Source organism: Mustelus asterias, chromosome 20, assembly GCF_964213995.1.
Source record: "Mustelus asterias chromosome 20, sMusAst1.hap1.1, whole genome shotgun sequence".
Lineage (NCBI taxonomy): Eukaryota > Metazoa > Chordata > Chondrichthyes > Carcharhiniformes > Triakidae > Mustelus > Mustelus asterias.
Genome location: NC_135820.1, coordinates 57,202,399 through 57,346,577, shown reverse-complemented (window position 1 = coordinate 57,346,577; position 144,179 = coordinate 57,202,399). Strand labels below are relative to the sequence as shown.

At 42.1% G+C, this 144,179-nt stretch overlaps 1 protein-coding gene and 1 pseudogene across 4 annotated transcripts; one reads left to right on the top strand and one right to left on the bottom strand.

Annotated features, from left to right (window-relative positions):
* Positions 1 to 35,564: 35,564 nt before the first annotated feature.
* Positions 35,565 to 35,767, bottom strand: LOC144508834 (U2 spliceosomal RNA; annotated as a pseudogene).
* Positions 35,768 to 84,357: 48,590 nt separating this feature from the next.
* Positions 84,358 to 143,461, top strand: LOC144508557 (transcription elongation factor A protein 1-like). Of its 4 annotated transcripts, none has more exons than XM_078236617.1 (10): positions 84,358 to 84,628; positions 85,941 to 86,003; positions 88,431 to 88,536; positions 102,864 to 102,951; positions 104,226 to 104,356; positions 117,668 to 117,724; positions 119,484 to 119,638; positions 128,364 to 128,510; positions 131,047 to 131,118; positions 140,643 to 143,461. In XM_078236617.1, exons 1-10 carry the CDS (start codon positions 84,560 to 84,562, stop codon positions 140,649 to 140,651), a joined length of 897 nt encoding a protein of 298 aa, XP_078092743.1. In that variant the 5' UTR covers positions 84,358 to 84,559; the 3' UTR covers positions 140,652 to 143,461. The 4 variants fall into 4 exon arrangements, with proteins under 4 accessions (XP_078092743.1, XP_078092746.1, XP_078092744.1 ...); XM_078236620.1 differs by having other exon boundaries at positions 84,525 to 84,628; positions 104,105 to 104,356; positions 140,643 to 141,189; XM_078236618.1 differs by lacking the exons at positions 84,358 to 84,628; positions 85,941 to 86,003 and adding an exon at positions 94,583 to 94,893 and having other exon boundaries at positions 88,443 to 88,536; positions 140,643 to 141,189.
* Positions 143,462 to 144,179: the final 718 nt, after the last annotated feature.

Here is a 144,179-nt window from a genome sequence, read left to right as displayed (position 1 = left end):
ATCTTAATGAGTAGTGGTGACATGCAAAGCCATTGAAATTACCTTCCTGCCATGTGGCATCTGCATTCCCATCTGCGATTGGGATAATTTGGCTCCTTAATCCCGGTGTCGGAGAACTGACATGGTGCCTCCTGCAATATTCAACATTCCTCCCCCCTGCCACTCCTTCCTTGCTCCTTCAGACAGCATTAATTTCTGACTCATATGTGGTGAGTTCATCCTATGTATAACTAAGAAACTGCCTAGATTATGATTTTATATCATAGAATCCCGACAGCGCCAGGAGGAGGCCATTCAGCTCATCGAGCTTGCACCGCCAACAATTCTACTCAGGTCCTATCCCCGTAACCTAAAGTATTTTACCCACTAATCCCCCTGACACGAAGGGGCAATTTAGCATGGCCAATCAACCTAACTGGCACATCTTTGGAATGTGGGAGGACACCGGAGCACCCGGGGGAAACCCACGCAGATACGGGGAGACGTGCAAACTCGTTAATGGTTGCCTGGGAGACACTGACCCAAACTGGGAATTGAACCCAGATCCCTAGCGCTGTAAGGCAGCAGTGCTAACCACTGTGTCACCGTGCTGCCCCTGAGAGTTTCAGTTAAAAAAAACTTTTGCACCCTCGCATTCTTCTGTCGTTTTCTCCCCTCACGTTAAACTGTAAATATGAAAAGGTACATCAATATAAAACATCAAACTCATAGAAGGGAAGGACGTGGAATTGTCAGCCTGCTCAACCTGCAACTTCTGGCACAGCTGGATTTAAGCAAATACTCCTTTCCAGTTTCTCCCTATTACATTTACTTCATCCTTTAAAACAGAGCAGAAGGGCGGCACAGTGGTTAGCACTGCTGCCTCACAGCGCCAGGGTTCAATTCCAGGCTTGGGTCACTGTGTGTGGAGTTTGCACATTCTCCCTGTGTCTGCGTGGGTTGCCTCTGGGTGCTCCGGTTTCGTCCCACATTCTGAAAGACATGCTGGTTAGGTGCATTGACCCGAACAGACAGGCGCCGGAGTGTGGTGACTAGGTGAATTTCACAGTAATTTCATTGCAGTGTTGATGTAAGCCTTATTTGTGACTAATAAATAAACTTTTTTAAAAAATAGCCTAAATCTGTTGTGAAATAAATGTGGTTGCATTGAGTATCAGGGACTGATTTTATTATCATGGGGAGATTTTACTTTTCTGATCTGAGATCTCCAGATAACAGGCATGAAAATCTGCTTTCTCAGGTCACTATTTTGTAAACAGCGATGCACGTGATCATTTTCTGAAAACAGTTTCAAGTAGCTTGGAACAATAAGAATATGCTCTGTTTATATAAATCCTACTGGGAACTTCCTTTTTTTTGATAGATCTGCAAGCTATTTGTTGACTTTGCAAACCATGATAATCCAGCATTTCTACAAATTTTGTGGGTATTAAATTATCTCACAACGCCAGATGTGAATTTATTTTGCGCAAATGATAGCATTGGAATGCAATAACAACTAAGCGTATACTTTTGAAATAAACAGTGTCATAGAAACATAGAAATCCTACAGTGCAGAAGGAGGCCATTTGGCCCTTCGAGTCTGCACCAATAACAATCACACCTAGGCCCTATCCCTGTAATCCCACCTATTTACCCCACTAATACCTCTAACCTTCGCATCCCGGGACACTAAAGGGCAATTTAGCATAGCCAATGCACCTAACCTGCACATCTTTGGAGTGTGGGATGAAATGGAGCACCCGGAGGAAACCCACGTAGACACGGGGAGATCATGCAAACTCCACACAGACAGTGACCCAAGCTGGGAATCAAACTGGGGTCCCTGGCGCTGTGAGGCAGCAGTGCTAACCACTGTGCCACCATGCCGCTCATAAAGGCGGTATGTAAAGTAGGTTTGCACCTTACTCCCATTCAATGCAAATCTGGATTAATGTTTCCACTGTAACACTGCCACGTCACAGTTATGTGGAATGCAGGTGACTCTGGATAAGTTCCTGAGATAAAATGAATAAATGTATACATTCACCCGCGGGAGAACCTATGGTGAACCGCAATCACTTCCATGGTGGAGGTTCAATTGAATTGAGAGCCACTTAACTGGTTGGCACCGTTCCTTCTGGACATTTTTAAAATTCATTTTTGCAGGATGTGGGTGTTGCTGGCTGGGCCAACATTTATTGCGCATCCCAGAGCATTAACCTGGGTCTCTGGATTGCTAGTCCAGTGATAATTCCACTGTCCCACTACCTCCCCCAAGACTTAAGACACTGTGGGCAGAAATTGTGCCCAGTCTGTCTGAGGCTGGCAGCTCCTCATTGCCAGCAGGAGCAGCATCAGCTGCCAGAAATGCACCCACTAGAGGCCCAGGATCAATAAGGGGCCCTAGGCTAAAAGTGAATGAAGGCAGGATGGGGATCGCAGGAGAGGGGTGAAGATGGTAGAATAGTTGGAGGCAAGGGCAGGGGCATTGGTTTTCAGTGCCGCCTCCTCAACCCTCCCAATGCCAAGTGTCTCAATCAGGCGCTGAATGCCTGACAACAAGGGACCCGCCCAAGGAGGACAGCCTTTAGGAGGTGTGGGATAGCTGTAGTGGCTCCCATTTAATCCCTAAGCCACCACTGAATTGTAAAGTTGCTACTTGTAACAAAATTCCACTTGAGGCCTGTTTTACAACATATATTTTTTTAAAAAGCTACTTCACTGAAAAATCCTACTTTTCAAATAATTTCTCACAGTTAGAAATAAAAGAAATATCTAAGCTTAAACAAGAGTGGACAAGAGAAAGGACAAGGTTCATAATTTCCATTCTACTGTCCACGTGCAAGTTGACCGAATGTTGTCAAAATATGCCCTAATCAAATCCCCCCTATTCAACACATATTTCCGGATTCAGGTCATGAGCATTCACTGGACAGACACAACCCCAGATATTGAGTATATACCCAATAGGAATAGATTTTTTAATGTGCGCAAGACTAGCACTATAACTGTCGGACTGCATTATAGGAAAGATATCTCCCTGATTTTAGGCTTAGGGGATACCTCATATTTCGTCAAGGATGGCCGCAGAGTCAGTAAGACGAAGGTGGAGGGGAGTGGTTTGGGGGGGGGTTGGGGTGGGGTGCGTGGTGGTGGGAGAGGATGGCAGGATGAGGGTAACTACAGCTATGTTAGTAGCACTGTGCAAACGATGGAACTGTAGTGGCACAAGAACACCAATGACGTCACCATGAGAGGCAAGGTAAGAGGCAAGAAACGTAATTATTGGATATTGGACAATTCATTGCTGTCATAGGAACAGAGAAAATAGGAGCAACAGTAAGCCATTTGACTTTTCGAGCCTGTGCTTATTGTGTTATTTTCAAATGGTGATTTTGAACGTAATGCTTCATAAATTTTTCAACCCAACACATCTTCATCTGTACCTCATGGGGGTAGAATAGAATATTCATTGGTGCAAACCACATTGAATGCATGCTGTAGCTCTGATTGCTTATACTCTTGAATATAGATGGCAAATATTTTTGTGAATTATTACTTCTGTGATCAATAATTCTCATTAAAATGTTTATTTCTTATTAAATTAATACAATAATTGACTACAGGAATGTGTTCTGGCTTCATGTTTTCATCGGGCTGAATTTACTAAAGCTTCCTGATGTTGGGAAAACTAAATTAGGGGCAGGAAGGTCCCAACGTGGGAATTCTGCTCACATGTGGCAGGAAGACCACGTAAAGCTCATTATCCCTGAGCCCATTGGAATTTAGTGAGGGCTCAGGAATTCTGAGTGCACACGGCTTTCCCATGTCTCCCTGGGCCTTGTCAGTGGCCTTGACTGTCATTAACAGGCAATTTATGCCTGACCGAGGGGCCCAGCTGCAGGGGGGGTGCTGAATGCCATCCCCTGTCCTTCCCTCCAATTCCCTTCCCCGTAACCCCATCTCACCCTCACTCACTTGTGTCCTGAGTTCCAGCATGGCTATTGAGGCTGGGCCTCACTCCCACTCCCAGTGGAGCTGCCGGCATTGGAGAGCTACCAGCCTCTGATTGGGTGGCAGCTCTCGGGACAGGATTTCTACCTTCTACAGGTGTTAATCATGTGGGAGGTTTGATGCTATCCACTTGGGGCAGCACGGTGGCACAGTGGTTAGCACTGCTGCCTCACAGCGCCAGGGACCGGGTTCGATTCCCGGCTTGGGGCACTGTCTGTGCGGAGTCTGCACGTTCTCCCCGTGTCTACATGGGTTTTCTCCGGGTGTTCCGGTTTCCTCCCACAGTCCAAAAGATGCGCTGGTTAGGCGCATTGGCCAAGCTAAATTCTCCCTCAGTATACCCGAACAGGCGCTGGAGTGTGGTGACTTGGGGATTTTCACAGTAACTTCATCGCAGTGTTAATGTAAGCCTACTTGTGACAATAATATATAAACTTTAAGTATGCCAGGCCTCCTCCTCAGAAGCAAAGAAGCTGGTTTGCCAACTGATAGAGAGAACATGTATCACTGAAACAAAATCCAGCCCGTTATGTATTTGTAATTAGTTCACTCGAAGTGTGCTATGAACATACTGAATTCCTTCTTAGTCTTATCTTCTTTTCTGGATCCAAATCTCATCGGCAGAGAAGGAAAAGAGAACTGGCATTTTTATAGTGCATTATCAAAAGCTTAGTATCTCCCAATGCATTTTCCAGCTAATAATAGAATGACACATAATATTAATCACTGAGCACCTACTCAGGGTTCTTTCGGAGTCATAAATATGAATAATTGCTCATATCAAAAAGGAACAGAGATGAAAAAGAGTTCCAGAATATTAAGTCAAGTAACAGTGTTTTAATGTTAAGGAAAACAGGAAATAACTTTAGGTTAAAATTATTGCATTATTTTCTTCATCTTAAACCATGGACCACTATGATCTAAGCACCAGATTTATGCAACTGCTATACTGTAAACAAGTATCGGTCATCCATTCCATAGGCCTCTGTTTCTCAAGCAAGGGCCTATGGCCTCTTAGGAGTCCACAAGTTGGCTTCACAGGGTTCATTTAAAAATAACCAATAATTTTCATTTCATCTGCCATCTTAATCTGCCACCCTCCTGTCCAATGCCTAACTTGTATTGCTGGGTTAGATACAGTTGACCTGACAGTTCAGTTTATTTGATGCTTTGGATGAGCGATGCAAAGACAATCAACGCTGCTTATGGGATTGGGTGGAGTGATATAATTGTGCTTCACGTATGATTGAGTGGTGTGATCCAGTGCAGAGTGAGGTACATCAGGATTGAGCCAGCAGTAAGTACATTGAGGTTATCACCAGCAAGGTCAAAAAGATAATGGATTTTTAAAAATTTGTTGATAGAATGAAGACATCACAGGCAAGACCAACATTTATTGCCCATCCCTAATTTCTCACAAAGAGGGTCATGAACCACCTTGAACTGCTTCCTCTTCACACTCACTCATGTCCGTAGGTCTCAGCAATGCTGGGGTTTAGGACCTGTTCCATATCATACCTGGTGTAAGCTTGTCTTTGATTTGATGGTAATGGAAAAAATAAAATAGTCATCGATTAAAGGAGCAGGATTTGACACATGATTGGATTTTAAATAATCAGTGTCTGCGAGGGAAGGACCTCTGTAGTCCTTATCCAGTCTGGCCTACATGTGATTCCAGAGCCACAGCAATGTGCTTAACTCTCAACTGCCCTCTGAAATGGCCTAGCAAGCCAATCAGTTCAAGGGCGACTAGGGATGGGCAATAAATGCTGGCCAGCCAGCGACTCCCATGTCCCATGAATGAATAAAAAATATTTAGAACTTAACAACTATGTAAATATTGGACATAGCTTTACTTATTCAAAAGTATAACTTGAAGTAGCACTGTGGGATTCTTTCATATTCCTGAAAGAATTTGTTAAATGTCCGAACTCTGAATCATTATTTTACGACTATTTCCTGAATTGTCTGCTTTCATATGTTAACCCAGGCTCTGAACAGCAGATCACTAACTACATCAAACTGAGTATCTGGAAAGCGGAGCATCTCTTAATTCTAAAACACCAGACTGTCCAATAATACATAATTTTAAGGCTTCATTTCCCTCATTGGCAAGATACAAAAACTTGTCTTCTAAGTTTTCAGCTTCTCCCAGTAAGGCACTCACTCAATACTGCACTGGAAATTATGCAATCAATCTTCTAGTTACATTAAATGAATAAAACAAAAATAGCAATAAATGTATATGTTTAACATATAGGGCCCGATTTTATCATTTTGATTCTAAGTGCTGGGTGGACCTGAAACTGGGAGTGTTTCAGATCCGACTTTTACACCCGTTCTCAGACGCCCTCATACGCACTCCGCCTGCAAAAATATCAGCGAATCTGAATTGCCCTGCACAAACCTGTGGGCGGGGCTTAACGTACCCGAAACCCTGTAGCTCTGGATCGGCACCTCCAACTGCGCATGTGCAAAAAAAAAGATTGAATGCTGCTCCCCTACCACATCCCTCCCGGGCTGGATAATGCTTCCCTATGGCCCCCACAGACATTGCCCCACGCCCACATTACTGACCCCCTTATCCTCCCCCCCCCCCCACGCCCCGCCATCCAGATTGATCGCAGGCCTCTCCCTCCCTTTCCCCCATCGATCTCAGGCAGAGTGATCCACCCTCCCCCTCCCCCTCACTGATCTCAGGCAGAGTGGCAGCGGACCCCCTTTCACCACCACTGAGCTCAGACAGAATGGCAGTGGACCCCCTTTCACCCCCACTGATCTCAGATCTCAAGCAGAGTGGCAGTGGACTGTCCTTCCCCCCATTGATCTCAGGCAGAGTGGCGCAGTGGATCCCCCCCTCACCCGCTCCCCCCCCCCCCCCCCCCCCCCGCCCCCACCGATCTCAAGCAGAGAGCCGTCGGACGCTCGGCACTTACCTCCTCACTAACTGGAGCGCCCGAATCGGACTTACATGGAGCATGTCTGTTTCGTGTCAATTCTGGATGGGTGAACGCAGGGGTAAAGGGGGAAGTGCCAGTAAAGTTGGGCCCGCAGTCCATTAAGTCAATTTAAATGCAAGCAAATGCATTTAAATGGCCATCGCGCCAGTTTTGGGCGCGATCCCGAGTGCGGCCATTTTCGGGCTTTGGTAAAGGGGGAACCGGCGCTAAGGCGTGCGCAGATCGCACTACTCGCCTCACGCCCGACTTTACAAAGTTTTCGTGCCTGAACACAAGTGCAATGGAATGGTAAAATCGGGCCCATAATGCTTGGTACAGAGAATATACTTGTGTCCCAGGGGTGCATGGAATTTTTATAACATGGAACAGGGCTCAGGGAAAAATAGTTGAGAATCCTTGCCTTAAATTAATTAATAACCTGCTATTTAACAGTCGCTTGCTGAATCCAGATATGAGTAATAATTAATTACATTTATTGAATTATGGTACTTGAAAGACAGAGATGATCAAACTAGGGAATGGTGGCATCAGTATTTGTTACCTAGCCTGGTGATCTAATTAAAGTAATTATAAATGTAAAGAGCAAAATACTGCAGATGCTGGAATCTGAAACAAAACCAGAAAATGCTGGAAAATCTCAGCAGGTCTGACAGCATCTGTGGGAGAGAGAATAGAGCCAATGTTTCGAGTCTGGATGATTCTTCATCAGAACTGAGAGCAAAGGGAATCAGCGGAGATTTATACTCTGAGGGTGGGGGGTGGGGGGGGGGGGGTGGTGGTGGAATGGGACAGAAGGAATGTAAATGAGAATATAGAAGGCTGAGAAGGTGCTAAAAAGTGTCCATTAAGTGATCAGAATGCGTGAATGGCAGAACAGAGGTGCAGATTGTTAAAGGGCTGCCTGGGGAATGTGGCAGTTGGCCTGAAAAAGTGAGGGGGGTGGGGGGGAGGGGGGGGCAGGGGGGAGGGGTGGAGGCAAAAAGGAGAGCTGGAATGGAAAGTGGAAAAATGAAGGTGAGAAAGAAGGATGAAAAAAATGGATGAATAGGATGAAACAAAATGAAATAAAATAAATGGAAATGGGGTGAAGGTGGAAGAGAGAGTGCGTGCTCTGAATTTGTTGAACTCAATATTCAGTCCAGAAGGCTGTAAAATGCCCATTCAGAAGATGAGGTGCTGTTCCTCCAGTTTGCATTGGGGTTAACTCGAACACATTCTCCCCGTGTCTGTGTGGGTTTCCTCCAGGTGCTCCGGTTTCCTCACACAGATCAAAAGACGTGCTGGTTAGGTGCAGTGACAATGCTAAATTCTCCCTCAGTGTACTTGAACAGGCGGCGGCGTGTAGCGACTAGGGGATTTTCACAGTAACTTCATTGCAGTGTTAATGTCAGCCTACCTGTGACACTAATAAGTAAACTTTAAACATTGCAAAATGTCAAGGATGGACATATGACAGGAGAGCAGGGTAGTGTGTTGAAACGGCGAGCGATAGGAAGGTCAGGGTCCTGTTTGCTATAAATTTGATTTTGATTTGATTTATTATTGTCACATGTATTAGTATACAGTGAAAGTATTGTTTCTTGCGAGCTATACAGACAAAGCATACCATTCATAGAGAAGGAAATCAGAGAGTGCAGAATGTAGTGTTACAGTCAGAGCTAGGGTGTAGATAAAGATCAACTTAATGTAAGATAGGTCCATTCAAAAGTCTGACGGCAGCAGGGAAGAAGCTGTACTTGAGTCGGTTGATACGTGACCTCAGACTTTTGTATCTTTTTCCCGAAGGAAGAAGGTGGAAGAGAGAATGTCTGGGGTGCGTGGGGCCCTTAATTATGCTGGCTGCTTTGCCGAGGCAGCGGGAAGTGTAGACAGAGTCAGTGGATGGGAGGCTGGTTTGCGTGATGGATTGGGATACATTCACGACCTTTTGTAGTTCCTTGTGGTCTTGGGCAGAGCAAGAGCCATACCAAGCTGTGACACAACCAGAAAGAATGCTTTCTATGGTGCATCTATAAATGTTGGTGAGAGCCGTAGCTGACATGCCAAATTTTCTTAGTCTTCTGAGAAAGTAGAGGCGTTGGTGGGCTTTCTTAACTATAGTGTCGGCATGGGGGGACCAGGACAGGTTGTTGGTGGTCCGGACACCTAAAAACTTGAAGTTCTCGACCCTTTCTACTTCGTCCCCATTGATGTAGACAGGGGCATGTTCTCCTTTATGCTTCCTGAAGTCGATGACAATCTCCTTCGTTTGTTGACATTGAGGGAGAGATTATTGTTGCCGCACCAGTTCACCAAATTCTCTATCTCATTCCTGTACTCTGTCTCAACATTGTTTGAGATCCGACCCACTATGGTGGTGTTGTCAACAAACTTGAAAATCGAATTGGAGAGGAATTTGGCCGCACAGTCATAGGTGTATAAGGGGTAGAGTAGGGGGCTGAGAATACCCCCTTGTGGGGCACCGATGTTGAGGATGATAGTGAAGGAGGTGTTGTTGCCTAGCCTTACTGATTGTGGTCTGTGAGTTAGGAAGTTCAGGATCCAGTCACAGAGGTAGGTGCCGAGGCCCAGGCCATGGAATTTGGAGATGAGTTTCTTGGGAATAATAGTGTTGAAGGCTGAGCTGTAGTCAATAAATAGGAATTTGACATAGGTGTCTTTGTTATCTAGGTGTTCCAGGGTTGAGTGCAAGGCCAGGGAAATGGCGTCTGCTGTGGACCTGTTGCGGCGGTAGGCAAACTGTAGTGGATCCAGGTAGTCCGGGAGGCTGGAATTGATTCGTGCCATGACTAACCTTTCGAAGCATTTCATAATGATGGATGTCAGAGCCACCGGCTGATAGTCATTAAGGCACGCTGCTTGGTTTTCCTTAGGTACCGGGATGATGGTCATCTTCTTGAAGCAGATAGGGACCTCAGATTGTTGTAGAGCGAGGTTGAAGATGTCTGTGAATACCTCCACCAGCTGATCCGTGCAGGATCTGAGTGCACGTCCAGGCCAGTTGCTTTCCGTGGGTTGACCTTCAAGAAAGCTGCTCTGACATCTGCAATGGTGACCCCAGATACAGGTTCATCCAGGGCTTCCAGGGTGGAGGGCATGCTCTCACTGACCTCTTGTTCAAAACGGGCGTAGAATGCATTGAGCTCATCAGGGAGGTGTGCGTTGGAGCCGGCGATTTTACATGCCTTCATCTTGTAGCCTGTTATGTCTTGCAGACCTTGCCATAGTTGGTGGGGCTAGCCTGGGACTCTAGCTTGGTCCGGTATTGTCTTTGATGGCTCTCCTTAGATCGTATCTGGCTTTCTTGTATAGGTCAGTGTCGCCTGACTTGAACGCCTCAGACCTGGACTTCAGCAAACAGTGGATATCCCTGTTCATCCATGGTTTCCGGTTGTAATAAATGTATTAGGTCAGCCAAGAACTGAACCAAAACTCCATTTATGGCTTGAAAAGATCCATTTTGTTCTTTGAGACAAGAAAACAAAGCAATCTCAATACTATTTGGGATTTAAGTTTTCAGCACAGAGTTTGATAGATATCCTTTAAGTTTAAGGACTCAATTTAAATAAAAATCTTTATAAAATGGCAGTGGAGAAGTGATAATTTTAGAGTTGAGTTCCTTATTAACTGAGCTAAGCAGTCTTCCTTGTCATTAACTCATAATATTTATTTCAGCTAGATGAAATGCAGAGAACTCCACCTTTAGCTTAAAGAACTGATAAGGAAACCAAGAATAGTTTTTTGAGCTTGCATTTGTATTTTGCTAATTGAGTTTTTTACAATATAATCGCACTAAAGAATTGTGTACTGTAACTATTTTGATTATAATGAATTATTTTTGTAGTGTTTACTTTATACTGATGGAAGAACAAAGATTTCTTCTTAATCCTTTGCCAATTTTTATCAAAGGAGGTCGCATGGGAGCTTATCAGATTACTCTGACAAGCCTAGCAAAGACGGACGCTATCGGTACTGACCAGATTGAAATCTGGCAGTCACTGTAGGATAAAAATAAACAAACATAAAGTCTTTGTAAGGTGATCAGGATTTATGGGTGCAGAACTCTGTGCCTCACATAAGCAAATATATCTGGGGAGGGGGGCGGGGGGGGGGGTGTTGTCATGACACTCCCATGTTTCCAATAAAACAAAGCTGCAGACGCCTTGAAGGAGGTGAGAATTTTGTTTTAATTTACCTTTTTGCCATCAGTTTCCTGTTGAAAGGCTTGACTTGGCATTGAAAGCAGACTGACTATCTTGGTATTTCTGTGTCGATAAGACCTGCTGTAGGAAGTTGTGAGGAGGCAGGAAGGAAGTGCAATCGGTCTTTGATTGGAGGTTGGAACAGTTCATGTCTGTGAGAGTCAAGACTGAAAGTCTGCTATAAAAATGTAGGCACTGACTAATAGATTTGCCATGTTTTAATTTTTTTGACCATTTTTGCATAGAAAGGGGGGGGGGGGGAGCATTACATTGAAGGGCTACATTTTATGACAAAATGTATCCAGACAAGCTTTTAAAAAAATGACGCCGAGATTAAAGATGATTCAAATGCCAATGTGTGGGGCTGTAAGGCTGCTTCCCAAACACTGTAAATAGAAATCAATTTGTGAACCTATCCTATTAATTGCTAAACACCTCACACTCAATGTGTGTGAGGCCTCTGGCCCTGGTAGAGATTGCTGTGGCTCTCTTTTCATAGAACAGAGGCCGTTTGGCCCATCAAGCCTGCACCAACAACAATCCCACCCAGGCTCTTTTCCCATAACCCCACTGATTTATTGATCTCCCTTATATCAAGTTTGTTCATTTTTAAGACTCTGTTAAAGTTATGACATGGAACAAGCTGGCAGGTAGCTTGATGAGGGCTGATAAAAGCAATGAACAATTATAGCTGACTGAAATTAGCGAAGCTTTAAATGAATGAAATAGTCTAATGTCCCAGATTAATTTAATGGTTCATTACCCCTTAACAAGTATTGTCAATGAATTTAATTGAACATTTCCATTAGTAAATAGAGCTATAATTGAAAATCCTAAATATTTCTCTGACTATATATATGTAGTATTCGTTCCTATTAATTAATTCTCATCACATAAGGAGATATTAGGACAGGTGGTGAAGAGATTGTGAAAGATGTGCCTTAAAGGAGGAGCAGGATACGGAGACGAGTAGAGAGGGAATTCCAGAGCTTAGAACTGAGGGCATGGACACCAATGGCAGAGCAATTCAAATCGAAGGGGTGCATGTGAGCAGAATTGGACGAGTATGGAGATCTACATTCACTCTCTACATTGTAAATGAGTGGAGACTACTTTTATTAACCCCCAGAAATGGTCGAATTGAGGCTGGATCAGAGGTTTGGAACCTGACCAAAACCTGCCTCCAAATCTTGAATTCTGAGTTCAACAGAAGTGAGGGGTGGGGGTGGGGGGGCAGGTGCAGGCAGCCTGTTTTTTCTACAGTGCCAATTTGAATATTTGCATGAGGCTAACAGCCTCTGATTTAAGCTTCTTTGTAGGTTTTACAATGGACAATCAGAGTTTCCCAAGCCTTGGCAAACCCGATAGATGAAGGGCGGATAGGTTCAGGGTGCAGGCAAATACCTTTACTGGAACCAAAAGAGAAAATGCTGGAAAAATCTCAGCAGGTCTGTCAGCATCTGTAAGGAGAGAAAAGAGCTGATGTTTCGAGTCCAGATGACCCTTTGTCAAAGACCTTCACTGGAACACCAGGAGAAATGTTTCCCCATCACATCCTCCCCCAACACAAAGAAGTTTAAAGTAAAAGTTTATTTATTAGTCACAAGTAGGCTTACATTAACACTGCAATGAAGTTACTGTGAAAATCTACTAGTCGCCACACTCCAACACCTGTTCGGGTACACTGAGGGAGAATTTAGCACAGCCAATTCACCTAACCAGCATGTCTTTCAGATTGTGGAAGGAAACTGGAGCACCCAGAGGAAACCCACGCAGACACAGGGAGAATGTGCAAACTCCACACAGACAGTGACCCAAGCCGGGAATCGAACCCAGGTCCCTGACGCTGTGAGGCAGCAATGCTAATCACTGTGCCACCCTCTGAAATTAATTCTGGCAGTGGTGGGATGCAGAACTCTCCAATCCCACCTGCAGTGGGTTTGGTGGCGGGCGTCAACAGAGAATCTAACAGGAGCCAAAATGTGGAAATCCACCAATGTAAGAAGACGTTGAAGTTTTTCCAGTGGCAGATTAATGAGGGGTCAGTCTTCCCACTGGTTGGTGGCGTGAATTCCATTCACATTTCATGAATGCTCATTAAAACAGCTGCCTGCCAGCATCCAGTCAGGCTTTCCAATTTTGCATCATGCCAGCTTGAAATTACATTGTTGCCAAACCCAATTACTAAAGAGTGGTGTTCGGAAGGAGGTCCTCAGTTCGCAAGAGACTTTTAGGTGAGTGGAACATACAAAGCGCTGCACTGCTCCTGATGGATTGTATGCCACTCTGCCGGGACAGACTGGCTCCTGCCTACCATCTCCATGCTGAGCTGGTCTTCACGGAGAGTTGGACCCCATAGACCCTCTTGTGTCAATGACTCGGATCAATACTACACCTGGGACTGGGGAGTCCAGGGATCTCTGTCCACCTGGTGTCACACACCAGCGTCTATCTGGGCAGCAGCATTGTTCTGCGGGACTCATGCAGCCACCACAACAAAGATCCAAAGGAAGTGGGTAAGGAAGTGGATGGAGAAGATGAATAGTGGAAGGCAGAGGGAAGACAGTGCTGGAGGGAAGCTGGACCACTGACAAGGCTGCATGGAACGCAGTCAAACAAGGGGGTCGAAATGATAGCACATGTTTATTGTAAGGAGATGCATGCAGACTGCAGATTACGGGGTCGGTGCCTATTAGTGTGGCACATTAGGGATGATTTGCACAAATACTTACCAGGTCAGGGCTACAGCGGTTTGCAAATGTTACTGTTGCCCATAGCCCTCTTTAGAAACGGGAATTATGTCAAGGCTCCTGCTTAAGTTCAGAGGCTGGCAGACAGGAGTCAGAGAGTGCAGACATTACTGGAAAGGAATCATAGATGATAGGCAGTTGAAATCAGAGATAGGAGACAGTGCAGAAATGCAGTAGGCATGCAGCAGGAGCAATCATTAGGAGCTTGGTGTACCCCAGCTGCAGGAAAGGGCAAGGGCTGTGTGCTCCACAGGGAAAATGCACAGCTTGGTGTGCAGGGCTAAGTGTGAGAGCCCTCACACTAAGCTGGGCTCTGGGGCTCCTTCTTGGGACACACACTCACTTGTTGGAGCTGTTACAGGGGACTGGGCTTAGGTCATTTGCACAGGACAGAGACCCCATTGCCCAGGAAGCAACAGCAAGCCAGAATTCTAATTTTGTGCTCTTAAAGAGATCGACACAACTCAATAGTCCCATGTCAAAGTTTGAAAAGCTACATTGTGGGAGGCAGGAATGCAACCTCAGAGAGTGAATCCAATTATGAAGGGGCCACAGCTGCTTCAACTCTGCTATTCAATCAGTGAAGGGGAGTCACCCGATAACAACTAATATCATTCATCAGCGGCCAAATGGATTTCATTTATTCAGCACGAGGCACCAAAAGCTCATGGTTATGCCAATCAAATTGTGGAGTTCAGAGCCACATTGGTTCAGTGATGTAAATCACAAGTCCCCTGCACCCCCCCCCCACAGGGCTCAAGACATCATGGCTGGAACTCTACAACCTCGCCCGCCATGGAATCAGAGCGGGCGAGGGTCCGACAATGGAAATCTCTGTTGACCTCAGGCGGGAATTTCCAGTCTCACCCGAGTGAGGCCGTAGAATCCCACCCCACATCTCTGGAACAGAATGCTGCTTATCTATGTGTGAGTCTCAGGGAGGAACAATGAATAATGAACAATGCAATCTAGGCTGCTAAAGCTGAGCTGCCCCACTTCTCCTATCGGTCCCTTGTTCACACCTTCCTTCTCTGCACCCTTTGACCATTGTGGTCTTCAACATATCTTTTCAGAGGAGGCAAAAGTGAGAATGGATCTCGTGGTTCAGGCTGCTTTTCTCAGAATCCTCATTTGATGCAGGAAAAGGAGGGAAAGGTGTCGGCATGCGTCGCTCCTGCAGGAGGCACTGCCGGGGGGGGCATATGGCCAGGGTGAGCATGAGCATCAACAGGAGGTTGAGGAGCAGAGACCCAGACAGTGGAGATGATTTGCCACACCGAGGGTCTACTGTTGGTGAGTCTCCTACCTACACAAAGTTTAAAGTTTATTGATTAGTGTCACAAGTCGGCTTACATTAACACTGCAAAGACAGCGAGTGTACAAAGATCTCAGCCGCCACATATGCCACATGATCTGAGAAGACTTGACGCCATGTGGGTTAGGAGGCTTCCCCCTGCCACTGGTTCTGAAGGTGACGGCAGCACTCAATTTCTTTGTCTTTGGGTCTTTTCAGGGATCAAATGAGGACCTGTGTGACATTTCTCAGTCGGCAACACATTGGTGCATGAAGGTGGTGACTGATGCTTTTTACAGGAAGATCCATCATTATGTCAATTTTGCTTTCGATGAGGAAAGCCAGGGAAGGGAGCCTGTACAACGACATGGGTGCAGTCTATTGTACCATGCACTCTTGGGAAGCCTGAGATAGCTGTGAGAAGCCCATGTGTATCTCCCAGTTTCTTTAGATACTGGTCATTGATATTCAGAGAATAACATTTGTATTTCAAAACTAGTCTGATTCATGTTAGGAATACGGGAATAGTTCTTGTGAACTAAATCGAAATACAGTCGGAGTATTTTTATGCCAAAACACGATAGCAGCTAAGCAAATTCAGGAAATGCAATAAAGGAAAGATATGCTTGCTACAGATTTCTTTAAAACTTTCCTTCAAAGTAGACACTTGGAAAGCTGCAAAGTTTTGGCCAAATTGAGCAGCTTCAATACAGCCTCTTTTGATTTGCGCCCCATTCTTCTGCTAGTTCAACTCAGCATTTGCCCTTTTCACTATAGCTAAGCACAGTTTCATAAATAAATCCATAACAGCTCTTTTTCTCTTTACCGAGCAGCAAGCAGGCTCACTGTTTCATCCAACACATTCCCTCTTTTGGTTCTTTGCGCTTATTCTAATTATTTTATATTTCGCCACATTAAACTATATCTGTTACCAATGGGTCCAGGTGCCTAAAAATCTCAATCTTTAATTATGCATTCCCCTTTTATTAATTTTCTATTGCCTGATTTGATATCTCTGTGACATAGTGGTTAGCATTGCTGCCCTCTCAGTGCCAAGGACCTGGGTTCGATTCCCGGCTTGGGTCACTGTCTGTGCGGAGTCTGCATGTTCTCCCCATGTCTTTGTGGGTTTCCTCCCACAGTCCGAAAGACATGCTGGTTAGGCCATGCTAAATTCTCCATCAGTGTACCTAAACAAGTGCTGGAGTGTGGCGACTAGGGGATTTTCACAGTAACTTCATTGCAGTGTTAATGTAAGCCTACTTGTGACTAATAAATAAACTTTAAATTTTGGCACCCTTCTCCAAATCAATAATGCTTTAAAAATAGGAATGATCTCCAAATGATCCTTCGTTCATGACCTCAGAATACGTTAACATATTTTCTCGCCACCATTTGTTGCCAAGAGAATTGCCTATTCAGTACCACACTTTACTGCGTATTGCATTACTTACCCATCGGTTGCTAATGTATGACGTCATTAAAGGCAGTCGCAAAGTCCAAATGTATAACGGGATTTGTATTTCCCCTGTTCCACTAAATGAGTAATAACTTTAGGAAATTGAGCAAGTTTAACATTTCCAAATCCCACAATGGTTTTCCTTAAACAGAACTTTTTCATTGGAAGGTAAAAGCGTAGGTTCTCTGTCACAGTGCCTGATAAATCGACATTTTCTAAATACGGCGAAAGGAAAAAGAAGTTGGAGAACTATTATGGCCCTTCACGGTATCAAGTTAGATAACTACTTTTTTAAAGTTTATTTATTAGTGTCACAAGTGGGCTTACATTAACACTGCAATGAAGTTACTGTGAAAATCCCCTAATATCTCTTTTTGATAATCTCTTCCAATACAACCTGACTGCCACAAAGCCTCCAGGTTGTTGCTTTCCAGCTGCAACTGGAAGGCAACAGTAGTAGTGGCCAGGAGCACAGTTGCAAATCTCTCATTCCTGCAGGTATTTCTTCATTTGGCCAATGCTCAGGCCCATCCTGGGATAAGCTTGAGCTTCCATTGCACTTGGGATGTGAAAAAACATTGCACCTGCGGTTAGTGGTTCCAATAGAGGATAATGGTACAAAACTTGACAGCTTGATTGTGAGTGCTATGTTTAAGTTTTTTTTTATTAGTGTCAAAAGTAGGCTTACATTAACACGGGAATGAAGTTACTGTGAAAATCCCCTAGTTGCCACAGTCCTGCACCTGTTCAGGTGCATTGAGGGAGAATTTAACATGGCCAATGCACCTGACTTTCGGACTGTGGAAGGAAACCGGAGCACTCAGAGAAAATCCACGCAGACACACGGGGAGAAGGAGCAGACTGCACAGACAGTAACCTAAGCTGGGAATTGAACCCGGGTCCCTGGTGCTGTGAGGCAGCAGTGCTAACCACTGTGCCACCGTGCTGCCATTTCTAGAATAGTATGAACATTTTCATCTCTTCAAACAAAGGAACAAGACATTGCCATTCAAGATTTTTCAAAGATCACATGTCTTAAGCTAAAGTACATTCTCCCTTTATCCTCCTCGCCTCTTGGTATCAGATGCTCAAGAAGAATTGGTCTGGTACTGCTTGGAGCTGCACCTTTAAGTAACTTGGAGCAAATATCTTTACATCCCAACGAACAGCATGTCAGTTGTTAGTGTCTATTCTGAAATCTTACGATTTTCGTAGCAATTTAGTTAAAGGCTAGTGTACCTTTGGAATGAGGGTAAATTTCATCTTAAATGATTATAGCCTAAATGTTATTGATCTTCATTTTCCTATATTTTTTATATAATTTGAGACACCCACTGCTAAAAAAAATGTAATTTGAACAAGAATTGCAATTCAAGTCAATATAGTTGAACATCATGAAAGAGACATCACCATCAGTTTAAATAGATGCTCTATTCGAAGGGAAATTGATCAATGTTTAAAGGGAGTATAGGATGCTTCTGCAGTATTACAATGAGAAAATTGATAAGGAAGTGGTACCAATTGCCTCTCGCAATATCTATCAGCAAAAAGAACATTCTATTATTCTCGTACCTGAATAGAGATCTTCTGCTCGCCGTTTATTTTACATTTCTCTTGTATTCACTCCATTTTGGAGAAGAATGTCTGCAGTTATCCGCACTGCAAAAACTGGGAATACACTCATGGACAGGAAGTTGTTATTTCAATAGAATTTAACAGATTCCAAAATAAATGAGCACATTTCATAATTAACAACTTCATCAGTGGATAGAGCTGTGAAGAAGGCCTATAGTGTGTTAGCTTTTATTAACAGGGAGTTGGAGTTTAAGAGCCGTGGGGTTATGCTGCAACTGTACAGGACCTTGGTGAGACCACATTTGGAATATTGTGTGCAGTTCTGGTCACCTCACTATAAGAAGGATGTGGAAGCGCTGGAAAGAGTGCAAAGGAGATTTACCAGGATGCTGCCTGGTTTGGAGGGTAGGTCTTATGAGGAAAGGTTGCGGGAGCTAGGGCTATTCTCTCTGGAGCGGAGGAGGCTGAGGGGAGACTTAATAGAGGTTTATAAAATGATGAAGGGGATAGATAGAGTGAACGTTCAAAGACTATTACCTCGGGTGGATGGAGCTATTACAAGGGGGCATAACTATAGGGTTCGTGGTGGGAGATATAGGAAGGATATCAGAGGTAGGTTCTTTACGCAGAGAGTGGTTGGGGTGTGGAATGGACTGCCTGCAGTGATAGTGGAGTCAGACACTTTAGGAACATTTAAGCGGTTATTGGATAGGCATATGGAGCACACCAGGATGATAGGGAGTGGGATAGCTTGATCTTGGTTTCAGATAAAGCTCGGCACAACATCGTGGGCCGAAGGGCCTGTTCTGTGCTGTACTGTTCTATGTTCTATTTTACTTTGAATTAACGGGTATATTTTGTAAGTTTTGTTTTGTGGTGCATTGACGGTGTCACTTCAAAACCGACGCCATTTTGCATTCACCCTACAGTTGGAGTATAAATTGGCTGTGAATGTCATGCTGCCCCTAAAACAAAATGGACAGAGACTACCTCCTCCAGGAATTTTCATTACCATTTGTTTCTGTGCTACACAAGACAGCACACTCGATTTCATTCGATTCACAGTGTAGATTTACACCAAAAGTGTTGATGCAGAGGAAAACCACTTTAGATCTAAGCTACAGTTGCAGTGTAAATGTATCCATCCTTAGATACCAGGTAATAGAACATAGAAGAACATAGAAAAACTACAGCACAAACAGGCCCTTCGGCCCACAAGTTGTGCCGAACACATCCCTAACTTCTGGACTTACCTATAACCCTCCATCCTATTAAGCTTGAACTCATCCAGGAGTCTCTTAAAATACCCTATTGAGTTCGCCTCCACCACCACTGACGGCAGCCGATTCCACTCGCCCACCACCCTCTGTGTGAAAAACTTACCCCTAACATCTCCCCTGTACCTACCCCCCAGCACCTTAAACCTGTGTTCTCTCGTAGCAGAGATTTCCACCCTGGGAAAAAGCCTTCGAGAGTCCACCCGATCTATGCCTCTCAACATCTTATACACCTCTATTAGGTCTCCACTCATCCTTCGTCTCTCCAAGGAGAAAAGACCAAGCTCCCTCAGCCTATCCTCATAAGGCATGCCACTCAATCCAGGCAACATCCTTGTAAATCTCCTCTGCACCCTTTCAATCTTTTCCACATCCTTCCTATAGTGAGGCGACCAGAACTGAGCACAGTACTCCAAGTGGGGTCTGACGAGAGTCTTATATAGCTGCATCATTATCCTCGGACTCCTAAACTCAATCCCTCGATTGATAAAGGCCAGCACACCATACGCCTTCTTAACCACCTCCTCCACCTGCAGGGCCGATTTTAGAGTCCTATGGACCCGGACCCCAAGGTCCTTCTGATCCTCTACAGTTCTAAGAGTCTTTCCCTTTATATTGTACTCCTTCATCCCATTTGACCTACCAAAATGGACCACGACGCATTTATCTGGGTTGAAGTCCATCTGCCACTTGTCCGCCCAGTCTTGCACCCTATCTATGTCCCTCTGTAGCTTCTGACATCCCTCCAGACTATCCACAACCCCACCAACCTTCGTGTCATCGGCAAACCTGCCAACCCATCCCTCCACTTCCTCATCCAGGTCATTTATGAAAATGACAAACAGCAAGGGTCCCAGAACAGATCCCTGGGGCACACCACTGGTGACTGACCTCCATTTAGAAAAAGACCCATCTGTACCCACTCTCTGCCTCCTTTGGGCAAGCCAGTTCTGGATCCACCGGGCAGCAGCCCCTTGGATCCCATGCCCTCTCACTTTTTCTAGAAGCCTTGCATGGGGACCTTATCGAACGCCTTGCTAAAATCCATATAAACCACATCTACCGCCTTCCCTTCGTCAATGTGTTTCGTCACATTTTCGAAGGTAATACAGCAATAAACATGTGAATTTAAGCAATAATTTTAACACGTTTTACATTTTATTGAATAAAAATCCATCTTTAGATATGTCTGTTTGACTGAGAAGACTGGTATAGGTAATAGGTTTTTAAAAATGATGTAGAAAATCTACACATCTGACTGATGTAATTGGTGGATCTTTCAGCTTTGACAATATTTGATTGGCTACCCATTATACAGTCTGCAATCATAGAATTATATAGCAAGAAGGTCATTCGCCCATTGAATCTGCATGACCTCTTCCAAGTGTAAACCAGCCAATCCCACTCCTCTCGTCTTTTCACATATCCCTGTATCTTTGCTCCTTCAAGTATTGATCCCTTTTGAAGGCTACTATTGCAACTGTAGCCATCACCAAATAGGTGGATTCCCAATTCTAACTACTTGTTTCATTAACAGGTTTTCCTTTGGGTCACCTCCATTGGTTCTGTTGTAAATCGCCTTATATTTGAGTCCTCTTGTCTATTGAGCCTTCAATCATTGGAAACAATTTTTCTTTATTTACTCTAACTTAACCCTTCATGATTTTAGACACCTCTATCAAATATACTCTTACTCTGCTCTAAGGAAAAACAACCCCATCTTCTCCCATTTATCTACCTATCCTAAGCCTTCCTAAAGTTGTAGTTCCCAGAATTGGACACAGTATTCAAGATGGTGCTAAACTAGTGTGTTTCAGAGGGTTTGCATAACTTTCTGGCTTTTGGACTCTATTCCTCTACAGAGAATCCTCACCTAAAGTGGTAGTTGTGTTTCTAAAAATCCCAGGGACCCATATACCTTATTAATTACTTTATTAACCTGTCCTGCCACCTCCCAAGATTTGAGCACATGCACCCTCAGCTCTTTCTCTTCTTGCACCTGATTTAAAATTGTACCACTTAGCATGTCTTGTTTGTCCTCATTATTCCTATTGAAATGCATCACAACACACTTTTTTGAATTGATTTTTTTTTTTGCCATGTGTCGTCCCATTCCACCAGCCTGTTTATTACTTCCTCGCTGTTTCGTATGCTTCCAAGTTTTGAGACATCTGTAAATTTCAAAATTGTGCCCTGTACCTCCAAATTCACAGCATTAATTTACATCAAAAGCAGTAGTAATCCTAGTATTGAACCCACAAATACCAATATGTACCTTCTTCCAGTCAGAAAAACAAGCATTCACTACACCCCTCTGTTCTCTATCCCGACGGAGAGCTGCCAGCCTTGGATTACAGTAAGAAGTTTAACAACACCAGGTTAAAGTCCAACAGGTTTATTTGGTAGCAAAAGCCACACAAGCGTTCGGAGCTCCAAGCCCCTTCTACAGGTGAGTGGGAATTCTGTTCACAAACAGGGCATATAAAGACACAGACTCAATTTACATGAATAATGGTTGGAATGCGAATACTTACAGCTAATCAAGTCTTTAAGATACAAACAATGTGAGTGGAGAGAGCATCAAGACAGGCTAAAAAGATGTGTATTGTCCCCAGACAAGACAGCCAGTGAAACTCTGCTAGCCTTGGATTAGCCAGCAGCTTTCACGAATTTGGGATTTCCTACCCTCGGGATCAAGAATCCCAGGGAAGACCTGCTGCTGACCACTTAAAAGATCTGACTGGCACAATTTTGGTGGGCTTTTCTCTCAGAGATGGTAGCATAGGGCTCTCACAGACTTTCCAGCCAGTAGGCAAGACTCCTATCTCCTGGATTAAATTCCACCCCTTGTTCTGTTTCTTTTAATATTGTAAATTTGGAGCCCAAATGTAGCGTTTCTAATGGGCTGCCAATTGATATCATCCATATTGCAACCTAATCAAAGTTGAAAGGTCGGTTATCGATTATATTCCTGGATTCTGATACTTTTTAAAAAAATGACATGATAGTCCTATTTCACTTCAATTCCTGACATGACTGTGTCAGTAGGATGGATGTGCTTGGCCCGTGAAGACAGGATTGAGGGAAGGAAAATGAGGGTAGCCATGTCAAGTCAGCTCCCTACACATTCCTGCCTTTTGAGAGTTTTCCTAAGAACAGACTGAGAACCAGGATGGCTGCCTGATCCATGGAGAGGAGCAGCCAATTAGTCAAGTTAAGGGTCCACCAAAGGGCCATTTTGCAGCAGCATTTTACCAATGTTGGAGCAACACCCCTCCTGACTACAAGGCAGGTGGCCAAGATACCCTCACATTCGCCCGTCTAATTTGCAGCATTAGATGCTCACCCAACATCCTTAATAAGACGGCAGCCAATATAAGAGACCACCTTCCACAATGCTATGCTAACAGGAATGCTAACAGCATGGGCAGGCTTGAGAGGCTATATGGACCTGATGTCGGAGTCCTGCAGGAAAATTCAGCCCAATGTTTCCAGGATTCAGAAAGTCAGAAAAATTGAAAATCAACTGCTCTCATCTTTCTTTTTCTGAGCAGAGTGTAACCTCTTCCAAACAGCTTTAACTTTACATGGAGAAAGCTTCAGCAATTCCTAGCAATATTGGCTAGTAAAAGGTTAAATGAAACCCATTGTACACCCATTTCTATGAAATTTTCTTCCCTTTCCTGACCTACCACATACATCAGGATTGCACTGTGCACGTTGACTGTATATGTAATCCCCAGTTTATCAGCTTCCTACTCAACTATCTTAAGTTTGTTTTCACATTTCTACGTGGAATCACATTTTAAAGAACTACGCTCGTACAAGTGTGGCTTCAAGAAACAACCATTAAATCATTTAGAGTACGATAAAGGTGAAAGAGATTGGCAGCAACTATTATTCTGGGAGCAGACATGTAGGCTGGCATTTTAGTCCTTGGGGAGGTTTCAGTGAAAAGCTGTGAATTTCTGGTAATTGTGTTTTTAGGAGAGGGCTTTATTGTTCAGCTGCAAGTACAGTTTGCTGATGAGATCAGAGCTATTACTGTTAGCCATGAGATGGCCTGCCGAGTGGGCTTCTGCATCAGAAATAAGAAATTTAACACATTCACAGCACAATCGATAGCCTCTGAATTCATATCTACGGATGTATAAATGAGAGAATTCTATATCCTCATACAATAGAAACTTTGTCTGAACATTTATCCTATCTGAGAAAGAATTACTGTAGCTGCTAGGTCGTCGGAATCTGAGGATTTGCAACTCTTGGATGGGACCAGATTCTTTCAGCAACATTTGGCAATTCCTATGGTAAACAAAATGCGTATTTGTAAACCTTTTTGCCATTTTTATCCATTACATCAGCACAACTGAAGGGTGACAGCGAAGAGGTCAATCCATTTTGTGCCTGGAGGTATAAATAGAACCTCTGAGCTTCCTGCACCAAATAAGCACTCAATCTAATTTGCTGGGTTGAATATGGTGGAGTAACGAGTGGCTTGAATAAGACCTAGGGGCTGGGGTGAGTATGGTGGGAGATTGGCGAGTGCTCAAATTATTTTTCTAGAGGTAGGCAAACACTGTTGTCTTGACAACATAGCGACCATAGTGGCAGTAAGACTGGGGACAGGAGGTGGCACTGTTAGTTTAGATATTTGCCAGACTGAAGAGATTCAAAAGGGATAGTGTTTATAGATCAGGATAATCTGACATGCACAGATCTCCATAATCATCTTTAGATGTCTCCCAGACAAACTACAAATAAACCTGTATCTACAGGTAGCATTTCTGTTTGCTCAATACAGATTGAGCATTCTCTTCTCATGGAGCCACATCCTACTTAAGGACATAAGATATCACAGGGGTAGGCTATTCAGCCCCTCAATCCTGCTCCACAATTCAATATGATCATGGCTGATCTAATCGTTGCTTCACCTTGACTTTCCTGCCTGTCCCCCATTGCCTCCCTTGTCAATCAAAAATCTGAACAACTCAGCTAGTTGTCATGGGGGACTTTAACTTTCCAAATATTGATTGGAACCTTTGTAGGTCAAATAGTTCGGATGGGGCAGTTTTTGTGCAGTGTGTGCAGGAGGGTTTCCTGACACAATATGTGGATAGGCCGACAAGAGGTGAGGCCACAATGGATTTGGTACTGGGAAATGAACCGGGCCAAGTGTTAGATTTGGTTGTGGGAGAGCACTTTGGAGATAGTGACCACAATTCGGTGTCTTTTGTTATTGCAATGGAGAGGGATAGGGCCGTACGGCAGGGCAAGGTTTACAATTGGGGGAGAGGTAATTATGATGCGATTAGGCAAGAATTAGGGGGCATAAGTTGGGAACAGAAACTGTCAGAGAAAGGAACTAATAAAAAGTGGAACTTTTTCAAGGAACAAATACTGGATGTCCTTGATAGGTATGTCCCTGTCAGGCAGGGAGGAAATGGCCGAGTGAGGGAACCATGGTTCACGAAAGAGGTGGAATGTCTTGTGAAAAGGAAGAGGGAAGCTTATGTAGGGATGAGGAAACAAGGTTCAGATGGCTCGATTGAGGGTTACAAGTCAGCAAGGAATGAGCTGAAAAAGGGGCTTAGGAGAGCTAGGAGGGGACACGAGAAGTCCTTGGCGGGTCGGATCAAGGAAAACCCCAAGGCTTTTTACTCTTATGTGAGGAATAAAAGAATGACCAGGGTGAGGTTAGGGCCGGTCAAGGACAGTAGTGGGAACTTGTGTATGGAGTCAGTAAAGATAGGCGAGGTGATGAATGAATACTTTTCTTCAGTGTTCACCAAGGAGAGGGGCCATGTTTTTGAGGAAGAGAAGGTGTTACAGGCTAATAGGCTGGAGGAAATAGATGTTTGGAGGGAGGATGTCCTGGCAGTTTTGAATAAACTGAAGGTCGATAAGTCCCCTGGGCCTGATGAAATGTATCCTAGGATTCTTTGGGAGGCAAGGGATGAGATAGCACAGCCTTTGGCTTTGATCTTTGGGTCCTCGCTGTCCATGGGGATGGTGCCAGAGGACTGGAGAATGGCGAATGTTGTTCCTCTGTTTAAGAAAGGGAATAGAAATGACCCTGGTAATTATAGACCGGTTAGTCTTACTTCGGTGGTTGGTAAATTGATGGAAAAGGTCCTTAGAGATGGGATTTACGACCATTTAGAAAGATGCAGATTAATCCGGGATAGTCAGCACGGATTCGTGAAGGGCAAGTCGTGCCTCACAAATTTGATTGAATTTTTTGAGGAGGTAACTAAGTGTGTTGATGAAGGTAGGGCAGTTGATGTCATATACATGGATTTTAGTAAGGCTAGATGGCCTACTCCTGCTCCTATTTCTTATGTTCTTATGTTCTTATGTTTGATAAGGTCCCCCATGGTCGGCTTATGATGAAAGTGAGGAGGTGTGGGATAGAGGGAAAGTTGGCCGATTGGATAGGTAACTGGCTGTCTGATCGAAGACAGAGGGTGGTGGTGGATGGAAAATTTTCGGATTGGAGGCAGGTTGCTAGCGGAGTGCCGCAGGGATCAGTGCTTGGTCCTCTGCTCTTTGTGATTTTTATTAATGACTTAGAGGAGGGGGCTGAAGGGTGGATCAGTAAATTTGCTGATGACACCAAGATTGGTGGAGTAGTGGATGAGGTGGAGGGTTGTTGTAGGCTGCAAAGAGACAAAGATAGGATGCAAAGCTGGGCTGAAAAATGGCAAATGGAGTTTAACCCTGATAAATGTGAGGTGATTCATTTTGGTAGGACTAATTTAAATGTGGATTACAGGGTCAAAGGTAGGGTTCTGAAGACTGTGGAGGAACAGAGAGATCTTGGGGTCCATATCCACAGATCTCTAAAGGTTGCCACTCAAGTGGATAGAGCTGTGAAGAAGGCCTATAGTGTGTTAGCTTTTATTAACAGGGGGTTGGAGTTTAAGAGCCGTGGGGTTATGCTGCAACTGTACAGGACCTTGGTGAGACCACATTGGGAATATTGTGTGCAGTTCTGGTCACCTCACTATAAGAAGGATGTGGAAGCGCTGGAAAGAGTGCAGAGGAGATTTACCAGGATGCTGCCTGGTTTGGAGGGTAGGTCTTATGAGGAAAGGTTGAGGGAGCTAGGGCTGTTCTCTCTGGAGCGGAGGAGGCTGAGGGGAGACTTAATAGAGGTTTATAAAATGATGAAGGGGATAGATAGAGTGAAAGTTCAAAGACTATTTCCTCGGGTGGATGGAGCTATTACAAGGGGGCATAACTATAGGGTTCGTGGTGGGAGATATAGGAAGGATATCAGAGGTAGGTTCTTTACGCAGAGAGTGGTTGGGGTGTGGAATGGACTGCCTGCAGTGATAGTGGAGTCAGACACTTTAGGAACATTTAAGCGGTTATTGGATAGGCACATGGAGCACACCAGGATGATAGGGAGTGGGATAGCTTGATCTTGGTTTCAGATAAAGCTCGGCACAACATCGTGGGCCGAAGGGCCTGTTCTGTGCTGTACTGTTCTATGTTCAGCCTTGAATATATTCAATGACCCAGCCGCCACTGTTCCCTGGGGTAGAGAGTTCCAAAGATTAACAGCCCTCTCAGAAAAGAAATTCTTCCTTCATGCCATTTTAATTGGAAGACCCCTTATTCTGAAACTCTGACCCCCTAGTTCTAGATTCCCTCACAAGGTGAAAAGTCCTCCCTTTCAAGCCCCCTCAGAATGTTTTATGTTCCAATATGATCACCTCTCATTATTCTAAACTCAAATGAGTATAGGCGCAACCTCTTCAACCTTTCCTGTGAGACAACTTCTTCATTAAAGGAATCACATTTTCCCACATTATACTCCATCTGCCAAATTACTGCCCACTCACATAAACTATATCCCTTGTCAGACAAAATTCATAAAACGTTGGCAAAGATTGGCAGAGCAATGCCTCAGGAAACTGAATCAGGGACTTGAATTATATGAAGGGTTCTGTTGGAGCATAATTAACTTAATCTATAGATTTTACTGGAGTCACTCCCTATGCTTGGCCAAATAGGATGGCCCTGGGGGCAAGATGTGGCATCAGCTTGCAGATTATCTGGATCTATGTAAGAAGAGTTCCAGATCCCCATAACAGGTTTACCACTCCAAGTCAGCCAATGAGTCAGGTTAATTGGTCAATGATTGATATCCTAGATTACTGCTTCAAATATCAGAATAGTAACCTTGTTGCAAGTGTGGTAAAGAGGGTTAGCTCAGAGTTGCTATCACCAGCCATGTCAAGTTTGCCTTGGCTCAACCCAAGGAAGATATTTGCCATCAGATAACTGACAAACGTGGGTTTGAACACATGCTAGGCAGCAGATACTTGGCACTTCTTGTGAGTAGCATGGTGAGCAGCATAACTCAGCATCAGATATGTGCCCATTTTCAAAATCCTTCTAATTATACACTGGGTCCCGTTGAACTGTTTCCCCCTCTCCGATCCAATTATCAGAGATCCTTGTTTATATGAATGTGCATTCTTACAGAGTTGAAAACAATCAATTAGAATCCTGTTACTTGTATCCGCTCACACAGTGCTCAGAATGTTTGATGCGCAGCATTAGATGCTGCATGTCAATGCACAGTGTGTGGAAAGTTGCCGCAAAGCCTTTATACGGTGCTATTCAGCCATTTAAACATATTGATGAATGCACCCTGGAGGACAAGCCCTATTCCCAATGCTGTGGCTGCTGACACATTGCTATGTGAGATACAATGTACCAAAACAACATTTCAATCAAACAGTGACCAGGAAAGTGATGGAGAGGACCATTGGGATTGTGAAAGGCCCCTTCAGATTCAAATTAAATACTACCCTAACTGATTACCAGATAAATTGGCACTGCTAGCAGTTCCACTTACACTTTATTCAATACCTTGTTTATCACATTCAATATCATAACCACCACTCCAAAACACCTTTGGATGAAAATAAGGTATCTATTGATTAACATGCTTCTTCCCAAATGACCTCTCTTGTCTGCTGCTACAAATGCTTGCTGGGTATGAGCAGACTGCTTTCTATTCAGCACAAGATACAGCAAAATGATTTCAGACATTGCAATGATGATCTATTGTATGAAGAGAGCAATGCTCCCTTTAAAGAATGACATTTTGAGCAGCTGGAATTCTGCTATCAAATCGAACCTGTAGTTTTCAAAACAGCATGATGTAGGCAAATGATTGTAGTAATGGTAACAGTTAAAATAGACCAACTTATTTAATACTCTGTACTTTCTCCAGCAGTTAGTCCAAACCAGTTGAATTTCAAACATTTTTAAAAAGCTTTTTGTTAAGTTTATTTATTAGTGTCACAAGTAGGCTTAAATTAACACTGCAATGAAGTTACTGTGAAAATCCCCTCGTCGCCACTCTCCGGCACCTGTTCAGGTACACTGAGGGAGAATTTAGCATGGCCAATGTACCTAACCAGCATGTCTTTCGGACTGTGGGAGGAAACCCATAAAGACATGGGGAGAACGTGCAGACTCCACACAGACAGCAACCCAAGCTGGGAATTGAACCTGAGTCCCTAGCGCTGTGAGGCAGCAGCGCTAACCACTGTGTCACTGTGCCGCCCCATTCCACTGCCAATCATAAATGCAGTTTAGCAGAACTAAAGTTTAATTTGGCCTTCATAAATTAACATTCAAAAAATGTCATTACATATAGTGTTTAATAAAGTAAACTTGTGAAGATAATCTTACTTACAATGGTACAGACAAACTGAGGTGCATTATAAAGTGTTAAGTTTGAAATGACTCATCCATCTTGTTTGGCATGTTTTTGCATCATGAGTGCAGTAAGCTATATGTCCTCACCCTTCTTGATTTGTCTGTAGCCGTTAAGATGGTTGATCACAGTATCCTCCTCCAAGGTCACTTCACTGGGTGAGGCTGCCCTTTTCCCGTTCCATTCCTAGCTACCCAGTTGCAGCCCAGAGAACTACCTGTAATGGCTTCTCTTGTGCTCCCACACTTTACCTCTGGAGTCCTCCAGAGATCCATCCTCGACCCTCTCCTCTACTTGCTGACTCTCAGTGACTTTGCTGGGACCAATTGGCATTAACTCAACCTGGAACCTCATATAGAAGGCTGTGCACATTGGCTTACATCCATCGTGGCTGCATTCTTACGCCCACCAAGAAAAAAGTTGCATTTTAAAAGTACCCAGACAGGGACTTCTAAAATGCTACACGGAATGTTAATGTTATAAGAAAACAGAGGCTCTTTCCTGTCCTTTCCTAAAACTAAAGGAACTGAGCTACCAGGAAACATAACATTGTGTATGCTTTTAAGCATTGTTGCAGAGTTCTTTTGTGTTGGTCTTTACTGCAATCTTACCAATTCTGCTTATACATCACCACCAACAGTGTGAAACTGGTAGCTGCACTATTATCGCACCTTCAAAGCTTTTGTGCATTAGCAAACAGATCAGTACACCATTATTTTGAATTTTTGAAGCACAATCTGCATTTTCTCAGGTGTAACAATAACATCAGGAAAGCTGACTACATTTAGTGACATGTGTTTATCCCCAAACAACATATGTTCATTATGATATATTGGCCTAATTCCATGCTCAGGAACCTCAAAAGGAAGCAACAGTGGTCCTTCTGGTACCGTTAATAGCATGCATCCCCACTGGACAATACCTACACAGATCTATCTGGTTACAGTCCAATAGGAAATTTCTAATGGGAAGGAGTGTGAGAGTTCAGAGGCATGCACCTTCCCACAGCAGGCTTTATCAGGTCACAGTTTCAAGGGGAAATGTAATAATACCAGAATTCTGGAGGTCAAGGATACATCGGGTTCTCCGAGGTTGGAGCCCTCATTCAGTAATTACAAATGAATTTTGTTTCCTATGCTAATTCACTGTCAAATACTGCCCCATCTGAAGGCATTGTCTAATTTCTATTCAGACTATGATATTATACATGCAGAGTTAAGATGAGTTTATCTATTTTTTTCTCTTTTTTCCAATTTCAAATCAAGTGCTTTGTTGCTAATATCCAAAACTTAAACCACCATTTGTTACTTTGATGTGGTAAGTTATATTGAGTTTATTATGAATATAAGCTGAGAATCACTAATTAAGCTAATATGAATTTATAAACAAATGTATTTTTTTCCCTCTCTACATTTAGATTCTTTACATCTTGATATAATTCATTAATTTTACTTATAATGTCAGGGTCCTGGACCAGAGGTTCAAGGTATATTATGAAACTAGACCCCAACAATTTTTCTATTTTGGCATTAATGTGAGGAAAGGATACTTCCTTTCAAGAATGATTCCATTCACAAAGTAGGGATTTTAAAAAAATAATGAAACAACTTTATTTAATAACTCGGTTTAAATATAACTCTAACAAATGAAGCAGCTTAACCATTAATAGTTGAATAATATTTAAAAATGAATGGAAGCAACTTTACTTTCTAACTTATGACTGTTACAGTTCCAAATAAGCCCCATTCATGCATAAATCAAATCCATTTTTAAATAAATACAGTTAGTAAACTCACTTTAACATTTATTAACATTCTTGGAGTTTTCAGAGAAAGATAGATTTCTAGAAGCCTGCAAAATCCTTCTTGTTCCAGCCAGGCTTCAGCTACAAACTAACTGCTTTCTGCAAAAGCTGTTTTTCTCTGCTACAGACCCAGGACTGCACATAAACCGTATTATCACATATCCCTGTCAATCACTCTGATCAGAAATCCCAGGGGAACTTAAGTAAACAAAAGTCCATTAACTCTACTTAACATAACGACTTGCAAAGTTAAAATGAGTAATTATCCTGCTGTCCCAGCAGCTGAGTTGCATTCCCTCCAAACATACTGACTACCTGTAGCATAAAGCTGAATTTTCAAACATTCTCCAAAAAATATTTTATATTTTTATATGAATATATTTATCTCAATTGCACTACTATCATCACAAGAACTTGTAACTGATCATTTTGAAATCAAAATTATCTTACAAAAATGCAAGACTTGCTGAATGATGACAGGGGATTTCCTCTGAGGTCAGGGTAGAGGTATATTTGTCATCAGTAAGACATTTAAGTACTCATGAGGAAGCAGATCCTGGAAATTCTTGATGCTGATATTAGCTGCGAAAGTGTGGAACATGTTGGTTTGGATTTAATGCAGCCAAATCATGATGAGTGAGGCTGCCTATCAGTCTCCTCTCTTTTATTTGCTTACATTAACACTGCAATGTAGTTACTGTGAAACTCCCCTAGTCGTCACACTCTGGCACTTGTTTGGATACACTGAGGGAGAATTTAGCATGGCCAACGCACCTAACCAGCACGTCTTTCAGACTGTGGGAGGAAACTGGAGCACCCAGAGAAAATTCACGCAGACATGGGGGAACATGCAAACTCCGCACAGGCAGTGACCCAAGCCGGGAATCGAACCCAGGTCCCTGGCACTGTGAGGCAGCAGTGCTAACCACTGTGCTGTCCACCCTGTCAGTCTCCTAGCAGCAGCAAAACTTCCCCCAATTAAGTCAGAAGGTAAAGGACCCACTGTGAGACTCCTGGCCACGGGAATGTCAATTAGGCTCATTGACAAGCCAATCAACACCCACTATCTCTGAACCCAATGTGATGGAACTTGATGTTTCTTTTAAATCCTTACAGAGGTTAAGGACTGTTAACATTCACAAAAAAATAGCTTCAGATTGTTGGCCAAAATAAGACTACATTGCAGAGTTTGTATGTTCCTGTCAGGATTAAAGGCAAAGTAAATAGGAATAAGGAACCTTGGTTCTCGAGGGAGATTGTAACACTGATTAAGAGGAAGAGAGAGTTGTATGAAATGTACAGGCAGCAAGGAACAGATCAGATGCTCGAGGAGTATAAAAAGTGCAAGAAGTTACTTAAGAGGGAAATCAGGAGGGCTAAAAGAAGACATGAGGTTGCTTTGGCAGACAGAGTGAAGGAAAATCCAAAGAGCTTCTATAGGTATGTTAGGAGCAAAAGGATAGTGAGGGATAAAATTGGTCCTCTTGAAGACCAGAGTGGTAGACTGTGTATGGAACCAAAAGAGATGGGGGAGATACTAAATGGTTTTTTTGCATCCGTATTTACTGAGGAAACGGACATGGAGTCTACGGAAATAGGGCAAACAGGTAGGGAGGTCATGGAACCTTTACAGATTAAAGGGGAGGAGGTGCTCGCTGTCTTGAGGCAAATCAGAGTGGATAAATCCCCAGGACCGGACAGGGTATTCCCACGGACCTTGAGGGAAGCTAGTGTTGAACTTGCAGGGCCCTGGCAGACATATTTAAAATGTCAGTATTCACGGGGGAGGTGCCGGATGATTGGAGGGTGGCTCATGTTGTTCCGTTGTTTAAAAAAGGTTCCAAAAGAAATCCGGGAAATTATAGGCCAGTAAGTTTGACGTCGGTGGTGGGCAAGTTATTGGAAGGTGTGATAAGGGATAGGATCTACAAATATTTGGATAGACAGGGACTTATTAGGGAGGGTCAACATGGCTTTGTGCGTGGTAGGTCATGTTTGACCAATCTATTAGAGTTTTTCGAGGAGGTTACCAGGAAAGTGGATGAAGGGAAGGCGGTGGATGCTGTCTACCTGGATTTCAGCAAGGCCTTTGACAAGGTCCCTCATGGGAGGTTAGTTAGGAAGGTTCAGTTGCTAGGTATACATGGGGAGGTAGTAAATTGGATTAGACACTGGCTCAATGGAAGAAGCCAGAGAGTGGTTGTGGAGGATTGCTTCTCTGGGTGGAGGCCTGTGACTAGTGGTGTGCCGCAGGGATCGGTGTTGGGTCCATTGTTGTTTGTCATCTATATCAATGATCTGGATGATAATGTGGTAAATTGGATCAGCAAGTTTGCTGATGATACAAAGATTGGAGGTGTAGTGGACAGTGAGGAAGGTTTTCAAAGCTTGCAGAGGGATTTGGACCAACTAGAAAAATGGGCTGAAAAATGGCAAATGGAATTTAACGCAGACAAGTGTGAGATATTGCACTTTGGAAGGACAAACCAAAGTAGAACGTACAGGGTAAATGGTAGGACTCTGAAGAGTGCAGTTGAACAGAGGGATCTGGGAATACAGGTACAGAATTCCCTAAAAGTGACGTCACAGGTGGATAGGGTCGTAAAGAGTGCCTTTGGTACATTGGCCTTTATAAATCGGAGTATCGAGTATAAAAGTTGGAGTGTTATGGTAAGGTTATATAAGGCATTGGTGAGGCCAAATTTGGAGTATTGTGTACAGTTTTGGTCACCTAGTTACAGGAAGGATGTAAATAAGGTTGAAAGAGTGCAGAGAAGGTTCACAAGGATGTTGCCGGGACTTGAGAAGCTGAGTTACAGAGAGAGATTGAATAGGTTGGGACTTTATTCCCTGGAGCGTAGAAGATTGAGGGGAGATTTGATAGAGGTGTATAAGATTTTGATGGGTATAGATAGAGTGAATGCAAGCAGGCTTTTTCCGCTGAGGCTGGGGGAAAAAAAGACCAGAGGGCATGGGTTAAGGGTGAAAGGAGAAAAGTTTAAAGGGAATATTAGGGGGGGGGCTTTTTCATGCAGAGAGTGGTGGGAGTGTGGAATGAGCTGCCGGATAAAGTGGTAAATGCGGGGTCACTTTTAACATTTAAGAAAAACTTGGACGGGTTCATGGATGAGAGGGGTGTGGAGGGATATGGTCCAAGTGCAGGTCAGTGGGACTAGGCAAAAAATGGTTCGGCACAGACAAGAAGGGCCAAAAGGCCTGTTTCTGAGCTGTAATTTTCTATGGTTCTATGGTTCTATTGTAGTGACTCACTGTACTGAAGCAATACAGTGCCTCAGGGATTAGATAAGGACTGCATGGCTTTCTCACCTCTCCTGAAGGCCACCCAGCAAACCCTGGGAGGTGCTATCAATCAAGCAATGGCATAGTGGGGGGGTGGGGGCGGTCGTTTCATATTTCTAAATCAGTTTGGGCCTCAATGAAAGTGGCAACATGACCGAGGATTTCCGGCCCACATCCCCCCCTGTGGCAGGTTATCTTGTGGCTGATATGACTAGCCATTGGCCATTGGTGGGATCATCTGGTCTCACCAAAGTCTTAAGGGCTTTTGCATGGCACACCCGCCCTACTGCTGGGGAACCCACTGCGGGGGATTGACTTTGGCGGGATTGGAAGAGCCCTCTGGTGGATGGGCTAGAAAATCTTGCCTTGTGCTTCTCTTTGATTTGATAGGAAGTAGAGGCTGTTTGGTTTTGGAAGTGCAATGCTGTACTAACTGGCTTGCCATTGCCATGTGACTTTGCCATGAGGAGTCTGCCTCTTGAGGCAGACATCTTGAGATCAGTTTAATAAAAACCTCTCATAGAGACACAATGTAGATGTACAGCTCTGCTATACTTGCAACAGAGGCAGAGTCATCCTCCTCCTTTAGGAAGCTATTAACTTCAATTATGTAGTCTTGTTTTGGCCAATAAATGATGCAAATCCATTTGTTAAACAGAACCAACAGTCATTGACACCTGTAAGGATTTAAAAGATAGATTAAGTTCTACTATGAACACATGGTTTTTTTAAAAATACTTTTCCAATTCAATCAAATCAAATCCAATTCAGAGTCTCAACAAGTTGAGACATTTCAGATCCAGGCTGACAAGAAAGGGCCAGCGACCAAACCACCCTGTCCTGGGCCTGATCTACATGAGCCAAGCTGATTGGAGAAGGGGGAGGTTCCTCCTCCAAGACTTGAGCTCATTTGCATCTTAGCCAAAAGGCCGAGATGCTGCTTTAAAAAATTGCTTCATATGAAGCTTCAGTGTAACCTAATGACCTCAACCAAGTGTGGCCGACCATGGGCTGCCGACCATACTACACTTGATCTTAGCCAAAAGGCCGACTATGAACACATGGTTGTTTTTATTTTATTTTATACTTTTCCAATTCAATCAAATCAAATCCAATTCAAAGTCTCAACAAGTTGAGACATTTCCAATCCAGGCTGACAAGACAGGGCGAGCGACCAAATCACCCTGTCCTGGGCCTGATCTACATGAGCCAAGTTGATTGGAGGAGCAAAGCAACACCTCCTCCAAGACTTGAGCTCATTTGCATCTTAGCCAAAAGGCCGAGATGCAGCTTTTAAAAATTGCTTCATATGAAACATATGAAGCTTCAATGTAACCCAATGACCTCAACCAAGTGCAGCATCCAATCCATACTACACTTGATCTTAGCCAAAAGGCCGAGAGGTTGTTTTTTTTATTACTTTTCTAATTCAATCAAATCAAATCCAATTCAGAGTCTCAACAAGTTGAGACATTTCAGATCCAGGCTGACAAGACAGGGCGAGCGACCAAACCACCCTGTCCTGGGCCTGATCTACATGAGCCAAGCTGATTGGAGAAGGGGGAGGTTCCTCCTCCAAGACTTGAGCTCATTTGCATCTTAGCCAAAAGGCCGAGATGCCGAGATGCCAAGGCCGAGAGGTTGTTACTTATGTGAAACAACAACTCATGTTTATATATTGTAGGTCGCTTTAGATAACAATGCAGGACTCCACCAGTTACAATATCTTTTAGTTGAGTATGGCAGATGTAAACCAGATTATGGTGCCAACTAGATATTTGACTCCATGAAGTAAAAAAATCTAACTTGTGACATTCTGGCTTTTCGAAGGTTTTAGGAATTATTTATTTCCACAAAATAAATTCATTTTCCAAAGTGTGTATGAATAACAGTGACCAGGGGTATAACATAACAGACCCCTGCATGCAAATTTTTTTTGGGGAGGCTCATTAAATTCCGAGTAGCCTTCTCGACTTGTGTGCAATTTTACAGGAGGTGGACAAAGCTAGCAGGAGGAGTTCAGGGGCAGGGTGGGAACCTGGCAGGTTACCCTGTTCAGGCCATGGCCAGGAGGTGGGAAGGGGGTTGTGACACCTTCATGGGCTTCTTTTCCATATTGGGTACATTCCCCTTCTCTCATGCCAGCACCCCCATGGGGGTCTCTCTTTCCCCTTGATCTCTCTATTAAGAACCTCCACTCTCTTGCCCTGTTTGTGACAGCATGCACTTACCTCCATTATGGTTCCATGGTTTAGATTCTGGGGACCACTTGTAATCCCAACATAGCACTGCTGGAACTACACAGTGACCGGCCAATCAGATAGTCTGGCATCCCTGTGAGGTGGGAATGAGGGGCAGGAGTCTCATCTCTAGCTCCTAACTAATGCTCCTCCCAGCCACCCATGAAATTCTGCCCATGAAACTGGTTCACTAACATCCTTCAGGGAAGGATCCCTACTGCCCTTACCCGGTCGGGTTAACAAGTGACTCTGGTCCCACAATAACATGGCTGATTCCTAACTGTCACGGCCACTGAATAGACAATTCCCGGTGGCTTTGTCAGAAATGCCCACATCTTGAACAGTAATTTTAAAAGTAAAAGGGTTTGTCCGCAATGAATACAGAGGTCATTTGTGAAAGATCAACACCTCGGTGTTTGAAAATGTTGCAGGATCCTGTGGACACACACCAATTCTGTTTCAATCATATCGAGACAGATACTACTTGTATTGTCTGAAACATTGGATGATTACACCGCTGCTTTGCCCACTGGGAAAATGAACTGCAATGAGGCATGTTGTGCTGTTACAAATAGAACACATGTTGGGCAATTTCAGGCACAATTCTACTGTGTTGGATTAATCTCTAAATCAGTAACAAAACACTATTCAAAAGCTATAGTTTCTTTGTGCATTGTAGCCTGATTGTATCGAATTTGTTGTGATCCTCTTTTGAAAAATTAGATTTGTAATTTCATACAATAGGAATAAAATATCTTACTATGTGAAACTGAGAGTTGAAAGCATCAAGGCCTGCCAAATTGCGCACATTTTTTTCAAAACTGTAGAAGTTTCCATCTGTACTGATAACCTATTTGGAAATTTTACTTGGATCGATAATGCTTATTTGACCTGCTGGAGATTTTTTTGTTTAAAGTAAAAAGTAAAGTTTATTTATTAGTCACAAGTAAGGCTTACATTAACACTGCAATGAAATTACTGTGAAATTCCCCTGGTTGCCACAGTCCAGTGCCTGTTTGAGTCAATGCACCTAACCAGCACGTCTTTCAGACTTTCAGTGGACTGAAACTGGAGTACACGGAGGAAACCCACATAGACACGGGGATAATGTGCAAACACCACAGAGACAGTGACCCAAGCCGGGAATCAAACACTGGTCCCTGGTGCTTTGAGGCAGCAGTGATAACCACTGTGCCACCGTGCCGCCCTATTTAAATTTCTAAATAGAGATATAGGGGCCAGTATTAGGGGGAGGCATTGGCCTAGTGGAATTATCACTAAACTCTAAATCCTGAAGCTCAGCTAATGTTCTGGGGACCTGGGTTCGAATCCCGCCATGGCAGATGGTGGAATTTGAATTCAATTTAAAAAAAATCTGAAATTAAGAATCTACTGATGACCACAAAACCATTGTCGATTGTCAGAAAAACCCAACTGGTTCACTAATGTCCTTTAGGGAAGGAAATCTGCCATCCTTACCTGGTCTGGCCTATGTGTGACTCCAGAGCCACAGCAATGTGTTGACTCTCAATTGCCCTCCAAGGGCAATTAAGGATGGGCAATAAATGCTGGCCAGCCAGCGATACCCATGTCCACAAATGAATAAAACATATAGTTCATTATTCTGTTCTTTGGTTTTAAATATGATTAGTTTTAACAGTAATTAAACCTTGGCATTCCTTGTACACCTTAATAACCTCTGGGCACCATGCACAAATCACCTCATGTGCATTCTAGTTACACTCAGGTTCTTATGCAGTAGTTATGCAGTCATGGAATTTGGGTAAATTCCATAATAAATATAGGGCGATAAAAACTTCACCTTCTCTCTCAGAGATAGCAATAAAAAGTGCTAAAGGTTTTCTTTTGTACATAAATAAGCCAACTTTTTTCCAACTCGCTACTGCATGATTGTGTATACCATCTTCAGGAAAGACATCTGCTGATCTAGATGAATAGCAATTAAAGCTAGACTCCTATTAATTCAATGCATTAGAGACAAGCCTTTTGTTCCTTGAAATGTGACCTTGGCATATGTTTTCAGAAACTTTTGAACAAAGCGTGTTGATAGGCTAAAGTTATTTGGACAGTGAAGTTGTTTTGATATCTCACAGTATATGTAGCAACTGGACGATATAAAATTAGGATCCATTGATTCCTGTTGCCTAACTTAAAAAAGACGAGATGAAAATCCGTAAAAGTATGAGCAATACACCATTAACTTTCTATGCTATATGACTGATAACATCGTGAGTATAGTTACTATTTAATAATTGTTCATGCAACTTTCATTGTAAATAAACTAACATTCATAAAATTCTAAATTGTAATGGATGATTGCATTGAAGTGTTTCGTGAACCACACAGTAAGGATACTTTGTGGGTTGTGTAGAGTTCAGCTAAAATTAAAATATTAATGCAGCCAAAAAGAAACACCCAAGTCAGGAACAGATCAGGCAATGTACTGTTTAGATAACTCTCAACAGAATCCAAAACCCTTTAATGACAGAAATATGTTGGCACTGTTAAAACAATCAGATTAAAAATGCTAGGAATCCCTCACATTAAACTTGCTTAAGTTTGACATTTTGCCAGATTTTTATTTGGAAGTAAGAATACTGAGAAAAATTAATTTTCCATGGGAAGTGTGCATTTTTTTTCTTTTTGTTTTGATTGTGCAACAGGATTGTATAAAAATCATCATCAAGTCTTTGAATTGATATATAAATGTTACAACAATATTCAGATTCTGGGTTCTAAATGTGCACAATGAAACTTACATAACATTTTGAGTTGGGCCTGTCAAAAAGGCAAAGGCTCCTTCGCACTAAAACCTTGATTGGTTTCTGGGAGGTTTGAATCAGTCAAATACCATTTACTTCACTGTCTTATAAATCGGCATGTCTATTTCTTGACTCTGCTACCAACAGGAACACCTATTTTTCACCTATCCTATCTCCAGACCCTTTATGATTTTGAAACCCTCCACCAAATTTCCTCTCAACCTTCTCTTCGAGAAAGAAAATAGCCCTGGCTTCACCTGGCTATCTATGTAACCGAAGTCTCTCAACTTTGAAACCATTCTTGTGAATCTTTCCTGCACCCTTCCTCATGCCTTCACATTCTCCCTAAAATGCAGTGTCCAGAATTGGACACAATATTCCAGTTGAGGACAAATCAATGTCTTATAAAAGTTCAATCGAATTTCCTTGCTTTTGTACTTTATGCTTCTATGTACAAAACCCATGACCCCTATATGCCCCTTAAACCATTTTCTCAACCTGCCATGACACCTTCAACAATTGGTGCATATATACCCCCAGATCCCTGTTTCTATATTGACTTTAGAGGTGTACCCTTTATTTTATGTTGCTTTTCCTTGTTCTTCCTATAAATGTGTACCATTTCACATTTTTCTGCATTAAATTTCATCTGCTTGTGTGTCTGCCTATGTTCTCTTGAAGTTTGTTTATGATGGCACTGAGATCTACAAACTTGAGGTTGTAGTTCTTCATGATCAGCTTGGTGAGGCGAATAAGTAGATAAATAAATAAATTTTAAAAAAGAGATAGCTTTGTGGAGGCATTGGTGGTGATCTCTCAGGAATCACTGGAGGCAGGGAGGGTCCAGAGGACTGGAACGTAGCTAATGTAACACCACTGTTTAAGAAGGGAGGGAAGCAGCAGATGGGAAATTATAGACCGGTTAGCCTGACTTTGGCAAGATTTTAGAGTCCATTATGAAAGATGAGATCGCCAAGTACTTGGAAGTGCGTGATAAAATAGGACTGAGTCAGCACGGCTTCGTCAAGGGGAGGTCATGTCTGACAAATCTGTTAGAGCTCTTTGAGGAGGTAACAAGGAAGTTAGATAAAGGAGAACCTGTGGATGTGATTTATTTAGATTTCCACAAGGCCTTTGACATGGTGCCGCATAGGAGATTGTTAAATAAGTTAAGAGCCCATGGTATTAAGGGTAAGATCCTGGCATGGATAGAGGATTGGCAGATTGGCAGAAGGCAGAGAGTGGGGATAACGGGGTATTTTTCAGGATGGCAGACGGTGACGAGTGGTGTGCCTCAGGGGTCAGTGCAGGGGCCACAACTTTTCACAATATAAATTAACGATTTGGAAGAAGGAACTGAAGGCACTGTTGCTAAGTTTGCAGATGATACAAGGATATGTAGAGGGACAGGTAGTATTGAGGAAGCAGGGGAGCTGCAGAAAGACTTGGGCAGGTTAGAGGAGTGGGCAAAGAAGTGGCAGATGGAATACAATGTGGATAAGTGTGAGGTTATGCACTTTGGAAGAAGGAATGGAGGCATAGACTATTTTCTAAATGGGGAAATGCTTAGGAAATCAGAAACACAGAAGGACTTGGGAGTCCTTGTTCAAGATTCTCTTAAGGTTAATGTGCAGGTTCAGTCGGCAGTTAAGAAGGCAAATGCAATGTTAGCATTCATGTCGAGAGGGCTAGAATCCAAGACAGGATGTACTTCTCAGGTTGTAAAAGGCTCTGGTCAGACCCCATTTGGAGTATTGTGACCAGTTTTGGGCCCTGTATCTAAGGAAGGATGTGCTGACCTTGGAAATGGTCCACAGGACATTCACAAGAATGATCCCTGGAATGAAGAGCACGTCGTATGAGTAACGGTTGAGACTCTGGGTCTGTACTCGTTGGGAGTTTAGAAGGATGAGGGGGGATCTTATTGAAATTGCAGGATACTGCGAGGCCTGGATAGAGTGGATGTGGAGAGGATGCTTCCACTAGTAGGAAAAACTAGAATCAGAGAGCACAACCTCAGGCTAAAGGGATGATCCTTTAGAACAGAGATGAGGAGGAATTTCTTCAGCCAGAGAGTAGTGAATCTGTGGAACTCTTTGCCGCAGAAGGCAGTGGAGGCCAGGTCATTGAGTGTGTTTAAGACAGAGATAGCTAGGCTGTTGATAAATAAGGGGATCAGGGGTTATGGAGAAAAGCAGAATGGGTATGAGAAAAATATCAGCCATGATTGAATGGTGGAGCAGACTCGATGGGCCGAGTGGCCAAATTCTGCTCCTATGTCTTATGGTCCAAACGGTATAATGTTGGTCTTGATAGAGATGATGTAAGCTTGTGGTCAGGATCTGCTCATTTGATGAGAATTCAATCTCTAACTTCAACTTTTCTCCTTGCGCCTGTTTGCTTATCAAAGCATGTCCTTGATTTACCTTATTGCTTTGCAATTTCTTCTGCTTTCACTCTGCTGTTCTTATTGGATAGTGGTGACATCGTAAGAATGGTCAGCGGCATGCAAAAGTTATGGCCTGTCATATGTTCAGCCAGTTGTTTTCTGGTCAGAGAGCGGGGGTGGACTGATATGTGTGTGAAGTAGAATATAAATGTATTGTTCAAATACTTTCCCATCAGACATGGTAGGCCCGATTTTACCATTGCGTTGCACTCATTTTCGGGCTCGAAAACATGGTAAAGTCGGACATGAGGTGAGTAGCGCGATCCGTGCCCGCCTCTGTGCCGATTCCCCCTTTACCAAGGCCCAAAAATGGCCGCGATCGAGTCCGTACCTGTAACTGGAGCGACGGCCATTTAAATGCATTTGTATGCATTTAAATTGACTTAATGGGCTGCACACCCAACTTTACCGGCACTTCCCCTTTTACCACCGCGTTTGCCCATCCAGAATCGGCGCAAAACAGATATGCGCTACAAAAGTCCGATTAGGGCGCTCTAGTTAGTGAGGAGGTAAGTGCCTAGTGTCCGATTGCTCTCTGCCTGAGATCAGAGGCGGGGGGGAAGGTGTGTCTGCTGCCACTCTGTTTGAGATCGGGAGGGGGGAGAAGGGGGGATCCGCTGCTGAGACCGGTGAGGGGGGAAGGGGAGACTGCTGCCACCCTGCCTGAGATCAGTGGAGGGGAAGGGGGGTCCACTGCTACACTGCCTGAGATCAGTGAGCGGGGAAGGGGGGGGGGGGTTCGCTGCCACTCTACCTGAGATCAGTGGAGGGGAAGGGGGTCCGCTGCTACTCTGCCTGAGATTGGTGGGGGGGAAGGGGGGAGGGGCCCGCAATCGGTCTGGGTGGTGGAGGGGGTGGGGGATAAAGGGGTCACTAATGTTATGGGGGTGGGGCAATGTCTGTGGGGGCCCATGGGGAGGCATTATCCATCCTGGGAGCGATGTGGCAGGGGAGCCGCATTCTATCATTTTTTCTTCTGCGCATGCGCAGTTGGAGCTGCCGACTGGAGCTGCAGGATTTTGGGCGCGTTAAGCCCCGCCCACAGGCTTGTGCAGCGCGATTCGGATTGCTGATATTTTTGTAGGCAGAGTGTGTATGGGGGCACCTGAGAACAGGTCTCAATGTTGGATCGGAAACACATCCAGTTTCAAGTCCGCCCAACACTTAGAATCAAAATGGTAAAATAGCACCCGCTGTGTGTGTTTTTACCGGCCTGCTGCGCTGCTCGAGTAGTGCAGCGGGCCAGGAAATGTCAGCTGGAGGGAAAAAGCGGGATTGGCTGGTCGCGATTTTCGCGGTCCATATGTTTGGATGTAATCAACCTCGCGCCAGGGAACAGCACGAAGCTGATTACAATATGCAGAAGCTGCTCTGCATCTATTTAGCGAGCCTGGGACTCAATCGTCTCAGGCTCACTAAAGTTTCTGCCCCCGCTGGTGAAGGTCCACACCACCGGGGGATCATGTGCGGTCCTCATCAACGGAGACTGATTGGAGGAGTAGCTGACTGCAAGGCGACTAGTGGCAGTGGCAATTTGCTGTGGCTTGGACCTGCAACATTTGGCAAAGTGGAAGTGATGACAAAGGACTAACAGCTTAAACGGGTTTACTCAGATTGTTTCAGCAGCTCTTACATGATGAATGTGTAACCATGTTGGGGAGGACTGCCATGCTACTGACATGTCATTTCCTGTGTACAGCTCATCACAGTATACTCCAACTGCCTCATTCTGTACCTGAGAAAGTCAATCTCAGATGCCGCAAAAGTCCTTCATGACTTTCAAAAATGAGGGGTAGTTCAAGTTGAGTGAGCTCCATTGATAAAGGCTGATCATGTTCAGCTTTGTCCTTTCCACAAACATGGTCAATTAGTTTGAGCAGCCCCTCAAAGTCTAAAGACTGAAGAAACAACCTTCTGGAATGTACTCGGTCCCGAACTTAGTCCTTAGGGGATTCTGTGGTGCTGAGACATACCTGCAGGACTAACAAAAGTTGTACGATGTTGGCTTTGCTTCACTAGTCATATCTGAAGGTAGCTCCATCACATGTCAAGCTTCATGAAGAATGTGCAGTCAAGAAATGATGCCAATAGTCCTTGGGCAAAAGTTTAAGGCCCTACCGCTGGTGGAATTTTCTGATCCCATTGAAGTCAATGGACCTTTGAATGGCTCACCTAATTTTCTGACCCCAGCTCCACTGCAACAGGGCCATAAAATTCCACCCCTTGGATTGTAGGAAGTGGATACTTTTCTGGAATGATTTGCTTTATTGACCGTCTAAAGGTTCAATGAAGAATGTAGGAGGGTATGCCAGGAGCAGCACCAGGCATACTTAAAAATGAGGCATCAACCTGGGATGTGTGTGCTAAACAGCAGAAGCAGCATGTGATAGCATTAAGTGATTCCAAAAGCAGCAGATCAGATCTAAACTCTACACTTCTGCCACCTTCAGTCATGAATGGTGGTGAGAAATTAAACAATGAACAGGAGGAGAACACTCCATGCATATCCCCATCCTCAAAGATGGGAGAGTGCAGCACATCAAATCTGAATCATTTACAACCATTTTCAGCCAGAAGTGCTAAGTGGCTGATCCATCTCGGCCTCTTCCTGAAGTCCCGAGCATCACATATGCCTGTTTTCAGCCAATTCAATTCACTCCACATTTCAGGAACTGGCTGAAGGCACTGGATACTGCAAAAGCTATGAGGCCTGACAACATTCCAGCAAAAGTACTCATGACTTGTAATGCAGAACTAAACTACCCCTCGCCAAGTTATTCCAATACAACATTGACATCTATCCAGCAATGTGGAAATTGCACAAGTGTGTCCTCCACACAAAAAGCAAGACACATGCAACCCAGCCCATGACTGTCCCATCATTCTACTCTTGGTCATTAGCAATGTGGTGGAAGGCGTCATCGACAGTGCAAACAAGCGACACTTACTCAGCAATAATCTGATTACTGACTCTCAGTTTGGGTTCTGCCAGGGCCACTCAGCTCCTGACTGCATTATAGCCTTGGTCCAAACATGGATAAATAAGCTGAACTCAAGATATGAGGTGAGATTGTTTACCCTTGACATGAAGGCAGCATTTGACTAGGTTTGGAACCAAGGTGTCCTAGCAAAACTGGGAAGTAGGGGAAAAATTCTCCACTGGTTGGAGTTATATCTAGCACAAAGGAAGATGGTTGTGATTGTTGGAGGTCAATCATCTCAAGCCCAGGACATTGTTGCAGGAGACCTCAATTCTCAATTCTCTACCATTGACTATTGGTGGTTATCATTGATGAGAAATTGATCTGGACCAGCCAAATACTTTCTGTAGTTATAAGAGCAGATGGGAGGCTGCAAATTCTGTGGCGGGTAATTCGCTTCCTAATTCCCAGAATCTTGTCCACCATTTGTAAGGAACCAGTCCGCAGTAAGATGGAATACTCTCCACTTGCCTGGGTGAATGCAGTTCCAGCAACATTCAAAAAGTTAGACACCATAAAGGACAAAGCAGTCTGCTTGATTAGCATCCCTATCCAGCACCTCAAACATTCACTCCATTCCACAGTGGCAACAGTGTGTAACATCTACACTTAGGATGCACTGCAGAAACTTGCCAAGGCTACTTCAACAGTACCTAATAAACCTGTGATCTTTATCACCTTGAAAGACAAGGGCAGCAGATGCATGAGAGCACAACCATCAGTTCTCATCCAACACCGACTTGGAATCATTTCACTGTTCCTTCACCGTAATTGGGTCAAAATCCTGGAACTCCCTTCCTAACAGCACAGTACCTACTCCACATGGACTTCAATGGTTCAATGACATCTTGTGAATGAATAAAAAAGGTTAAAAGCAAATTACTGCGGATGCTGGAATCTGAAACCAAAAGAGAAAATGCTGGAAAATCTCAGCAGGTCTGGCAGCATCTGTAAGCAGAGAAAAGAGCTGACGTTTCGAGTCCAGATGACTCTTTGTCAAAGCTAAGCTAAGACCCGCTGAGATTTTCCAGCATTTTCTCTTTTGGAATAAAAAAAGTTGACGCAGAGCTTAAATTTGCCATTTTTGCGTCACACAATGATTAAGTTTGAAATCCACTGCAATGACTCAACTTGCTCAATGATTGCAACTGCTTCAATTAATTTCAACTTCTGTGATGCTTGGGTGTGGATTACAAATGGCAACTGTCTCAAATTTTGTGAAACCGGCAAATTTGGCACAAAAACACGAGGAGCCTGACAGTACCCCTTCATCTTCTCAAATCCAGTAAATAAGGAAGGATATAATTATGTATAATGTGTCATTGATCACATTAATGTAGGCTTTGGTGGGGTCTTTAAATTCAAAGCCGAGCTTATCCAACATTTTTATACCTGTAAGATTCTTTGCCCATGTAGAACATAAACCTGTCTACCTTTTAATAGTGCACTGGAGCTGTGATTGTTCCAAAATTGAACAGAGCCGTTATAAGCTTGAACAGTGTCTGTCACAGGACAAAGCGAGAAACTTACGAAAAACAACAATGGTAGAATTTGTTGCTCAATATAGATACTTTTGTACCAACATCAATGAGAAGTGACACTGAAATGTCCCCACTCTCAACTGAGCATTCCTTGACATGATTTGGTGCTTTAAGTCCATGATAGCATACACATGCCAGACCTCACACCTGATTCAACTTTGAGCACTAGATACATTTCCCCCTTAAACTCGACACAGAGTTATGTATCAATGAGTATCTCCACAATCTAAGCATATTTTTTGTGGGTATCTGACAGTGATGGACTCTTTGGCATCTCTGGTGGAACATAGAATCCTACAGTGCAGAAGGAGGCTATTCGGCCCATCAAGTCTACACCGACCACAATCCCACTCGGGCCCTATCCCCATAACCCCATGCATTCACCCTAGCTAGTCCCCCTGACACTAAGTGGCAATTTAGCATGGCCAATCAACCTAACCTGCACATCTTTGGACAGTGGGAGGAAACCGGAGCACCCGGAGGAAACCCATGCATACACTGGGAGAATGTGTAAACTCCACACACACAGTGACCCAAGCCGGGAATTGAACCCGGGTCCCTGGCGCTGTGAGGCTGCAGTGCTAACCACTGTGCCACCGTGCTGCCCCATATAATGTTTGATAACCATACTTTTCTTTAGTCCAAAATATTCTTTGTGAGCACTTACCAATGTATCAAACATAGGCACATCTTCTGTGCGCTGTTTGATTTTTTGCTAGCTTTCAGCTCCAAGACAATGTATAAGTATCACCTTCTTGCAAGTTGCTGCCAAATCTGTAGTGTCCTTTCCTGTAGTGAACAAATAGGTCTTGAACCTCAAATCCCATAGATCCCTCAACATGGGTAGATCTCCCAATTAAATTAAAAAAGATGCTGGAACTGATTAATTTAAACTATTCTCCATCTCATATCCAATTATTGTGTTTAGTACTTCAGAGATATGCAGAGATGACACTAATTTCTATGTCTGAACTGGAGTTTATTTACAATGCTTGCAGTCACAAGCTACCAGCTTACTCCTGGCTTCTGTTCCTTAGAAATCACACCCAGGTTGACTGACAGCACACAGAAAACATTTAACAAATATACATAATAAAACACCAAACAATTAAATAATTCAATATTGCACAGTCTTCTGGCATTACCCCTTTATCTTTGGATGATTGGAAGATTATGGCCCGTATCTCTGTAATTTCCATCCTTAATTCCCTCAGTACACTTGGATGCATCATAAACAAACTACTGACTTATCTATTTTACGTACGGCCAGCCTTTCTAATACGTCCTCTTTATGAATTTTTAGCCCAACCAATTCTCAACTACCTCATGATTTACAATGACTTCGGCAGCACCTTGTTAAATTTAGCAACTTGGTAATAAAATATCATTGTGTTTGCACCAGATTAACACATTTGAAATATCCCAGAATCAAATGTGTTTCAAAATATCACAAATAAAACTCCTTTCATTCCAACAGCTCTGATACTTTTTGCTAGTATATGGCTCATTTACACCCACAACATATAATGGTTGGTATATTTTCTTCCAGAATGCAAAGCACTGCTGCATCCCCACAGGCAATTCCAAGCAATGGATTTCACAAGTGTTTCTGTAGGTGCAGTTGTGTTCTTTAGTTTAAGGAAAATGGAGAACTTGTGTATGTACTATTGGCATAATTCAGCCAGATGAGGTAACAGTGACATATCTCACCCAAAATTAACAGGCAAAATAAAGCAATGGCTTAATGCTCCAACATTATCTATTAACTTTATTATAATCGGTCCAAAGGTGAGGTTTCCCAAATTTGCAAACCTGGATGAGACCCCTCAGTTTGTTACACTCTGTCCCCTTGGTGGAAATTTTCTTGGCACCAGCCCATGATAAAATGCCAGGCAAGCGCTCCAATTTGTTAATGCCAGGCTTGGATGTATTGGATGTAACACAAATTGTTATGCCCTGGGTGAGGAGGAATGAACTGGCTTCCTTTCTTTCTTCATGCTTTCTGTTTATTGCAACAAGATTAATCTAAAAAGGATACCTTCCTTTGCAGATGCTATTCCCACTCCCAATATTTATGTTTTAAAAAGAGTCAATTTAACCAGGCATTCTTGAATTAAGAATAGAGTGAGTTTATTAACTGCTCAAGGAAAGAAGATAAAACACATGCATATACAATCATACAGGTTAGATATGGGAATTGAGTCCAAAATAAGTAAGTAGAAAAAGTATAGAAAATAGTCCTTGACTCGTGAGGATAATTGAGCGTTGGGGCTGTTGCGATTCGTGATTCCAATAGCATTGACTTCAGTAGGTGAATAGTCGATTTTGAGATTCCAGTGATCTGCTGCTTGGCTGAGAAGCTTCCCCGTTTCTGTTTCAGCTGTGGTCTTTGCTAGCTTGGCTTACTTCAGCAATCAGAGAGATACCTGCAAATAAACTTTTGCAGTTCTGCTGCAGGCTGGCTTTTCTGTTCGGTATCACACACTTTCTGATATCCCAGCACTGTTACATGTACACACACGTGTGATATATACATGTATATATAATATACACACACATGCACACATACAGCTTTTCAACTGGTTTATATCCCAGTCTTTGTATATTTCTGGTAGGCAAAATCCACAAATATGTAGTCAAGTAAGACACTCAAGAAATGGGTGCTTCATGGATGTTGCATTACAGGTACCTGCTGAGTTCTTAATGAAGACAAGGTTAAGAACAAGTTTGAGTTTAATTCTATCAAACTTGAACTCCAAAGTTAAAAGCAAACAATTAAGTCAGAAATGTTAATATAACACAAACCAAAGAGAAGGTAGTCTAGGAAAAATTAACATGTTTGTGTTCTCTGAACCCAACTATCAAGTCACATAAGTGAGATGCGGGAAATATCGTGGAAGTTTGTGGTTGATTCTCGGTTGAAATTGGTGGAAATGTGAGAAGTGCTCACTTAAATCACATTATCCAAGTGAGGGAATATCAAAAACACGAGCATGATCTATTTGATAGCAAGTTTATGCCAATGTAAACACGTTCAGGCTTCAGTGTCTGAAATACCAGTATCTGAAAATGATTCTGTAAATCCTGAACTGAAACTGGACAGTCCAAAACCTGACTCACAGAGTCATAGAAGTTTACAGCTTGGAAACAGGTCCTTCGACCCAACTTGTCCATGCCGCCCTTTTTTGTAAACCCCTAAGCTAATCCCAATTGCTCGCATTTGGCCCATATCCCTCTATACCCATCTTATCATGTAACTATCTAAATGCTTTTTAAAAGACAAAATTGTAGCCGCCTCTACTACTATCTCTGGCAAGCTTGTTCCAGACACTCATCACCCTCTGTGTGAAAACATTGCCCCTCTGGACCCTTTTGTATCTCTCCCCTCTCACCTTAAACCTATGCCCTCTAGTTTTAGACTCCCCTACCTTTGGGAAAAGATATTGACTATCTACCTTATCTATGCGCCTCATTATTTTATAGACTTCGATAAGGTCACCCCTCAGCCTCCTACGCTCCAGAGAAAAACATCCCAGTCTATCCAGCCTCTCCTTATAACTCAATCCATCAAGTCCCGGTAGCATCCTAGTAAATCTTTTCTGCACTCTTTCTAGTTTAATAATATCCTTTCGATAATAGGGTGACCAGAACTGCACACAGTATTCCAAGTGTGGCCTTACCAATGTCTTGTACAACTTCAACAAGACGTCCCAACTCCTATATTCAATGTTCTGGCTGATGAAACCAAGCATGCCGAATGCCTTCTTCACCACTCTGTCCACCTGTGACTCCACTTTCAAGGAGCTATGAACATGTACCCCTAGATCTCTTTGTTCTGTAACTTCCCCCAACGCCCTACCATTAACTGAGTAAGTCCTGCCCTGGTTCAATCTACCAAAATGCATCACCTCGCATTTGTCTAAATTAAACTCCACCTGCCCACTGGCTGCTTCGTCAGCCCACTGGCCCAACTGATCAAGATCCCGTTGCAATCGGAGATAACTTTCTTCACTGTCACTATACCACCAATCTTGGTGTCATCTGAAAACTTACTAACCAGGCCTCCTATTCTCATCCAAATCATTAATATAAATGACAAAAAACAGTGGACCCAGCACTGATCCCTGAGGCACACCGCTGGTCACAGGCCTCCAGTTTGAAAAACAACCCTCTATGATCACCCTCTGGCTTCTGTCAAGAAGCCAATTTTGTATCCATTTAGATACCTCACCCTGGATCCCGTGAGACTTAACCATATGCAACAACCTACCATGTGGCCTTGCTAAATCCATGTAGACAACATCAACTGCACTGCCCTCATCTACCTTCTTGGTTACCCCTTCAAAGAACTCAATCAAATTTGTGAAACATGATTTTCCACTCACAAAGCCATGCTGACTGTCCCTAATCAGTCCTTGCATCTCTAAATGCCTGTAGATCCTGTCTCTCAAAATACCTTCCAACAACTTACCCACCACCGATGTGAAGTTCACTGGCCTGTAGTTCCCAGGCTTTTCCCTGCAGCCCTTTTTAAACAAAGGCACAACATTTGCCACTCTCCAATCTTCATGACTATCGATGATTCAAATATCTCGGCTAGGGGACCCGCAATTTCCTCCCTAGCCTCCCACAATGTCCTGGGATACACTTCAGGTCCCGGGGATTTATCTACCTTGATGCCCTTTAAGACTTCCAGCACCTCCTTCTCTGTAATATGTACACCCCTCAAGACATCACTATTTATTTCTCCAAGTTCCCTAACATCCATGCTTTTCTCAATAGTAAATACTGATGAGAAATATTCATTTAGGATCTCACCCATCTCTTGTGGATCCACACAGAGATGACCTTGTTGATCCTTAAGAGGCCCTACTCTCTCCCTTGTTACTCTTTTGCCCTTTATGTATTTGTAGCTCTTTGGATTCTCCTTTGTCTTATCTGCTAAAACAATCTCGTGTCCCCTTTTTGCCCTCCTGATTTCTCTCTTAACTCTACTCCTACACCCCCTATACTCTTCAAGGTATTCACTTGATCCCAGCTGCCTATGCATGTCATGTGCCTCTTTCTTCTTCTTGACCAGGGCCTCAATATCCCGCCTCATCCAGGGTTCCCTACTTCTGCCAACCTTGCCCTTCACTCTAAGAGGAATGTGTTTACCCTGAACCCTGGTTAACACACTTTTGAAAGCCTGCCACTTACCAGACGTCCCTTTGCCTTCCCACAGACTCCCCCAATTAACTTTTGAAAGTTCTTGCCTGATACCATCAAAATTGGCCTTGCCCCAATTTAGAATTTTAACTTTTGGGCCAAACATATCATTCTCCATAGTTATTGTGAAACTAATAGAATTATGGTCACTGGTCCCAAAGTGATCCCTCACTAACACTTCTGTCACCTGCCCTTCCTTATTTCCCCAAAAGGAGGTCAAGTTTTGCCCCCTCTCTAGTCGGGCCATCCACATACTGAATGAGAAATTCCTCCTGAATACACTCAACAAATTTCTCTCCATCCAACCCTCTAATACTATGGCTGTTCCAGTCAATGTTGGGAAAGTTAAAATCTCCGACTATTACCACCCTATTTTTCTTGGAGCTATCTGTAATCTCCTTCCATATTTGCTCCTCAATTTCCCGCTGACTATTTGGGGGCCTATAGTACAACCCTATCAAAGTGATTTCCCCCTTCTTATTTCTCAGTTCTACCCATATAGACACAGTGGCCGAACCCTCGAATATATCCCCTCTCAGTACGGCCGTGATGTTTTCCCTAATCAAAAGTGCAACTCCCCCTCCGCTCTACCTCCTGTTCTATCTTTCCTATAGCATCTGTACCCTGGAACATTGAGCTGCCAGTCCTGTCCCCCCCATTGCCATGCTTCAGTAATTGCTATAATATCCCAGTCCCGCGTACCCATCCATGCCCTGAGTTCATCTGCCTTGCCCGTCAGGCCTCTTGCATTGAAATAAATGCAGTTTAATCTGGACTTCCCTTGCTCTCTGTCTTGCTTTTGCCTGATCTGTCTGGTACTATGATTACTGACACTGCCTTACCACTTAATGTGCCCTCTTTAACTTCTGTGCTGTCCTCAAACTTCTCTTCTGTCTCCCTACTGCTTTGGATTCCACCCCCCCCCCCTGCCAAACTAGTTTAAACCCTCCCGAATGGCTCTAGCAAATCTCCCCGCTAGGATGTTAGTTCCCCTCCAGTTCAGGTGTAACCCATCCCTCTTGAACAGGTCAGCCCTTCCCCAGAAAAGATCCCAATGATCCAAAAATACACTAAGACTTGGTAAACCACTTGTTAGATTAGTTTAAAGAAAGAAAAGAAAAGTCCAAGGTATTCCTGCCAAGTGTGCATATTCACAAAGATTTGCTTTTGAAGTTGTTATAGTTAGTGTACTTCTGAAGAGTTCACATTCACAGAATTTTTGCAGCGCAGAAGGCGGCCATTTGGTGCATCATGTCTGTAATGACTCTCCGAAAGATCAATTTCTTTAGTGCCATTCTTCTGCCTCACCCTGTAATCCTGCACATTCTTCCATTTCAGAAAACAATCTAATTTCATTTTTAGTTTTGACCAAACCTGCTTCCATCACTAGATCAAAGGCAGTGCATTCTGGACCTTAAGCATTTGCTGCATGAAAAAGTATTTTCCCAAACCACTTTTGCTTCCTTTGCCAATTATTTTAATCCGTGCCATCTTGTTCTCAATCCTTTCACAAATGGGAACAGTTTCTATCTAATCAGACCAGTCCCCTCTTCTTTACTCCAAGGAAAATATTCCTAACTATTCCAATCTATCTTTGTAAGTGAAGTTCCTCATCCCTGGAACTATATTTGTGAAATATTTTGTTTCTGTATTCTCTCCAATGTCTCAAATCTTTCCTAAAGTGTGGAGCCCAGATATGGATGTTATACTTCAGTGAGGCTTATAGAAGTTCAAAATAACCTCCTTGCTCTTGTACTCTGCCAAAATTAATAAAACATAAGATACTGTATGCTTTATTAAGCACTCTCTCAATCTGTCCTGCTACTTTTAATGCATTATGCACATATACACCTTGGACCCTTTGCTCCTGTACCCACTTTAGAATCGTACTTTTATTTTACATTGTCTATGCTCTTCCTACCAAAATGAATCACTTACATTTTTCCACATCGAACGTCATCTACTAGCTGTTTGCCCATTCCACCAACTTGTCTACATCCTTTTGATGTTCTACTGTATCTTCCTCATAATTCATAATGCTTCCAAGTTTCACATCATCTGCCAATTTTGAAATTGTGTCCTGTACACCAAGGCCTCGATCATTAATATGTATCAGGATACGCAAGAGTCCTTGCACTGATCCCTGGGGAACTCCACTACAAACCTTCTTCCAGACTGAAAAACATCCATTAACCAATCATCTCTGTTTCCCATCACTCAGCCAATTGCATATCCATGTTGCAGCTGTTCCTTTTGTTCCACGAGCTATTTGCCCACAATTCTGTTGTGTGGCACTGTATCAAGTGCCTTTTGGAAGTCCACGCACACCACATCAATAGCACTGCCCTCATCAACCTTCTCTGTTAACTCTTCAAATAACTCCAGCAAATAAAATAAACATGATTTTCCCTTACAATAACCATGTTGGTTTTCCTTAATTAACTCACATTTGTCCATGTGACTATTAGTTTTATCCTGGATTATTGTTTCTAGATGTTGCCTCACCAACAAAATTAAACCAACAGGCCTGAAGGTGCTAGGTTTATCTTTACACGCTTTTCTGAACAATGCTGTGACTTTTGTAATTCTCTGGTCCTCTAGAAATACCCCAAAGTCTAAGGAAGACTGAAAAATTATGGCCAGTGCCGCCACAATTTTCACTGTCAGTTCCCTTGGTATTCTTTGACGCATCTCATCTGGCCCTGGCCAACTTGAAGTACAGACAGCCCATCAATACCTCCTCTTTATCAATTTTAAACCTGTCTAATTACAGTACCTTCTCTTTCACCATGGGCTGTGTAGCACCTTCTTCCTTGGTAAAGACAGATGCATAGTATTCATTTAATACCTCAGCTATACCCTCTGGCTCCATTCATAAAGCCCCTTTTTTGGCCCCGAATTGGCCCTACTTCTCTTACGTGTGAACGTATAAATTAGCAACAGGCCTAAGCCACTCGGCATGCTCTGGCATTCAATAAGATCATGGCTGATCTGATTGTAACCTCAACTCCACATTCCCACCTACCCCAATAGCCTTTCACTCCTTGTTTATTGTGAATCTACCTACCTCTGCCTTAAAAATATTCAATGATTCTGATAGAGGAAAAGAGTTCCAAAGATTCACAACAGTCAGAGAAAGAATTTCTCCTTACCTGTCTGAAATGGCCTTGTGTGACTGAAGCATTACCTCCCTACTTTTGTATAAAATACCCTCACAATAAACGATAACATTTCCGAATTACTTGCTCCACCCGCACACAGGCCTTTTGCAATTCATGCTCCAGGATACCTCTGAAATCTCTTACCATTTAGATAATATGCTTCTTTTTAAAAAACAAAATCCTGCCAAATTGGGCAATTTCACACACTCCCACATTATGCTCCGTTTGTCAGGTTTTTGCTCATTTACTTAACCTATTTACATGCCTTTGTAGCCTCCATGTGTCCTCTCCACATCTTATTGTCCTGCCTATCTTTGTGTTATCAGCATATTTAGCATCATCCTATCCATCCAAGCCATTTATATAAATTGTAAACAGTTGAGGTCTGAGCACTAATCCCTGTGGCACACCACTCGTTACATCTTGCCAACCAGAAAAAGACTTACTTATGTCTACCCTTTATTTCCAGTCTTTATCCATTCCAATATATTACCCCTACATCATTTACTTTTATTTTTAACACGGCATATGTGTTTTTCTTCAAAGAATGCCAGAAAATTGATTAAACATGGGGGGGGGTTTCTTCCTCTCCACAACATGTTTCACGACAGCAGGAGGCAGCACACTGCTCATTGGCGGCAGGATCTTATGGTCCCATCGTTGTCAATGAGGTTTCCCATTGAATGAACCTCTCACCACCTGAAAACACACGTGGGGGTACGCCATCGGTGGGACCATAAGATCCCACCAGCATAAATGGCAGCAAGATTTTGGCAATGATTTCCCTTTAACAAAGCCATGATGACTCTGCCTGATCACCCTAATTTGTTTCCAAGCACCCTGTTGTAACATTTTTAATAATAGCTTCTAACATTTTTCCTATGACTGATGTTATGTTAACTGGTCTGCAGTTGCCCGCTTTCTGCCTTTATCCCTTTTTGAATAACGGGGTTACATTCACCCTCCTACTATTTTTATGCCTATAGAAGATTTTGAGAGACTCTCTTTTATGTTGGATGTCTGTCTCTTTTCATACTTCCTCTTTGGTTCTTTTAGTTGATTTTTCACCTCCCCTCTGAACATTCTATTTTCAGCCTTGTTCTCAACTGTACTTGCTACCTGACATCTGTCATAAGAACACTTTTTCTTCATTGCTATCTCTTTTGTCACAGTAAGAAGTCTCACAACACCAGGTTAAAGTCAAACAGGTTTATTTGGTAGCAAAAGCCACTAGCTTTCGGAGCACTGCTCCTTTGTCAGGTAAGTTCGTCACTTACCTGACGAAGGAGCAGTGCTCCGAAAGCTAGTGGCTTTTGCTACCAAATAAACCTGTTGGACTTTAACCTGGTGTTGTGAGACTTCTTACTGCGTTTACCCCAGTCCAACGCCGGCACCTCCACATCATCTCTTTTGTCACCCAGGGAACTCTGGCTTTACTTGCCTTGCCTTTGCTTTTTGAGGTAGTGTACATTGACTGCGCCCTGAACAATCTCTTCATTGAAGGTAACACATTATTTAGCTATTGCTTCTCCTGTCAAACTTTTGACTCCAATTTATTTAGCCCAGATCCATTTTTACCCCATTGAAGTTGTATTTCCCCCAATTAATTATTCTTACTCTAAATTATCCAATGCCATAACCAGGCTAACCTTATGATACAATGATCACTGTCCCCAAATGTCCTTCTACAGACATTTGATCTACTTGGCCGACTTCATTCCCAGGAACCAGGTCTAGTAATGCCTCATTTCTCATTGCACCTTTTACAAAAGGGGAAGCAGTGTGATGGATTCAAATGTTACGTGTATGCCAGTGTGAGATTGCACCATAAATCATGTGATCAGGCCATCTTGGTGTCTGTCTCTTTTTACAAGTTCCTCCCAATATTTGACAAAGTTATTAAAGGATTAAGTTATGAAGGTACAATGTAAATTCAGATTATATTTCTTGTGATGAGCAGGCTAATATATTAAATATATATGTATTTAAAAATGTGTAAAATAGAAATAACTTGTTACATGTTGGTGTGGGTGAGGAACTGCCAGAATAGTGGTTATATCCAAGATTTTCTTTCTCTAATGTGATGGGGAAAAATGAAATTGGGTAAAATGGTTTTGCAGTATATGAACAATTGAGATTAGAAAGTAACCATTTTGATGAAACACAAATGGGCAAGATGACAAACAATGAAAACAAATAAAACTGTTGGGCAAAAAGCAGATGAAATGTCATTAAAAACATGATTATCATGACTATCAAGTATACTGAAAGAGGAAGTTAATACCAAGAGAAAGATACTAATACAAAAGCGTAAACTTTTGCATTACAAAGTGATATTTTTGTCATTGAATTCAGGACATTTGATAGTTTTCACTATAGAACATAGAAACGTAGAAAAACTACAGCACAAAACAGGCCCTTCGGCCCCATAAGTTGTGCCGAACATATCCCTACCTTCTAGGCCTACCTATAACCCTCCATCCTATTAAGTCCCATGTACTCATCCAGGAGTCTCTTAAAAGACCTGATTGAGTTTGCCTCCACCACCACTGACGGCAGCCGATTCCACTCGCCCACCACCCTCTGTGTGAAAAGTTTCCCCCTAACATTTCCCCTGTACCTACCCCCCAGCACCTTAAACCTGTGTCCTCTCGTAGCAGCCATTTCCACCCTGGGAAAAAGCCTCTGAGAGTCCACCCGATCTATGCCTCTCAACATCTTATATACCTCTATTAGGTCTCCTCTCATCCTACGTCTCTCCAAGTAGAAAAGACCGAGCTCCCTCAGCCTATCCTCAGAAGGCATGCCACTCAATCCAGGCAACATCCTTGTAAATCTCCTCTGCACCCTTTCAATCTTTTCCACATCCTTCCTGTAATGAGGCAACCAGAACTGAGCACAGTACTCCAAGTGGGGTCTGACGCGGGTCTTATATAGCTGCATCATTATCCCCGGACTCCTAAACTCAATCCCTCGATTGATAAAGGCCAGCACACCATACACCTTTTTAACCACCTCCTCCACCTGCAGGGCTGATTTTAGAGTCCTGTGGACCCGGACCCCAAGGTCCTTCTGATCCTATATAGTACTAAGAGTCTTTCCCTTTATATTGTAGACCTGCCAAAATGGACCACTACGCATTTATCTGGATTGAAGTCCATCTGCCACTTGTCCGCCCAGTCTTGCATCCTATCTATGTCCCTCTGTAACTTCTGACATCCCTCCAGACTATCCACAACCCCACCAACCTTCGTGTCGTCGGCAAACTTACCAACCCATCCCTCCACTTCCTCATCCAGCTCATTTATGAAAATGACAAACAGCAAGGGTCCCAGAACAGATCCCTGGGGCACACCACTGGTGACCGATGTCCATTTAGAAAAAGACCCATCTATACCAGAAAAAAACCCATCTATACCCACTCTCTGCCTCCTTTGGGCAAGCCAGTTCTGGATCCACAGGGCAGCAGCCCCTTGGATTCCATACCCTCTCACTTTTTCTAGAAGCCTTGCATGGGGGACCTTATCGAACGCCTTGCTAAAATCCATATAAACCACATCTACTGCTTTCCCTTCATCAATGTGTTTAGTCACATTTTCAAAGAACTCCACCAGGCTCGTAAGGCACGATCTGCCTTTGACAAAGCCATGCTGAGTATTCTTGAGCATACTAAACCTCTCTAAATGCTCATAAATCTTGTCCCTCAGGATCTTCTCCATCAGCTTTCCAACCACTGAGGTTAGACTCACCGGTCGGTAATTCCCCTTCTTGAAAATAGGAACCACATCCACAATCCTCCGGCACCTCTCCCATCTCCATCGACGACGCAAAGATCATCGCCAGAGGCTCTGCAATCTCTTCCCTCGCCTCCCACAGTAACCTGGGGTACATCCCATCCAGACCCGGCAACTTATCTATCTTGATGCCATTCAAAGATTCCAGCCCAACCTCTTTGTTAAAGTCCACATACTCAATCTTTTCAGTCCACCGCAAGCCCGCAGTACATCCACCCAGGTCCTTCTCCTCTGGTGAAAACCAAGGCAAAATACTCATTAAGCATCCCTGCCATTTCTACTGGTTCCGTACAGACTTTCCCGCCTTCACCTTTTATAGGCCCTATTCCTTCACGTCTCATCCTTTTACTCTTCACATATTTATAGAACGCCTTAGGGTTTTCCTTAATCCTACCTGCCAAGGCCTTCTCGTGACCACTTCTGGCTCTCCTAATTTCCTTCTTTAGTCCCTTCCTACAAGCCATATACTCATCTAGATCCCTATCTTCGCCAAGCTCTCTGAACCTTTTGTACGCTTTCCTTTTCTTCTCGACTAGGTCCTGCACAGCTTTCGTGCACCGCGGTTCCTATAACCTACCAACTCCTCCCTGTCTGCTCGGAACGTTGTACTGTAGAATTCTAGACAGACATTCCTTGAAATACTGCCACCTCTCTTCAGTACATTTCCCCGAGAATACCTCCTTCCAATTTACTCCTCTAATTTGCTGCCTTATGTCTTCATATTTCCCCATACTCCATATAAACACTTTCCTAGCTTGCCTGATCCTCTCTTTTTCCAATGCAAGCATAAAGGAGATAGAGTTATGATCGCTATCCCCAAGATGCTCTCCTACTGAGAGATCTGACACCTGTCCAGGTTCATTGGTCAGTATCAGATCAAGTACAGCCTCTCCTCTTGTAGGCTTGTCCACATGTTGTGTCAGGAAACCCTCCTGAACACACCTAACGAACTCCTCCCCATCCAAACCCCTTACCCTATCTCATTGGTATTATAAAAGGCAATGCTGTAAATTATTTTCTATTCTGAAACTAGGCTGTATGAAATGTTCGGTATCCCCTGACAATTCACTAACACAGTTAGATTTTTGAATGCTTAATCTCGTCACTTCCAAGCCATATACCTATTTAACAATAATCACTCCCACTGTCCAATTATATTTTAGCTAGGTTATGTTTGAATTGTCTAGATACACAGCCTGTCAAAAGCAACCTGGCTAAGGTTGAAATCACGAATAAAATTGGTTCCTATTCTATGGTTCAGTAAAGCTCTGTTCTTCAAACCTCCGCTTTTGAAGTACTAGATGTCAAAGTGGGTGTAGCTTATTCAATAAATCCAATTATGCTTGAATGTTCACTACATCGTTCTGTTTTGTAAATTATATATCAGGTTCTAAGTCGATAGACAGCGAATCAAGCCATTATGGCTCTTCAAGAGTGACTCAGTGGGATTTTCCATCAAAGCAGGTTAACTGTTCAGAGGTGTGGTTTCCTCTAGTAGCGAACCACCCAAACTGAAGTAGAAAGTACAGAATGTCTGCTGCACACTCTGGAGGCTTTTCTTAGAGACAGAAGTCTCGCAGTGAAAGCTGATGACATATTTTTTTTTTTATACTGCTTGTATAACTTCCTTTTTGTTTCAAGAAAGAAATCTGTATACTTGACTATAAACAGAGTAAATAGTTTGTTCTGTGTCAGTAAATTCTTTTCAGTAACGAGACACTCCCTTCCTATCTCCTCTTTCCTAGGGGCATATTTATAGATTATTTAACATTGCAATTTGGCTTGTTTAGAGTTTGATTCATTTATTATGATTAATTGGTCTCTATTAATAAAGTTGGAATCTAATACCAAGATATAGTTATTGTAAACCTCACTAAGCAAAATACTACATCTGCATAGAGGTTCTTCATTCCATTATTATTCTCAATATTATTTGTTAGCATCATTGAATAAAACTAATAGCTAAACTGTTTCAACTTTTAAAAACCTTTTACAAAAAGTTTAAAGTATTGCATTACAAAGTTGGCATTTTCATGTATCTCAAGACCACCTGTAAAACTACCTTATGTTTGGAACTGAAAACTTCACATGATTTAACCTATTGGTAAGCTGTCATTTAGAATGTTTTAACTACATTGGACGAACTACATCTATCTCTGAAGAAAGGCATCAGCTAAACTATGTGGGTACAGAAGTTATTAAAGTAGAAATGTACATAATCTTTCCTAACAAGATTTATGGGTGGATCAAAATCCAAGGTAAAATGGAAGGTAGTGATTCAAATAGCTTTTCCATTTCATGCTAAATTTCTTAAATGCAATCCCAAAAACATTTCAGCCACTATAGTGGTCAAGGAAGAAAGATTAGGTCAAAAAAGCAAATACCAGAAAAACTTTCCTGATGATCTGTAGAGCATGTGATTGAATTCCTATGTGTGTTGAAGGTTAGTAATATATGTGCAAAATTCTCTTAAGCTAATGTAATATTACTACTGTTGTGCTGATATGCTATTGTTTTGGTACAGTTTAAAGTTTATTAAACATAGAATTTGGAAAGCAAATTGTACATATGTGTGTTTGACAAATCCAGACTGAAAGGGAGAAAGATTCTGCTACTGTTAGTTCATGTCTTAGGAGTAGTTTCACAGATAAACTGAATTATTCTGCTTTTAATATATATTACTTTTAACATTCAGCGTGCCAGCTACTGGTTCTGTTTTGCTACTTGAGCCCTAAAGTTTGAACAAACTCATCCTTTTATCAAATTGTTGCATTAAAGCATCCACTCAGGTCTTATGTACAGTGCATCGTTGTCAGGTTGTCTGTTGGCATCAGGCGATTTTCCTTCTTTCAGTTATAGAGGTAAATTTGAAAATTAGTTTCCTTATGTTTAAATAACATTTTTCTCCCTTTCTTAACAGTTACATACATTACACCATCGAAATGTAGCCAGATCATCTATGGCTCCTATAATTTATCTGCGCCCAGATGTCTGAAGTTAGACAATTGTAATTCCTATTAAATTTCTTTCCAATTTTTTTTGACCCTCCTATAAGGTGGCACAGTGGTTAGCACTGCTGCCTCACTGCACCAGGGACCTTGGTTCGATTCCTAGCTTGGGTGACTGTGCAAAGTCTGCACGTTCTCCCTGTGTCTGCGTGGGTTTCCTCCAGGTGCTCTAGTTTCCTCCCACATTCTGAAAGACATGCTGGTTAGGTGCATTGGCCATGATAAATTTTTCTTCAGTGTAACCGAACAGGCGCTAGAGTGTGGCGACCAGCGGATTTTCACAGTAACTTCATTGCAGTGTTTATGTAAGCCTATTTGTGACACAAATAAATAAATAAGTAATTCCCTGTTAATTCAGATGATCTTGTAAACTTAATGGAAAAACACAAATCCTTTCAAGTCATGGGATAACCTGTCAGCATTGCATTCAGCTTTGCTAGTAATTCTTCTGTGCCATTTGAATTCTCTCTCTTCCTGAAATGTCTTTTACATGATGATGAAACTATTGAACAGATTAGCAATGGGAGACAATTGCTACTGATATTTATCTCTTGAATTTACTGATAGTAAGTACCTGTGGAAAAACGATAGAGGATTTTGAGAGGTCTTTAAGGATATGACAGCTTCTGGACTAGAATTTTTAGTGCATCAGAAGTTAACATTTCAGAATTTAAGTTCTTTGTTCAGTTGTAGTTCCATGGGTGTCAGTCACTCCCTGATATTTCTTCCGGGGTGCTGGATAGTGTTCAGGAGGAAGAACCTTGCAAACGTTTTGTCTTCTAACCCAGGGACACAGGCAACCAATTATAATATTTCCTGTGCCATTTTAAAAGATTGACTAACTCAGCATAGACAAGAATCTGAAACTTTTCTGGTCTGTAGGATTCAGCTGCACATTAAATAAGCTTGTAAAACTTTCTGATTATGAAAAGTTTTAAAATTTATCTATTATGGCATTGTTCATGGTTGTACTGGAGATTGTAGTAACAATAAAATATCCCCTTGTCATTAAACATTGCCGTAAAGCAAAATAGTATGGCCTGCCAGGTTAAGCTTAATTTGCTTCACTAATATGAATTGGAACTTGAGTCATTGTCCTTGACAGATGTTAATTTTTCCACAATTTCCTACTTGCTTTAATATTGTAAAATGCAATATATGAGACAATCTACACTATAGCATATTGAATTATCATAGAAGAGTTCTGAAAATGAAGGCTTTCTTTAAACAAATTTAAGAAAAGCAACAAGACCATTTTCAGTGGTCACAAGAATACTGTATTTGTTGGATGGCGGGGTCTTGCTTTCCATCATCCGAAGAACACATTCCCATTGACTCAAAATGCCCTGCAGCCACTTAACAAGTGAGTATTAAGTGGCTGCAGATGGATCTTCTGCCCCTCACTCAGACAGAAGCCCAGGTAAGTTCAAGAAATCCGAGGGCGGGAAAGATAGGGAAGACCTGGGGATTTGGGGGAGGTGGGAATGATTAGGGTCTTGGGGGAGAGGCGGAGGCAGTGGGTGAGGGAGATGCGGAGGCCACCAGACCTTAAGGGGAAGGACACTTAACTTCAGAAGGGAGCTTCTGATGGAGGTACATCCCCCTCCATCATCGACATCTAATTGAACTCTTTTTCAGGACTTCCCCATGTAAGTTCAATCCTCCTGCCAGCCTACAAACTTAGGCTAGGTGGGAAACGGCCCTTAAATAGTCAATAATTGGCCATTTACAGGCTCAACTGAGGCAAAGACGGGCTTCCCATCTGAGGCCTTGCCCACCCAGCATAAAATCAATGTGTGGTTGTGGAGGGAGGAACCCAGAGGGAACCCCCATCCCTCCAATGTCACTCTCCCCTCCAACTAAAAATCCACAAGCGGAGGAGTGTAGAATTGTGGCCTCAGTTTTAGTTGCGAGCTAGCATTAGACAATAATAGATAGGGTACTGCCATCTTGTGGTTTGTCTCTTATATGAGTCAAAATATTACAAGATGTGAATTCTAATAACATTTTCAATTAAAAATACATGCAAGATATGCATAGTTTCTGCAATCAATGAAAACATGCTTATAGCTTTGTATTTTCTAGGTCAACAGTGATGTTAATTTATAAAGACCTTTTCAGTATTATAATGTATTCTATTCTCGGGTCCAAATTCTTGAAAACACCATTTCCTTGCTTTTCGTTCCCTGCATTTAATAAATGAAAAGCTGGATTTTATCACTCATTGAGTCAGAGTTTAAGATTTTTAAAAATCCTAAATCTTTCCCCGATTTGCCTGGTTCTGGCTTTAATGGAGACGAGACAAATGTGGGCAGCCAGCTCGCTCACAGAAGGTAGGCTGGCATATTAAATATTTTAATGAGACTTTTATAGGTTTAATTATGGCCTTCAAGAAACCCTAGATCTGAGAAGAGGCAAGGGCAGCTACCTGGAAAGGGTAATGACATTCCAGCATTAAGAAGAGCAGAAGTCCATGCAAAGACCCACTGGTTGGGGATTAGACTCCTTCCTCCACTCATCCTGGAGTCACGGATTGGACATCTTCCACCCATGCCCTGAATCCCAACTGGAGTTTGGGAATTAGATCTATCTTGTCTGATGGCCTGATTCAGAGTTTTATATGCCTGATTGACAGCCAATCCTGTCAATCAGGCTGACCTCTAGGCAGAGAACTTGACAAGGTAAAAAGGTGCATGTTGCAGAGTTAAAACTCCAAAGCCTCCAAAACACTGCTCACACCCATCCTGCCTACTTACCCTGCCCCTGTTAATATCAAGGACAAAGTCTCTGTTAACTCTGTCGATGGCAAGTGAGCAGGGACGCTGAAAGGTGGTTGTATGCAAACCAACTTTCTTTGGTTCCTGATATGCCTCTCTTAAGTATACTACCTTAATTGCAATTGTCACCATTGTGGTCTGCAATTTGTGGTCAGTGGTAAACCAATGGTGATTGTGACTGTCCTTGAAGAAAACTGCGCTGAGCTTGTAGTTTCTGTGGTGAGATATTTACCCCTCACAACATGCAATCGAATGCTGGATTTGTTAATGGGGACTCACAGTGGCAAGTTGCAGTGATATAATCAAGCTGTCCAAACAGCCAGTCGTATTCAAGAATTCTGTGGTTAGCCAACCAGGAAATGAAAAAACACTAATAAATGATTTTAAATTTTTTTTACAGAGATCAAAATAAAGCAAGTGACAGAAACTGACGTGTGAACAACTTAAAAAATGAAGTTTAAAAAGTAATGGAAAAATTTAACATTTCACAAATAAAAGATATTTTTCCTGAACTAGATCAGATGTTCATAATAGTTACTTCTTAGATAACCATTAAAAACCCTGTTATACCAACAAGGCTTAACTTTTATCGAGGTTCTAACAGTGTTTTTACAGTGGAAATTAGCAAGTCCTCATTAAGACAATTGATTTCATTGTGCTAGCTTAAAGGTGGGGTCCATAGCACAACCTGTGATGGAGCAGTGGGTGGTAGACCACAATTTCAGGATTTCTGCATTAATCTGTCCATGAGCTGAATCCTGAAGTTGCAGTTCTGTTTTGTTCTATTTAGTCAGGGGATGTGGGCATCGCTCAGTGGGCCCACATTTATTGTCGATCCCTAATTGCCCTTCAACTAAGTGGCTTGCTAGGCCATTTTAGAGGGCATTTAAGAGTTAAACACTAGAAAGCCAGGTGGTGAAGGATAGAACAGGAGCCAATCTATACACAGTTTTATAAACATTTATTTACAGAAAAAAACCTTATAAACAAGCACCCACAGTTTCAGTCTCTTCCCATTTATAGGAAAACTAGGAATCTTCACTTAATGCCCAACACCTGCATATAATTAAATATACAATTAACAGATTCCCTTCTCTCTCTTTAAATAAAAAATAGGCTTTATGGGGACCAGTGGAGGCCGTTTCATGGGCTCCCTGCTGGGTGCCACGGCCTCCACGTGTCTCCCGTAGCCAGATTTCCGGTGCGGAGCTGCATAATTTATTCAAATCTCCATTTAAATCCTATTTCAATATCATTAGCAGGCCCCGGATTGAAATCTCCGGGATCACTAGCCTCTCCCCTATCACCAGGAATGTTTCATTCCAGCGGCGTTTAGTATAGCTCCCTACTTGTGGGGAGCTGGCAGCTCGATCCCATGGGAGTGAAGGGGGGCAATTGAAGGCCCCTAGAGGGTCGGGTGCCAGGGGGCATCTTGTCCCTGCCCACTGGGCATTGGCAGTGCCAAGGGGGCAGGGCCTCTGGGGGAGATCAGTGGGGATGGGGGTACCGCTGCCACTGAGCTGCGATCAGGGCGAGGGAGGCCAGCGATCGGGGTTGGGCATCAAGGTGGAGGAAGGGTGGTGCGGTAGCCTGCCGAGCAGGGGGGGGTCGGGACTGTGGAGGGGAGGGGGGGTGGGGGGCGGTGGGGACTGCAGGGACAGTCAGGGCTGCCGATGGGGGGGGGTGGAAATCGTGTGATTGAGGCTGCTCGGGGCTGGTGGTGTGGGAATCGAGGTGGGCCAGGGCAGGGGAGGTACAAGTTCAGGGGGCCAGCAATGTGGGGGGCGAGGGGCTGGCCAGCGATTGAGTTGGCCTGCGATTGGGAGGCCAGCAGTGCGGGGCCACTGCGCATGCACTGATCTCGGTGCTGACAGATCGGCTGATGCATAGCGGTTCGCTCAGCGCTATGCTGCCAGCCTCTTCAGTGGGAATAGGCCCTGTCCACTGAATGTCAGCGTGCTTCACGCTGAGGCACTCTGCAATGCACAGAATGTAGGAGATTCATTTTAAAAGTCCCGCTGAAAAAACCAGCAGGATTTACTCGTTTTTACGTGAATTCGACACTTAGGATCTTTTTGTACAACCAAATGTTTCAAAAGAAATTAAATCAAACACCTCTGTCTTCTGTACAAAGCATTACATGCAAAATGCCCTTCGTCTCAGGCCCTTAATATTTCTTTTCCTATTTAATTTTTGAAGTTCCTCTCTCCAGTATTTGTTTCAAGTCAGCAAGGACCATTTCCTCAATCACATTTTTCATTGGGTGGTTATTAATTATCTACGTAACATTCAATGGGTACAGCTTCAGTATGTCCATTGTACAGCATCTTACTTAATATATTTGACAAATAGAATCCTATATCCACTGTACACTGTTAGTGTACCTTTAAGAATTTTAAAAAACAATCATGTTCTCTGCAGCTATCACAGCTTCAAATTTTTCATTGTTGCAGGGCTGGCTTCTAGAAGTCCCTTTGTTGCTCCTTCAATGGCTTAAATGGGCTTTTGCTTATTTTTACTATGGGCCTCAAGTACTATCTGGAATTGTTTTATCACCCTGCAGTGTTAGGGGGAAGACTGATTGGCAGGTCATGTGGTTTGGACAGTTTTCTTTTCTTCAAGTGAATTCAAGGTTTCACTTTTAATTTGGCTGGCCGCAGTTTTAGTTTAGAAGGGACATCAAGCTGAAAATAAGTGTTTCTCTCTCACCCCGGTTTTGGAAATTCTGCTGTTAGCTGGAAGCAAGCTTTTTGGCCTTCCTGGAGTGGAAAATCTGCTGTTGGTGGTTGGCTTGCCTAGAGTCTCTCCCTGGTGTTTTGGGAAGCTGTTCTGACTCCAAGCTTATCTGTGTGTGCCTCAAAAGAACTGCAGCATTCAACCAAAGGGCTAAGTTCCAGTATTATGTGAGCATTAGTCTTTGCTGTGTTAAAACTGTGGAAAGGGTTTTGTGTATGGGATTGATTTGATTGGGACAATTCCTATATTCATTAAGGGTTATACAATATCATTGTTTTTCTTTTCTTATTTGTAATTGGTAAAGATTCTTGCTAATTTTCTTCCTATACATGTTAACTGTATGCTTAAATAAATTTTGTTTGATAAAAACTCCTTAGTGGGTCAGTTGAATCATACCTGAAGTGAAAGATCTCATGCTCACCATGGTCAAATTCAAGACATATGATCCAGGCGGACTTCATAAACCACTTTGGAGTTTCTGACCTCAATTATAACACCACTGCCACTGTTTTGGTAATCAGTGTACTTTTAACAACCCTTTTTATTTTATAAGGTTCCCAAGCTTAAGAACACCATTTTCCATTCTTTCCTATCAGAAATACATGATTAAGAAACCAGTCACAGAATTCCCATCAGAAAGATTAGAATGTGAAGGGTGGGCACTTAAATTTTTTAAATGTTTTATTTGCCATTAAAACGTTCTCTAGTTTAGGATGTTTTATCGTAGCACTTGATTCAACATATCAAAACCAGCATCTGGTTTGCGTATACAACCAGTTCAACTGACCAAACCTGCTTCATAATTGCTCTGTCTCTTTAGATATCACCAGTTTTCTGCAATGACCTTGCAAGATTAACTGAGATGGGAATGACATACTCTAAATAGAATTTTGATTTAAAGTTATTCCAGACCAACTTTGCTTAATATGCAAACTGATATATTTTAAAACCCTACCAACCTGAATATCAATTTTAAATTCTACTGTAATCTTATTAATAATACATGTCACAAATTCCACAGTACCAGCCCATTACACATCATCCACACGTATCATAAAGGTGCCTTAAAGTTGTTCTTTATATCAATAAAACCTTGTGGTTTTCTTTTTACTTAAAGACAACACCTTTTTAGTTAAACAGATTTCATCTAAAAATAGTAAGCATCAAATAAGCGTTTGTTTAGTTTTCGTAATTTTCCATCTGCATCTGCTGCCTCCTTTGACAGTTTAAGAAGCAGTTCACTCTGAAAAGTATCGGAAAAATGTGGCTTTTATTTCAATTGACCTCCACTCCCATGAATATGTGACAAAAAGAGCTAAAAAAAAATTAAGATTACTTTTCCAGCTGCGGGAGATGCTACTCTAACATCTATATCACCCAGCTAATCATCAGAACCCTTAGCTTTTCTGGTGGGGTGGCACAGTGATTAGCACTGCTGCCTCACAGTGCCAGGGACCTGGGCTCAATTTCTGTCTTGGGTCACTGTCTATGCTGAGTCCGCACGTTCTCCCTGTGTCTGCATGTGTTTCCTCTGGGTGCTCTGGTTTCCTCCCACAGTCCAAAAGACATGCTGGTTAGGTGCATCAGTGTACCTGAACAGGCACCGAAGTGTGGTGACTAGGGGATTTTCACAGTAACTTCATTGCAGTTTTAATGTCAGCCTACTTGTGACACTAATAAATAAACTTTAGCTATTAGCCTCACTTTAGCCTTTTAAGTCCCATCTGTAAAAATATTTGCAGTACAAACCTACTTTGTGATAACTCTGGTTGATCAAAATGCTATGAGGACTTCTGCTTTCAGTTCTGTTGTGAGACCGTCCTCTGACCTTTATTTCATTGGCTAATCTGTTCAAACTACAACTTCTACTTCCACTTTTATGTCAGATGGGACTTCTGTATTACTCCAATACTACTGACTGAGAGCTCCTTTTTGTTCTATGAAAGGTTCAGTTGCTTTCTCATACAACAGTATCACAAATTGCACTGAGTTTTCTTACTTTTCAATCTTTCACCCCATTTTGTAAGTCCATGGCCATAAACTTTTACATTTAACCAATAATTGAATTTTCCAAGATTTACTGCACGTCCCGTTTCTCTCCATTGTTGTTTCTCTCCATTCATTAGACCTCTGTGGAATATATGTCACCCGAATACCCACACTGGGAAATTAGCCTTTGGATGTGACTTGTTTGTCATGTGTCTTGTGATCACTCATATTTCTGCTATCCAGCCCTGGAAATACTGCATTCTGTTCGTCAGTACCCTCAACGACAATTGGTGTACTGTTTACTTCTATCAATCTAGGATTTTGTCATTAATTCTGATTAATTGTGAAGAATTTAAGTTTGGTTGCCATGTTATTATCATAACCTAATATCTTACCAGTTCTTTTCCATTCCATATAACCCTCTTTTATGGCAAACCAAATTTCCTGAATTAAACTGTGGCCAATGCTTTCCAGTTGTTCACACCGGTGGGATCTTCTGGTTCCACCAATGGCGCATCCCTACCATGAGTTTCAGGCTTGGGGTGAAGTCAATGGGAATCCCATTGACAGTGGCAGGACTAGAAGATCCTGCTGCCGGCCAACTGTGCACTGCCTCCCACCACAAGAAGGCCAAAGAATCCCACCCTATGTCTCAGATAGTCTTATACAATTTCCAAATTCCACTCTCAAAAAGACACACTTTAAAATCTTCTTTCAACCAATGCTTTCCATCAGCTCAGCTGTTTTCATCAAGGATCCACTGCCTGGTTTTCCAACTCTCCTTTCAAACAAGGCTTTCTCTCAGCTGTTTGACCAAGGATCCAGCTCCAGGTTTTCCAACACTCCTTTCAGTATTCTTTTGCCTTGATTGCTTTCAGACAAACTTTGAGATTCCAGCCACTGATTTTTTCCATAATTACTTCAACTATCACTTCACAGGCTGTAGTAAGATATCACAAATCTTAAAATCACTTCAGATATCTTCTGGCTTCTCACTAGCCAACACATTCTCAGTTCTATCTATGGCTGCAATGAACAGTATTCTGTTCCAGTTTCCTCTGTTCCTTTAACTTCTGGCTTCCTGAAAAGTTCTCTTCATTTTTCTAGTTTCCTTAACTAGCTGTTCTTTAGTGTTCTGGCACTTTGTTCCTTCTTCCTTATTCCATTGTATGGCTTTTCTTCCAGCAAAACTGAGAAACATTCCCTCTCTCACTGCTAAGCTCCTTTAACTCTGGCTTCCAGTTAAAACGAAACTTGCAGAAAGGTCTTAGGCCTAAATGTGGCCCCTGGTTGCTAAGCAACATCTCATGCTTACCTCAGGCTCATGTTTACTTTTTCCGTCATAAATTCTTTCTCAGTACAACAAAAACACAGTTTGAACTAAAACCAAAAGCCTGCATACATGTAAACACCTTTGTTTAACATGAATCTAACTAGAGTTGTACCCTTTCTTACACAAAACAAAACCCACTTAAACCTATATCTTATTTCTAATATTTAACAATACAAATAGAGATCACGTAAACCTACCTGTTTCCTGATAAGAGATACACATTACAAATACTGAACTCCTAATTTAACAATCTCAGATTCAGCCTGTTGCTATTTATGGGAACACAGGTGAATCCTCAATTAAAGCCCAGTCCCCAACAGGCAATGAAATGCAATTAATATATAATTAACAGTGTACAAAGATGTTTTTCAACAGCACCTCGCAAATTTGTGACCTTTACTACCCAGGAAAACAAGGATCACAGGAAAATGAAAACACTGTAACCTGTAAGTTCCCCTGCCAGTCATACACCTTCCTGACCTGGAAATATACTGTTGCTGGGTCAAAATCAAGCAACTCTCTCTTTATCAGCACTAATAGTATACCTGCACCACAAAGATTCCAGTGGTTCAAGAAGCTTGCTCGCTATCACTTTCTCATGGTAGTTAGGAATGCTGAACTTATGAACATACAAATTAGGAGCAGAAGTAAGCCATCTGCCCGACAAGCCTGCTCCGCCATTGAACAAGGTCACAGGTGATCTGATTTTTACCTCAACTTCACAATTCTGCCCACCCCCGGTAACCTTTCATTCTCTTCGTTATCAAGAATCTATTTAGTTCTGCCTAAATGATATTCAAGGACTCTGTCTCAATTCCCTTTGAGGAAGAGAATTCTAAAGTCTCACAACCCTATGTAAGAAAAATATTTTCCTCATTTCTGTCCTTAATGGATGATCTTATTTTGGAACAAGTGACCCCTAGTTCTGGGTTCTCCCACAAGAGGAAACATCCTTACCATATCCAACCTGTCAAGTCCCTCAAGATCTTCTATGTTTCAATAAAATCATTTCTTTCTCCTCTAAACTCCATTGGACACAAGCTTAGCCTATCCAGCCTTTCCACATATGTCAAACTGCCTATTCCAGATGTCAATTTTGTAAACCTTTTTTGAACTGATTCTAATGCATTTACATCTTTCCTTAAATAAGGCGGCCGATACAGTACACAGTATTCCAGAAGTGGTCTCACCAGTGCCCTGTATAACTAAAGCATGACAATCCCACTCTTGTATTCAATTCCCCTCACAATAAGTGATAACATTCTATTAGCTTTGCTAATTTCTTGTTGCACCTGCATACTAACCCTTTGTGATTCATGCATCAGATCCCCCTGCATCTCAAAGCTCTGCAATTTCTCATTGTTTATATGTGCCTATTTTTATTCATCCTGATTAAATGGACCACCTCAAATTTTCCCACATAATACTCCATTTGCCAGAGCTGCGCCGAGTCACCTAATCTTTTGTAGCCTAGGGTTAGGTTCCCAGGTTGGGACTGGATTGTATTAGGTCCACAGGGGTTTCTGGGGTCAGGGTGGGTGATCGGTTGGATCCACTGGTTGGGTGAGGGGAATCCTTGAGGGGGGGGGGATGGGATGGTGGTGGTGGGGGCGCTGGAGTAGGTGGGGGGCACAGCAGTAGTTGGGGGTGTGGAAGGCATCCCATGTGGATTTCGGTCTGGGAGTTTACAATACTTGTCCAGAAGTTACAAGAGGTTTTAACTCTGCTAACTTGTTCAGAGTAACTATTGGAGCAACCATCGTGGAACCATTCAAAGTTTGCAATTCTATTGTATTTTTGGATGGTTTGCAGTACAATTGCCCAGAGGAAGTTTGAGTTCCTGGGCAATTGCTGTGCAAGTGTTCACCTGTAAAGTTCAGAGAAGGATTCCCAGCACATCTTTGGTGCAACTCCCTCCAATGTGACGCCAGAGAGCTTGGAAGTTACGGCTCTAAATATTACCTTAACTAATCAGATTGAAAGACTGCAAAATTAACAGTACAAGGTCAGAGAATTAGAGGCGGTGAATTCAATGTCAAATCAGATATCAAAAAGAAACAAAAAATAAGAAAAATTGGATTAAAAGAAAAATGGTAATTTTTATTTAGTTTTCCTAATCCCCAACAATTAAATCCTGAAGGAGTGAGGCTTCACATTGCATTATGCACTAGTTAATTTTCAATGCCCGAGAGATTAGCTGACAATAATTAACATGTATCACATCATTAAAATTATACTTAAGAATGATATGACAAGACATAACTTTCTGTGGCAGGTTTAATTCATATCTATCACATAAACACAGCAACTATTCAATGCGTGTCAATGGTGAAGCAGACAAGTAACTGTTTTTATGAGGCTGATGTCAGAGCAGAGTTAATTGGATAGCAACTTTTGGATATTTGCTTTAACCGCATACTTGCCCTTTTCCTAAGATTGCAATATACTTATGTCTAAATAAAGGTGAGTGTTTTGACACATTTCCAAAAACATCGATTTTCCAAAGTGCAGTTCATAGGAATTCAAGATGAGCAATCTTCAGGCCAAGGTGGTATAGAAGGTCATAATTGGAATTGAGCTGAGGGATGGTTGTGATGAGGCGCCATTGAGAACAGAGTTCAGCTAGAGGTTGTGTAAGATAAAAGGTAGAACTGAATTAGAGCTGGAGAGAGGAAGGCAGTGGAGATAAAAGCTGTGAGGAAATGGGGAAAGAGAAAATTGGAAAAGAATCAGAGACTGACAGAAAGTTCCAAGCAATGTAGGCTTGCAGGACTGGATTTTGGAATGAAAGATAGTGGAGACATAGAGGCTGAAGGCAGCAGATAATTAGAGACTGGAGAAAGAAGGTTAATAAAGGGGAGTTAGAAGTTGCAAATATGGTGCATAGAATGATCAATCAATGGACCAGGAATCTATTGTCCATGTATTGGTGGTTCCTGTTCGCAAGGAAATTGTTTGCCAAGCATCTTCTTGACTTGCAGTTGGGGAAAGAAACAAAAAGGGGATAATTGAATTAGGCCAGTTTTTAGGGTTGCAATTTGTTGTTGCCCAGTGAGGCAAAAAACATGCAAACTTCATATACTGCCTCCTTATTTCAATTTCAGAATGCAGTAGCACAGAACACACAGTTGACTAGCTACTTGCTCAAAAGGGAGCCCTGTGTCATGTATGACCAACAAGTGTTTCAGCTAGTCATATCTTAAAGCTAGCCTGCCCCTGTTAAAGAGGAACAGCACTCATTGTTACAGGAGTTGCTGCAGGCAGTCTCCAGAAGACTCAGAAAGATGAAGTACACAAAATGGAGCAACAAACAAGAGATAAGGTGCCTAGATTCAGGATGCAGCACTGGAGGCATTAATACAAGAGGCGAAAATAAGGAGAATAAGCAACATTGCTGCAAGAATTTGGCACAGATGAGCATAAGGTGTTTTACTTCAGATATGATTCAAGTGACCCACTAGGAAGCTTTTAGCAAACAAAGTTTATTTAAGAACACAGTTAAAATATAACAAAAAGATTTAACATAACTTTTATCAATTACAAGATTCAAACATGATACAGTATAAAACTTAACAGCTAGCTATCTATGTTGTTTCAAGTCAAATACCATCATATAGACATACACCCTTCTCTCGACTTGGCACAAAAAGCAAGTATGCTCATGTGATGCTGGGTTTTCTGAATTTTTAACATCTGCTGTGAATTGGTTCTTTCAATGTTGGAACAAATCTCTGAGGCTTCCCAGTCCTAGAACTTCCAGCACTCCTCTGGACAGAGAGAAACACAGAGACACTGCCTTCTTCCACCAGCTTCCAACAGCAACTAAACCAAAATTAAAAATTTGGACTTTTCCGTGGAAACTGTCCCATCATCACCTGACCTGTCAATCATCTCCAACTCAAGCTCCACTAAGCAATCCCCAGAGGACAGTAAAATCCCTAGAATACTGCATTAGTCCAATTAAAAACAGCATGCTGCCCATTGTATTGCTTCAGTAACAATTAGCAGACACTGGGTACATCTTGGCACAATAAAATCTTGCAAAGGAACATCATTAAATACATTTCTACAAGGCACAGTATCATCATAAAGTGATAGCCACAATTCCTTGAGAAAGCTTGCAGATCAACCCATGATGCAGCATCTAGACGTCAATGTCCCAACTTCCAATGAGGCACAGGCAATGACCATACTTCTTGTTGTGCAGACTTGTCATAATGGCTCCAAATTTCAGGGCATAATTGCGCTTTCAGGCTTTTACAACAGTCTGATAATCTATCCTCCAACAGCTTACTAGGATTGCTGAGACATCGCCTGGGGAAGTGAGAATGGCTCCATGATTCATGGATCTGCGATTCTTTCTCAGGATAGCAATGTTTGTGCTATACATCACTGCCTGCTAATGCCTTTCAGCCAGCATCCCAGACTACTTCTGTCCATGCTGATGTGGTATAAATGGACCTAAAGCCAGGTCCTTAAGGCCCAGAGTTGCTCAGTCATCTTGCAAGGCCATCTAGTCAGCATCCCTCGCCCCTCCGCCCCCCCCCACTATAGTCAACTGCCTTCCATCAGTTATGCTGCAGCCATTGGGGTAGTACTATATAGTGACACTAAGGCAGGAAAAGACACCCGTAAGTCAGGCACTAAGGGGATGCCAAGGGGGAGTAGTCACATGTATGACTGGAAGTGTGTAGAAGCAGATAAAGTTGTCATGGAATGATTTTTTGCTGGTCACTTTTATTTCAGAATTTCAGTCAAGAATATATGATGGTACATGGGGAGTTGTTGCCTGACTTTGATGATGTAATGACATCTTATGGATACCAGAATCTCAACATCTGTTCCCAAACAAGAAGTTCAGATTAAAGGAGCTCCATGTGTCTCCTCCCCGCCTCCTATTCCTCCCAAGGTGACCTCTGGATACTTGGTGGCAAGGGTTTGCACCCTCATAATACTGAGCTTACGTGGGACACAGCAGCACAAGCACTTTGAAACACATTATGTTGCGTACTGAGGGGTGCCAATCACACTCCCCCCCCCCCCCCCCCCCCGAGCAGTGCAGGCAGTGGAACTCTGGCTTCAGCACACTGAGTTTGCTCCGTGATCTCCATTGGCTGCTCCGGTCTCATTATGAGCCATCTCCTTGAGTGGATTGTTGGCAGAGGACTGTCATTAACCAGATACACAGAAGATATTCTCTTGCCACCCACCAGCCAGCCTCTAGTTTGTTGTGCTGGCCCATAGTATGCACTCCTAACAACTGCACGATGAACATGTGCAGGCATTGGTCAAGAGGATCATCTGGTCGTTATTATTCACCAACTGGAAATTGATATGAGTTGAATCCTTTGTGATCATGGAACATGTCAGTGTTAACATTTGCAACCCATAAAGCCATGTGTATGCAGTTGGTTGCACACTTCAACATTGTGAATCCTACAAATCCACTTGCTCTCTCTTGCTGCTTCTATCTGGTCAGTGAGAAAATAATGAAGTCCCCTCTTCTGGAGTACAGTGATTCTGTATCCACCTTGATGCAGTTATGGACTGTATACTGTAAGATGTTACCAATATCATCTGCTGCCATCGTGCAAGGATTCACTGGCAAAGAAATTGAGGACGACAATAGCTACTAGCTTTGAGGCTGCAGATCAAGTTGCAGAATGTGGCATAGTTCAGTGACCATCTCTTTGTTGAAACCTCACACACTCTTTGTTCAGCTGGAGGTGGGAGCACTCTCGTTGGGCAGGGCCTCTATTGAGAGGCTTCTTCCTCTGTACATTGCTTCCAATCTCTGCTGTCTCTTCCATTTCAATACCATTCTGCAGCCCAAGAGAGATTGCAACCATAGCCCCATAGCTCAGGCAGAGTTTGTCTTGACAGGGCTCTAACCTACCTGTCAGGCTACAGCACTACCACCTTGAAAACCCATGAGTCAGCAAGACCCCTCCGGGATTCAGTCTGTTAACCACACCATGAACATTATTCAATGATCAATAGGACCTGACATGAGGCTTGAACATGGAGCTTCTGGCCCAGAAATAGGGATGCTACCACAATATCTCCTGCACAACACAGTATTTCCAAACCTCTTCACCAACAAAAGTCTGACATGTGGGTGGCTGGCCATTTAATGCCTGTGGGGGTTTCCTTCTGTAGCTAAATGCATGTTCAGCCTTGAGTGACTGCGAGGAGGCATTTACTGGATTTGCAGCTTTTAGATTCACAGGTGTCAAATCAGCTACTGAGGCTGATGGACCTCATGTTTAGCCCATTCTGCATGTTTCTGGTGCTCAGACAGTATGCTAGCACCATCAGTCAAGTGCACCATATAAGAAAGTGTTCCAGTTATCATTTTCCCTCTTTGAGGCTTTGCGCTGGTGATCAATTTCACAGCCAATGTTTTTTTCAGAGTTCTGAAAAATTTACTCATTGATATATCTGATACATTTTGGCAGAAAGAATAAAAAGAGGCAATATAAACACAATTTTAAAAAGAATGAAGAAACAAAGAACCTGGGCTGAATGAACACATATTTTTGAAGGTAGCAGGATTAGTTGGGAAAGCTTTAAAACAGCATATGGAACTTGGCTTTATTAATCGAGGCGAAAAGCACAAAAGCAAAATAATCAGCTAAACCCTTATAAAACAGTTTAGAATTTGAATCAGTTTGGAGAACACTTACCACTGGTGTCCCACAGGAATTGATGTTGGGACTGTTGCTCTTTACTATTTTTATTAATATCCGGATTTAGGTGCTAATGCAAATTTAAAGCTGATACGAAGACCTATACAACTGTTAGGACTGTAGATGATGGTGTGCTTTGGGTGAATCTTAATATTTTGGGGCACTGGGCTCCTGTCTGGCCAATAACGTATTGCTTGGATAAATGCAGCATTACACATTTGAGCAAAGTTAATGCTCAAGAGTCATACACCCATCAGGGAAAAGCATCAAAAAAGTTGGAGGTAGAGAAAAATTTGGGCATTCTAGCTCAAACATTTCTAAAGCTACACAAAAGTAATGCCATCTTGGGGTTGGGATGTATTCAAAGGGCAGTTGAGATTTTCTTTTCTTTCAGGGATTGCATGGCAAGACAAGCACTTGTTGGCGCATCTCTAATTGCCCTTGCGAAGGTGAAAGCAAGTCACCATTTTGAACCACTGCAATCTATCTGGTGTAGATACATCTACTGTTAGGAATGGAGTTCCATGAATGGCAATATAATTCCAACTTAGGATGCATGGCTTGGAAGGGAACCTGCAGGTGGTGGAATTCCCATATGCCTGATGCTCTTGTATTTTTAGCTGGTAATGGTTGTGGGCTTAGAAGGGGCTGGCAGAGGAGGCTCAGTGAGTTTTCTTGCATATGGTATATTTTGCTGCCATGTGTGCCAGTCAAGAAAGGATGAATCTTTGTGGTGATGGTGTGCAAATCAAGGGTAGCTACTTTGTCATAAATGGCATTGAGTTACTTGAGTATCATTGGAGATGCACTCATCCAAGCACAGTACTCCTAACTTATGTCTTATAAATGGTGGTCAGGCTTTGGGAAGTCAGGAAGCTATTCACTATAGAATTCCAAGTCTCTGACCAGCTCTTGTAGCAACAGTATTTATATAACTAGCCAAGTTTCTGATTAATGGTAGCCAAAGTGATGTTGATGGAGATTTAGCAATGCTAATGTCATTGAATGACTAGCAAGAGTTAGATTCTTCCTTGGTGAGATGCTCATTGCCTGGCATGAATATTATTTGCCATTTATCAGCTCAAGTTTGGATGCTTCTAAGTATTGCTCCATGTGGACATGGCCTACTTCAGCATCTGAGGAACTGCAAATGGTATTGAACAATAATGAGCAGGATGTTTTGTGCCTTCTCACTGTGCTGGATCTTCTGGGTCTGGCAAGGTGGGAGAGTTATGCAAAACACTGTAGACTTCAGCAGGACTGGAATATCCCTCTGGCAGCTAATGGCTCTCTGCATGTCACAAGGTTGGGGGCGGGTAAAGAGTGTAAAATCTAGGCCGACATAATTATTGGCAAATATCCTGACCTGAGCTTATGATGAAGCATCTGAAGATGGGTGAGCTAGGACACTGCCCTAAGAAAATCCCACAGTGTGATGTCTTGAGACTGAGATGATTGTTTTCCAACAACCATCTTTCTTTGTGCTACGTATGACACTAATCAAGTTTTTCACCGGATTCCCATTCACTTCAATTTTATTGGAACTCAATGCTGCCTTGATGTCAAGGACAGCTACTTTCACTCCATCTCTTGAATTCAGCTCTTTTTTCCACACTTGGATGACATGAAGTTTCATGGTCAAGCGGCAGTTGCGGAATCCAAACTGAGCATCTGTGAGCAGGTTATTGCTGTGTAAGCACTATGACAGTACTGTTGACAACACCTTTCACCACTTTACTGATGGTTGAGAGTAATGAGACAGTAATCAACTGTATTGGATTTGTTCTGCTTATTGTGGACATTACATACTTGGGCAATTTTCAACATTGCTAGATGGTTATTAGCATTGTTACAATACTAGAATAGCTTGGTAATGGATGCAGCTCATTTTGGAGCACGTCTTCAGTACGGCTGGAATATCGTCAGGGAGATAGCCTTTGCTGTATCCAGTGCTTTCAGATGTTTAGCAATGTGGACTGATTGAACTGGCTGAAGGCTGGCATCTGGTGTTATTAGGTACTTCAAAAGTAGGTCATGATATATCATCTACATGGCACTTGTGGCTGAAAATGATTACAAATGTTTCAGCCCGCTCTTTAGCGCTGACATACCGAGCTCCCCATCGTTGAGAGTTTTTGGAACCTCCTCCTCCAGTTAGTTGTTTGGCAAATATGTTGTCTTGCATTTTAGCTTCACCAGGTTAGCACCTCATTTTTAGCCGTGCTTGTGGAATCCCAACTGAACATCATTTGCAATAGTGTCTGCTGCTGCTCCTGGCACACTCATTTGCACTCCTCACTGAGCCAGAGTTGATAACCTAGCTTGATAATAATGGTTAATATGTCAGAACTTGAGGTTTCAGATTGTGATAGAATATAATTCTGCTGATGGGCCATAGTGTCTCATACTGTCTGTGTGGAGTTTGCACATTTTCTTCGTGTCTGCGTGGGTTTCCTCCGGGTGCTCCGGTTTCCTCCCACACTCCAAAGATGTGTGGGTAAGGTTGATTGGCTATGCTAAAATTGCCCCTTAGTGTCCTGAAATGCGTAGATTAGAGGGATTAGCGGGTAAAATATGTAGGGATATGGGGGTAGGGTCTGGGTGGGATTGTGGTCGGTGCACAAGATAATGAACGGCTTAGATAGGATGGACGTAGGGAAGTTGTTTCCATTAACAGGGGAGACTAGGACGCGGGGGCACAGCCTTAGAATAAAAGGGAGTCACTTTAGAACAGAGATGAGGAGAAATTTCTTCAGCCAGAGAGTGGTGGGTCTGTGGAATTCATTGCCACAGAGGGCTGTGGAGGCCGAGACGTTGAGCGTCTTCAAGACAGAAATTGATAAATTCTTGATTTCTCGAGGAATTAAGGGCTATGGGGAGAGAGCGGGTAAATGGAGTTGAAATCAACCATGATTGAATGGTGGAGTGGACTCGATGGGCCGAATGGCCTTACTTCCGCTCCTATGTCTTATGGTCTTATGGTCTTATGGACTCGATGGGCCGAATGGCCTCTTTCTGTACTGTAGGATTTCTATGATACCCAGTTTTGAGATGCTAGATCAGTCTGAATCAATCCTATTCAGCAGGGTGGTAGTGCTACACAACACAATAGATGGTAACCTCAGTGTGAATACAGGACTTTGGTTCCACAAGAACTATATGGTGGTCACAACTACAATACCGTCATGTACAGTTAATCTGCAGCAGGTAGATTGGGAAGGCAAGTAAGGTCAAGGTGCTTTTTTTTTTACACTATTTGGTTTCTTCACCACCAACTTATGGCTTAGTCTGGCAGATGTGTCCCTCAGTACGAAGTGAGGCATTATATTCTGTCTTTCTACAAGATCTTTGTTAGGCCTTGCAAATTGAATATTGTCTCATTTTGGCCTCCTTGCAGTTTTCATAATCCTCAGCTGGAGGATTCTTGGCAATTCTGGGCATCAGACTTTATAAATGATCTCCAGGCCTTGGAAGTGGAGAAAGACAGAATCACTAGAATAGTACAGGAGATCAAGGATTTCCACTATGTAGAGAACTTGATGAAGTTAGTGCTGTTTTCCTTAGATTAGTAAAGTTAAAGTTAGGAAAGCAAGTTGTGAAGAGAAGGTTGAGAGTCTGCACAGTGATATAGACTGGTTAAGTGAGTTGGCAAAAATTTTGCAGATGGAGTATAACATGGGAAAATTTGAACTTGCCCAGTTTAGCAGGAAGAATAAAAAAAGCAATATATTATTTAAATGGAGAAAGATTGCAGAACTCAGGGACACAGAGGAATCTGGGTGACCTGGTACGTGAAATCACAAATAGTATGCATGTACAGCAAGTGTTTAGGAAGCAACTTGAATATTGACATTTATTGCAAGGGGAATGGAATTAAAAAAATTTTACTACAGCTATAAGGGGCCTTGGTGAGACCACATCTGAAATACTCTGTACAGTTTTGGTCCCTTATTTGAAAAAGATATATAATTACATTAGTTCAGGGAAGATTCATTTGACTTATTCCTGGGATGAGGAGCTTATTTTATGAAGAAAGGTTGAACAGACTGTACCTATACCTATTGGAGTTTAGAAGAAGGATGGGTGATCTTAATGAAACAGTGTAGAATTTAATGGTGATTGGGTGGGCTTGTGTCCGACCTGGAAGACCGTTCAGTTACGTGTGATGAGGCATGGGTATTGCATCATCCTGCAATCACACAATATCTCAGTTAGTGGGCACAGGTGCAATTTGGCAGCAGCCCGTTGACAATAAGGTTGGTATTTAAGAGAATTAAAATCACAACTGACCACAATTTAACATTGCCCATGCGATTTTAAGCTAGTCACATGTGCAACAGGTGCAAGTGGACCAACTGTATTTGTTCTTTTTGTATGCTAGAGTGAGATAAAAGCACACTGATACAAGAGCTGGCTGAGGAGTTTGGTGTTTGTCAGGGTGAGGTGAGTTGGTGTACTGGAGTATTGATAGAGTGTTTTCTGGGTTGGGTACATCAGTGTGTTGGGCTCTGTCTGGGAGGGTTAGTTCAGAAACATTGCTGAGCAACCCTCAGTCACTACAGACTCGGAGGATGGAGGGGTGACAGACAGAGAGAAGGAAGAACTGATCCTCGTCTGGAGCTCCATGAGAAGAGTTCACAGAGATGACACCTCCCTCATCTTTCATTGAGCTGAGTCTTTGACTCCCTGCTCACCCATGAAGGATGACCAACCACAGTGAAACTGGTTGATGCCACTACTTCCCATACAGGCATTTACCTCGAGGTAAGTCCCTGTGTGAGGGTTTGCAGATCTGAGCACAACCCCAGTAATGCATCATTGCACTCCTGGAGCTGCCTCTGAGAGTCACCACTTTCTCAATGGATGAGGCCCTCCGTGTGCTCGGATCTCAGGGTCACCGCAGCGCTCATGCTCTGCAGGGACTCCTCCATGACAAAGACCATGGGCATGCAAACCTTCAGGGATCTCTGCCAGATCTCCCAACACATCCCACTTGACATCTAGCATTTGCCATTTTATGGATGACTTCAGAGGCTCCTTATCTTCCTTGGACTCAGCATAGCCCTTGTCTCTAGTAGTTATCCAATTATCTAAACACTGCATTCCCTGCCGCCACCATCTGCCGCAGTAAACGTGATGTGCCCACACTGTTGTGCCCCAACATCTCATCCGACACGGTCATGGCCACCAGTGTGCAAGCATCTGCGCTGGTGCTCAGTGCTGAGATATGATGTGCCATACGCATATCCTTCAATGTCTTGGGTGTCAAGGAAGGGTGATCAACTATTTGGCTGGCTCTGATGGACGACTCATCTGAGGGATGAAAACAAAGGGTAAGATTCATGTCTCATATCATACAGATTAACATCTCAGCACATGCTGGCCATCACGATTGGCTTCAGCTGCATTGAGATTTCTCCGTGGCCGGCACATAAATGAGATTACTATGATAAATTGAACCCTCATTCATCACTTTCAGCCTTAATCTGTTATGCTTCAGCTCAATGGGCTCTTACCATCTTCAGAGATCCCAGGCTCTCTTGATGATCTACTGTCTTTCTCCCAGCTCATGGTTGATGAGAATTGCCAGGTTTGGGAATCTGCTGTTAGGGCACACATTCCAAATCAGATTTGATGGAAGTGTTCATAATCATGGAACAGCTTTGATAAAGTAAAGGAGAAATTGTTTCCAAGTTGATAATCAGAGGACAACAACTTGACAAAAGAACCAGAGGCAACATTTTTATGTGGAGTGAGATATTGAGCTGGAATGCAGTGTTTGAAGGGGTGGTAGAGGCATTCTAAAGATAATTGGATAAGTAGTTTTAGAGGGGAAAGAGAGAGAGAGAGACGTCTAATAGATCTACTAAAGAACCAACAGAGATACTATGCTGTATCATTCAATGAACGAAGATGCAGGCAGCTGTTAAATAGTGGCTTGAAGTGGAGATGCTGGCGTTGGACTGGGGTGAACACAGTAAGAGTTTTAACAACACCAGGTTAAAGTCCAACAGGTTTATTTGGTAGCAAATACCATTAGCTTTCGGAGCGCTGCTCCTTCGTCAGATGGATATAGTGGCTTGACAGAGGTTGAATGTTAAACATCAGAATGCTAGATAAGCTCTCCTTTCAATGGGAAAGGAATGAAATACAATTATATACTCACTCAAACAATTTAGTAGTTGTTATAGACTGAGCTGATACGAGGTAATCAGAGGAAAAGTAAAACTGTTTTAAATTTACATTTTTATAAACCCCACAATAATTAAAACCTGAAGTAATGAAACTTGAGGAAAAATAAAACTATTACATTTACATGCTTATAAATTCAAACAATTAAAACCTGAAGCAATGAGACTTGAGAAAAAATAAAACTATTTTAAATTTACATTTTTATAAAACTCCAACAACAATTAAAACCTGAAGCAATAAGACTTCACACTGGCAATCAATTTTAATTGCCAAAGTTAATTAGTAATTAACATTTAATCACATTGGATTTGAGATAATAAATTTCAGTGATGAGTTTAGATTGTGTTGGAGTTAAATGTCCCACGAGAACTTTCTTAATCCTTTGATTTTCAGCTTGAAAAATAAAATCTTTTTCAGACTCTCTCATTTGAGTATCAGATTCAACTTTATTTTTAAACATTGCAGGAAGCAATTTCTGCAAATCTGAACTCAATTAAAATATTGGGCAGATGTTGCAGTTTTAAGAAAAAGGCGATATCCCAATTAGATACCCACTAAGTTAAATCGTTGCCCATCATTGAGTGGGCTGTGTCAGATATAGGAAAAAACGTAAACCTGCCACGAAAAGTGTTTCAAAACAAACGTCAGTCAATCCCGTTGCTATGAAAGGTCTTACGGCGAATTTACCGTCAGCGAAGGAAGCCTCAGGACTCAAGTAAGGAGTTCAGTTTCTTCACCCACTCGGCAGGTGATGAAAACTTCAAACCGGGAACGAGAGACATTTCAGGTCCGAGCCCTTCACAAAATCTCGGGATTCAGAGCGCCGGCGGAATGGATGCAGCCTCGATTCTCTTCCTTTCCACGCAGGAAAAGTTTCTGGAGAAGGAAAGGAACGCAGAGCTCGGGAAATGATCCCGAGCTTACAGGAGGCTGGGCGCCACTACCACGACGACGGTTGAGTTCAAAAAACATAGCCCAACCGACTCACCCAGAACCTTCTTCAGGCCGCCCAGGCGCCTGCTGGGAGTTGTAGTCTTTCCGGCGGTGACGGCGAGGATGGAAGCCAGCATCCGGGGCCAGAGTGGGGACTACAACTCCCAGCAGCGCTTGCTACCGCGGCGCCCCAGCTCTCTGAACGGCTGGGGCAAGCGCCATATACAAGAAGACAAGCCGAGCGCGCGCAGAGAGGGAGAGACTGACCGGGAGGTTGGGCTCTTTTGGGTCCCGATGACTGCGGCCATTGTCTCCTTTCCCTTTTGACAAGGCAAAACGACGGAGGGGGGTGGGGGGGAAGGGGAAAAAGCAATCCGAAGGCCGTAATGGGAAAGTTGGAGGAAATCGTGCGCATCGCCAAGAAGATGGATAAGATGGTGTCCAAGAAAAACACGGTGGGTAAAGAGGCCAGGCGGGCTGTCGATGCCGCACCGCCTAGCTGATGCTTCCTCGCCGTGGCTTCCTAGCTCTCAGCAGCCGCAGGCAGCCAAGTGCAGGGAAGGATCGGGCTCTTTTTAGAAGCTGAGAAGACACGCTCAGGGCAGTAAACGTTCACTCACTGCATGGGCAAAATGCTGAGGTTCCCAGCGACGTGCCTACGCTGTTTATAATGTAAATAAACGATGGAGGGGAGTGTATCTGCGTTAAATTTATATTGTCTGATCTCCTTAAAGAGATCGACAATAAAATATTCAGATTTATTAGTCCCAGCCTTCGGTACTATTGAGGTCAGCCTTGCTCAGTGGAACTCCATGCAGAAGACTACATAAATGTACTTAATTCCTACATCACAGGACATGATTATCAATCAACGCTGCAGAGTGATTTGTTATGGTTTTAATTTTGACCCCTGCCCCAAATGCCTTCGTTGACACCTCATTAATGAAGTATTTTTGGGGAGCGACAAGGTTATTTGAAGGTGCTGTATATTCTGATGAGGATTAACCCAGTGGTTTACATGAATATTTTATTGAAAGTTTCCCCCCCTTTTTACAGAAGCCGATAGACTTGATGAGTATTCCCATACCTTTTTTCTTAGTTCAGATTTCCAGTATTTGTTGATTTTGTTTTATTTATAAGATTTGCAATAGTTAAATTAATTACATTTTGTTCCAACTCAAATTCAATTTATATTTTAATTGATGTATTCTGATTTAAAGAAATCAAAAATGTTCCACAGGAGATGGCAGTCACTGGCTTTGCACTTGACAATGTACTTGCACTACATCCATAGTTAAGGATTAAAACCATGGGCTGATAATACAAAGATAATAATGTAAAAGGTATGGGGGTGAATGGGAAACACTTAGTTAATAATGTGTGTAACTACTTTGTAGCCCATTGTTATGCACTACAGTGCCATGATTTTTAACCCTTAGGATCTATTCTTCACTGCTTGGTTCTGAGTTGGGAGTCACTGGGATGCAACCAACCACATGCAGACAATGTCCAGGTTGTTCCAAAAGCTGGGAGAACCAGTAGGTTTTGTACCTATCTGTCTAGACTTGACTGTAATCTTCTGTGTTTGTTTGATCACAAGTATGATATTATTTTACTACTTTTTAATACCTGCTTGGTTAACAAATTTAGTCTTGAGACTATAATTCAAAGAAATGCTGTTTTAGGTTCCTTACGAGTGTGGCTCCTCAAAACCTTTCAGCATATAATACAACAACTTATTGCTCTGCTTTTCTGTTAATTCTGCAGAATGGTGCTATTGATTTACTGAAGGAACTTAAAAGCATTCCCATGACGTTGGATCTGTTGCAGGTAAACAGAAATTTATGCCAGCTTATTCTGGAGTATCTTTGCTTCATCCCTCCTTTTCTCGACTGTTTTTACGTAAAAACATGTTTATGACACACAAGAAGGTTGGTCTGGATATAATTTCATGACTGGCAGCTCTTGCCCATATGGTGTGATTTTTGAGCTTGGGGAGTGAATGTTGGCTGTAACAGAATCACAGCAAAGCCCAATCTTTGCCTCACTTATCATCAACAGAGGTCACTGGAATAGAAAGAGTTAACTAGGCACAGGCCAGAAATCAGTATTGTGACATTTTGGTTTGTATGGCTTAATGCCTTTCCATGCAGGGTGATTGAGTGAAATTGCATGTTTATAAAAACTGCATTGTTGAAACATCTCTAAAATGTTCCATTCTCTGAATTGTTTTTGAAGAGCAACTGCATATATAGAAATAATACTTTTGAAATGAAGCTGAAATGAATTTAGAGTTCTATTATGTAAATACAGTTGAAGTGTACATGGGTTTTGCCAGAAAACAATTTTCTTGGGGGTCAATTCCTTTGGCAACATCACTCTCCACACTGATGTCTTTCTGGGACTAATTTGCTTGTGGTAGTCATTAAGGGATGCAGTAATTAGTGTCTCTAGCTGCTTGAAGGAACATCCTTTGTCTTGGGAGAGCATGTGGAGAGAACAATGACAAGTTGTGAAAGCAGTCTTAACTCCACTTTGAATTGTACCTCCTGTGATTCACACGAGGACACTTCAGCTTTGTGATCTGTCGACCCATGTGATTTCTGTCAAATGCATCCTATGCCCCACGCAAACCAGTGAGGTAATCCAGTTGACTGTGTGCTGGTAGCAATTTTTAAAATTTATTCTTTCATGGGATGTTGGTGTCACTGCCTAGGTCAATTTATTGCCATTGCTGATTTCCCTTGAGTAGATGATAAGCCGCATTCTTCAGCATGCAGTCCATATGGTGTAGGTACACCTACAGTAGTATTATGAAGAGGGTTTTGACCCAGCGACAGATGTAGTTCCAAATCAGGATGGTGTATGGCTTTGAGGGAAACTTGCAATTGGTGGTGTTCCCATGCATCTGTCCTTGTCCTTCTGGGTAACAGAGGTCACCTGCTTGGAATATGTTGAAAGACGCTTCGTGAATTACCACAGCACATTTTGTAGATGATGCATGTTGCTGCCACTGACTAGCCTGTCAGACAACTCTCCCAGTCTTGGCACAAGCCCCAGATGTTAGTAAGGAGGACTTTGCAGTGTTGAAAGAGTTGGGTGTGTCATCGTGTTTTCCAGTGCTTGGGTTGGTGCTGGATGGTGTTACTAGTTTCTTTTATTACTTTTCTGTGGTGGTTTGATTCAATTGGGTGGTTTGCTAAGGCGTTTGAGTCAGCCATACTGTTGTAAAGTTACATGAAGGCTAGACCAGATGAGGATGGCAGATTTCCTTTTCCCATTAGTGAACCAGATAGGCTTTTACTGACAATCAACAGTGATTTCTTGGTTACCATTACTGAGACTATCTTCAAATTTATTAATTGAATTTAAATTCCACCAGTTGACTTGATGGGATTTGAACCTGTGCCTCTAGAGCATTAACCTGGACCTCTGGATTTATAATCCAGTGACATTACTACGATGCCACTGCCTTCCTCATTGATGTAGACAATGCCACCTGTAACCTCCTAAAACCTAATCAATGGAAAAGTAAAGTTGCATTGGTTTCCTCATTCAAGGCACAAATGCCAAATCAAAACAAAGTGCCTCTTTAGCAACAGTGCCAGGCTATTATATCAGACATGTTACTCTTCCATGTGCAATCTGCAGAACTGAACCTAGCAACACTTTGCCCCTTTCCATGTGGTGAAGCTGAAAACCTGTTGCAGCTCTTCATGAAAATGTGGAAGAGGCAACATTTGCCATGGACACAGGGCCCTGCAGTGCTGGCTGAACCTAGAGTGCCTTCATGATTTGTGTCAGGAAGTTTGTGGGCAATTCACTGCGCCTCTGCTACAGCTGCTCTAAGATGCTATGGGCTGGATGATAATTCAACCTTTATGCATCTTAATCAACTGCGTCGGAATAAGGGTGTTTTGGTTTTATATACAGATATATATATGTTGGGAAATGTTTAATTCAAATTATTGAGACAATAGTTCAACAAACGTGAGGTAAATTAACTATTTTAATGGTGATGAATTTTTGTTTGGCAGACTGGATTAATTTAGTTATTAATGAAATATTGAGTAAACATAACCAGGTTGTATTGCTGAAGAATGGAGCTCTTGATATCTAGCAGCTTTAAGATCTTTTGCTCACCTGATTGCAAGAGAGATTTACTGCTAATATGGCTTGAAAGATACCAGTTTAAATAATCAATTTGTTTGTGCAAATTCAAGGATTATTAATAATATCTTCCTTTTATTCTTGTAGTCCACGCGGGTTGGGATGTCTGTGAATGCTGTTCGAAAACAAAGCACAGATGAAGAAGTCACTACACTTGCTAAGTCACTCATCAAATCATGGAAAAAACTGCTAGGTAAAGTTGTGCTCTACTCATTGTAAGCTAGGTTGACATTAACAGAATCTATTTTGATAGTAGACTAATAATAACATTTAAAGGAACTCCAGATTATTTTTAAATTTGAGTGTATCTTGTGAAAGATAGTGTATTTAGTCAGGCACAATATGTAGTCTCAAAGACATTGCAAGATTTTGTGGAGTGGCATTAGAGACCAAAGGAATTTGTTTGTTATAAAATGAACTTTATCCATTGCAAAAAGACAATCAAAAGTAAAATTAAATATTTTTAAGGTTGCAATTGTATAGTCAATTTCTACTGTGTTGACCTTCACACATAATTCTTTTAAAAACTTTGAGGTTATTTGGCACATCTATCTGTGGTAAATGTTCAAGACCCCCTCTTCCAGTTAAACTGTTGTCATTTTGTCCTACCCAAGCAGCAGTGTGTACTTTTGCACTGTCATCTTAATCTGGAATTTGTCTTTTTATTTTTAGAAATATGAGTTCTACATTCATTGTCCCTGTATGTCTAAAACAATGAGCTTCTTAAAGTAGGAACAAATTCAGTTTCCTAAGCTTATATTCTGGAACTACAAAAAGAACATAACATCTTTAGTGTCATCAATTCCTTACAAAATTTAAGTTCTTTGAATTGCATCTTTTTTTTTCTAACCTGTACAAACAGTTCTAGTGAACTTGCTGTCCGAACATGATGAACTAAGTCCAGAAGCATTTCGGTTGCCCTTCATCGTACCATTTCTAAGTTCATCATGCCATTGAGTACAACTTGTTCCTTTACTCAGTATACAATATGTAAAATCTGGTACATGATGTTATGCATCCTAATGGCTCAATGTTGGTAGCTGTCGACTTGAAAGCTGCCACAAAGATTTGGTGATCTGTGTGGCCTGGATTTTCCCTTTCCCAATGTTAATTTGAATCTGGTGTCAGGTCAAGGCAGTCTCCAGACATCCGGCACTAGTGATCAATGAGGGTAAGCAGTTAATCACATAGAAGTATTCATACAAACAGCACTTCGGGAAGTAAAATTCACTGATCATCCTTCATATTTAATTAAATTGTACACAAAATAAATGGAATATACACCAAGCAGAAACTGTTAATTTTATGAAAGTATGAATTTTTATTATAATGAACAATTTGGCATTCCACAAATATACAATTAGATTTTCAGGGCTATTGAGGTTGTTCAACATTCATCATGAACTTAGTGCAGCATTTAAAACCTAGTTCTCTTCATCCCAAAAGATGCAATTTTTAAAGGATTTTTATAATAAGACTCATAGTTTAAAAATGCACGTTTTTGTTTGGCTTTTTAATATAATTGTTCAAAAAAAGTTGTAAGCATAGCCCCAGTAATTGTAGATTAGTCAGTTTAACATCAGTGGTGAGCAAAATTCTAGAAATAATTAGTTAGGATAGAATTAGTAATCACATGGAAAAATGTAGGTTGATAAGAGAGCCAGTGTGGCTTTCTAACGAGGAAATTTTGGTTTTGAGGAGGTAACAAATGGTCAATGAGGATAATGCTGTTGACGTGGTATACATGGACTTTCAGAAGGTATTCAAGACAGTGCCACACAACAGACTTGTGAGAAAGGTTACAGCTCATGCAATAAAAGGGAGAGTAGCAATGTGAATACAAAATTCACTGAATAATAGGAAACAGAGAATAGTGGTTAATGGATTTTCTTTTGGGCTGGAGGAAGGTTTATAGTGGTGTTTCCCAAGGGTTGGTATTGGGAGCCTTGCTTTTCCTGATTGTATATTAATGGTCTAAGTGAATCAGAGAATCCCTATAATGCAGAAGGATGCCATTTGAAAGGGTTTTTTAAACTTGTGATTATTAATCTTTTCATCATTTGACCCTTCGTGTCTGCACTGAATCTCTGAAAGAGCATCTTGCACCCTCCCTCCCCTTATTTCCATAATCCCTGTAACCCTACACATTTACCATGGCTAATCTACCTAACGTGCACATCTTTGGACTTGGATCTTGGTGTGCAAGGGACAATCTCAAATTTTGCAGATGACACAAAACTTGGAAGCGTTGTAAACTGAAGAGACAGTGTAGAACTTCAAAAGGACATACACAAGTTGGTGGAGTGGGCAGATGGGTGGCAGATGAAGTTCAGTGTAGAGAAGTGTGAAGTTATACATTTTGGTAGGGCAAACATGGAGACAAAATATAAAACACAATGGGTAAAATTCTTGAAGGAGTGCAAGACCGATGTACCTGGGTGTATATATGTGCCTCGTAACATCAATAACAAAGAATTTAACAAAACATGATGGTGTGTGATCTGCCCCAGCAACAAGTAGAAATCTGCCTAGTGACAGCAGTAGCTAGCATTCAAAAGATGTGATCTTTCTAGTAACAAGATTAGTAAGTATCTAAACAGACCCAGGTATAAATCGCCCTATTAGTAGGAAGCAGCTTAACAGACTTGAGATCAATGGAGGTATGCACAAGCTAAATTCTAGTCACAGAATCAAAGAGGAAAAATGATATAATTGCCAACAACTTTCAAAGTAGGCAGGCTAGTTTACATCTACAGTCGACAGGCTAGTTCACTTCTAACTATCTGAGCGGCCAGTCCACAATTCACAGCCAGGAGGCCAGGCCCACTTCAAAGGCTTAGAGCCAAGGCATGCAGAAACCTTCGTAAAGGCAGTTTAAATATCTTTGCTGATCCTGGGAAGGACATTTCTCAGACTTGTATTGTGTGGTAACTATAAGCTGGATTTGAGTTAGATTTATTTTATTTGGATGTTGTTTGGGAAGGGGGAAGTCTTGAGTTCAGGGATCCATATACTTAATCGTCATAGAGTGCTGTAGTTCTGTTTGTATGTATTTGTCTTTAATTTAATAAATAGTCTTGAACAATTGTTATATAACGACTGGACTGGTTCTTCTCACTGGTGTTTCATGTGACTCGCACCATCCCAAAAACAAAACTATACACCAGCACAAACTGGTGTTTCAAGTTGGAACACGTTTGCAGCTAACATCAGCGTGGTTCATTACAAGTGTATAGATCTTTGAAGGTGGCAGGACAGGTAGAGAGAGCAGTTAATAAAGCACATAGTATTTTGGGTTACACTAATGGAACATAGCGTACAAGCACAGGAAGGTTATACTGAACTTATAAACAGTTAGACCTCAGGTGCAATATTGTGTAAAGTTCTGAGCACTGCACTTTGGGAATGATGTGAACGTATTGGAGAGTGAACAGAAGAGGTTTACAAGAATGCTTCCAGGGATGAGAAACTTTAGTTATGAAGATAAATTGGAGAGGTTGGGACTGTTCTCCTTGAAGAGAAGAAGGGCAAGAGGAGGCTTGACAGAGATGCTCAAAATCATGAGGGGACTGGACAGAGGAGATGGGGTGAAACTGTTTCTGGTCATAAAAGGATCAAGAACAAGATAACACTGATTTAAAGTGTTTTGAAAAATAAGCAAATGTGATGTAAACATACCAGTTTGAGTCTGGAATGTACAGCCTGGAAATGGTGGAGGCAGGTTCAATGAGGCATTCAGGAGGGCATCAGATGGTTGCTTGAATGTGCAGGAGTACAGGAAAGGGCAGGGTAATGGCCCAAAGTCATGATGCTCATTTGGAGAGCTGATGCAGACAAGATGGGCCAAATGGCAGCCTCCTCACCATGGCAATTGTGTGACAATATTTGATTCCAGTCTGCAACAAATTCAACAGCATACCCAATGGAGAACGGAAGCATCAATGACATAAATTTCTGTGATGAGTGGATTTGCCTATCAGTTCAATCATTTGCTCAAAGTTTGGGCCAGTATTTGGAACTGTATTATAAAAATGTTCTTTTTCTGATACCTAAATCTTTCTGCATCATCTCCTTTGTACTTTTGTAAGCGCATTTATTGACATTGAATTTCATTTAGTGATCGTTTTATAATTTCTGGTAAATTGTATATTTTGTCTTTCTTTGGAAAAGAATTTATTAACTCAACATTGAACTAAAGGTTGCACATTTGGCTCATCTGTGCAATTAGGATGTCTAGCTTTTTTACAAATTAAAATGGATATGCCTTTCCTGTTGAGCTGCTAATTCTAGTTTCAGTGTCTGATCTGTGAAGATGTAAAATTGGTTTTGGGTGAAAGGCAAAATTTAGCCAGCGCTCCCTCTACAGATTGCTAACCATTAACATCTATGATTTGGGCAGATAATAAGTGTGCCTATGGTGACTTCTCATTTAATAGTCTTCAGACACTTGCCCAGTCTCTGACATGAATAATGGCCCAGTGTGTGTAGGATTGGAGTACTGTTACTCCTGGTGCTGCAACATAAATTGATGCCTTTCAGAAGAGGATGACTTATGGGAGAAAATGGATGGGGGTGAGAAGAACAGATTACTGTTAAAGATTGCACTGCATTCTGCTTAGAAGTTGGACCCATCTTTTTTTAGTTTTCATTTTGTGGGAAGGCTTGACATTTCCTTGGACTGATTTCAGAATGCTATCAAACTCCAGCAGCTATGTGATGTTTGTTATGGATAGAGTGGGTGAGGCAAATCTTGCTTCCAAAAATGGCATCTTAAAAATCACTGGATCATTCCCAGTGGCAATCATCAGCAAACTCAGGTGCTCACATAATTTTAGCTACTATCAACTTGTTAAATTGCCAAGAGATGGTCAGATCAGCAGTGGTACAGGTTAGCACAGCTGCATTATAGCGCAAGGGACCCAGGTTTGATTCCAGCCTTAGGTGACTCTGTGTGGAGTTTGCACGTTTTCCCTGTGTCTGCATGGGTTTCCTCTGGGTACTCTGGTTTCCTCCCACAGTCCAAGATGTGCAGGTTTGGTGGATTAGCCATGGAAAATGTGTGAGGTTACAGGGACAGGGTGGGCCTGGGTAAGATGCTATTTCAAAAAGTCAGTGCACTCGATGGGCCAAATGGCCTCCTTCTGCACTGTAGGGATTCAATGATTCTAAATCTATTGAAACATATGGATATTAAGTTTTATATAACTAATTTAAGATTAGTTATTCTGAGAACCAGTGTTGATACAATGGGCTAATTGGCCTCCTTGTGAACAATTCTGTGAATGTGCAGAAGATTTTTAAATTCAGACTTAATTTTTAAAAAATCCTGTGATAGCGTAACATTTAAATTCCAAGTTCTAATCAGGTCAATTTGCTCAACAAAACTTTTGAGCTTTTAGTCTAAATCCCCTCAAAAAAACTGCAAGGCATCTGGTAATCAGTGCTTTTGGAACAATGAATAGAATTTTTTATATGTCAGTTGTCTCGTGGAACAAGTGTAGTCCAAAGGTAGCTTCAGCAGTTAATTGGTACGTGGTACTTGTTGAAGTAAGTGGAATGTCAGTCTCAAACTGTAATCCATTGGCCTTTGGAATCAACAACTTGAGCGGTTTCATTCAAAGAGTTATGGATTTGCTGGTGTTTATGTTAATTCTGTGTTAATTTCAAATCCATTGCATTTGGGTGGAGCCTAATATGATCTGATGAACAGAATCATGGCAGAGGTACCATTTTAAAAATTGGGACGGATTTTGTTGTCAAAGTAGTGATAGCTCGTTGTTGTTTTTGAATAAATAGTAATGTAAGTTCAACTTCAGGTGGTGAGTAGATGCATAGTTTAATGTTCAATATCCAAATGTTGCTGTCCGAGTTGCTCCATTCTGCTGTAAGCTTTGAACAAACTGCACTTTGCTATTTTGTCTCATTTGCATGCATTGAATGGCATGAAGTGCTGTAATAGATGGGAACTAAACTCGCCACAGAAAATTAAACCTTGTAATTTTGAGCATCAATACCCCTTTAACAACGTAATAATTGTTAATTACTGCCAATCCGAAAAAAATGTAGATAGGTAGCATAGTAAGATCTACTGTAAAGCTATGGATCCTTTTTAATGAATTCTGCAGCTCTACAGAACTCTACTATAAGAGTTTTATTTTGAACATTATATTGGACAGGAAAGTAGAAACGGGTTAAGAGCACAAATACATTTCCTAATCTCGCACCCTTTTATGTTACAGAGCTACCTCAAGTAGAAGCATGTCCAAGGTATCCTGGGTATTGCAGTGATTTGGAATCTGCCCTGTTTACATTGGGTGAATGAATTCAACAACATTAGTGGTAGCCGACCATATAATTTTCCTTTTGGCTGCCATACTAGGGAAGACTGGGTTGGCACTACCGTTTGCAGTGTTTATGGGCTGGAGTTTACAGTCAGCATTCACTGTTGACCTCGAAGAAAGCTGTCCACAAAGATCTAATGATCTCTGTGGTGTTATCCCTTTTAAATCAGGTGACAGCCAAGGGAATCTTTTTCCTTGTCAGCAAGAAGGTAAGGAAACAATGACATTGAAGTATTCACATGGCAAACAGTCTAACAAATATCTTTCACTTTTCAATTAAAATTTCTGAAATCAAAATAAAGATCAAAGCCAGTGTAAAGATCATAATGGAGAAATTTGACATTACATTAATATAAAACTAGTTTATCAGGTCAGTTGAGGTATTTCTCAGTACTTATGAAGTCAGTACACGATTCAAAAAATAGTCTGAAAGACGTGCTGGTTATAGTGCATTGGCCATTCTAAATTTTCCCTCGGTGTACCTGAACAGGTGCTGGAGTTTGGCAACTAGGGGATTTTCACAGTAACTTCATTCGTGTTAATGTAAGCCGACCTGTGACACTAATAAATTTTTAAAAAACAGTCCCTAATTAAAATAGTGTTACTTCAAGGATTTTCACAGGAAACGAGCAGTGTAGAGAGTGGAAGTTCCTATCAATTTATAGACTTGCCCATTGATGTGCAACCTGAGTGGTGCCTTGGTAAGTTGCTTTGATTTTCACTGGTGTAATGATGAACTTTGACAGTTTTGCCATCATTACCACTAGAAAATCTATTTTTACAAACCATGTTGGTACTACCGTTGTGACTGGAGAATAACACCCTTTTTTAATGCTTTTTTTTTGAAACTCTGGAAGCAGTTGGGCCTGTCACAGGCTGTATGGCAGACTTGATCAGAAATTTTGTCTTATTCTTTTTAATGTAACCACTTGTAGAATTCCCTTGTGGAGCAATTTTTACTGGATGTTGTACTGAGAGGTCGCAAAATGATACTTGTAGCATCTCCATTCTACAGTATTGAGGATTTGGTGTTGTGTTGCAGTTCACAGAGTCAGAGGAGTTCTTTCCAAAACTTGACTGACCAGAAATATCTCCTTTTTATAGTCTGCCATCGGTCTGTGTTGGAAGAAGTTGCAGGTTGATCCTCAATCTTTTTGGCTGTGTTATGAATGCACCTTCAAGTCCTGGGATGGGACTTGAACCTGACGCTTCTGTCTGAGGCAAGGACACTACCCACTGTATTGAGGATATGGGGATAAAAGTAGAATGCTTGTAACACTTAGTTGGACAGTTGGAATCTGTGGAAAGATCAGAAAAGATATGAGCTTACATCCGAAATTACAGATAATATTTGTAAAAATAACACAAAAACAGGGACGAGCCAAAGGATTTCTCATATCCTTTTGAGTTGCTTTTATCAGTACTGTCCATTTGTAATTTATTCACATTCTGAAGAAGGCTACACCTCATTTCACTGACGCTGACGAACCTAATGCTTCCAGGTGTTTTTGTTCTAGAATTACAGTATCTGCAGTGTTTTACTGACTGACAGACATTTAAAGTTTTATCTACCGTTGTGATGGACATTGGCAGTTGTCAAATCAATGGGTAATTTTGCGCATAAATAATGCTCAGTATAATGAAAACTAACTACTGTGGATGCTGGAAATCTGAAATAAAAAGATAATGTTGGAAAAACTCAGCAAGTCTGGCAACATCCATGGAGAGAGAAACAGTTAATGTTTCAAGTCTGTATGGTTTCTTCAGAGCTCAGTGCCAATGCTCAGTATTGCCTGCATAAGGATTGCCAAAAGTTAGCTTATATCATTGTTAAAGCTAGCAGATGGCATAAAAGTCCTTTTTATGAACCGGAATGAAACCAAAGTCAGAGGTAAAAAATAATGTATAACCAGATTTGTTCCCCTTCACTTGACGTGTGTATTATCATTACCATTATATTTACAGCCATCCTTAAAATAGCTTGTATCCTTCCACTGTGTCTCCTAGATATCTGAATTAAACTTGGTTCATGTATGGGGATGACTTTTACTAAAATATGTTATCGACAGGTCACCTTTAACTGTGAATCTGAATTAAGCCATAAAAACTAAATACTTTAGAACATTTGGTTCAGACTTTCATGCAATGCTAAGATTGGTGACATGGACCATAAATTTCCCCATCTAGTGTTCCAAACTCGATATTATCTCTTGATAGTTATACTTCATATTTTCCCACCTTTCTAATTAGAAAGCACAGTCCTTGTACTCTCCTTCACTATAGTTAAATTGCACGTTTGATTTCTGAGAGACCAGTTGAAACATTTCAAAAATAAGTGAATCCGTTATTTTAAATTTTCTTTTTTATGAGCACTAAACTACAAAAGAAAAGTAGATTACTAACCAAAACTGAGTAAATGTTTGTTCCTTCTGCTGACATTTGTATAATGTTCAATAGTACTGATCTTCAAAATGCGTAAATGGTAACATTGTTTTACTTTCAGCCTTCCATGGGTGTGATATTAGACACAGTAAGAAGTCTCACAACACCAGGTTAAAGTCCAACAGGTTTATTTGGCAGCACTAGCTTTCGGAGTCTCAAGCTCCTTCATCAGGTGAGTGAGGACTTGTGTTCACAAACAGGGCATATAAAGACACAAACTCAATTTACAAGATAATGGTTGGAATGCGAGTCTTTACAGGTAATCAAGTCTTAAAGGGACAGACAATATGAGTGGAGAGAGGATTAAGCACAGGTTAAAGAAGTGTGTATTGTCTCCATGATGTGGAGATGCCGGCGTTGGACTGGGGTAAGCACAGTAAGCTTATGGTATTTGCTACCAAATAAACCTGTTGGACTTTAACCTGGTGTTGTGAGACTTCTTATTGTCTCCAGCCAGGACAGTTAGTGAGATTTCCAAGCGTTCTCCACGGCGGCCTTCACGACACACGACAACGCAGAATCGCTGAGCAGAAACTGATAGCCAAGTTCTGCACACGAGGACGGGATCTTGGGTTCATGTCACACTATCTGTAACCCCCACGATGTGCCTGGGCTTGCAAAATCTCGTTAACTGTCCTGGCTGGAGACGATACACACCTCTTTAACCTGTGCTTAACCTTCTCTCCACTCACATTGCCTGTACCTGTAAAGACTTGATTGCCTGTAAAGACTCACATTCCAACCATTATCTTGTAAATTGAGTTTGTGTCTTTATATGCCCTGCTTGTGAACACAAGTCCTCACTCACTTGATGAAGGAGCTCGAGACTCCGAAAGCTAGTGCTGCCAAATAAACCTGTTGGACTTTAACCTAGTGTTGCGAGACTTCTTACTGTGCTTACCCCAGTCCGATGTCGGCATCTCCATATTGTGGTATTAGAACCTTTAAAGAAATGATTGAGTGAGAATTGTTAAGAACCAGATTGGAAACTCCCATGGTATTTTATGATGTTAGCCTAGGTCCTAACTTTTACATTTGATTTTGGCATTTGGGTGAGGATAAGGTGTTTCACTCCAGGTATGATTCAAGTAACCACTAGGAAGTTTTCACCAAAACAAACTTTTTAAGAATACAGTTGGAATATAACAAAGGGGATTAGCATAACTTTTACCTATTAAAATACAAAACATGACAAAGTAATTCTTAACAGCTAGCCATCTCTATTATTCCAATTTAGTAGTATCCCCCACATACATAAATCACTTTAAAACCAGTAAAAACTAGCTAGCTGTTAAGAATTATACTTTGTCATGTTTATGTACATTCATTGGTAAAAATTATGCTAGTTCCTAGTTAAGTACTAGATTTTCAGTCTTTTGACACTTCTGGAGAGTGATTCAGACAGACACTTGTCTTCTAATTCTAATGCAGCAACTTCCAGAGAGTGCTCCACCCTCATACAGTAGAATCCCAGAGGAAAAGGCTACTTTTTGGCAGATTCCAATCTCCACTTCAAATAGTAAGAGTTACAGAGAAAGCAACCTCTCTCTACAGAGCCCAAAACCAGATTGCATTGAGTTCTCTGAAAGCCTAGCTATACCCAGTCATATGACCTCACCTGTCAATCAACCTATCAAGCCCCATTCTGCAATATCCCAGGGGAAAACAAAACAACGCTGCATTAATTCAGATCAAAACAAACACTGCATCAATTAAAATCAATTGTGCTGCTGCTTCCAGACAGAACGACTCCTACAAAATGGAAGGCACGAGTAAACATGTTCAGCACAGAAACATGACTAAAATGCATTTCCTAAAGGCACCGTATCATCACAGAATACCTGGCCCTATCCACCTGCTGCATGCTCTTGTGGTCTAATTGGTAACAATTATTTATTCTATCTCGTGGTTGTGATACACAGCTCTGAATTAATGCAAGTAGCCATTTTCAGGTGAAGAAAGGTTCACTTTGGATGCTGAAAATAGTTGCTCACAGAAATAGTTCAGAGATTCTTTAGTGTGTCTTTGTCTGTTTATACTAATTTCTCAGGGCTTCTTGCACAGATCAAAGTTTCCTACATTTTGTATTTCTTGGTTTGCTGTTCAAGTTTGTCAAATCTTGCTGATTTTTCAGGAGAAACAGATGGCGATTCAATATAAAATATTCTTTCCCTTATACATCGTAATGTTATCTCTTACCATAATCTTTATTTTGAGGCTGTAAATGTTTTAGATCACTTTAATCTGTTGCTCAAATGTTGAAATCTTACAAATACTTAATGTTTCCATCACATTGCCTCCTTTCTGGTTTCCTGACGTTGTTTTCAATTTAAGGTCTGTTTATAAATACAATTGAGAGCAATAAAAAACAAACCAGTTTGATCCTGAAATGACAAATTAATGGAAATTGAACCTCTTTGGAACTGATCAAACCGTAATCAATTTACATGATTATATCTCAATTAAACAAGTGCATCCGAAGACACACAATATAGATGTAAATACGGGAGTTTGAATAAATAACTGAGTACCATATTTACAATCCCTATTTTTCAAAAATACCAGGAAAATTAATTGCTTAAAATAAGTAAAATAACATTTATGCTTCTGCTTTTTAGATTGCTGCAACCTTATTGTCCAGATCAATATCACTAAACAGCTCAGTATGTTATTTAAATGCAACTAGTGACTGCACCCTTTAATCATGCTACTGTCAGACTTTAAATCGTTGTTTTGCAGCCTGAATGGCAGTGACATGTAAACTGGCTTAAATGGAGATTGATGTTGATTTTAACACCAAGGTGAAGCCACTGCAAAATTTGCACTCCTTCAATGAGAAATTGTGCAGAGGGTGCCAGGAATTTTGGCATGATGTAAGATGTGTCATGTGTATATATAGAGCAGGATTCTCCCCCAAAAAATTCTAAGTGTTGAATTCGTGCGAAAACTGGAGTAATTCATGCTGTTTTTTTTCAGTAGAAGTTCACACTAGAATCTGCGCCCTGCAGAGGCCACCAGCATGAATATCATTACATTTCAGTGGGCGGAGCCTATTCCCACCCAGGAGACTGAAACCAGTAGGCCTCTGCGCATGCAGGCTTAGAAGCAGGGAGTTGCAGTTTGAATTTTTAAAAGAGCAGTAGCTATCTCACTCTTGCACTCTCTCTCTCCCCTTTCTGGAAATTAAAGTCTGAGGACCTGAGTGATAACTTCTCCAGAGGTCTCCAAAAAGGCAAGAGGTGTATTCTACCCCTCTCACTGGAGTTCTGCTGTGTGAAGACATGTTTTCCTTTGGAGGCTGCTGTCGGGTGTTAGATGATGGGTGTCTCTCTGTCTCAGCCCATGGGTCAAAAGGCTGCAGGAGTGGGAATTCACATAAGCCTCTGTCTTGCTAACTGATTTCTGAAGAGTAATTTATGTATGGGGATATTGCTTAGATTGGAACCAATAGAAGTAAGAATTATACCTTGTCATGTTTAAGTATTTCCATTGGTAAAAGTTATGCTAATTCTTTTTGTTATATATTAACTGTTTTTGTTATATTTTAACTGTGTTACATAAAGTTTGTTTTAATAAAAGCTTCCTAGTGGGTCAATAGAATTACACACCTTGCGCTCACACTAATGCAAAACTCAAAAACAGTTGGGGTCTAGGCTAACATCGTAATATACGTTGGAGTTTCTGTTGTGGCCCCTGACACCTGCAAGAGGAAGATCTTTTTTACCAGTGTCCCTGTTTTCATCGCTATTTCGGTTCTGCTAAGTTCCTATCATTGTTAAACTTCATTATTTATAGAAAGGAGTTCCTCCTTTTAAACAACACATTTGACGACCTTATTTGTGGTCTCAAGTCACCACAGTATTAAATAAACCTCATGGTATGGTCACAGCACCAAGGAATTCCATTTAGCAAGTCAAGCCCATTGCAATAGCAATTCATTAATTGTCTTTTTACTGTAGCCCTGGAATTTTTTCCTTTTCGGATAATGATCCAGATCCTCGTGACCTGTTGCGTAAAGAAGTTTTTCGTCATGTTGCCGTTGCCTCTTTTGTTAAGCACCTTGAATGTGGTCCTCTGGTTCTCGATTCTCCCACCAATTGAAACACCTTTTCTCTCTCTACTTTGCTGGACTCCTCACGATTTTGAATACCTCTGTATAATTTTGTGTTTATATAATTTAAAAAAGGAATTTGACAGCTTCAATTTATCAGTAAGGCATGGAATTTTGTGGGCTCTTACAATCAAAGCTGTTATTTCTATAAAAATTATGGACCTGGTTTGTGCGCACCTTCATTAATTTGAAAGTCAAATAACTTGTGCTAGCTTGAGTTTTGATCTGCAAATACATGAGACAGAAATAATTATTTATTTGGCTGACGATATGTCTAAGTTTTAATTAGACACATGGGAATTGCTATATGTTTGAAAACAAATCCATTCCCTAGGTTTTCTTCTGTAACAAAAATCTACACACTGAAATTATTTACAGATATTAATAGGCAGCAGATGTCTTTGAATTTTTTGATTTTAGTTGTCAACTTTGATTTACATATGATCAGGGCACAGATCGGTACTGGGGCAGGGATCGGCACTGGGGCCTCAACTATTTACCATTTATATAGACTATCTGGAGGAGGGGACTGAGTGTAGGGTAACAAAGTTTACAGATGACACAAAGATAAGTGGAAAAGTGAATCGTGTGGAGGGCGTAGAAGGTCTGCAGAGAGATTTGGACAGGCTGAGTGAGTGGGCGAGGATCTGGCAGATGGAGTATAACGTTAACAAATGCAAGGTTATTCACTTTGGAAGAAATAATAGCAAATTGGATTATTATCTAAATGGAAAGAAATTACAACATGCTGCTGTGCAGAGGGACCTGGGGGTCCTTGTGCATGAGACGCAAAAACCCAGTCTGCAGGTGCAACAGGTGATCAAGAAGGCAAATGGGATGTTGGCCTATATCGCAAGGGGGATAGAATATAAAAGCAGAAATGTCTTGCTGCATCTGTACAGAGCATTGGTGAGGCCGCAGCTGGAATACTGTGTGCAGTATTGGTCCCCTTATTTGCGGAAGGATATATTGGCCTTGGAGGGAGTGCAGAGAAGGTTCACCAGGTTGATACCAGAGATGAGGGGTGTTGATTATGAGGAGAGACTGAGCACATTGGGTTTGTATTCATTGGAATTTAGAAGGCTGAGGGGGGATCTTATAGAAACCTATAAGATAATGAAGGGGCTGGATAGGGTAGAGATGGAGAGATTCTTTCCACTTAGAAAGGAAACTAGAACTAGAGGGCACAGCCTCAAAATAAAGGGGGGTCAGTTTAGGACAGAGTTGAGGAGGAACTTCTTCTCTCAGAGGGTGGTGAATCTCTGGAATTCTCTGCCCACTGAAGTGATGGAGGCTACCTCGTTGAATATGTTTAAATCACGGATAGATGGATTCCTGATCGGTAAGGGAATTAGGGGCTATAGGGATCAGGCGGGTAAGTGGAACTGATCCACTTCAGATCAGCCATGATCTTATTGAATGGCGGGGCAGGTTCGAGGGGCTAGATGGCCTACTCCTGCTCCTATTTCTTATGTTCTTAGATGTCGTTGAAGAAGATTTAACTTTTTGACACTTTGACTACGTGGTTGTGATCATCTAAGCTCAAGTGGTAATGACTGTTTTAAACGGATATTATGTTAATTTCAAAGCATTGTAATTAATGTTGTCTAAACTAATTCTTTGCAGATGGCCCAGCAGGAGACAAAGACACAGAAGACAAGAAAAAAGAATGTTCAACTTCCTCCAAGAACAGTTTGGGTTCAACAGAGCAAAGGTCATTTTGGAGTTTTTTAACATTGCATTAGTTACCTTCCATGATATATGCAGCTCCATTTAAATGGAACACTTGCTTATCTATCTTACTTCAGACTCCCTGCAAGTAATTTCTCTGACTTGCTTATCCTCTGTAAACTTGACGTCATCCAAAATTCTGCTTCCCATACCTTAATTTGCATTAAGTTCTGTTACCTATCAAAGCTATGCTGCCTGACCTACATTTTAGCTCCCAATTACGCAATGCCTCATTTTAAAATTCCCATCCTTGTTGTCAGATCCGGCCTTGCACTCACACCTACCAGCTCTGTAATCTCCTTCAGCCCTACAACCCTCTGAAATATCTGTGCTCCTCCGATTTTGGTCTCTTGAAGATCCTGGATTTTAATCACTTCACCACTGTCAGCTGTCGGGGTCCTAGGCTTTGATATTACTTCCCCCTAACCTCTCCCTAACTCTACTCCTTTCAGGTGTTCCTTAAATCCACCTCTTTGTCCAAGCTTTTAATCACATGCTCTAATATTTTCTGAAATGGTTTGATGTCCAATTTTGTTGACTCTGATTTTAAGTGCTTTGGTACTTATTACTGCATTAAAGGCTCTCTGTAAACTTGATAGTGGAGGTGGAGGCAGCGGTGCTGGAGTGATTGGTAGAAGTGGAGCGATTGGTGATATTAGTGGTGACAGTGCAGGTGTTGATAATCGCAGTCTTGTCTCATTTGCAAGTTTTTAAAAAAAATTCAAATACCAGGTTTTTACATTCAAAATAATTTTAATTGTTGATTATTGAGAAATTTTGAGATGCAAAAAACATTAATGCATTGCCTCTTGGTGATGTTGGGCAATGTCACTAAGTAATAAATTTGACTAACCATATTTGAAAAAATAGGAGCTAATTTAAATTAATGAACTGAAATAGTGGTTCTCATTTGGTAGTTCATGCCAGTGGTGACTTTCTACAAGGAAAAAATAGACAAGTTGGAATTTATTTTTGATTAGAATAGCAAAGCATTGGCAGTTACTGAAAATTAGTATATACTGATTTAGATGTGATTAATGAAGGGGGTTAGTTAAACTTGTACCTGCAGTAATCTGAATACTCTGTTTTATAGATTATGTAACTAAATATGAAAATTCTTAATATTTTTGTTTTAGATGTTTGCATGGAAAGAGGATGGTATCCTATAAATCAGATCAGTACCGGCGACACATCCTTTGAAGATGAATGCTTTTACTGCATAAACAACCCAATTAATGAAACCTCCATCTCTTGTAGCTTTAGTAAGAGACAAGAACCGAGGACACCCACTACTCCAAAGATGACCACATTTCCACCAATTCCTGTTACGAGTGATACTGTCCGCAATAAGTGTAGAGAAATGTTGTCGGCTGCTCTCCAAACAGACAGTGAGTGAAATGCACAATAATAATCTCTTATTCTATTACTTAAAATGAAGTTGTTAAAATCTCCTTCATTATTAAAGCTGTTGTTTCAACATTTCTTTTGCCCTGAAATGTTCCTGTAATTGAGGAGGCTGTTCAAGATCTTGGACAGGATACAGAAAAAATGTTGTCAGATGATAGAAAAATCCCACTCCGCTCCAATCACTTTTCCAACAAAAGCTTTTTTTTTGTCTCTATTTTACTGAACTACCCTGTCTTAATTATGAATGTAACTCTCTGTCTCAGCTACTTTGAAATTAAAAGATTGCAGTTTTCTAAATCATTCATTCCCTCAACCTTAAAACCATGAAATTACTTTCCTCCTCCCCCTTTGCCTTTCTACTGGCTCAGGCTAAGTGTCAGTATGGCTCAGCAGTAGCACTCTCATCTAAGTCAGAAGGTCACGGGTTGAACCCCAGTCCAGAGACTTGAGAACAATGTCACACCCAGTAAAGGCATGTCATATTCATATCTTTTAAAATATTAACTTTACAGTATGAACTTTACTCAGTCTAGAATCTTTTGAAACTGATCTTTCTTTTAAAATGAACAATAGTGCTTTAAAGATTGGCTGCCAGAGGTCAGATGATGTATACATTCACAACTGACTCGGTGCAGCTATATTTTAAGGATTGACAAACCAGTATTTCAAATTGAAATAAAAACAGAATATGTTGGAAAAACTCAGCAAGTCTGGCAGTATCTGTGAAGAGAAAAACAGAATTAATGTTTCAAGTTCGTATGGCTTCTTCAGAATCTGTTTGAATCAGATTTCCAGCAACTGCAGTATTTGCTTTTATTCCAAACTAAAAAGTGTTCATTACACATCTACATCGCTAAATTGAATGGTTTTTTTTAAACAAAGAAGTTAATTGTCTTCACCCCTTCAGGATAAATGTCTTCAAGCAATAAATCGGGATATGGCTACTCAGCCAGAGAGAGAGAGGGAGTGTGTGTGTGAGAGAGAGAGGGGGCTAGCAGCAGCAGCAACTTGTATTGGCAAAAGGAACTAGAGTTGTAAGAAATCACATGGTAATAAAGCCATGTTTGTCTCTTTGTAATTTTAAATGCTGAATGCAGAAAGAAGTCACACAGCAATAGGAAAGGCAGTAACACTTTTTGCCTTCAAAGAACCAGAGGCTGTAACAATGTAAGGTCTCCAAGTGTATTCTTATTCAGGTCCATTAATACAAGCAAGCTGATCTCCTCGTAATGAGACTATAGGCAACTAACTTTGTGACCTGCAGAAAGTCCATCCCTTAGAGAAAATCCTGAAATGACTTTAACTCTGGAATTCATGTAAATTACCCTTCAAGATTGAAGACATCTTCACCAGGCCTGCTACATGTGTTTTCCAGAACAAGACAATCACCTGAATCAGGAACTTGTTTTGCTCATCACCTGTAAATGGGCACTATTCTCTTCAACTGTACTTCCTTTGAGTGTGTTTGTGTGAGAGACTGCATCAGCATTAGATTTTGGGGTGAGTGCATAAATAAACAATTCTCTTTATTTAGATCTACAATAGGCTTTTTTGCTGGTTACTCAAATTGTCCACACACTCCATGGTTAAAAAGTACTATTCTCTCTCTCATAAACTTGCTGATTGCAGAGTTAGGAAAGAAACCGGGATTTCAGCAGTGCTCCCTCTCGCTCTGTAACAACATAATCATTATAGCACCAAGGGAGCGCTATTTGAAGGGTCTTTTAAATGGGAAGTTAAACAGAGGGCCTATATGCCTTTTTTCACATGGACATATAGGGGAGGATTCTCCAGCCTCATCCAACAGCCTGCGGGAATCCCAGTGTCCTGCTGAATGGGACGTTGGTCAAAAATTAGGATTCCTGCCAGGCATAAAAACAATTGGGATTCACGGGCCTAAATTATGCAAACCTTATTGTAAGACAATTAGTGGGCTGAATAGTCCATTCAGTGACCTCTCGCCAAGCACTTGTCTCCCCAGTGGACAGGCTTTGCTGCTGGTAATGACAGTGTGAACCTGGCATGCTGGACCCCGAAGAGGGATCAGAGGTTGGTCCAGTGGTTATTTGCCCCACTGCCAGACTGTAGAGAGAGGGTCCCCTCAAGAGTCCTGGGGGTTGGATGGGCTCAGGACGGGGCAAAGGATTGATCTTGGCATGTCTCCTAGGATGGGGGTTCCATGGCTGAACTGCCCCTTCTACCCCTGGCAGACCTGAAGATCACTCCTGGCATGGTGATTTCAGGCAGCTGTCTGCTCAACATCTTCATTCCTGCTTGTCATCTGTGAAAACTTTTTGAAGTGGCCTGGTCACTTTAATCTCAATACCTCTTGGTCATCTGGTAGGCTTTTAATTCGCAGCAGAACTCCATTCTGAATCAGCAATTTTCCTTTATCTTTCTCTGAAGCTGCAGCTGTGAGCAGCCCCCTTTGAAGTCCTTTGACAGAGAGGAGATGTAACCTTCACCATAAGAGGGGGTTCTCTCCTCCGCAGTTGTTCACTCAGTCCCATTCTATTCAGACAGCTTTCAGTTGAAGTCTGAGCCTTCCTAGAAAGCTGAAATCCTTTGAAACCCTCTCTATTCCTTTAAAAATCTTTGATCGAATTCAATTTCACTGCAGTCCTTATAGAATTGACGAGGCACCATTTCTGTTTTGGTGGGGAGGGGGACCTGTCCTTTAGAAAGGGCACCACTTACACTGACCAGCCCAGCTTTTCAGAGAATTTCACAGGATGTCTAAATTTGCCTCCATCAGATAGGTGAATCCCACCTGACAGACACTGCAGTGCCAGCGGGAAACACTTTGGTTTTCCTGCTAGTAGGAGCACTTAAGTCTAAAAACAGGAGAATTCCGTCCATGATTTTCTATGTCACTTTTTTTTAAAAAGCAGGAAAGTTCTGTATCCTGACGAACATTTAACTCCACTTACAAAAAAGCTCTGGTCACTTATCTCATTTCTGTTTGCGAGATCTCACTAAATACCAATTGGCTATTTGTCTTTCCTTGCATTATAACATGATTGCATTTCAAAAGTACTTTTTGTGAAATATTTGGAACATTGAGGATGTGGAAGGTGCAATATAAATGCAGTTTCTTTTCCTCCAAAAAAGAGGAGCAGTGCTCTTGGTGTTTTGTCTAACATTCTTCCCTCAAACTGCCTAAAACACACAAACTGGACATCCTACTCATTTCCTGTTTGTAGGACTTGCTGTGAATGTATTTTCAATTGCAATTGCTTAAATCAGCAATTGTCAAATGGTGCCACTGCTGTTATAAGCAACTCAGCGTTGAGGAACAAATAACTTGGCCTATAGATATTGGCCAGAATTTATTCAGTAATTCTGTATTGGTGTCATTCTGTTGTCCGACCTTCTGAAGTATATTTTAACATAACTCCTGGGACAAATTCTTATGTTTTTCCAAAAGTAATAGTTATGTGAATGGAGTAATGTTCCAAAAAATTAAATAGAATCAGGCCCAATTGGTCCATGCGGCACCCCTTGTTTCCCAAACCATCTCATAGAAATCATAGAAACCCTACAGTGCAGAAGGAGGCCATCTGGCCCATCGAGTCTGCACTGACCACAATCCCACCCAGGCCCTACTCCCATATCCCTACACATTTTACCCGCTAATCCCTCTAACCTACGCATCTCAGGACTCTAAGGGGCAATTTTTAACCTGGCCAATCAACCTAACCCACACATCTTTGGACTGTGGGAGGAAACCGGAGCACCTGGAGGAAACCCACGCAGGCACGAGGAGAATGTGCAAACTCTACACAGACAGTGACCCAAGCCGGGAACCCTGGAACTGTGAAGCAGCAGTGCTAACCACTGTGCTACCGTGCCGCCCCAGTATATCTCGATAGCTTTCTATTCCTTTTGTTTTATGTTGATCAAACTTCCACTAAATTCATCTATTATTCAGCTCAACTATGCAAATCTAAATATACTTAATGTTAGAATTAGATCATCCCCTCTGGCATTGCAAACTGCAACTCCAAACCCACTGTAATCTTCATGTTAAGTAACACTAGTGTGGATAGGCTGTGATTGGTCTGGGCCCACTGACGTGATTTAAAAGTCCAACATTCTGTCCTTATTTTTATATTGATGTTATAAATTCTCATGTTAGCATTTATAATGAAAACTGTTTATCACCGTGCATTTGCTCTACCTATTAGTGATGTCATTTCAGTTCCCCTAATGCCAGGAGGATTTAGTTAAAACCCAACAGGTTTGCATAGACCTTCTCCATTACAATTTTAGACATAGGAATTTATAATGACAGAGGTTAATAGTGTGCTGGAAGATTCTGGATTTTGACTCGATAGAATTGTTCATTCTTGGCATTGCATAGGGTGAGTAAAGGCAAAACATGATCTTCCAGTGAAGCACGACTACAGGGTGAATGATAATTGGATCTCGCATTTGGACATAATTTAGCCCCCATTTTTGAAGCTTTTTTGTTCCCCATGGAGACAAACAAAACAAAAGGACCAAATTTACTGTTCAACCCCAATGAGAAACCAAGGAACAAAATTTCACTTGGAACTTTTACTTTAAAAATCAAACCAGGATCAACATGTATCAAAGATTAAACGGGCAATGTAAACTATAAGTTATACATTAAATAACATGTAAAAAAAGATCGATCTCCCAGATTTACTGGACAATCCACTCAGCATTTATGGCACAAGTATGTGCCTCGAAAGTTCTATGTTCTATGAAAGCTCCAAACTTCCTTGGGTGGAATTCCAGCTCCTTTGAGCATTTAGCCACTAGACTGTGATATGTAGGTGCAGCAAAAGGCCATTCGGCCCCTTAAACCTGCTCCACCATTCAATAAGATCATGACTGATCTGATATAATCCTCAACTCCACTTTCCCGCCTTAGCCCCATACCTCTTGATTCCCTTTCACATTAAAAAATCTGTCTATCTCCACCTTGAACATACTTAACGACCCAGCCCTCTATAGTAAAGAATTCCACTGATTCACTACTATCTCAAGAGAAGAAATTTCTCCTCATCTGTCTTAAATTGGCCATCCCTTACTCTGATATTATGCCCTCTGATTCTAGACTCTCCCACAAGGGGAAGCAAACTCTCAGCAACTACCTGAGAATCCTATATGTCTCAATAAGGTCTCCTCTCCTGAATTCCAATGTGTCAAGGCCCAACCTCTCCTCTTCAGAAGATCCTTCCATACCCGGACCAACCTAGTGAACCTTCTTGTCTCCAATGCTAGGATATCTTTCCTTGGATAAGGGGACCAAAGCTTGTTCACAGAATTCCAAGTGTGGTCTATTTCAGCAAAATTTCCCAATTTTTGTACTCCATTCCATTTGCCTTTCTTATTACTTGCTGAACTTGCAAACTAGCATTTTGTGATTTATAAACAAGGACCCTAAAACCCCTCTGCAGCCTTTCTCCATTTAAATAATGTTCAGCTCCTTTATCCTTCCTAGCAAAGTGCATAATTTCACATTTTCCGACATTATATTCAATCTGCTAAGTTTTGCCCACTCACTTAACCTGTCCATATCCCTTGTGTCACCTACTTGCCTTCCTGCTTATTTTTGTGATCCACGAACTTGGAAATCGCACATTCACTTCCCTTGTCCAAGTAATTAATATATATTGTAAATAATTGTGGCCCCACCACTGATCCTTGTGGCACTCCACTAGTTGGAGTTGCCAGGTTGGCAACACAGGTTGCCATCCTGATGCTCCTGTTATCCCAACCCTCTGTTCTATTAGTTAGCCAATCCTCTATTCCATGCTAATATACTAACCCCAACACACTGGGAGAAAAGTGCCCAAATCATGACTGCAACAGCAGGGCTGCAATTCCCTGTCTCTCCTAGGGGAGTCTCCAGACACACACCACCCCGCCACCTGAAATGTCACTGGAGGTTGACAGTGCAGATGCAAACCCCAAATATGTGAACTTGTTGTAATGAAATGAATCCCAGTCAGCACCTAAATCATTTTTGGCTTTGGCATCTGCTTAAAAAATGCGAACGTTACGTAGGATTTACAGCACTCAAACGGCCTTTATTTAGTCTGACCAGCCCATGGCAGTGTTTATGCTTCACTTGACACTCCTCCCTTCTTCTCTAAATCCACATTTTGACTGTTTGTTCTCTTCTCCCTCAAATGATTCTCTAGCTTCTGGTTAATAAATGTCAGTACAGTTCGCGTCAATTATTCACTGTCGTAACAAGTTCTACATTCTTACTATTTTTTGGGGGTAAAAGTATTTCCTCTGAATTCCCTGTTGGATTTCTTGATGGCTATATAAAGATTTCTGGTCTCTAGTTATGCTCTTCCCTGTAAAGCAAAACATTCTCTCTGTGTCCACATTATTAAAACCTTTCATAATTTTTAAAGATCTCTACTAGATCACCCAAGCCATTTTTTTTTAAAAGAGAAAAGATTCCCAGCCTGTTAGTCCTTTCCTGATAGCCGCACCTTTCTGGTATAACCCTTGTAAATCTCATCTTCATCTGTATTTTTTTAATAATATAGCAACCAGAACTACAGACAGTCCTCTGTGTGGTCTATGATTCAATACAGGCTTATCATAACTTTCCTACATTTTAATTATATCCCTCTACAAATAAAGCCTCATGCTTGTTATTTTAAATGGTATTGATAACCTCAATTTAGCAATTGGTATATTTGTATTCTCAGGTCACTTTGTTCATCCACCTCGTCTAGATTTCACTTTCTAAGTAATGTAATCTCCCTGCCCTTCCTACTAAAATGTACTACCTCACATTTATCACTTGAACTTGATTTGCCTATTTGTTGCAGTCCCCCTCAATATTGACTATTTCTACCACCCCCCAAAAATTGTCAGCTGCATATTTCAAAATTGTGCTTTTGATTCCAAAGTTTAAATTGTTGATGGAAGTTGTGAACAGCAGTGTTTCTTGTGGCACACAACTTCCCAACTTTTATCGCTCTGAATAACTAACTTTTATTTCCTCCCTCTGTTGTCCTGAAACCAACTAGCAATCCATTCTGCCACTTATCTCCTGGCTCAGCATTTTCTGACCTTATTAGTCTGTTATGAAGATCCAGAAAAATCACTTCTAGTGGATTACCGTTTTCTGCGCTCTTTGTTACCTACTCAAAAAATTCATTTCCAACAGTCTTTTTAATTGATGTGCCTGCAAAATATTTTAGCTTTGCTTTATGATCCCTGTTAATTTAATCTCAAAGCTACTCCGTTTTAAAAGTTCTGTTTAACATGTGCTACTGTGCTGCCGATGTACTTGGTGTATGTCTCTTCCGAACCCTCAGTTAACCTTTATATTTTTATTCACCCATGGAGTCCTACTTGAGATTTGTTTGCTCTTTCCTTTTAGTGAAATATATTTTCCCTGCACTCCGAACACCCATTTTAAATATTTCCCTTTTGCGTTGTAATTTGCCAATATAGATCTCTGTTTATTTACCAAATTCTATTCTCAGCCCCACAAGATCAGTTTCTCTTCAAACTATTAATTTTGTTTTCATCGAAGCATACTATATTATAGTTACTATGACATCACGATTGCCTAGAAATGTTCCCCTACTTTTGCTTATTTACAAAGTATAAGGGAATAAATGTTATGTTGTTGTTCCGTTTCATTTTAATACTTCGAGTTATATCAATAAGCATATTTTACCTGAGTGTTGTATTTTCCAAATTGTGTTGATATTGAATAAGAACTAGGAGCAGGAGTTGGCCATCTGGCCCCTTGAGCCTGCTCCGCCATTCAATAAGATCATGGCTAATCTTTTTGTGGACTCAGCTTCACTTACCTGCCCGCTCACCATAATCCTTAATTCCTTTACTGTTCAAAAGTTTATCTATCCTTGCCTTAAAAACATTCAATGAGGTAGCCTCAACTGCTTCACTGGGCAGGGAATTCCACAGATTCATAACCCTTTGTGTGAAGAAGTTCCTCCTCAACTCAGTCCTAAATCTGCTTCCCCTTATTTTGAGGCTATGCCCCCTAGTTCTAGTTTTACCCGCCAGTGGGAACAACTTCCCTGCTTCTATCTTATCTATTCCCTTCATAATCTTATATGTTTCTATAAGATCTCCCTTCATTCTTCTGAATTCCAATGAGTATAGTCCCAGTCTACTCAGTCTCTCCTCATAAGCCAACCCTCTCAACTCCGGAATCAACCTAGTGAATCTCCTCTGGACCCCTTCCAGTGCCAGTATATCCTTTCTCAAGTAAGGAGACCAAAACTGTACACAGTACTCCAGGTGTGGCCTCACCAGCACCTTATACAGCTGCAACATAACCTCGCTGTTTTTAAACTCCATCCCTCTAACAATGAAGGACAAAATTCCATTTGCCTTCTTAATTACCTGCTGCACTTGCAAACCAACTCCTTGCGATTCCTGCACAAGGACACCCAGGTCCCTCTGCACAACAGCATGTTGCAATTTTTTACCATTTCAATAATAGTCCATTTTGCTGTTATTCCTACCAAAATGAATAGTGTGGCACAAAGGGAGGTTCATTTAGTCTGTGATGGCCCTTTTTTGAAGAGAAGTCCAGTTTGTCTCCAATTCTTCTTCCTTTCAAGTGTTTACCCAGTTCACTTTTTTGAAAGCATCTACTGAATGTTTCCATCACCCTATCAGGAACTTCCATATCATAGCCAGTAGAGAGATAGACTGGAGTGGCTAATACACATATATTTGCATTGTGTGTCCTGAGAGTTGATCAGTGAGAACCAGAACTCTGAACAGTGGGTGCGCAGACACGCAAATTGACCACCGAGTTGAAGAACAGTGCTGGAATGGACTTCTTGACCATAGTTGCCATTTGATTTTCGGCCAGTAGGTCAGTATTAAAGGATAATGGCTTCGACCAATGGATGGTGTCGAGACAAACTCCACATTTGGAGTATGTAATGGCCTAGAAATAGCTGTGAATTAATTGTTAAGTTGATCTGGGAAAGTGAGGGTGTGGGTTTGGCATAGTTTTGGGGAGGGGGCAATGAGAGATAGGGCACTCAGTGAATGTAGAATGGAAGGAAGAGTGGTGACTTCTATGGTCCTCACTGGATAAAACAATGAAGGACAGGAATATACAATATTAAGATATATGTTCAATAAATCTATAAAATTTAAAAGTTTAAAAAAAGCAGTTGGGGAAAATTCAACATTTTGAAAATGGATGTGGGCAGAGCTCTGTCCATGCTATCAGTGTGACCAGTTTGTACAGGTGAAGATGTTAAATGTGGGCGGAGGAAATTACAGTGGAAGAAATTTGGGAGGAAAAAGTCCCAAAAGTGTAAGTGTGCGCAGGTGCAAGTTTTTTTTTAGATATCTTGAGATTGGCTAAAACAAATAAATTAAACAAATTTTGTGTGGGGCCCACTCCAGAATAGTTGCTTTCTCAATGGTAAGAGAAGTTTAAAGTGAGCCAGGTTTTCCATGGATTTCCATCACCGCTGTAATTACCTTCTTTCCCAGTATCAAATCCTAAACGCAATTCGTCTATTTGTTCAGGTTCCACACTTCACTTTTCATGTTTTCTGGGCTCTTACCCTTTAAACCCCATGAATTGGGATAGCAGGCTGAGGGTTAGTAACTTGCATTATGTTGGATACTATACTGCCCCATAATGTGTATATATAACTTACAGATCCTTGAGTTAATAATGCTAATGTTCTCAATACATTGAGGCAAAGGGATAATGCTGCAACGCCTGTCATTCTTGGTTTCGCCACAAAATGGCACTGTATTCTCAAACAAAATTGATTTTTAAAAAATAGCACGACAGGTCAAGCAGGCAGAATCTGGGTACAGAACAGACAAGTTAATGGCCCAGATTTTGTGGTCAGTGATGGAGCGATGGCTCTTGCTGCTAATCTTGAAGCTTCCCACAAAGATCAAGTGATTTATGTGATGTGGATTTCGCCTTTCCTGCTGTTAATCTGAATCTAGCGCTAAGTCAAAGAGACCTCTAGGCATCCAGTAACAGTGTTGTCATCAAGTAGGGTAATCAATTGAATTCTCAGTGGACAGCCAACCACAGAGCAAAATATCACAATCTTAACATTTTCTTTATTGTATCAAATCTGACTTTTTATCAGAGAAATTTCACAATTCTACCAATTATAAAATTTGTCTTGCTGGATCAGAGGTTTTAGTTTAGTTAGGGCCTTTGGCCCTCCAAGCCTGTGCTGATCATGATGCCCTAACTAAACTTCAAAAAAAATCTTCTGCCCTTACTCGGTCCATATCCCTCTGTTCCCATCCAGATGCCTCTTAAATGTTGTTAATGCGCCTGCTTCCACCACCACCTCTAGCAGCACATTCCAGGCACCCACCTCTCTGCGAGAAAGATTTCCCCCACGCATCTCTCTTAAACTTTTCCCCTCTACCTTGAACTGTGCCCCCTTGTAATTGACACTTCCACCTTGGGGGGGAAAAAGCCTCTGACTATCCATCATGTCTATGCGCCTCATAATTTGTAGACCTCTATCAGGTCTCCCCTCAGCCTCTGTCTTTCCAGTGAAAACAATCCTAGTTTATTCAACCTCTCCTCATAGCCTCGAGACCAGGCAACATCCTGGTGAACCTTCTTTGCACTCTCTGCAAAGCTTCCACATCTTCCTGGTAGTGTGGTGACCAGAACTGCACTGTTGCCTGAACAGTTCCCAGCTTATATAATTTCTTGATTTTTATCTTTCATTTCTGTTTTGATTTCAGAGATGGCACTGTAATACATCTCAGCCTGGGAAAAAAACACAACTAACTCATAATTTATTGCAGCTGTGGGTAAGGCAATGTCAGATTCAAGAATATTTAATGAGCTATTGACATAGTTGACCAGAATGTTCCTCCTCCAATCATTCTCCCGGGTTGTTCAGCTGAAAGGAACTGTCCTTGCCTGGTTCCCTTCTTACCTATCCATTTATAGTCAAAGAATCTTCTGCAATCACTTCTCTGTTTGCCCCATGATTGTTACTGCTGAAGTACCCCAACATTCTATTCATGACTCGTGACTCTCCTCCAATGTCTTGTCTACATGTTGCTTGATCTCATCCAAAAAATGGCATCATGTCCACAAGTATGATGATGGCATCCAGCTGTACCTCCCCAACACCTTTTAGAACTCCTCCACTACTTCTCTTGTCAGGCAATTTTCCCAATATCAAATCCTTGATAAGCTGCAGTTTTCTCCCATTAAACATTGGAAAGGCTGATCCTTCAGTCTATTCCCTAGCCACCAATTTCATTTTCCTGCACCCCTGGCTATGGAATGTTCACAACCTCAGCATTTTATTTGAGCCTGAGCGGAAGTTCTGATCCGATATTTTTTTCCATCACATTCTTCTTGCTCCCAACTTCACCTTGCCTCCACTGCTCCTAAACTCTTATCCATGCTAAAGACTTGACTATTTCTGTACTGGAGGGTGTGTATCAAAGGAAATCTCTCGCCTAATGCATCTGATCAACTGGATTCAGTATTCTCTTTGTTTTCCTTTAAATCTGGACACTCTACTGTCATCAAAAGTTAGAATCTGTCAAGCCGGGTTCCACTCTGGGATCTAATGTTTATGTAGGCTCTCGAAACCATTAAGTACCAGTTATTTATAGATTACTGCAATGTTCGATAGAAACCCGGAAAATGAAGTTTCAGTTACTGAACAAAGAAAATTACAGCACAGGAACAGGACCTTTGGTCCGCCAAGTCTGCACTGACCATGCTGCCCGACTGAACTAAAACCCCATACCCTTCTATTCCCATCCTATCCATGTATTTGTCAAGATGCCCTTTAAAAGTCACTATCATATCTGCTTCCACTACTTTCCCCAGCAACGAGTTCCAGGCACCCATCGCCCTCTGTGTTTTAAAAAAAAAACTTGCCTCGTACATCGCCTTTAAACCTTGCCCCTCGCACCTTAAACCTATGCTCCCTAGTAATTGACTCTTCCACCCTGGGAAAAAGCTTTTGACTATCCACTCTGTCCATGCCCTTCATAATCTTTTAGACTTCTATCAGGTCGCCCCTCAACCTCCGTCGTTCCAGTGAGAACAAACCAAGTTTCTCCAACCTCTCCTCATAATTAACGCCCTCCACACCAGGCAACATCCTGGTAAATCTTTTCTGTATCCTCTCCAAAGCCTCCACATCCTTCTGGTAGTGTGGAGAGCAGAATTGAACACTGTATTCCAAGTGCGGCCTAACTAAGGTTCTATAAAGCTGCAACATGACTTGCCAATTTTTAAACTCAATACCCCGGCAGAAGAAGGCAAGCATGCCGTATGCCTTCTTGACTACCTTTTCCGCCTGCATTGCCACTTTCAGTATGTTTTTGAGAATACCTTTGCATTCCTCGTGTCTGAATACAGAGATACAAGCTGAAAGCTGTTCTTTTGATATTGTATTCTTTCATATTGTTGGGAAATTCTGTGAATCTAGTATTGTAAATCCCCTTCCAATTGAAGTTAGCATAATGTAGAGGAAAAGAACAAACTAGATATTTTTGTTCTGAATATAACATTACAATTGTTTTACTTGGTACAGATAATATAACCGATTAGAACCACAAAAATAGCAATTAATCCATTTGATTTTGGAAGAAAGCAAAATGTATTTATTAGTAGTTCTGCATTCTAGCAAAATGATTTGTATGTGAAAATTTTGATGGAAACCAATATTTTACAAATTTTGAAATATTTAAAACTGAAATTTTGAAATTGAAAATACTTTGAAAGGGGACTTAATATTTAAAATATTCCACTTTGGGAAGCAAAGGCAAAATACTGCAGATGCTGAAAATCTGAAATAATGTCATTTATATAATTTATTGATGGAGCTTTGAGAATCATATTTGCAAATTCCTCTACAATGCCATGAAATCTTTCTGTTAGCTGCTGGAAATTTTAACTAGGCCCCACTGCTTCCCAGAAAGACTGGAATCCGGATTGAATTGAAAACATATTCTGAATGAATCCTCCTATTAGCCAAAATGGCTTGCAACAACAAAGTGTATTATTGTAGTGAAATATTCTAGTATTAAAAAGCAGTTATATCATTTTTAAGAATATTTTGGTTAGAGATGTTAACTGAGAGGATTGCTGAGCATGAAACAAGTCGGTATCTTCTCTGTCAACGTGAACATATTATCTAATCTGGATGCAAGACCATTTGAAATTACTAATTTGTCTTGCTTATACTGCTTGACTCTGTATTTACTGCTGAACAGGACAAACCCAGAACATTCCCCTTCTGACTTTAATTGCATCTTGATTGCAGATGATTATGTTGCAATAGGAACTGACTGCGACCATATGGCAGCGCAAATTGAAGAAAATATCCTTTTTTATGCAAATAGCTTCTGTACAGATGATGTTCATAAACTGCCCATTCATTTGCTAGATGTTTAAGTGATGTAGGATAACACTCTGTCCTTTCCCTTCTGTAGCAACCGTGGAATCACAGTTCCGAATTGGCCAAAATTCAGCATGAGTTGAAATAGATTGACAATCTCGTTCAACAAGCTAGTAAGGTTACTGGTGTAGGAAGTGGAGTGATGAAGTGAATTTGTTTTTTTTGAAGTGATGATTAAAGTACTTTGTTAAAGTACAACAAAGAGGGCTTTACTGTATTGCCATTGTGTACTTGACCTTGGGAGTTAATATTGGGTGTTCAAAGTGTAACATTTCTCCATTCCCAGTGCTAGTTGTGCTCCTCTTAATAAACACAAATATAAAATTACATACCTAACAGGAATGTGTGCTGAAACTAATGATGAGAGATTTTGGTTTCTTTAGCAGCAATAAATATATAATGAATGTGTTCACCCAATAGAGCTATAGGGCTGCATTTTGCAGGGGATGACCCTGGATGTAAAGTTAACCAGAGGTGACTCCGTGCTGCCCATCAGGCAGTCATAAAATGCTGCAGTTGGGCTAAATTGGTGAACAGCCTCACTTGGGAAGAAGTCCCACCCTTGAGAACTGCCAACAATTGTTACTGGCTGGCGGCATCAGAGCTCAAGTAGTGAGTACTGTTGGGACTTCAGGAAGAAGGATGAAGAGGAATTTGGTTGTCCGGGCAGGTAAGTCCTGTAATTATAGGGCTAAGAAGGATACCAGTCTAGGCAGAGAGGGATACGGGAGCCAGGTTCTGACAGGCTCACAGCACAGAAATAAGTGGGAAGGTGACATCCTGGTGGTGGGGATGCTCCTGATGTAAGCAGGGCACTCATTCCCCCGCCCTCCCCCTCCCACACCTTCAAAATTAGGAACCCACTTCCCACCTTTGTTCAGGTAGGCCTTTAAAATGTCCTGCTTGACTACCCACGCCAATTGTACTATTAAAATTAGTAAACTTGTAACAAGCTTATATGATCCTGATTTATTTATATTTGGCAGGGAGCAGCTTGCCCACCTAGTCTGTTAGAGGTGAGCTTGAGTTGGGTAGGAAGGTGGTGGACTGACCACCTGATCTATTTTAATGGCGCACTTTCGAAAAAGCATCCATCATAGACATGTGAAATCCAGCCCATGCACTGTGGAGACTCCCAAGAGACTATGTTTGATAGTAGTCTCTCGTCTGCGAATGTAAGAATTATAGATCAGATCCTTTAATTTGATTGCTATGCAAATTCAAGAATAATAGTAGAAAAACAGCCTTTTATGTCAGCCTTTGCAAAGTTAGAGGTGGGTGGTGTAGATGAGAATGGTAATGTAACATTAGAGATTTAATTTCTAGGAAATATGTTGAATGCAGAGCTATAGCCCACAGATATTATAAATCTTCTTATTTGGAGAAATACAGATTTCTAGCTTTTATCCCTCCTCTGAAAACATTAACTTTATTAACGCCAGAGGAGCTCATAAAGGGATAGCTGCAAAGAGAGCAGAAAGAATCGTCACACATGGGTTGTCTAGTAAGCCAAAAAAAATTGAATAAACTGAGGTTTAATGGTTTCTGTGACTGATTCCGTCATGGGCCAGTGTTCTTTGGAATTTGACATGGTTGCTGTCGAGTTAAATTAAAATGAATATATTCATTCAATAGTTGTCATGTCTGGACTTTGGCTATGACTCCTTAATTTAATTGGTACTTGTATTCCAAGAGATGGGCAACACAGATATGAAATACAAAAACCGAGTGAGAAGCAGGATAGCTAACCTAAAAGATACAAAGAACCCCAACTTAAGGAAGAATGTTCTTTGTGGAAATATTTCAGCAGAACAGATTGCAAGAATGACTGCTGAGGTAAGACAATGATATTACTGTAATGTTTTCTTTCCCATTAAACAAAATCATGGCCAGTATTTTATGGAGCTTTAGGGGGTGCGCACCCAACCTGAACTCAAGTGAAATTGTGTGAGAAGACATTGGATATGTCTCCTGATGTCATGGTGTCCTTGTGTGATATTTTTGGTTGGCGGGTGTACATGACAGTTGAAGTGCACCCGCCAATATTTGGAAGGGCAGTTAAGCCAAGTGAATGTGTAATTGTCCGTTATTTTACATAACTCATGCACTTGGTGCATGGGCCAGGCAGCATTCTCGATTTTCACCATTCCCTATCCAAGGGAGGATGAAATAAAATAAATATTTGCATTTTGAGGTGTTTTGTGTTATACTGCCCGTTGAATAAAAGTAATGCAAAGTAATAAAAGCTCAAATTTATGTTATATAGAGAGAGTTCACAGCATTTGGTTTGTGCAAATGTAATTGGACCAATGCTGCAGCTCCCTGTGGCAGCTGTCAGCCTTCAGGGAGCTCGTAGGAAATGCCCGCCTGCATTGTCCCCTGTCTTGGTGCCAACCTCGCAGGCAGCGCTCAGTCTTTTTGTTAATTGGCTAGCCAGTGTGAAATCGCACTCTGGGACCAGTCATGGACAGAAGAGCATTTGCGTCCAATTCAGGGCCCGCTGAATGCATATGCCCAACAGGCAAAAAAATTGGGCCCATTCCTTCTAATAATGCAAAAATATCTACCAGAACCACTGTACCAAATAAATACCAATATATGTCTTACTGAAAATACCAAACAGTTTTTCTTGCCATAGAAGGTATTTAAAAGAGTTGAAGGTTCATGAACCATAATATAGTCGAGGACATTTTTAATGAATTTGCTTTTCTAATCATCAAATATCAGATAATAAATGCCATTCCACTAATTTGTGGAAACCCAATGAATTCGAATTTAATCCTCTATGAATTGTCTGCCACTAAAATTTGCTGTCACATTATAAATGATATACTAAAGTATTTTCTAATGTTTTCATATTGACATGTGGGGCCCGATTTTACCAAAACGGGCACAGAATCATGGTAAAGTTGGGCGTCGGGCCTTTAACGCGGTTCGTACCTGATTCCTAGCAGAGCGTGGCTTTACCAACACCAGATTCGGGCGCGGCCCACACCCGAATCGGGCAGCCCGCCGATTTAAATGCATTTGCATGCATTTAAATCGACTTAATGAAGCGCGCGCCCAACTCTACCACCAAATCCCACTTTACCACCGTGCGGCCCAATCCGCGTCCGCGTTTTTAACGACCTGGTAAATAGAAGTCGGCGCTTCCTCTGAGGGTTGGCGAGGAGGTAGGCGCGTTGCGTTCGGAGGCTCCACGGTACTTGCGTGTGTCTTGAGTCGCGGCCATTCCGCTGCCCCGGGTCCGTGGCGTCTCTGCGAGTGTGTGGGGGGGGGAGGGGGAGCTGTTGCTGTGCACGAATTCCGATGTCCGTGTGGCAACACTGACCTCGGGTCCTGCAGTGCAGCTGGATCCTAGCACTGCAGCTCACTTCAGGCTGAAGATGTGCACACAGTGCAGATAGCACTGCTGCAGCCTTCCAATGTTACCAGGGGCTGTGACTCTGTGCTGCATGGGGGGTCTGTAACTGGATTGTTGATGCTCAAATGTTCAGAGTCCTGTGGTGAACTTGGCAGAATTGTCCCCGTGGTGGAACTTGGTTGGAAATAAGATTCAAGGAGGTTACTACATCTGGGAAACCAACCATAGTGAAAAGAAGCTTGTATTGGCAGCTCTTCTCTCACATGCCATGGCAGATGTGCCCCTACTTATGAATGTGACTTGCATGGGCAACTTTGGGTGCAGCTACTCTGCCTCTGGAGCAGCCTTGGATCCTTTGTCATCTTGTTTTTATCTGAACATTGCACAGAATTAGAGGAATTCCCTTTGGAAGATAATGTCAAAGTTATAATCACAGGGACTAAAAACCTGACAGTCAAAAATTTGGGGTAATATTTCAAAATGATATCCCCCCCCCCCATCCGTGTTCTGGAATATTATCCCAGATTTTTGACTGTCAGGTTTTTAGTCCCTGTGATTATAACTTTGACATTATCTTCCAATGGGGATTCCTCTAATTCTGTGCAATGTTCAGATAAAAACAAGATGACAAAGGATCCAAGGCTGCTCCAGAGGCAGAGTAGCTGCACCCAAAGTTGCCCATGCAAGTCACATTCATAAGTAGGGGCACATCTGCCATGGCATGTGAGAGAAGAGCTGCCAATACAAGCTTCTTTTCACTATGGTTGGTTTCCCAGATGTAGTAACCTCCTTGAATCTTATTTCCAACCAAGTTCCACCACGGGGACAATTCTGCCAAGTTCACCACAGGAGTCTGGATTATTGATGCTCAAATGTTCAGTTACAGACCACAAATGTATTATACAGGTCACTACTTGCTCACTAGGACACTGTAGTTTAATTACCTTTCTCATAATTAGGCAGCACAAAGAGGATGCTACATTATTTGCAGTTTGCAAGATTCTCCCAAGTCTATCCGCCCCCCCGCCCCACCCCCTCTGCTCTCTCTGCTGTTTTGTATTTCGTGCCCGGGTGCGCTGCTTCGGATTTTTTTCAAACTGCGCATGTGCAGTTCACAACTCAGATCGGTCCGACAGCGCGCATCGGGCCGGAGCTGGCAAAACGCGTATGGGCATGCTGCAAAGAGGATTCTGGGCTCTGATCCGTATTACGCCCGGATCCCGCCCTTGGGCCTCAATTGGTAAAATCGGGCCCGTAGTGTTGCCTTTATGTAGCTAAATTTTCTAGAATGGGATAGGGCTTTTACAAATTGGAATTTATTTTAAAAAAGTAAAATACTTACTTTGTCATTGGATAAATATACGTAATTGAAACTAAACTCTCCTAAACAATTCTTAAACAAAGAACAGTTTTGGTGATTATGTATTACACCATTGAAAAGTTTTTGTGTCTTCTCAGGCATCCAAATCCACAGAGAAATCACACACGGCCTACATTATTAGATATTCATAGTAACTTGGTGTCATCTGAAATATTTTTGATAGTAAAATAGTTGAGTTCCTGTGGGTTATGGGGTGCAGACAATAAAGTGGAACTAAGTCGGCCACCAGATCAGCCGTGATCTTATTGAACAGTGGAGCAGGTTTGAAGGGCTGAATGGTCTACACTTGAGTCGAAGTCCCTAAGCCCTCCACTCCAAGTCTTTGAGCACAAATGCAAGCTTGCAATGCAGCATTGTGGAAGAGCTGTGCTTTTGGAGATACCATTTTTCAAATGAGACATAAAATAAAAGTCCTATTTCCCCCCTCAGAGTTGACATAAAAGATCCCACGACACTATTCAAAGAGATTGTGAGGGAGATCTCCCAATTGTCCCAGCCAATATTTATTCCTCAGCCGCACTTAGCTGGGCATGTATCCCCTTGCTGCTTGTGGAACATTATTGTCCGCTAATTGGCTGCTACGTTTCCCCATGTTACAGCAATTATCCATGCTTCAAACCATGTTATAGGCTGTAAAGCCCTTTGGGATGGTTTATAAATTCAAGTCCTTTCCTCTTCTTCTTTATACTTTATTTGCAATTACAATTAAATAAACTCCCTTGCCCCCCCCCCCAAAATGTGCATAAACATTAAAGTATTTTTCTCATTAAGAATGAGGCTTAAATGCTCCCATCCTGAATCTGTTCCATGTCTTACAGTCCACTGTCTACTTTGTTTTCTATATTTTTAGTTCCTACAGAGTTTCCCTATTTTGTGTCCTTTTGTGTTATCACATCACTTTTATTATAGTTCACCATGCTGCTTGTTCCTTAGATATGATTTGAAGTGTTGAATTTGTCCATATTCGAACTATTTAGCCTGTTCACTCCTTGATAGCTGTATTTGATTGCAGATTAATCCATTGCCAGATGCAACCAATATTTGTCATACCCTTTTTTCAGGTGCTGAATGTGAGGCAGTTAGCGCCGAGGTGGGGGAGGTTGGTGGAGCAAAAACTACCATTTTAATATGGTTCTGTCCTGTAGCCGAAACAAACATGTTGGAATTGTTTTTGATGTCGGCCAGAATTCTCCCAGAAAAATTCGAAGTGTCGAATTCGCGTGTAAACTGGAGTAATTCACGCTTTTTTTCAGTGGGAGTTCAGCGAAGAATCTCCCACACTCTGTGCACTGCAGAGATCACTAGTGTGTATATCATTAAAAATCAGTGGCGGGGCCTCTTCCCACCCAGGAGACCGGCAGCGTAGCGCTGAGTGGGCCACTGCGCATGTGCCGATCTGTCAGCGCCGAAATCGACACATGCGCAGTAGCCCCTGTCTGGCAGCCTCCTGATTGCTGGCCAGCCTCATGACCCCTGTATCGCAGCCTCTCGGCCCGCCCCAATCACTGGACTCCCTCCTTCCCCACTGATCCTGATTACAGAGTGGCAGTGGGGTCCTGCCCCCTTGGCACTGCCCCATGCTCGATGGACAGTGCCAAGGTGCCCCCTGGGCATTGGAACTTTGCCCTTTGGGCAGGGCCATGGGGCCCAGGCTGGCACTGCCAAGATGCCAATGCCTAGGGGGCACCACCCCCGCCACCCAACCCTCTGGGGGGGGGGGGGGCTGATTACTTCATAATTGCCAACTAGGATGAATCTAACCGTTGCATTCTAAATTATGGATCTAGATAGCTATCACATCTAAACGGGTGATTTGGTGTTGAAAACACTTGCTGCAAGAAATTTGCGATACACTAAATACTTAACCAATATTTCAATTCTTCTGTGTTTTTCCTTTGAAAATCGGCTGTGACAATCAAAAGATATAGTGATCCCACTACGCATGTTGGAGGTGACACCATTTTGAATTTTGCATCCCTGACCTCATTGTGGTTTAAAAGGTGGCTGCCGTGTGATTAAGGTGAAGTAGAAACATAATTAAGATTTAATTTATCTCGAATAGGTGCAGAGAGGTTAAATTATATCCCTGCTCTTCCCAGGCAGTGGAATTCTTTACAGGAATTTGTTTTCATTTTGGTAAATTTCATGTGGGAACTAGAGTAGAAAGGGATACAGTTTAGAAAAGTGTTTCTTGTTCTGGATTAATATGTAAATTTAATTACAGTGGAGCTCACATTGGGCGGGGTGGAGGTTGAAAGTATTGAAACCTTGAAGCGGTTTGGATCTTAGAACAAAGAACAATACAGCACAGGAACAGGCCCTTCGGCCCTCCAAGCCCACGCCGCTCCCCGGTCCAGGATTGAATTCTGAATCCAGGATCCCCGCCCAATTTTCCAGCCTATCTACATCCTAATATCCTATCCGCCGAGCTGTCCCTCACAGCTACGATGCTTTGTTCATCACAACCTATTAACTCACCCCCACCCCCCCATTCCAGACCATGTGATCTCCAGGGAGAGGTGAAAACCCCAGGGCCAATATGGGGGGAAAAAAAATCTGGGAAATTCCTCTCCGACCCCCTGAGGCGATCGAAACGAGTCCAGGAGATCACACTGGCCCTGATCAGAAAATGCTTCCCAACCCTATTCATTTCCACTTCTGCTTTACGAACACCATCTGAATTCCCTGCCCCCGAGACAGGTTCCCAACTATCCGCAGTCTCGCTCTGTACTGGCACCAGCAAGATGATCATAGAATGAAGCCTTGAAACGAGAAACAAAGAACAATTAGCCCGCGCCGCTCCCTGGTCCAAACTAGACCACTCTTTTGTATCCCTCCATTCCCACTCCGTTCATATAGCTGTCTAGATAAGTCTTAAACGTTCCCAGTGTGTCCGCCTCCACCACCTTGCCCGGCAACACATTCCAGGCCCCCACGACCCTCTGTGTAAAATATGTCCTTCTGATATCTGTGTTAAACCTCCCCCCCCCCCCTTCACCTTGAACCTATGACCCCTCGTGAACGTCACCACCGACCTGGGGAAAAGCTTCCCAGCGTTCACCCTATCTATGCCTTTCATAATTTTATACACCTCTATTAAGTCTCCCCTCATCCTCCGTCTTTCCAAGGAGAACAACCCCAGTTTCCCCAATCTCTCCTCATAACCAAGCCCCTCCATACCAGGCAACATCCTTGTAAACCTCCTCTGTACTCTCTCCAAAGCCTCCACGTCCTTCTGGTAGTGTGGCGACCAGAACTGGACGCAGTATTCCAAATGCGGCCGAACCAACGTTCTATACATCTGCAACATCAGACCCCAACTTTTATACTCTATGCCCCGTCCTATAAAGGCAAGCATGCCATATGCCTTCTTCACCACCTTCTCCACCTGTGACGCCACCTTCAAAGATCTGTGGACTTGCACACCCAGGTCCCTCTGCGTCTCTACACCCTTTATGGTTCTTCCATTTATCGTGTAGCTCCTCCCTACATTATTCCCACCAAAATGCATCACTTCGCATTTATCTGGATTGAACTCCATCTGCCATTTCTTTGCCCAAATTTCCAGCCTATCTATATCCTTCTGTAGCCTCTGACAATGTTCCTCACTATCTGCAAGTCCTGCCAGTTTTGTGTCGTCCGCAAACTTACTGATCACCCCAGTTACTCCTCCTTCCAGATCATTTATATAAATCACAAACAGCAGAGGTCCCAATACAGAGCCCTGCGGAACACCACTAGTCACAGGCCTCCAGCCGGAAAAAGACCCTTCCACTACCACCCTCTGTCTTCTATGACCAAGCCAGTTCTCCACCCATCTAGCCACCTCCCCCTTTATCCCATGAGATCCAACCTTTTTCACTAGCCTACCATGAGGGGCTTTGTCAAACGCTTTACTAAAGTCCATATAGACAACATCCACGGCCCTTCCTTCGTCAACCATTCTGGTCACTTCTTCAAAAAACACCACCAGGTTAGTGAGGCATGACCTCCCTCTCACAAAACCATGCTGACTATCGTTAATGAGTTTATTCCTTTCTAAATGCGCATACATCCTATCTCTAAGAATCTTCTCCAACAACTTCCCCACCACGGACGTCAAGCTCTTGCTAGGATTTGATGATACAGTTTGTATACTGATCACATCTTGTGAAAATCTGACCAGAAATTCATTTTCTTCCCCTTCTGCATCTCAAAAAGCTGCAGGTTAAATCTGCATTTATTCAGCCAGTTGTACTGGCTGCATATCTCCCTTCAAAATCTGCTATCTCTGATCATCATCACCCTGGCTTTTACAATCCTATCAAGATGGATAAAATGTACTGGGTCATCTCACATCTGAAATGCATTGAGCCTGAAAACCTGTTAATTATTTTGGAATAGTGTAACTTGGCAGCTATTTTAAAGTTATATATGTGCTGGCCAGTTTACAGTGAGTGCTCATGTATTAAATGCCAATTATCGAGCAGTATTGAAGGGAAGCATTTCTTGGTCAGTAACAGCAGGAGACGGACTGCAGTTGCAGTTCTTGGATTGGCTGGGAGCTGAACCACACGGAATTGCTCCTTGATGTGCTTTTAACCAACATTCTTCTTGGTATGAAGAGACACCTGAATTGGTAGATCTCAGCAGGGCTGAGAATCGACAGTGAAATTAAGATGTTTTTACCAGGGATTTTAACAAAAGCACATTTTGGTGTCTTGCCGATTGGAGGGACATAAAGGCCACGATTCTCCCATCCGGGAGATTCTCACGTTGGCCGATTCACGCGAGCGTTCATGCCCCACTTCTGTCTCCCAGTGCCAGATTTCCAGCGGCATCTGCTCCACGCCGGAAATCGGCGGGGAGGCACAAAGACCATTTACACAGTCATTGTAATATAATTTAAATACGATTAGCTGGGCCGGGACTGAAGTCTCTGGGTCTGCCAGCAACTCCCACTCCAGTGGAGATTACAATATAGCTCCCCAATAAAGGGGAACTAGTGGCTTGATCCCTCTGGAATGAAGGGGGAGTAATCTGGGCCCCCAGAGGGTCGGACGGTGGGGGTTGACCCCTGGGCATTGGTACTCTGGCAGTGCCAGCCTGTGTCCCCTGACACTGCCCAAGGGGCATCTTGGCACTGCCCCCATTGGGCAGGGCCAAGGGGGTAATGGGTGGGGGGTTCCTGCTGCCACTCTGCATAGGGATTGGTGAGGGGAGCAGGGAGGCCAGTGATCGAGGTGGGCTGGGGGGAGGGGGGGTCTGCACTGCGTGGGGGTGGTTACTGTCAGGAGGGGGGGATATCAGTGAGGAGAGGAAACTGGAGATCACTGGGTGGGGGGAATGTGGTCAGGTCGGGGGCGAGCGATTGGGCCGTGGGAGTGGCAGAGAGCTGGTGTTGCGGGGCTTGCCAGCAATCGGGAGACCGGCAGTGTGAGCCCACTGCACATGCGTCGATCTCGGCACTGACAAATCGGCGCATGCTCAGTAGCCCACTCAGCATGCTGATTTCAGCGCCTCCAGTGGAAATAGACCCCACCTCCTGAAATTTAATGATATTCACGCTGGTGGCCTCTGCAGTGCACAAGTGCGGGAGGTTCTTCTCTGAACTACCACTAAAAAGACCAGCGTGAATTACACCATTTTCACGCGAATTCGACACTCAGAATTTTTTTGGGAGAATTACGATATAAGTTTTTATATTGGAAGAATGCTTTAAAAGAAAAGTCAATTTGAGTCGTCTTTTGAGATATTTGAAATCCATGTAACCTGGGCTCAAAGGTTTTTATGCAATATATTTCACCTTCTGATGATTTTTTTCAACAAAACTAAAGGAAATGGCAAGTGACGAACTGAGAGAGATTCGGAAGGCCTTAACAAATGAAGCCATCAGAGAACACCAAATGGCCAAGACTGGTGGCACTGAAACTGCGCTCTTCACTTGTGGGAAGTGCAAGAAGAAGAACTGTACATATACACAGGTAAGAGTGATGTTGGCATCATAGTCAATTAGATGGTCCTTTCTGTTGCAGAAGTTGCACAGAGGGACTATTAAATCGGCAGAGTAGAACTGAAACCAATTTCTTTTGGACAACGACTGTTTTTTGTGAGCTATAATAGCACACAAACTTAATTAGTACCTTTTGATTTAATAATTTTGGTGAATGCAAACAATTTTGTGGTCTTTTTGCTAAGTTTGCCTTCTCCCTTCTTATTGTACATTTATATCGGAACTAATTGAAACTCGATGAAGAAAGTTAGTTTACTTTTGTAAGTTTTTGCATCGCCTTTTAGCAAAGTTTATTTTGTCAAGCAATTTTCTTTGTTAGCTACATTTTTATTATTCCCTCACCAACAATTTGACTTTTTTTTGCTTGTTGAAACATTTCCATGCGGTATTTCACATTTGAGATAGCGCATGATGAAGGAAGTCAAGGGATGAACAGGCTCCTGACCTGCTGACTAAAGACCTTCAACAACCGCCTCAGCTTGCCTCATTGAATCAGCAGGGCAGTGCATTATTACTATTTCAAATATACCTTCAGTCAGCTTGCAGTGTAACAAATAACTGTAGTTCAGCAAGGATGTGGACTATTGCATTCCGTCAGCACTACAATTTTAAGTATTGACAAAGATTGAATAGATGACCAATGTCATCTATTATTGTTCATCAAAGCCAACAATTCCATTGCATTTCTTGAGTAATGTAGTTCAACTATCCAGTGGCACTGCACTGATATATTTCCTAAGTAGGGTGGGTTAGTGATAGTTGTCATATGTTCAGTCCAGGTGTTAATGACTATGCATTGCATTATAAGCATGAAGCCGTTGGAAGCTATGACAAAGCTTTCAATTGTATGTTTCATCTTGTGCTTTACTGAGGCAACTGAGAGGATTCTAGAGTTCTGCAAGGATTTAACATGGATGAGCTATAAACTGAACAGGTTCATGACTTTGTGGCTTGAAGTTTCAGGCCATTTATCTGTTATACAGTACATTTGATTAGTTTTTCTTTGCTAAGTGTCATGATAATAGGGTAACTAGTAGTAAACTTCTGCATTAGTACACATTGTACTTTATAGGGTCACCGAACCTGGGGGTCAAAGTTCAGATAGCACATGAAAGAGAAGATTGTAACAAAGCTGCAGATGCCTTGGAGTTGTGTGTTCACGTGTTAGTAATAAAGTTACTTTCGAGGAAGACACTTGGCTCCTTAGCATTTCCTCGTCTCGTACATCCCAGGTACTGTTGCTAGTACTGAGCTGGGGTGCTAGCTGCTACCTGGTGAGTTGTTGTCCTGGTGGAATACCAGAAAGCCAGAGCTACCTCTTGCTGCAACACATTCACTTTACCAACTATCGAATGGATTCATCAATGACTTTGCTCCGACGTTTGTCCGGTCTTCTTGTACTTTCTTGTTGACCACCATTTTGGCCGCATTCAGCATTTCTTGCACCATGCCTTTGAAAAGACTGAAAAATTCTGATCCTGTCAACACTTTATCCCTGTGGATGTAGTTATGTATTTAAATTTAGCTGCTTGCCTTTAATTTTGAGCAACAAGTCTTTGTGGATGGTGAGCTTCCAATGTTCTTTGCGGCCTGCTTCCTTGTATATCCTGTGCAAGCCCCAAGCTATCCAGAAGTGCATTTAAACAAGATCCTCAAGCTGGTTTTGCATCATCACTCGGTAAGATTTACGCCAGTATACTAGTGGTTTGTGATTTTTAACTGGGATCACTAAATCAACACAAAAATACCTTCTCGACTGAATGAATCAAGTATGTAACTGTAATAACAGGAGTGGTGGCATTGATGTCCAATTTGTTCAAATGTGTATTTTTTTAGTTTTCTATACCTGTTATACAAGTGAAAACTTATTGGTCCAATTCTGTAGATATCAAAGGTAATTGTGGCCTAATATTGTTTCGGTTCTAACCAAAACTTCAGTATGGCACTCAAACATGAAAGAGTGTTAAGACCAGCGTGAGTAAATACAATTCGGACAATGGACAATGACACTTAGTAAATCCTTGATCAATCACGTGAGCCATGTCTTATTTAGTTTGTAATTTATTTTAAATACGTTCTAATCAATATCTTAAACAAGACCAATATTAGACTATTAAAATATTTAAAGAAGAAATGAACATGTTTTTATGGAGAAGCAGTGATCGATTTGCTAGTTTATTCTCAGTTGGCTTTTGTAGATAAAAGTCTGTTGAAAGCTAACACCCCATAAATAAGCTGTCATTCTTTGATATGTTTCAACATGGTTTTTTTCTTTCAGTTCGTTCTTGTCTATGTAGGGCAGGCCTTGCTGTGAAGAAGGCAAGGTCCCAACAGAGCATTGCTTTTATGTTTTCTTTCCAGTGACGTAGAAGTAACATGCAGAGATTGCAATTCACATCTTTAGCAAGTAACAACTGACTTGATTGTTGAGTTTTATAGCTTGCAAGAATTGAAGTGTTGCCCAGTTAGGCCATTTTACGATGTAACCGTCTCTCATCTTTCTCCAGGTTCAAACACGGAGTGCTGATGAACCCATGACAACATTTGTCTTTTGCAATGAATGTGGTAACAGATGGAAGGTACGTTTTCATGTTGTCAAGTAATTTTGTAAACTATGTGGGACAGTAGTTAGCATTTTATTAGGGCTCTATGAGTAATTGATTGACACTATTACGCCATACTGAGAAGGACCCAAGGACTATATTCACTGAATTAGCTGATCTCAGTTGGCTGGACTCTAAAATCGATTTTAGAATCGCTAGCTAAAAAGCTGAAAAAATTCAGTGAAAATGCCTGTTATCCAAGGAAAGCACACATTTAATAGGTGCTGACTGCAGCAGAGTTTTGCTGTCCTTCAGAGCGGAGTAGCCTGCTGACACACAATTTAATCTTCAGCTTGAAGAGTAACTATTTGGATGGGTACCAGAGGTCTGATGATGCCCCATGGTTTAGTACCTTAAACAAATGCTGCTGTTATCAAGAGGTGAGAAACGAGATGGGGTAGTGGAGGAGGAATAGAGAGTGGAATTTTCCCACAAAGTGTTATAACAGTGAGAATATCCAGAGCGATCTGTGCGCTCTGGATCACAATCATCCCACAGTCACTTTTTGAGAGAGCAGTGAGTTGCACACCAGTACGGAGAGGGGTACTAAATACCCTGGTGAGCCCGGCTGCAGAGAGGTCAGGCACCATTTTGCATGGGCACCCCGATCTCTTGGTGCACTGGGAGACCCACTGCATTCCCCCCTACATACATCTGGATCTTTCCTATCATCGGCAGCGTGTTTGCCCACCCCCTTGCCAACACGGGTCATTGGCATTGGGACCCTGCCGATGGGTCCCCCTTCATGGCCCCCATTGGCACTGACCCGCAGGTGCCAGGTGGGCACTGCCTAATGAACACTGTTCGGCCATATCCCTGACCACCCCGGGGCTTCAATGGCCTCTGAGGCCCGTGGCGTGGCTATTGCACCTGCTCTCCGCTGATGGAGACCAGTAGTGATTCTCGCCAGTCTCTTGGAGATCAGAAAATCTCTGGAGCTGGGAGAATCCGGTGTCGAATAGGCTAAGCATATTTAAATGGTACTTTAAATATGCTAATAAGGGCATAATCCGGCTGGTGCCATTAGAAAGGGACTGGGACGATCACAAACTGTTCGGCACAGAGCCTATCTTTCGGCCAGCACGCTGTTTTCCAGGATCAGCCAGGCTCAGCTCGGTCTGAAAATCACCCTCAGAATTTTCAAAGAAAGTATGGAGGATAATGTTGGCATGTTTTGCAAGTGTAAAGCTATTTATGCTACTTTCGGTTCAGATCAAGGTGACCCCAAACAATGTTCTCATACCATTTGTGTTGTTTGGTGACTTTCATTAATGAGAGATATTCTTAGTATTTAGAAAATGCTTTGGATGTGGGCTGCTTAAAACATTACGAAAAATGAAACAAACCTCCCCATAGTGTTCCTCACGAAGTAGGGAATGTAACTAACATACAGTGAAGATATTCGGCAATTAAGGCTGAGCTATATATATACATATGACCCTGCCCCCAAGGACTGATCCCTGTCCTCCTCCAATTTCTCATCTACTCACTTCTCAATTACATAATCCAAAGGCACAGCATTAGTTTCACATGTACATTGACAATATCCAGTTCTACCTCACCACGTCCATTGTTGCTAAATTGTCAGACTGCTTATCAGACATCCAGGTCTAGAAGAGTAGAAATTTCCTCCAATTAAATATTAGAAAGACTGGGGCCATTGTTTTCAATCCTGCTCCAAACTTTGTCCCCTAGCTACTAATGCCATCCATCTCCCTGACAACAGTTTGAGACTAAGTCAGTCTGTTCGTACTATTGGTGTCACGTTTGATTCTGAGATGAGCTTCTGACCTATTTGTGCCGTCTAAGATGGCCATTTCCACCTCCGTAACATTGCCTGATTTCAACACCATCTCCATTCATTTGCTGCTGAAGCCCTTATTCATGCCTTTGTTAGCTCTAGATCTAACTATTCCAATGTTCCTTGCTGGTCTCCCACATTCTAACCTCCATAAACTTGAGGATATCCAAAACTCTGATGTCCGTATCTTAACTCTCAACAAGTTCCAGTCACCTGTTAATCCTGTGCTTACATCAGCTCCCGGACAAGCAATATTTTGGTCCTCCTTGTTTTCAAATCCTTCTATGGCTTTGAACCTTCCTATCTTTAGAATATTCTAGAACCCTACAACCCTCCAAGATATCCCTGCTTCACAAATTGCTCTACCATTGATTGCTGTGTCTCCAGTTGTCTGGGTCTTGAGCTCTGGAATACTCTCCCTTCCCCTCGATTACACCTTTCTCCTTTAAGACGCACCTTAAAACCTACCGCTTTGGCCAACTGACCTAAGGTATCTTTATGTAGTTTGGTTTTTGTTTTACAGTGATCCCAAGAAATATCTTGGGACATTTTATGTTGAAAGGCACTATATAAATATAAGTTATTGTTGCTGCTGAAGTGTCAATGTTGTCCTTTTAAGGTTACGGCGTCCAGAAAATAAAATTAGTGGGCTTTGTACAAGGATCTATTGAGAGGCTGCTGATATTCCAGTTTTACTAGTTGTGCTGGGGTGGGGGATGCTTTGGCGTTGGGTATGATATCAGCCCAATGTGGAATTTGAGAGGGCTGAGGAGATATTTGAAGCCTAATTCAGGCTTCATCAATATTTGGACATTGAGTTGTGTGTATGTGGCTGCAGCTCATGCTGCCATGTAAATTTGGGCAGTGATTTCACACAGTCAGCCAGGTATGACCTGGGGTGAGGACCAAAAGGCAGTGGGAGGATGGGGAAGAGATTCATCCCCGCATGCCAAATTTTGGATGCTCCCAATCTTGGCTGTGACATCTTATGAATAGTTTAAATTGTGGAACTTGAATGTTAGGATGCAGATGGGTTGTACAATTTTCACAGCTCTTGCTCCCTTTTTAATTCCCCCACAATGGGTAGAATAGGGGTGGGGGCACAGTTTAAAAAAAATTTAAAACCATGATTGTATCCCCAACCAATGTAGCACCTGTAACCATTTTCATGAAGATGGATTTAGTGTTGTCAGTGTCCCACCCTCGACAAGCAGAGCGCCATGCATTTAGGAGCCTGATTTTAGATATACAGATATGGGAAGTTGTGCGTGGAGTCTGAAGAGATAGGAGAGGCACTAAATGAATATTTTTCGTCGGTATTCACACTGGAGAGGGACAGTGTTGTTGAGGGGAGTTCTGAGATGCAGGCTGTTGGACTGGATGGGATTGATGTTCATGAGGAGGAGGTGTTAGCAATTGTGGAAAGGGTAAAAATAGATAAGTCCCCTGGGCCGGATGGGATTTATCCTAGGATTCTCTGGGAGGCTAGAGAGGAGATTGCAGAGCCTTTGGCTTTGATCTTTGTGTCGTCATTGTCTACAGGAAGAGTGCCAGAAGACTGGAGGATAGCAAATGTTGTCCCCTTGTTCAAGAAGGGGGGTAGGGACAACCCTGGTAATTATAGACCGGTGAGCCTTACTTCTGCTGTGGGCAAAGTATTGGAAAGGATTATAAGAGATAGGATTTATAATCACCTAGAAAGGAATAATTTGATTAGGGATAGTCAGCACGGTTTTGTGAAGGGTAGGTCGTGCCTCACAAACCTTATTGAGTTCATTGAGAAGGTGACCAAAGAGGTGGATGAGGGTAAAGCGGTTGATGTGGTGTATATGGATTTCAGCAAAGCGTTTGATAAGGTTCCCCATGGTAAGCTTTTACAGAAAATACGGACACATGGGATTGAGGGTGATTTAGTGGTTTGGATCAGGAATTGGCTAGCTGTAAGAAAACAAAGGGTGGTGGTTGATGGGAAATAGTCACCCTGGAGTTCAGTTACTAGTGGTGTACTGCAAGGATCTGTTTTGGGGCCACTGCTGTTTGTCATTTTTATTAATGACCTGGATGAGGGTGTGGAAGGATGGATTAGTAAATTTGCGGATGACACTAACGTCGGTGGAGTTGTAGACAGTGCGGAGGGAAGTGGCAGGTTACAGAGGGACATAGATAAGCTGCAGAGCTGGGCTGAGAGGTGGCAAATGGAGTTTAATGCGGAAAAGTGTGAGGTGATTCACTTTGGAAGGAGTAACAGGAATACAGAGTACTGGGCTAATGGTAAGATACTTGGTAGTGTGGAGGAACAGAGGGATCTGGGTGTCCATGTGCATAGATCCCTGAAAGTTGGCACCCAGGTTGATAGGGTTGTTAAGAAGGCGTACGGTGTGTTAGCTTTTATTGGTAGAGGGATTGAGTTTCGGAGCCAGGAGGTCATGTTGCAACTGTACAAAACTCTGGTGCGGCCGCACTTGGAGTATTGCGTACGGTTCTGGTCGCCGTATTATAGGAAAGATGTGGAAGTGTTGGAATGCGTGCAGAGGAGATTTACCAGGATGTTGTCTGGTATGGTGGGAAAATCGTACGAGGAAAGGCTGAGGGGCTTGAGGTTGTTTTCATTAGAGAAGAAGGTTAAGAGGTGACTTAATAGAGGCATACAAGATGATCAGAGGATTAGATAGGGTGAATAGTGAGAGCCTTTTTCCTCGGATGGTGTTGGCTAGCACAAGGGGACATAGCTTTAAATTGAGGGGTGAGAGATACAGGACAGATGTTAGAGGTAGGTTCTTTACTCAGAGAGTAGTAAGGGCGTGGAATGCCCTGCCTGCAGCAGTGGTGGACTCGTCAACGTTGAGAGCGTTCAAGTGGTTATTGGATAAACATATGGATGATATTGGAATAGTGTAGATTAGAGGGGCTTTAGATTGGTACCACTGGTCGGCGCAACATCGAGGGCCGAAGGGCCTGTACTGCGCTGTAATGTTCTATGCCGTGCAGTTGAAAGGGACTGAGAACTGCAGGCTCAGGAAGATACTTGGGAATCTTCTGCCCCATCTGCTGCTGATCATGACCACCTGCCCTGATGGCAAATTCAATCCCTAACTATTATTCTCGTCTGTGATCAATAACCCCATCCCCAAGATTCCCCAGCTGCACCTTCCTACCATTGGATTTGCCAGCTGGTTTAGCTGGCTGCTGGACAGAAATCAGAACCAAAGTATTATGATCAACTTTCGTCATTAAATTCAACATGATCTGTGTGTTCCTGGCCTTCCCCACTTCCTAGAACATAGAACAGTACAGCACAGAACAGGCCCTTCAGCCCACGATGTTGTGCCGAGCTTTATCTGAAACCAAGATCAAGCTATCCCACTCCCTATCATCCTGGTGTGCTCCATGTGCCTATCCAATAACCGCTTAAATGTTCCTAAAGTGTCTGACTCCACTATCACTGCAGGCAGTCCATTCCACACTCCAACCACTCTCTGCGTAAAGAACCTACCTCGAGCATCCTTCCTATATCTCCCACCATGAACCCTATAGTTATGCCCCCTTGTAATAGCTCCATCCACCCGAGGAAATAGTCTTTGAACGTTCACTCTATCTATCCCCTTCATCATTTTATAAACCTCTATTAAGTCTCCCCTCAGCCTCCTCCGCTCCAGAGAGAACAGCTCTAGCTCCCTCAACCTTTCCTCATAAGACCTACCCTCCAAACCAGGCAGCATCCTGGTAAATCTCCTCTGCACTCTTTCCAGCGCTTCCACATCCTTCTTATAGTGAGGTGACCAGAACTGCACACAATATTCCAAATGTGGTCTCACCAAGGTCCTGTACAGTTGCAGCATAACCCCACGGCTCTTAAACTCCAACCCCCTGTTAATAAAAGCTAACACACTATAGGCCTTCTTCACAGCTCTATCCAATTGAGTGGCAACCTTTAGAGATCTGTGGATATGGACCCCAAGATCCCTCTGTTCCTCCACAGTCTTCAGAACCCTACCTTTGACCCTGTAATCCACATTTAAATTAGTCCTACCAAAATGAATCACCTCACATTTATCAGGGTTAAACTCCATTTGTCATTTTTCAGCCCAGCTTTGCATCCTATCTATGTCTCTTTGCAGCCGACAACAGCCCTCCACCTCATCCACTACTCCACCAATCTTGGTGTCATCAGCAAATTTACTGATCCACCCTTCAGCCCCCTCCTCTAAGTCATTAATAAAAATCACAAAGAGCAGAGGACCAAGCACTGATCCCTGTGGCACTCCGCTAGCAACCTGCCTCCAATCCGAAAATTTTCCATCCACCACCACCCTCTGTCTTCGATCAGACAGCCAGTTACCTATCCAATCGGCCAACTTTCCCTCTATCCCACACCTCCTCACTTACATCATAAGCCGACCATGAAGGACCTTATCAAACGCTTTACTAAAATCCATGTATATGACATCAACTGCCCTACCTTCATCAACACACTTGGTTACCTCCTCAAAAAATTCAGTCAACTTTGTGAGGCACAACTTGCCCTTCACAAATCCGTGCTGACTATCCCGGATTAATCCGCATCTTTCTAAATGGTCGTAAATCCCATCCCTAAGGACCTTTTCCATCAATTTACCAACCACCGAAGTAAGACTAACCGGTCTATAATTACCAGGGTCATTTCTATTCCCTTTCTTAAACAGAGGAACAAGATTCGCCACTCTCCAGTCCTCTGGCACCATCCCCGTGGACAGTGAGGACCCAAAGATCAAAGCCAAAGGCTCTGCAATCTCATCCCTTGTCTCCCAAAGAATCCTCGGATATATTTCATCAGGCCCAGGGGACTTATCGACCTTCAGTTTATTCAAAACTGCCAGTACATCCTCCCTCCGAACATCTATTTCCTCCAGCCTATTAGCCTGTAACACCTTCTCTTCCTCAAAAACATGGCCCCTCTCCTTGGTGAACACTGAAGAAAAGTATTCATTCATCACCTCGCCTATCTCTACTGACTCCATACACAGGTTCCCACTACTGTCCTTGACCGGCCCTAACCTCACCCTGGTCATTCTTTTATTCCTCACATAAGAGTAAAAAGCCTTGGGGTTTTCCTTGATCCGACCCGCCAAGGACTTCTCATGTCCCCTCCTAGCTCTCCTAAGCCCCTTTTTCAGCTCATTCCTTGCTAACTTGTAACCCTCAATCGAGCCATCTGAAACTTGTTTCCTCATCCTACATAAGCCTCCCTCTTCCTTTTCACAAGATATTCCACCTCTTTCGTGAACCATGGTTCCCTCACTCAGCCATTTCCTCCCTGCCTGACAGGGACATACCTATCAAGGACATCCAGTATTTGTTCCTTGAAAAAGTTCCACTTTTTATTAGTGCCTTTCCCTGACAGTTTCTGTTCCCAACTTATGCCCCCTAATTCTTGCCTAATCGCATCATAATTACCTCTTCCCCCAATTGTAAACCTTGCCCTGCCGTACGGCCCTATCCCCCTCCATTGCAATAACAAAAGACACCGAATTGTGGTCACTATCTCCAAAGTGCTCTCCCACAACCAAATCTAACACTTGGCCCGGTTCATTTCCCAGTACCAAATCCAATGTGGCCTCACCTCTTGTCGGCCTATCCACATATTGTGTCAGGAAACCCTCCTGCACACACTGCACAAAAACTGCCCTATCCGAACTATTTGACCTACCAAGGTTCCAATCAATATTTGGAAAGTTAAAGTCCCCCATGACAACTACCCTGCGACCCCCACACATATCCATAATCTGCTTAGCAATTTCTTCCTCCACATCTCTATTACTATTTGGGGGCCTATAGTAAACTCCTAACAACGTGACCGCTCCTTTCCTATTTCTAACCGCAGCCCATATTACCTCAGTGTGCAGATCCCCCTCGAAGTGCCTTTCCGCAGCCGTTAAACTATCCTTGATTAACAATGCCACTCCTCCACCTCTTTTACCAGCTTCCCTACACTTACTGAAACATCTATACCCCGGAACGTCCAACAGCCATTCCTGTCCTTGTTCTACCCACGTCTCCGTAATGGCCACAACATCGTAGTCCCAAGTACCAATCCACGCCCCAAGTTCATCTACCTTGTTCCGGATGCTCCTTGCATTGAAGTAGACACCCGTCAACCCACCTACCTGTCTACCGGTACCCACCCTTGACCCTGATACCTTCCCCAATACCTCACCACCCTCAACACTGACTTCTGGACTACAATTCCTTTTCCCACTCCCCTGACAAATTAGTTTAAACCCTCTACAAACTCCCTATATTGTCATAAATATTGGAGGCTTGAAGTTTGTTAAATGTGGGCTTGGTGAAGATGGAAGTCGTTGCAACTTTTATTTTAAATTTGGGGAAAATTATTTAAATGTTTACAAAATTGATAGATTTAATGTTGAGGACTGAAATCATTTTGGGGTTTGGGGACAGATTTGTGGTGAAGCAGTGTGGGTAAAGTATAATGAGCAGCAGTGTGGTGGGTTTAGAACTGAATACTTTCCTTTGTAACTGTGGGTTGGCAGTGGCCCCATGATGCAGGCTGAGATCATGTTGCAGGATTTATTTTTAATTGTACGATCAGCTAGGGTTCTTGGGAAGGCTGTTGGCCATTTAGCAATGCATGATTAAAAAGTGTTAAGGCCTGTGGGGAAAGCAGGAATGAATCATAGAATCCCTACAGCACAGGAGGAGACCATTTGGCCCATCAAGCCCACACCAACAACAATCCCACCCAGGCTCTATCTCCATAATCCCAGGTATTTACCCCATTAATCCCCATGACACTAAGGGGCAATTTAGAATGGCTAATCCACCCAACCTCGAAGGGAGAGAGAGGCATTATGGTGTTGGCTGGAAGTTAGGAGAAGTGCAAGAGGCCAGTGACTGGTCAAAAAGGAACAAAGAAAACCGGCAACTTGAATGTAGCCATAGAAATGTGATAAGAACCAATTTTAGGTTCTGTCACTGGGAAGGATAGTGAGTGCGAGAAGCATTTTAAGATGGCTGTCGGGTCACAGGCAAGAGCTTGGCATCAGTACTATTCCTAATGCCATGCTTGAGTCATATTTCTCTGATCCTCTTCCATCTGAACCAGAGCTCCTGTCTAATATCATGCACCAGCCTGCTACTCTGACTTCCCCACACCAGAAGACCCTGCTCTTGGTGGCAGCTGGATTTGATTCACAAAGAAAAGTTGAAATAAGTGCATTAAAAAGCCTGAAGCCAGCTTTCAGGTCATCATGGGGATCTCTGAATAAGGTTGATTAAATTTAAGAGACAAATACTTAGAGTAGAGATGAGTAGTCAGACTGAATATTTACTCCTTTATTTGAGCACTCCATTTCACTATTTTTAACCAACACTTGGAAATGAAAACAGCACCAAAGGACATAGCATTTATTAATCAAAACATGAGATTGTTTCATTGAAGTGTTGAGTAGGACCAAGTGGGATTTGGGTCTGGAGGTTTGATTGTTAGGATCAGCTAAGCAAAAAAAAATGTGTGCATTAAAATAAATTTGAGTCTAATGAAGCATGATGGAGAAGAGTTAAACTGGTACGTTACAGGAAATCTGCATTGTATACAAGACGACATCAACCTAAATCTGTTAATCTGGTTTTGCATGTAATCAATTTATTAAATTTATTGATTGTGCGAAGCAGTACCTAACAAAGATTTGTTTTTTTTCAGTTCTGTTAATAAATACTCAGACAACCACTGTTCGTAGATGCAGCTGGACCAATATATGAAGTATCTAAATTATAAAGGATCATCATGTATATTAAATCTCACATTTTGTTACACATCTTGTTGTAAAGTAAATAATCTTTGCAAGTACTCTCCTCTAAAACTCAGTTGAGGTAATCTAAAATCATATCCTAATTAAGAGTCTGTTAATTAATGCATTGTATGGTATGACAGGTTGCATTTCACTTCAATGTATTTTAAGACTTCTTTATATAATTTAGGTTTCGATAATAAAATGCTATTGCTAATATGGACTGAATATATTGAGATCATTTTTAATGAAAGTGTAATAATTGTGCGCAGCAACCTGTTGCTTCCATTTGTGTAAAATGTTTTGTTTTTACATTTCGTACTAAAGTTGTGAAAACCTCTAAATAAAAAATATTTTGTTTCAGAAAATCAGTAGTCGCCACAGTCGCCTCTGGTGTAGTTGAAACTGTTTAAATTTTCTTCAGTTCTCCGTATGCCATAATTATTAAAACTATCTTTCAACAAGAATATTTGATATATGATGGGTTGCCTCAATGTATTCCAAAGCCTGAACTGATCAGATCGTTAAGTATTTTGCAACTAATTCTTGTGCAAAAGGCGTTACTGTCAGAACTGTATTTTTGGCTTTTGACTTTGAATTCATATGTCCAAGTCTTCCCTTTTATTGAGACGTTTCCTTTGGTGATTACAATTGTTGATTCCAGAAACTACAGCTGAATGATTTTGTTGCAATCTATAAAGTTTGGAATGATCAAACAGGAGAGTAAACCAAGTGGCATTGAAGTTGTAGAAATGAGTTATCTCTACCACAGAATATCTGCACAACCTCTTGCTGGTTGCATGCAATCCCATATTCAAGTCTTAGATGATTGGGATTTATAAATTTTTAAAATATATTGTAATATATAATACAAGCTGAATTCTTTCATTCCTGAGCACTAATGAGACTGGTACATTTAGAGAGGCTGATTGTACTGGGGGGTGATACAAATTCCTACCTTAATGTTTCTGATGTCTTGCCATGAGAAAGCCAAACTGAGTGCTCTTTGGTGAGAGAGAATCCTTTTGTTACTTAGATTAAGAGCTGATTGTGAAAGCATTCCATTTGGTTACATAAAATCCACAGAATCCCTGCAGTGCAGAAGGAGGCCATTTTATCCATCGAATCTGGACTAACTCTCCAAAAGAGGATCTTACCCAAGCCCCATTCCCCATAACCCCACGCATTTAGCATGGCCAATCCACCTAACCTGTGGTCTGTTGGAGAAAACCAGAGCACCCATAGGAACTCACATGGACATGGGGAAAACATGCAAACTCCAGAGTCACCCAAGGCCGGAATTGAATTTGGGTCTCTGGTGCTATGAAGCAGCAGTGCTAACCACTGCTACCCTACTTAGCAAGGATGCTGCCTCAAATTCATAGAGATTTTATAGAATTACAAAAATGAAAGCATAAAAGATTTGGCTGGTTGTGCCAGTGCTAACTTTTCAACTGGACCACTTGCTTCCCTTTCTTGGTATTCTTTCATATTTTCAACTACTTACTGAATTTCATTTTAAATAACATTCTGATCTTCAGTTGTCAGTTTGTGGTAAAGCACTCCATGTTCTAATAGTCCTCTTCTGTAAAAAGATTTCTAACATCCATCTTCCAAAGGAAAATATAGCAGTTTGTTACTGATCGTGCAATCAGTGGAAGCAACTTTTTATTATTCATCCTGTTCAAAGTTTCTGCTTTTAACTGAAAAAGCTATTCTCACCAGAGTATAACTGGCAGTTTTCTGATATGGGATTGCATGCAATCCACTTGTGCCAATATTTTTACTATTCCACAAAAGATAGTAACTAATCTGGTTTGGAGACTAATGAACAAAGACCATTATAATAAAAACAAATACTGCAGATGCTGGAATCTGAAACAAACAGAAAATGCTGGAAAATCTCAGCAGGTCTGACAGCATCTGTGGAGAGAGAGAATAGAGCCAACGCTTCAAGTCTAGATGACCCTTAGTCAACACTTTCGAACAAAGACCATGCTGAATACTAGCATCTGTAAGGATTTATCCAAAGATTCCTAATACTGAGAAGACAACTTACTAGCAAGAAGCCGAGACTGTTATACATCCAATCTGTTGCAAGGCCAATGGTTTGTGGTTTCCAATAGATGAACAACCCATTATGCACCTAAAATTGTGTCCATGGAAAGGAAAGAAATAATGCAGGAATACGAGCATATGACAACTCGGGAGAGATTGCAAGCAGACTCCAACCTGTGCAAATACCCAAGTAACTTACAGAAAACAGTAGAATGGATTTGGTGTTGTTACCAGATAATTGAAAATGCTCTTACTAAAATTAAAGGCAAGTACATCTGTGGATTGTAATCTTAAAACCTATTTGTAAAAGCAGCCAGATAAGCAAACATTTATTTTGAGATAGCTATTAACAGTGGCTTGGTGTTTGACTATTTTAACACCTGCTCCAGCTGTGAATGTGTTCTCCTGGAGTGCTTTCCTAGGATAATGAAACTTGGTGTGTATGTGAAGGTAAATAAGAGCAAATTGCTCTGTAGATGCATTCCTTTTGAATGAAGTTTCAATTATTCATACCTTTTTAATGTTAATTTTAATGAAACATTTTAAGATTCCAAAGCGGTGTGTGACATAAGATGCGAGTCACTTGTATTACTTTGGAAGGCAGAAAACTATGTATCGTCCTGATCCTCCCAAAATGACAACTGTCTGTTAAATTGTGAATAAAGATGATTTCAACAACAACTTATTTTATAGCACCTTTAATGAAAGGCAACGTCCTTTTTTTTTTTGAGGCTCTTTGTCAATGGGAGTGCTTTGCTGGCTGTCTGTTGGTAGTTCTTTGTGAGGATGTTTTTTCTGAGGGCATCAGGAGTTCCAATATGTGGCAAGAAGCCATTTGAGCTGTTAGTCTCAACATACAAGAAATAATACTGACTTCCCAGAGATGAATATCTATAACATTTGTGTGGTGGCACCTGAGCCAGGTTGAGTAGCAGTCCTCTGCTGTTCAGTAGACCAGGATGAGTGAAGCAATGCAGTGTATTGGCGCTGCTGCCCCAGGATGGTACCTACCAGTTTCCAGATGAGATTTACTTTTGTCTTTTGATGCTTTTATATTTCTTGCTAGTGTGCTCTCATTCTAACTGCTTCCTCTATTATTGTTTGTCACCCTTTGCTAGTTTCTGGCTTACCACTGATCCTCACTGTTGTAGAGCCATGGAATTCCTAAAATGCAGAAAGAGACCAATTGCCCCATTGAGTTTGCACCTGCTCTCTGAAAGAGCATCCTGGCCAGGCCCTCCCCTCTGGCCTATCCCTGTAGCTTTGCATTTACCATAGCTAGTCCACCTAACCTACACATCTTTGGACAATGGGCAGAAACCGAAGCACCCAGAGAAAATCCACGTAGAAACAGGGGCAACATGCTGACTCCCCACAGTCACCAAAGGCCG

Coding starts and splice junctions, on each gene's coding strand:
- LOC144508557 (XM_078236617.1), top strand. CDS start 84,560: ATGGGAAAGTTGGAGGAAATCGTGCGCATCGCCAAGAAGATGGATAAG. Junction 88,537..102,863: donor ATCATGGAAAAAACTGCTAG/GTAAAGTTGTGC, acceptor AATTCTTTGCAG/ATGGCCCAGCAGGAGACAAA. Junction 119,639..128,363: donor TTGCAAGAATGACTGCTGAG/GTAAGACAATGA, acceptor ACAAAACTAAAG/GAAATGGCAAGTGACGAACT.